Source organism: Rhineura floridana, chromosome 8 (assembly GCF_030035675.1).
Source record: "Rhineura floridana isolate rRhiFlo1 chromosome 8, rRhiFlo1.hap2, whole genome shotgun sequence".
NCBI lineage: Eukaryota > Metazoa > Chordata > Lepidosauria > Squamata > Rhineuridae > Rhineura > Rhineura floridana.
Window position 1 is genome coordinate 57,032,790 of NC_084487.1, and position 135,846 is coordinate 57,168,635.

Below are 135,846 nucleotides of genomic sequence, written 5' to 3' on the forward strand. Positions count from 1 at the left end.
TCACACCTGCTGACAAACCTGCTCCTTAAAAGTCAAACCTTGGCTTCAGCTTGTTGCTGACTACAATGTCAGGCGTGACCACTGTGTGTCTTCCTATTCCCTGAACCTTGACTTGGACTGATCTCTCGGCAAACTAGACCCGGACCTTCACTGATGTCTCTTCTGGATTCCTGGCTTGGCACGTAAGCTTCGAACAGCCTCTGCTCTTATCTTGCTTCCTCCTTGCTAGCCTGGCAGATTTATAGCCAAGCTGCCGGCTGAGGACTTACGGCCTGGCAATTACCAAGGAATCTCCAGCCATGCCTGCACCCCCACCGACACTGCTGTCTCAGTGAAGAGCTGACAATGACCTCTGTAGGGAGAGAGACAAGGGGAGTGTGACTCTGTTGATTCTCCTTGATCTCTCAGCGGTTTTCGATACCATCAACCATGGTATCCTTCTGGGAAGACTGGCTGAGTTGGGAGTGGGAGGGACTGCATGGCGGTGGTTCCGTTCCTACTTGGCTGGTTAGCTCCAGAAGGTGGTGCTTGGGGAACATTGCTCAGCACCCTGGGTTCCACAGGGGTCAGTTCTGTCTCCCATGCTATTCAACATCTACATAAAACCATTGGGTGCGGTCATCAGGAGCTTTGGAGTGCATTGCCATCAGTATGCTGATGACACGCAGCTCTATTTCTCCTTTTCATCTTCAGGTGAGGCTGTCAATGTGCTGAACCGGTGCCCGGCTGCGACAATGGACTGGATGAGGGCTAATAAACTGAGGCTCAATCCAGACAAGACTGAGATGCTGCTAGTGGGTGGTTCTTCTGACTGGATGGTGGATGTCTAACCTGTCCTGGATGGGGTTGCACTCCCCCTGAAAGAGCAGGTTCGTAGCTTGGGGGTTCTCCTAGAACCATCTCTGTCACTTGAGGCTCAGGTAACCTCAGTGGCACGGAGTGCCTTCTACCAACTTCGGTTGGTGGCCCAGCTACGTCCCTATCTGGACAGGGATAACCTGGCTTCAGTGCTCCATGAACTGGTAACCTCCAAGTTAGATTACTGCAGTGCACTCAACGTAGGGCTGCCTTTGAAGATGGTTTGGAAACTGCAGCTTGTGCAAAATGAAGCGGCCAGATTGGTAACAGGGACCAGACAGTTTGAACATATAAAACCGATTCTGGCCCACTTGCATTGGCTGCCTGTATGTTTCCAAGCTCGATTCAAGGTGCTGGTTTTAACCTATAAAGCCTTACACGGCTCGGGACCACAATACCTGATGGAATGCCTCTCTCGACACGAACCCACCCGTACACTACGCTCAACATCAAAGGTCCTCCTCTGGGTGCCTACTCGGAGGGAAGCTGGGAGTCTGGCAACAAGGGCAAGGGCCTTCTCAGTGGTGGCCCCCAAATTATGGAATGAAATTTTCAATGAGGTGCGCCTGGCGCCAACACTGTTATCTTTTTGGCGCCCGGTCAAGACTTTTCTCTTTTCCCAGATATTTTAGCATTTGTCTTTAAATTACTTTTTAAAAAATGCATTTTTAAATGTGTATATTTGTTGTTAATGTTTTTAATTGTTGTAAACCTCCCAGAGAGCTTCAGCTATGGGGCGGTATACAAATTCAATTAAATAAATAAATAAAAATTCCAAGTTGCTTGGTGGGATGTAAAGTCTAGTTATATTTTGAGATACAAAGAGAAGTACTTTAGGTTTTAGACAAGCTTTCCCCAGCCTTGGGTCCTCAGATGTTTCTGGAACACAACTCTCATCATTCCAAGCCACCATGGCCAATAATCAGGAATAATGGGAACTCAAGTTCAACAATATGCAGAGACCCATAGTTCAGGAAGGCTGCTTTAGAACACAGCAGGAAAACAGTAGTCTAGCAGCTCATAGCATGGTGCCAGAATGTGGAATGACTAATAGGAGATTGTTTGGGCTGATTGCTGGGTGGGAAATTGTTTGCTTGCTGGCTGAGTGCATACAGCTGAGGTGTAAGTGTGGCCTAGAGCCTGCCTTGCTATAAGAACAGGTTCTACCGCAGGTGGCAGGGTTGTCCCCAAAGGGGACAACACCAAAGGGACTTTACCCTTTGGGTTGTCACTTCAGGAAGGTACCAGGGCAAAGACTTCTCCCCCATCCATTTGGATAAAGAATTGCAGGCCAGAAACAGTGATTGACAGAACCTGTGACTCTTACCTAGGATGAGAGCCTGGGGGAAGATTGGTTTGGTTGTGTTCCCTGAGTGAGAGATGGGGGTGGGGAGTGTTGGATTGGCGTTATTATCTTCTATCTAACAGTGTGGGATGCACCTATTACTCGGCCTCATTCTGTTATCTGTCACCCTAATCTCCCAGCTGTATAGCGTATATTGATGGTGACTGGATGTGTCTGGGTGGGCAGGTAGCAGGGAATTGTGAAGCTGCTGCCGAAATCTCAGTGGTGGGCAAGATAAGGTATAGTTGGAGTGGAGGGGCTACCACCATCTGGGGAAGAGACCTAGATGTTTGGTTCCCTGCCTGCCACCTCAACCCTGTCACTCCTCTGGAGGTTACTGGTAGTTTATCTATGGAGTCCTCTGGTCTGGTGGTGCTGTTACTGAATGCCATGTCAGTCCATAATAAGACCATGCCTATCCATGACTGGATTGTGGGTGAAGGGGTTGACTTTGCATGTATCAGCAAGACTTGGTTGGGTGCGCCTGACCTAACTCAGCTGTGCCTATCTGGGTACTCAGAACAGCACCAGGTTAGACTAGGGGTCAAGTGTGTGCGTTGCTATTGTCCATCTCCTGTCAGCACCACCTCCTTCACCAGGAAGTCTGATGTCCAGAGAGTATCATTGGGTGATTGTTTTTAGGCTCCCTGGCAGTTGTGCAGGGGGGTGCTGCAAGATACCATCTTATCCCAACACTATTTAATATCTATATGAAGCCACTGGGAGCAGTCATGTGGAGCTTGGGGGCAAGGTATCACCAGCATGCTGATGACACCCAGCTGTACTTCTCCATAACATCTGAATTAAGAGAGGTTGTGCAAGCCTTGGACCACTGCTTGGGCACAGCGGTGGAATAGATGAAGGAAAATAAGCTGAGCTTGAATTCTGGCAAGACAGAGGCACTGTGGGTAAGTGGTTCCTGTGTCCAAGAAATTGGTCAATTGACTGCCCTGGACTGAGTTGCACTCCCCCTGAAGGAGCAGGTATGCAGTCGGGGGGTGGTTTTGGATCCAACTCTGTCAATGGAGGCCTAAGTAGTCTCAGTGGCTAGAAGTGCCTTTCATCAGCTGCATCTGGTGAGACAACTACGATCATTCCTGGACCGGGAGAGCTTGGCCGCAGTAGTTCAGGCATTGGTGACCTCAAGACTGGATTACTGCAACACATTCTTGTGCTTGACCCGGAAACTGCTATTAGTTCAGAATGCTGCAGCCAGATTGCTGACGGGAGTGAGACCATGTCAGCATACATCTCTGCTAAGAAAACTATACTGGTTGCCAATTAGTTTCTGCACCAAATTCAAGGCGTTGCTACTGGTATATAAAGCCCTCAAGAGTTTGGAACCAGTTTACTTGCGAGACTGCCTTACTTATACATGCCCCCTCAAGCATTTTCCTCTGCAGAACAGGAGGTGCTACAAGTGCCACACAATACTTGTTCTGCACTTGTAAGAAATATTTTTTTTAGCGTGGCAGCACCTATTCTTTGGAACTCCATGCCTATTGATATCAGGCAGGCACCTCCACTTTTGGCACTTGCTTAAAACTTTTCTGTTTAAGCAAGCCTTTCCAGACACATAGATGTTAATCTGTTTTAATCTTCTTAGTAGCTATTTTAATTGGTTTAAATGTTTTTAATTACTTGTTAACTGTTTTATTGATCATTTAAAAACTTTTTTGTAAACCACTTAGAGGTCTTTATGTTCAAGAGGTGTATGAATTTTGTTAAAGAAAATAAAATTAATATATTTAGGTCCAGTTTACATGTAATGGTAAGCCATAGTCAAACACAAACCACGACTTCTACAAACCAGCAGTGTGCACACTGCTCAGTCGTGTCCACTCCTCTCCTCCCTGTGCTGTGAGGTAACAAACTAGAGTGCTGGCTTAGAAATATGTTCAAACCAGTGCTCATTTCTGCTTGTGGTTTTTTGAGGAGAAAGAAACCATGGGTGTTGGTTTCCACAGTACTAAGCCAGAACTTGTTTCCTTCAAAAACAAAATCATATATACTCACAACCAATAATTTTAAAGTTATCAGAGACACTATTTTCAACCATCAAATGCCTGTTTCAGAATTCTGCCTAACCATTAATAATGGAGGGGATAAACACACCTCACCATGGAGGACATTCCATAAGTGTGGGCCTGCTACCGAGAAGATACTATTACATGCAAACTGGCTCATTGTGAAGCATACATCTTAAGAAGGTGACAATATTTTTATTTTGGAAAGCTCCGTCCCACGCACATTCAACAACACACTGCTTTAGTGATGGATAGCAGGAAAAAGTGTGATACAGAATTCTGAAGATATCTTGTTGAGCTTAATCGAACAAGCTGGTTCACATTGAACTTGAGAGTCTATGCCATTCATTTTAGAATGAAAGCCCGTTGGCAAGGCCTATTTTATTTTAATTTTTGTCACACCAGGTGAACTTATAGTTGCTTTAATATTAAATAGGTCACAAATACGATCATTCTTTTTAAAAAAGAATCTTACTGAGTTGTAACTCCATAATGGAAAGTATTATATTATATAATAAAATAAATGAAGTCCATGGACCCAGTGTCTTTCAAGGGTATGTGGCATTATTTTAAATGAGCCACTTTTACTATTCTTTATAATAAATTTTATCTTGAGTACTGTCCAAAGGTGTAAGCCTTTATTTTTTCTTTTACCCTTGTACACCTACCAATATGTCTTTTGTTGGCTGTTTGAATTGGTGCTGCTCTCTGGGCTAGGAGTAACAGTGCAATCTTACATGTCTACACAGAAGTGGGCCCCACTGAGCTCAATGGGACTTACTCCCAGGTCAGTGTGTATAGGATTGCATGGCCTGACTTACATTTTAAAATTAGAATATCTTGGAATGTCCTAGTGAGTATCATTTTAAGTGAAAATGTCTCCTAAAGTTCAGAACAATTTATCTAAGAGAGGGATGTTTCATGCTTCAAGAACTCTGGTTATAATGGGTCTGTGGATATGAAACCTTACTTAGCTTCTTATGTAATTAATGGGCAAAGCATACAATGGAGAGTTTTAGCAACGGTTGCTAGAGTTGCACAGGTTGCTGGATAGGAAACTTACTGTTTCCCCATTAGCACAATCATTTTAACTGTGAGGAGAAAGCAGTAGCAGAATGGTGTTTTAAACCCCAAGAACAATTGTTTAAGGGTCATTTTAAACTGGACAACCACCAAAATTCAGTATTAGATATTCATGGCAAATGATTATGGTTGTGAATGTGTAAAGTATCTCAACCATTGTTATTGTTTACTGAGCTCTGCCATTTCCCCACATCCCTGGGTGAATGGGTGTGTCAATATTTGTTGGGATAGAAAACCTGCCTGAACTGAACCGATTACCTGCATGCTCATCTTACTAACAGCTCACGCTATTTGCTTGGTGTATTCTTGTAACAGCTTCTATACCTCCTTTCATGCCAGAATAAAACTATACAACTGTGTGAACCTCAGTGCAGTAGTTAATGTAATAGTTGTGAATACTACCTCGACTGTCAGTCCTGCAAGACTCTCTCCCTGCTTGCAGGCCTCTTTCCACCTGGCCTGGAATGCTGGGGCACTGACTGACACACACTATAAAAGGTATTGCTGGCCTGAAGATACCAGAGACCATCTTCACTGTGGGGTGCTCTGTTTGGGCCAAAATTTAATTCTGCTGGTTAATTATTTTTGCTGTTTTTGGGATTATGTTTTTGTATTTTATTGTTGGACCTTGTTGGGAATTATCATGGTGTTTCAATTTATTGTATGTTTCGTAAGATGGCTTTCTTTAAAAAGTTTGACTCTTTGAATAGTTTGACTCTGAATTTTGTCTTGTAACAGAAAATTATGTAATTTTCATGTTGTGAGCTGCCTTGAGCATAGATTACTATGGAAAGGCGGCATACAAATAAACCATGGTAAAATGTTGTCATTACTACTACTGAAAATCCTTATATAAAAAACAAGTGGACAAAGTGCTACACTTACTTTATTTCTATAATATTTAGAACTGGATGGTTGGCCTGTACCCTCCCAATGTTGTTGGACTCCAGCTCACATCAGTTCAAGCCACCATGGCTAATGGCAAAGGATAATGGGAGCTGTACACCAAAAACATCTGGTTCGCCAACCCTGATTTAGAACAACCTTAGAAGGCAGGGTGGGAAACATTTCCCCCCATAATTGGTCAACTGTGGGCCACAGTCAATGGTGGATGGGGCCAGATCAGAGGCTTGGCAAGGATTTTCTCTGTGCTACCCCAGCCCCTTCTCTTTTTCTTACATGTACACACATACATGAAATTGGAATGCTTCCCAAAGAGGTAGTCTAAAGAGAAAGAGTGGTCCCGCAGCAACCAGGGCTAGGATAATGCTGAGTGTTGCATGCAGTGTTTTGACAACAGGTCCCCCAAACCAGGTGTAAGGTAAGTTAGCATTGTCTTCATACTACAGATAATGGGAGCCCAGGCTGAGAGTGTCTTGACAAAGCCATTTTGGAGATCAGCTGAGATTCAAACTGAGCTGGTAAGTCACATTTCTTAACCACTTCACTACATTGTTTCATTGGGACCTTCAAAATAGCACCCACAAGATTATACTTATTTTATTTATTTATTATTTGACTTATATCCTGCCCTTCCTCCCAGCAGGAGCCCAGGGAGGCAAACAAAAGCACTAAAAACACTTTAAAACATCATAAAAACAGACATTAAAATACATTAAAACAAAACAACTTTAAAAACATTTTTAAAAAGGCTTTGAAGATATGTTTTTTTTAAAGAAGGTTAAAAAACATTTTAAAAAAGGTTTAAAAGCATATTAAAAAGTAATTCCGGGATGGGACTTGGGGGCACCGTTTTACGATGGCTCCGTTCCTTCCTGGAGGGTCGAACCCAGAAGGTGGTGCTGGGGGATTCCTGTTTGACTCCTTGGCCGTTGGCCTGTGGGGTCCCTCAGGGTTCAGTTCTGTCCCCCATGCTATTTAATATCTACATGAAACCGCTGGGAGAGGTTGTCCGGAGATTTGGGGTTCGGTGCCACCAGTATGCAGATGACACCCAACTCTACTTCTCCTTTCCACCTAATTCCAAGGAAACTGTCTCAGTTCTAAACCAGTGCCTGACAGCAGTGGTGGACTGGATGAGGGTGAACAAGCTGAAGCTTAATCCAGACAAGACAGAGGTGCTCCTAGTCAGTCGAAAGGCGGATCAGGGAATACGGGTTCAGCCTGTGCTAGATGGGGTTACACTCCCCCTGAAGACGCAGGTTCGCAGTTTGGGTGTGCTCCTGGACTCAGCCTTAAACCTGGAGGCCCAGGTCTCTGCGGTGGCCAGGAATACTTTTGCACAGTTAAGATTAGTGCACCAACTGCGCCCGTTCCTGGAGTCGTCTGATCTGGCTATGGTGACACATGCCTTAGTTACATCCCGCTTAGACTACTGTAACGCGCTCTACGTGGGGCTGCCTTTGAAGACTGTTCGGAAACCTCAACTGGTGCAACGAGCTGCAGCCAGAATGTTAACTGGGGCTGGTTACAGGGACCATACAACTCCCCTGCTGCAACAGCTCCACTGGCTGCCAGTCTGTTTCCGGACACAATTCAAAGTGCTGGTTATGACCTATAAAGCCCTATACGGCTTAGGTCCAGGCTATCTGTCAGACCGTATCTTCCTATATGAACCTGCCCGGGCCCTGAGATCTTCAGGAGAGACCCGTCTCACGATCCCAACACCTTCACAAGTGCGACTGGTGGGGACACGAGATAGGGCCTTTTCGGTGGCTGCCCCTAGGCTCTGGAACTCCCTCCCTAGGGAGGCAAGAATGGCCTCCTCTGTGCAGTCTTTCCACTGACAGCTAAAGACTTTTTTCTTCCGGCAGGCCTTTGGAACTGAAGGTTTTAAGGGTAGTGACTGAAGAGGATGCTGTATGTTATTGTTTTGCCTGTATGCTCCTAAACTGGGTTGCAGTATTTTAAGAGTAATTGGTTTTAACATCTTAATAGTTTAATCCTGTTTTAATACTGATTTTATATGTTTATATCTTTTATATTTTTATAGGTTCTTAATGATGTGTACTTGTTTTTATCTGGAAGCCGCCTTGAATTCCAGTTTGGAAAAAGGGCGGGGTATAAATAAAGATAATAATAATAATAATTCCAACACAGACACAGACTGGGATAAGGTCTCAACTTAAAAGGCTTGTTGAAAGAGGTCTTCAATAGGTGCTGAAAAGATAACAGAGAAGGCACTTGTTTAATATTTAAGGGGAGGGAATTCCACAGGGTAGGTGCTGCCACACTAAAGGTCCATTTCCTATGTTGTGCAGAATGGACCTCCTGATAAGATGGCATCTGCAGGAGGCCCTCACCTGCAGAGCGCAGTGATCGACTGGGTATATAAGGGTAAGACGATCTTTCAGGTATCCTGGTCCCAAGCTGTATAAGGCTTTGCACTCCAAAACCAGAACCTTGAACCTGGCCCGGTAGTTAATGGGGAGCCAGTACAATTCTTTCAGCAGCTGGGTAATATGTTGGTGATACCCTACTCCAGTGAGCAAACTCACCACCACATTTTGCGCCAGCTGCAGCTTCCGAACCAACCTCAAGGGCAGTCCCACATAGAGCGTATTACAGTAATCCAGCCTTGAGGTTACCAGTGTGTGGACAACTTGATTTCTTGACAGTTCTAGTGTATATCCTCATGGCATTCAAACAAAATCGACAGACTTGAAATAAGACTCAAGGCCAAACAGGTTTACTGTTTACATTTGGGATACAGATTCCAGGTCATGCCCTCAGCAAACTTACAGGGTAGATACCTTGGAATCCCGTACCCCGCACATCTATGCGTTGCAGGATGTAGGGTACCGGAGGATTTAAAGCATTATATGCTAAGCTGCCCTTTATTTAGTGCCCCAAGAGAAAATTTTTTATCCCCGTTGATATATAGAACCATAGTCATGACGGAGTCCCAGATAGTGGTTTTCCTTTTATCCTCGGATCAACCTCACATAATGATGGCCACCGCAAATTTTGCTCTGGCGGCAAAAAAGCTTAGAGCTAGTCATGTTAAAACTCATAATTAACATATGCTTTTTAAAATGTCTGATCTGTTTTCTTTTATTAAGTTTTATGTGCTATATTACACATTGTTTTATGTATTACTCTTGTGATTCTCTTGTAACAGCCAATGGCTATATACAATTTTCAATAAACAAACAAACAAACATTTGGGATACATATACACTTACGTAACTATCATTAGCATAAAATTTACATTTGACTGAAGTGTAAAGGGAGCAAAATTACTGCAAGCAGTGCAGTGCTGCTTTAAAAGGGATCAAAAATAAAATACTCTATAGTGTGTTCCTTGGATCTTAAAGTTATACAGTCAGGTAATCAGACTAACAGGCATTACCCAGACAGTGACGACAAACAATGGCTTAACATGTTTGCAGCATTTACCATTTTTTAAGATCTACAGAAAATGAAGATCATTGTGGAAACATAACATTGCCAATCTAAAATGTATTTTTATGGCTGGATTTATCACATGTATAAAACCAGTGATGTAGGACAGAAAAATGTTCAGTGTTTCCCCCACAGAATTTTTTTCCATTTCTTAGGTTCATACCAACTGCAAATACAATATTAGGCAAGCTTGGCAGCTTCAAAATTTGCAGCATTGTTTACTAAATACAAACAAAACAAACGTGCTAAATTAGATCACTCCCTAGGACATCAGAAAACTGCTTAATTCAACAATAAAAAAAATCACTGTAATTGAATCATACAGTAACATTTAATTTCCAATAATGCATGTACTGTGCACACATCTGGTCACATCGTGGGACTTGGGAATTTGAGGAACTGACTTCTCCCCTACAGATTTACCCAGTACTTGAGATCTGCCAGAGACCCTTCTCCAGGTCTTGAGAGGTAATGTGGCTGGCAATTTGGAAGGGGCCTTTTCAGTGGTGGCACCCAATTTATAGGATACCTTCTCTTCAGACATGTGAAAGAGGCACCTACATTAGCACTATTCAGGCACCAAATTAAAACCATTATTTTCAACCAAGCCTTTTAATGGATACTTTTGAGTCTCTGAAAGTTTAAGATGTTTCTAAAAACATTGACTGCTTATAATTGCTGTACTCATAAAGAGAATAAGTGTATTAATGGGCTTTTATGGTTTAGTTTTAGGAATTTATTGTTTTGAATGGCTTTGTAGACATTAAAGCAGAAAAGTGGCCCATCAAATAAAATATTCCATCTGGAATAAAGTAACTCTCCATTTCATTTACTAGGTCCTTAGGCAATATTTACATGAGAAGGAACAGCCATCATTTCCCCTGCCTATTGTGTGGATCTTTCATGTTACTGGAGTGTTGTTGGAAGACACAGGTATATATATATTCTACTGTAGCAACAATACGAATCAACAGTAAGCTGTCTTCCTAATTCTGGATTGAATGGAACTAAATTCTATTTCTGAAGAAGCTGTAAGTGTGATTACTTTCAAAAGAGAACACACTTCACCCTCGTTAATCTTCACAGGGCTTGAAGTGACCTTCAGGGAGTGTGAATACATATTCACCCCTCTACCCTAAGATAGGACCACCTACTCTGAGAGCACCACTAATACCTGCCAACATTTCAGCAGGTTTCCCCATTGATGATGTAGCTCTTAGGACATTTCTCCTAACATCACCTAGGTTCTTTCTGATCATTGTTCTTTGTGCTTAAAATATTTCCTTTTTCATTTCCTGGTGCAGGGATCTTACTAGGCATTTGAAAGAGCAGACATTCATTTGGCTCTGGCTGACTGGGCTCTATCAGCACTTGCAATACACCCAGGAAACATTTAAGTAAAAGTTAGAAAAGAAAGGAAGGAGCAGGAGATGTGGGACCCACTGCAAAAAACACACACAACCCAAACCCACCAAAAAACCCTGGAAACTGGGCTTCTTGGCTGACCTGCTAACACCACCTCTGGTTTATTGCAGTAATACCCCTGAACTAAAATAACCTAAAACTCCCAACAACAAAAGTATACACTTATCTCTCAGTCTCTTTGTTTGCCTTTGTAAATTAAAATTGCCCTCCGCAGGTCAACTAATAAAAGCTTTGGCTAATTTATTCACCAATTAAACTGATTAAAACTAGCAGCCCTTATCATTAAGTATATGGACATGTTCCTTATTATTTAGGAAGAACTTTTATGAAGAATTTGAAATTTCAAGAACTGTGCTGAAGGGGAGGAGGGAGGCTAAGGAATTAAATGGGCATGAAAACACACACACAGACACAGGCTGTTTCAAAACAAAATCATGCTGACTGAGATGTTTTACTAAGATTAAAAAATTGCAGACAAAAAGGCATTAAAAGTTGCACAGACTGAGTTATGCTTTGCAACAAAGGAACTTAATGTTATGTAATTGTGCATACAATTGTAGTCTCTGGCACTTAACTGGATGCTTATATCTATTTTAAAGGGAATGAAGCACACTAGACATTTTCTGTATTGCAGTTCTATGCATACACTGGATTACATTTCATACAGAGGAGGCTTTCGAGCATCCAGTCACACTAGGGGCTCACTGAAACATCTGTTGGGTCACAGAAGAATCCACTTCTACTGACTTCAAACAAGCACACAGACTCTCCATGGTAGCTTTGTTCCCCAAACGCTGCCTCCATAAGATGAATGCACTCGCAATCTGTGAAGGGACATTGTATGGGTGATTGACTTTACAATGATAAATGTCATTTAGTGTCAAGCCCAGGGACAATACAATGCACTCCCATTCAGGTCCAAGTCTCATAGCAAGCCTGTTAATCTGCTGATCTGTTGGTGGATTCTTCAAAGTGTGTTGAGAAATTCCAAGTAACTCATTATCTAAAAGAAAAGAAAAGTACAGGTACATCACTATGAAAAATGGCAACCACTTTTAATGACACCTTGGAGCTGTGACTATTGGAAGAAAAACAGAACTTTAAAGGAGGACTCTAAACCAACAACAATGAACAGTATGCTAGCAAGCAACAATCCTTAGATGGTCATCATATATAAATCTCACTAAGTAATAAACAGCCAAAAGATCTGTTTATATCTGCACTTTAGGAGCCAGGTCTGACTATGGGCCCAAAATGGAGCCCAAGATGTGCCCCCAAACTTTCTAAAACAGGCAACTGTACCAGGCCACATTAAGGTCCCAAGAAACACATGGCAGTTTAACATTTTTCAACAGTTTTTGATTTGAGCTAGCAGAGAAATGCATTCAAGAGATATTTTAGCTGCCAAATGTTTCATCTATCCAGCTCCCCTGGACATGTTAGCAGTGGTGGCAAAGAAAGGGAAAAGCTCCAAAGTTAAAAAAGAAAAAGAATCTCCAAGTGTGCTTCAAGGGGGTGAATTAAGAACCCACTGAAATGCAATTGCTACCACTACACCTGAATGTAGAAGTAGCAATCCTTCTTGAAGTTCAGAATTTAAAATGTTAGTGTTGGCTTTCCTTCCGATTACAGGACCAGTGCAGTTTGGATTTGGTTCTTTTCTTCTGTTGCCTAGGAAATTATATTATATGAAAATAGGTGATAAATAATTATAACCATAGGATATGAATGTGGCTGGGAGGAAAACAGGCAGCTCCTTTCAAGACGGTCTCATTGTGAAACCTATTTCAGAACTTCAATATCATGCTCACAAGCCCATATCAAAGCAGCAGAATAGCAATAATAAAAACACAACTCCTGCATGAGCATCAAAATGTTTTGTTAGAAAGAGCTCTCTTTTCTTTTTTAAAGAGACAGAGAAGCAAGGCTTAGCAGATGAGTCAGCTCATTCATAACAGATTCTATAGGAGATTATAAACAGGTTTTTAGAAAAGGGCAGCTCTGTTTAAAACTGTTTTTTCAAAAGAAATTATTCATTTTTTCAAATAAGAACAAATCTAATACAAGCAATGAGAATAAAGCAGCAAAACAAATCTTCTGACAAGAACATCTTTCCCTAGCAAGCTGTGTGACTCAGTCTTCTGTTGGTGTCCAAACTTTAACAAGCCCTGGAGGGAATGTGAATAGGCAAGACTAATGTAAACTATCCAGCAGCCCCATCAGTGGAGGGTCCTCCAGCTAGGCCTCCTCGTCTCCCAAGGCCACAGGAAACTTTAACTCTAAACCAGGCAGCTGCAAAGTGGTTTCTGAGTTTCCTCTACCCCTCCTTCACTATTACTTTTTTAATAACTGAAACAGCGTATGACATTCTGCATGGTAAATGTCAGGAAAAAAAGCTGCCCTTTGCTTTTACCTCATCACCCCATGTCATGGACTAACCCCTCTTCAAAACTGTAACTTCTTATTTTTTCTTAGTGGGTCCAATCACACAGTTCATCGTATGGGCCTCATTCCTTCCTGTCATCTTCATTTCCCCCTTCCTTTCCCTTTCCCAGTTCTGCAATGCCAGCAGTTCCTGCACTTCCTTCCTCATGTGTGGTGATTACTGTCACTACCATCAACCACCACAATCAGTTTGAATAGGTACTTGCACTAGTATCTTATTCCTGTCCTTTCACTCCCTTGCATTTTATCATTCCTCATGCTCCAGCTGAGTGCAAGTGTCTTCTTTAAATGTCTGAGTGGGAAAATTAGTCTAGCCCCTGGTGAGGCCTCTGATATAATGCCTCATGGGCCCTCTCGATATCTCTCTGGCTACCTCTACCTCTGGACAAACCTGCTGCAGCCAGGTGATGAGATACGTAATCAGATCTTGCACCCCAGTCTGCTCAGGAAGTCCTCTTATTCATAAATTGGGGCAGCAATTCCAATCCTCACTGTCTGCCATTGTAATTTTCAGATCAATTGCTGCATGGGCTAGAGACTTACTTAATATCTCAAGCCCATCTTTAAGGCCTAGTTTTCATAGCTATCTTGAAGATTTTCCATGGCAAGGTCTGCCATCTCCTATCAGTGGCCGTATTGCTTCCGGCCACTCTCCTGTTAATTCTTACAGAATAGTTTGAACTGGCTAGCTGCATCTGCCATCAAGTCTACCCTGCCATCCTCTGTTGGCTGCTTCACTGGTACTGGAGGTGTCATCACTCTCCATCTGGTCAATTGCACTGGCTGGATCTAGTGCCTTAACATATGCTGCAAGGCTGAGCCCCTCCAAGCTTTGTGTCAGATCCTGCTTTGTGTAATGCAGATTGTCTCGTCGTTAATTTAAAGCTGTTCTACTTTTTCCCCATTTTTTGCAGAGTTAGAAGTGTTATTCTAAATTATGCCACCATTTCTAACAATGTTGTCACTGGAATCCATTTTAAACCTCTATTATAATTTTTGCTGGCTGCTTCTTTTTGGACTAGATGACAACATGCAAAAAACTCAGCTCGTCTTTGTAGTGGATATAATGGATAATACCCTTGCCAGGCTACTGTAAGGACAGAATATGGAGAAACCGATTGGTTCCCCATTGGAAAGGGTGTGAGACAGGGGTGTATTATATCACCCCATTCATTTAATCTATATGCAGAACATATCATACAGAAAGCAGGATTGGACCAAGATGAAGGAGGTGTGAAAATTGGAGGGAGAAATATCAATAATTTAAGATATGCAGACGATACCATACTACTACAGTAGGGCCCCGCTTATACGGCGGGTTAGGGACCAGGCCCCCGCTGTAAAGTGGAAATCGCCATAAAGTGGAACCCCATTGATTATAATGGGGCGCATCACGCAAAAATGCCGCAAAATGCCGCAAACCCGGCTTTAAAATGGGGAATTTCCTGCCGCTGCATTAGCGGAATGCTGGAATGCGAAGCGCCAGTAAGCGGGGCCCTACTGTAGTAGAAACCAGTAATGATTAGAAATGAATGCTGTTGAAAGTTGATGTTGCTGTTGAAAGAATGCTGTTGAGGAAAGCACAAAAGCAGGACTACAGATGAACATCAAGAAGACTAAAGTAATGACAACAGAAGATTTATGTCACTTTAAAGTTGACAATGAGGACATTGAACTTGTCAAGGATTAGTACCTTGGCACAGTCCCTAACCAAAATGGAGACAACAGTCAAGAAATCAGAAGAAGGCTGGGACTGGGGAGGGCAGCTATGAGAGAACTAGAAATAGTCCTCAAATGCAAAGATGTATCACTTAACACTAATGTAGGGATCATTCAGACCATGGTATTCCTGATCTCTACGTATGGATGTGAAAGTTGGACAGTGAAAAAAGCGGATTATGAGAAAAATCAACTCATTTGAAATGTGGTGTTGGAGGAGACCTTTGTGGATATTGTGGACTGTGAAAAAGACAAATAATTGGGTGTTACAACAAATTAAACCAGAACTATCACTAGAAGTAAAATGATGAAACTGAGGTTATCATGCTTTGGACACATAATGAGAAGACATGATTCACTAGGAAAGACAATAATGCTGGGAAAAACAGAAGGAAGTAGAAAAAGAGGAAGGCCAAACAAGAAATGTATTGATTCCATCAAGGAAGCCACAGACCTGAACTTACAAGATCTGAACAAGGTGGTTTATAACAGATGCTATTGGAGGTTGCTGATTCATAGGGTTGCCATAAGTTGTAATTGACTTGAATGCACATAACAACAACAACCCTTGCCACAAGCAGTATTTTGCTATCACATGCAGGGATGTGTGTGTATTTGTAAGTGAAGGGGGGGGGGAGAAATCGCCATTACAAATATCTTAAAGCAGTATATTCTTGCTCCCTTCAAGATAACATCAGAACAGTGTAATTTAGCAAGCATTCTTCAAGCAGTCAATCATTTCTGTAACCGAGAAAGGCAAATTATTTGGGCTTTCTATGCTGAAACTGAACCCCGACAAGACCGAGGTACTGCTTGTGGGAGACAAGAGAAGATTAGGAGATATTGACCTGGTGCTGAATGGGGTTAGTTTGCCCCTGAAGGACCAGGTTCGCAGCCTCGGGGTCATTCTTGACTCCCAGCTGTCCATGGAGGCTCAGGTATCAGCAGTGAGCCGGGCAGCTTGGTATCAATTGCATCTGATACAGAGGTTGCGACCCTATCTTCCGGCTCATCTGCTCCCGCAGGTAGTGCATGCACTGGTCTCCTCTCGCTTAGACTACTGCAATGTGCTCTACGTGGGGCTACCCTTGAAGAAGGTCCGGAAATTACAGCTGGTACAGAACACGGCGGCACGGTTGATTACGAATAGCCGCCGGCGGGATCACATCACCCCGGTACTTGAAGATCTACACTGGTTACCAGTTGTTTACCGAACCCAATTCAAGGTGTTGGTACTAACCTTTAAAGCCCTACACGGTTTCGGTCCAGTGTATCTAAAGGAGCGCCTCCAGCATCACCAAGTATGTCGCCTGACGAGATCAGCCTCCCAAGACCTTCTCTCGGTCCCACCAGTTAAAACAGCTAGACTGGTGCGGACCAGAGAGAGGGCATTCTCGGTTGTGGCCCCCACCCTCTGGAACTCTCTGCCATACGATCTACGCCATGTCCCTTCCTTGGTAGGTTTCCGTAAAGGACTAAAAACATGGCTATTTCAGCGGGCATATAGAACCCCTAGTTAATTTTAGTTTTATAGTGTACGGATGGGGGTAAACTGAATATGTTATAATTGTATTTATATGTGTATTTTATAACTGTATTTTAAAATTAATTATGTACGCCGCCTAGAGTGGCTGTTCACTCAGCCAGATAGGCGGCCTAAAAATAAATTTTTATTTATTTATTTATTTATAGTTACGCTCTTTTCTTTTTTACTTGACTGGAAATATAATGAAGCTGTCAGGCAGATAAAAGGGAATCTATACAGGAAAAGAACACAATATTTTAGAAGACTTGAGAGGTATGAGATTAGAAACTACATGTTCTTGTATTGGTTGCAATTCTCTCACCATAGTTTTATCATATCATCATAATCACTTTTTATGAAGCAGACATTGCTACACAGCCATGGAGGGAAGTGGCTCCAAATACCCTTCTAATGCAGCATTTTCAACCTGGTGCCCTTCAGAGTTTTGCATTATATATCCCATCAGATCCAGACAGTGCAAATATGAGTACTTGAGTTCTGGATTCAGATGGTGGCTTTTTCCACAGTGGCTCTAAGTCTAAGTTCTTCCTCTAAGGCAAAGATCCTAATGCATCTGGGATACCAAAATTCCTGTAGAAATGGCCAACAATAACCTGGTATTATGTTAAAGAGACCATTCTACATAAGGTGGTTATTATTGTCAGATAAATGAGAAATCGTTGTAGGAAAAGTTGTTCTTTTGGGTTCTGATCTCACTGACACTCCACCCCAAACCAAGCAATCCCCCCGCCAAAGTATTTCAGTCCACATGATAGTAATGGTGAGAACATCTTTTAGTGGTGAAAGAAACAAACAGAAGAACTGAAGACTTGGTTGACCAGGCCTTATAGGTGTGGTGCTTAAAATGAAAAGGCACATTAGGTGCAAGTATTACTAGCACCACCCAGCTATACCCATGCCTACCATTCAGATGAGCAATCGCTTGTCACTGAAGCAGCAATGTACATTCATTGCCCTGTTTAAGAACTGGCATATTTAAAGGCGGAAGTGATTTTTGAGAGAGCTGTGCGATGGGAAAGATAAGCTATATTCTTAAGGAGCTCCAAAAGGTTTACTCTGTATTAAACAATATTGATGGGAACAGAGCACAGAGAGAGGAAACCATACAATAAATTTTGTTAAGCTATTTCTGCTTGGGAAAAAATGCTTCTGCCTATCTCTGGGCATTTTCTTTTAGTTTCCTGCTTGTGATCAAGACAGCACTTCCCTAAGCAAAGGACATGAGTGAATAAACAGGCGGCTGCAGAGATTATGCTTGTACTGTAGCAACTATTTGCTAATGGAGCACAGCGGGAAGGTCTCCAGCAATTCCTAAAAGGCCATGTGTTCCTCGAAGCACTGCAGCCATAGCAACCGCTCACCACTTGCTTTGTTTCCAGGAAAACGCTCTTCAGTGCTGTTTTTGCTCATGCCTTTCTATTAGATTATAAACTCTTCCAGATAGGAATTCCACACTTTCCTGTGACATCACCATCACTGCTGTTCTACAGCTTCATATGGTGAATAGTACTTCAAAATCATGGGAATCAAGCACACTGATTCAACTTATTTTATTTTCATTTGAAGTGTTTTGTCATTTCTGCATGACAGTAATGCATGAGTAATGAGGATAATGGTACAATGAGGGCAATTAATTTAGAAAAATGTGCTGCTTTATAAAGACACTAGAGATGGGCAAGTGCAGATGGGCAAGTGTAGTAAATTGGAAAGGGCCATAAGCTCAGTGGTAGAGAACCTGCTTTGCATGCAGAATGTCCCAGGTTCAATCCCCAGCATCTCCAGGTAGGGATGAGAGAAACCCTGGAGAGCTGCTGCCAGTCAGTATAGACAATACTGAGCTAGATGGACTAATGGTCTGATTCTGTATAAGAGTGTTTCTATGTTCCTAAGCAATATGTATCTAATTATACTGTACATAACTAAAGGATTTTCTATGTTTAAGACACACACGGCAGTAAAGGGAGATTATATCGTATAGGATAAATTATCTTGCATTGTAATGCCCTGATTGTTCCACTGTCTTTTCCCCAATCCCAACCAAAATTTTGAATGCCAATAAAACAATCCTTTAAACGCTTGTTAAAAGACTTCCCTTTTCTATAATGAGACAACACAGTAGTATGGTTACTAATGCAGTTTTTTTCTGTGAATAAGGTGATTTTTTTAAAAGAGACTTCAACAGCTTGCGAGTCTGACATGCAATGGGATTCATGTAGCCATGAAAGGTTAAGTATAGTCATCTTCCTCTGAGAGATCTCAACAAAATCACCCACTGTATTAAGTGAAAAATCTGTCCTGAATACTAAAATGACTGTGTTGGGGTTAAATTGAAATCCCCAGTGCTTGTAAAACTATAATTCACTTGTCCTATCTAAACCAGCTTGGGCTTTATGGGAAATAGAACCAAAGTGGCCTTTATTTGACTTTTGATATAAAATGTCGGTTTATTTCCTGGTGACCTGACCCTTACCTACATTCCAGTGGCTCGCATAATAAAAGCCGGTTTAAGCTGGACACGTCCCTACTATGGATCTCTTGTATCACATCCATGCCTATGACCTTGTTTATTGCTATAAAGGTGCCTTGCATAGAAATGTTATAAGCTGTTCCGCTGCCCCTCAGATCTTGACTTGTGAAACCCTTTGATATGCAAGCGTAGTAATTTTCATGTCTGTCTCCTACCCATGGGGCGCCCGGTTGCAGCCGGCCACCCCTTTACTCTTCCCTTCTTCTGTAGTTGCATAGTGCTTATCTCTAGGACATGCGAAGTATGCAGACATGGAATCTAAGAGATAATCTTAGTGTTTCCACTTTCGTCCTTCCCCCTACACCCCTTTACCTCCTTTTGTCTGCCCCAAAGCTATAGTGTCTAGCAACTGCTTCTTTTGTATTTTGTGACGTATGCCCGATACTGTAAACTTCGGGGTGAGCCTATATAAACCCTATGACACCAATAAACGAGGTTCCCATGCTGGCCTGCTTCGGCTTGTAAGTATTGGGTCCCCTTTGCAAAGGTTTTTGTCTCGTGTTACTTGATCTCTGATAGTGGGCTCATTTGCACTCAACTCCGCACTCTTCCCGGGTGTAATAAGCGAGTTGGGGTTGACAGGCGACTTGCGTGTTGGGTTTGGACCTAACAATTGGGGGCCTCGTCCGGGATCCCTTGTGCGGACCGCCTTTTTGCCATTGCACCCCTTAATTTGATAACAGGCGCCACGAGAGAATTTTCTGGGTTATCAATAAAAGCGGGCGGCTTTGACACTTTGGGGATAAAGCACAGTTGAGGAAAACCCGCTATCAGACGTCATGGGAAATAAAGGGAGTGTGCCGGTAAAGGACAGCCCTTTGGGAATAATGTGTATGCTGTGGCAAAAGGAGGACTTGCCTGTGCGTAAGAGAGGCCTGAAAAAGAGAAAGATGATTGAGCTCTGTGCGGTAGCGAGACCGCGGGTAACTGCAGTATTGAACGGTAGCCAAAGAGTGGCTCCTTTAAACCCGTTCCTTTAAGAGGAGTAGGGGAGCGGATTGAGGTAAAACATTCAGATTAATTGCATTTCTGGCTCCTATGGCAGATGGGAGCGCAGAGATTGCAGGGTTTTTACAATGCTGAAAGACAGATCTTTGACCGGTGAGGCCCCCCCTCCAAGTTATTTTTCTGAGGATGACTCGGATAGAAGAATGATTTTAAGTCGTTCTATTATGCTTTCCGCGCCAGCGCCGCCTTCCAGCCCCGAAGGCGGGGCTCCTCGGCCGGCGCAGAAACAAGTCTCTTCCGATTCAAGTGCTGAGACGGAAGAGAAGGATCCAGGAGAGGGGCCCTCAGGGGGGGAACGGTCACGCGCTTGCGAAAAAGGAGAAAAAGAGAAACGGTTATTGACTAAGGAAACGCCATTGATTGTGCGAGACCAGCCGTATCTGGACGCCCAGGGACGGGTCAGACTCCTAGGTGTGTAAGGCTTGTGTTTTCCCGGGAAGTAAGAACGTAAGAATGGTAGTAGGAAGGATTTGCATAAAAGAAATGTGTATGAGTTGGGTACCCAAGTGAGAGGTTGTATGCGTATAGCTTTTTTTGAGTGTATGTATGAAAGTTTTTCTGTGGGTTTGCTTTCAAGGGAACTTTCCTTCCATTACTGTCGTTCATAAATCATGCTGATTTTACCTTTTCCTCTTTTAACTGCTTGGATCAGCTGCGCTGCCCACCTGTTCTCTTAGTAGTTCTTAGCATTTTTTTTATAGAAAGTATAGGATTTGAACTAAGCGATTCCTTTTAGAATGTCGGGGTTTCTTTTTCTTTTGTTCCTGTACTGGGTTAACTCCTTCTTCCCTTCCTCCTTATTTGATATGAATTTAGATTATTAAGGTTTTTTGTGTGTTTGTCTGTCTTGCTTGCTACAAATTACTTGTGTGCATCTTCCTTCCTGATGTAATGTTTTATATCTTCCTTATCTCAGTCCTTGCCATTGAGGAACGTTTTATTTCTTTGGAGCTCCCTTCCTTTTCAAGCTTCTTAAAATTGTTTTCTCCAGTCTGTTTAAACAGTGGGATGATTGTTTTCTCTGCAGCAGTTTTATGCTTTAAGTCTAACGTGATCCCTATGGTTTACTATGTTTTATATAAAGACGGATTGGCTGTGTTTTCCTAATTATTGTGCTGTCTGTTATGTGATTGTAACTTATTAAATATAATTTCTTATTTCAGCCCTTGCCGTTTGACATTAATCCCAATAGCAGATGTTCACAGAGGGGGGGATATTTGTCTAGAATAAGTTTTGCTTTTCATTATTTGTCAGTTATTTCTTATCTTGTAAATGTTACGTTTCTTTTGACGTGGTTCTGTTTTTTGTTTTTGTTTGTTTTGTTACTGCATGTTGAGCCAGAATTACAGAAAAGGGAGATTGGTTTCCCCCCCCCCCATGTTCTCTAGATCTAGCACAAACGTATTAAGCATACATCTTGAAATCAGGAGAAGATACTAGAGTTCCTTTTGTTTAGATTAGACCTGAACCTTTGGCTGTTGCTTGTAGATAAAAGCCTGGCACAGTTAGTTTTTCTGTCAGTGGCCAAAGGGGCAAAAATAACAAAATTACTTTTGAAACTACTCTACCCATTTACCTGTATATAAAGGGAGGCAATTGTAAGTGCCAACTAAATTTGTATGTAGTGCCTTGTGGGTAGAAATGTTTTCCTCCCCCCATACACTTTGACAGGGAAAAGATACCCATGAATTAGAAAGGTTGTAAGTAAAATGAAGGATTCTAGGAAAGAAGTTATTTTGATGGTAGAGGAAGGATAGTTTGAGAAATATTTATTGATGGTAATAAGAAAAGGGAAAAATGACAGGAAAAGGGAAAATGACAGGAAATAACAAAATGTTGTATGTGGGGTTTTTTTTCTCTCTCTTCTTCATCATTGTTGCTAGATTGTGGATTAGAACCTGTACCTGTTTTTCTTTCTTCCATAAGGAAAATAACACCTCTTCTTGAGGTACTCGATCCCAGGTAATTGTTTTAAATTTGTCTGTGAAATGTATGATTTGCCCATTTCCTAGACAGGCAAAACTGAGGCCACCTTGCTGTTTAAACCTAATGTGATGCCCTCTTGTGACTAGGTAAATTCATTATCAAAAGGGGACCAAAATCACAGTAATTGTCTACCTCATATTAGAATTCACATTGGGAATCAATATTACTTTGCTTCCAAAACAGAAACTCATCCCCAGTTGCTCTTCGACTAAAGATGGACCAGGACTTTCAACAGGAAAATGCTTTCCTCATTGTCATACCTTGTGCATATAAATCACACTATTACTAATGAACTTTTTTCTTTTAAAATGATGTTCACAATTATAACGCATGTTAGTGCATTTATTCCTTGACAGGCACTTACAGCAACTGCTCTACATACAGGATGAGCACCATTGGAACACCCTGCTGATTTGGAACAGAACTTAATCTATTTGTGCCACTAACATCTCTTTGTTTTGCATTCATAGCAAGAGGTATAAATCCTTTTTTCTCTGCTTTCCGTGGCTACTTTTCATGAGCAAGGCTCTACATAGCCAGAGGATGGGGAAACTCAGGAGTTTAGAATATGTTGTACTGTTGTGTGTTTTGTCTGTCTGTTGCAAAAACAATATTTTGGTTTTGTCCACTTTGATCAGAAGTCTCATCTGTGGCCATGGATGTTTTATTTTTATATTTTCTTTCCTGTACTGAAGTGTTTTCTCCCCAAGGAACATTTTCCTTTTGCGTGTGTATCACAGAAGATTTTTATTTTGAGACATTTTGGACTCGATCTTTGAAGTGCTCCAGGACCAGAACACGATATGCAACTGGCATGCTATTTTCCTGTATTGCTGCAATAACAGCATAGAGGCCTGCTTCATTCTACCTAACCACAGAACTATTTTCGGGCCTATATTGGCCAGCAACCTGAAACGGGCACCTTGTGCAAGTTTGCAATCTTTTCATACAGTCACTCGGGGGGAGGGGGGGGAAATGAAGATTCTTTCATTATTCCAGTTTCTCTGCCTAGCATCAGCAAAAGACACACATGTTCAGTGGAAGCTGTAACTGAACATGAACAGGATGAACTTTGTGCAAGCCATCCCACAGTGTGTTTATTTGTTTTATTTACTTGTTTTCTTTGTAATATTTCCATTGTAATATTGAATGTAACTGTTTATGCATTGTCCTTTAAGAATGTGTTGTTGTTATTGTTTTCCCTTCATAATTTATATGTTATGGCTGTTTTGTTCTTTAGATGTTTTTACTTTTCAAATCCTTCTGAGTGATTCTGTAATAGGGGCTTACTGAATTTGGCCACTTCAGATGTGAGGTTCATCAATGTGAAGTTTTGACCCATTTGTTTATTTTCTCACTCTGTCATTACAATGGCTAGGAATAGGTAACAATTAATGTGAATGGATGTCAACACCATAAGAATCTAGGAAGATGATAGTTTGGAATTCCATCAAGATTGCTTTTCTCTCAAAATGATTAATGTATCTTATGGTTTTTTCATGCTAAGAAATGAATTAAGTTCAACTATTGTATATTCTGGACATGGGTGCATGTGCCTTAGAACATTTTGTGATTATGATGTTATTGATAAGTACTATACACAACCTATGCTAACATTTCAATAGATGCCTTTGTGGTATTAAGGAAATGGTAGGATGTGATTTTCCATTTAAAGTCCCTGTATGGATCATCCAGAGAATATTAGTTAATCCAGATTTGTTTCAACACCTCAAACCCATCACATTAGGTTATGACCTAGCTGATCTTCAGACACTACTTTCTCATCCTATGTACAGAAACAATTAGAAGCAGTTAAACAAATGGGGGAGCAAGTACACTCTAGATAGCACACGATTGCCATACAGTCATTTACATTATAGGTAAGCACTCACAGATATAGTAACATGGATGTATTTGGAATTCCCTGTTTGGCTGGGATAAGGATGCCAAAGAAGGTTTAACCCTTATAATGCACCCCATTGTGGTGATTTGAATTCTGATCTTTGTCTAATTAGCCCTTGTAATGTGTATCCATCTCATATGGCACAGTCACACCCTGGAAGTCAGTATTGGAGCCAGGGGGCAGAACGGTGCTTGCTAATATGTGAAAGGTCACCTGTGTACATCTGCCTTTCACATAAAAGGAGGGAGTGGTATGGCTTGGCTAACCCCGTTTTGGTTCAAGTGGAATCTAGGAGGTGCAAAAGCCAAGAGCTATAACTTCCACCCCAACTCACACATACCCCCACGGCTGGTAATGCGTTCCAGAGGTTTTGTGCATAGAAAAACAAGGGCAGAGTTAAACGCTGTCGCATAAATGTTATCTTAATCCTTGGCGGATACACCCCCATCCACAGGGAATCCCATTGCTCGTTAGAAATAGCATTAGTTTTCCTTTTTTCTTGACTAGAAGCACACATATCGGAAAATATATACAGACATAGGGGGTCTTCTTATATTGAGACCCCCCCACTGGGCTGGACTTTACAACCAAAACAAGGAACACACACTTCACCACATGGATAAGTGGGAGTCCCCTTTGTTACTTAAGGAGTACAGTCTCCTTTGCTTCCTGCTACAGCTTAAAGGAGGTAGAGGAGGGCTGGGTGATAAGCGGTTTAGTAAGAGGTGAGGTCTGTTTGACCAATACATGTGATATACCCACTTGAAAATGGCAATTGGACTTTGAAGAATGGGACATAAAACAGTGGGTAAGGTAATATTACTGTTGAGATGGTAGCATTTGTTGCATTTGATTTTCCTTTGGTCACTGACTTGTTCTTTTCCTATGGGGCTTAACGGGTCGCCAAATGCCTGCTGGCCCTTGGTGGCTCTGTGAATTTTGGTCTAGCTGGCAGAAGATATTGTTTTATGTGATTATAGTAATAGTGTTTTTTTTATTATTATTATTACTGGATGTTGTTACTTGCAATGTATTTCTAATGTTATTCAGTTAATGTCTATAGGTCTCTGACCTTAGTTTCAGGGACCAAAACCAAGCAAACGGGCCATTCTAGTAGTATCAAAAGGTCCAGTCATACTTGACAGTTCCTTGGTCGATGTACTGAAAAGGAAGTTGAGCAGACTGACGCAAGATTGTGTTTTATGTTGTAATAGTTATAGTATTATTAATAGCTGTTTGTTGCTGTATACAATGCATCCCAAATTTAATCCAGCTTGCTTCCGCCTGCCTCCATAGGCTGATTTCTTCATTTTCCCGAAAGCCTCAATCTGCTATTCCAAATTTGATGCAATTGGCCTCAGTCTGTATAAACAAGCTCACACTGTCATTTTTCCGAAAACCGCAACCAACTTACATGGAAATGGCTTTGAGACCGATTTGGCAACCCAAGCAAGGTAATACAGCTACCTGAGAGACTAGTTAGTCTCTCAGGGCTGAAAGGGGGGGCTGTTGGGGTTAAATTGAAATCCCCAGTGCTTGTAAAACTATAGTTCACTTGTCCTATCTAAACCAGCTTGGGCTTTATGGGAAATAGAACCAAAGTGGCCTTTATTTGACTTTTGATATAAAATGTCGGTTTATTTCCTGGTGACCTGACCCTTACCTACATTCCAGTGGCTCGCATAATAAAAGCTGGTTTAAGCTGGAAACTTCCCTACTATGTATCTCTTGTATCACATCCATGCCTATGACCTTGTTTATTGCTATAAAGGTGCCTTGCATAGAAATGTTATAAGCTGTTCCGCTGCCCCTCAGATCTTGACTTGTGAAACCCTTTGATATGCAAGCGTAGTAATTTTCATGTCTGTCTCCTACCCATGGGGCGCCCGGTTGCAGCCGGCCACTCCTTTACTCTTCCCTTCTTCTGTAGTTGCATAGTGCTTATCTCTAGGACATGCGAAGTATGCAGACATGGAATCTAAGAGATAATCTTAGTGTTTCCACTTTCGTCCTTCCCCCTACACCCCTTTACCTCCTTTTGTCTGCCCCAAAGCTATAGTGTCTAGCAACTGCTTCTTTTGTATTTTGTGACGTATGCCCGATACTGTAAACTTCGGGGTGAGCCTATATAAACCCTATGACACCAATAAACGAGGTTCCCATGCTGGCCTGCTTCGGCTTGTAAGTATTGGGTCCCCTTTGCAAAGGTTTTTGTCTCGTGTTACTTGATCTCTGATAGTGGGCTCATTTGCACTCAACTCCGCACTCTTCCCGGGTGTAATAAGCGAGTTGGGGTTGACAGGGCGACTTGCGTGTTGGGTTTGGACCTAACAACTGCTTCTGGGAGTGTGATGTTTTAGTGAACATCTTTGTAACAAACACATTAAGGAAGAATTTCCCTTTACACTAAGAGTGTTTTAGGAGTTGATCAGATATTATGAGTTCAGTTGTGGCTGATGCGTGCACTGGGACTGGTAGGGCAGAATGCACAGAGCCCAAACAGTAGGTGGAGCCAAAGCCAACAACAGGGAGAGCCAACTCACTCTAGTTTTGTCTCTATCCTCCTTCTTCCTGCTGAATTCTACAAGGGCAACACTGCAACCAAGGAAGAGGAAGAAGCTGACAGCCAGGGACAACATGGGCAAGTGGAGGCTGGCTGAGGGCAGACTGAGGCTGGTGGGGCAGTGCCCCCATTTGCTCTAATAGATCAGCCTCCACTGTATGAGTTGCAAGAGGAAGAATATACAGATTGGCAAGTATGGCAAATATGACAAGAAGCATCACATTTGAAGTCATCCACATGAGAGCTTAAATTTATTTATTTATTAAATTTATATCCCACCCTTCCTCCTAGAAGGACCAAGTACAATTTGTGCCACCAAGTCAATTCCACAGGAAACTGAAGCCAGTAACAACAGCTGAAAGATTAGGGCATTTAGATGATTTAATGCTAGGTGTCCCTGACAGCACAAACAAATGCACAAGGCCGAAATTTGTTTAACACACTGATAAAGATGAGCAGATGCATACTGAAATAGCCTTCAAAAAAAACAACTATCATCCAATTTGTTCTCTAAGATTTGCTCTGAAGTAGATACTGGTTGGTTTCCATCAAGCCAATGTACAGTAATACTTCAGTTAACAAAGTAGATGCATTCCTGGACATTACTTCTTTAACAGAAACTTTGGTACCAGAGGTAGAAATAACATGAAAAGAATAGGGATAGGTTCCTACACCTGCTCGTAGATGGTGGGGGCATCTTCAACAGAGGCTTGAAAGGGTGCCTACCTGGCACCCACTCCTCCTCCTTCTCTTCCTCTGAATCGTATTGGATCCCTCCCTCCCCAGCAAAGCAAACACACAGGCTTGTCAGTTTATTTATTTATTTGTATCCCACCCTTCCTCCCAGCAGGAGCTGATAGCAAAGCAAAGCAAAGCTGATAGCAAAGCAAAGACACCGGCTAGTCAGTTTCAACTTAAAGCAAAGGCACAGGGTTAAAAGTTTATCCATAGCAAAGCAAAGCTTGTCAGATTAACCTTTTTTAAAAAAGGCTTTGTTAAAATGAGCTTTGTTCCTGGAGGACTGGTTGACTGAGATATTACTGTATGTAAAAACAGTCACATTTTCAGTACAATTTGCATATTTCAACAGCCAGAAAACACATAACCAAAACCAATGATTCACTCTACTCCACTGAAACCGGGCAACTCCTCAAAGGGCCGGAACGGTAGATTTGATATGAACACTTTCCCATCAATTTAATTAGATCAGAGGTAGGGAACCTCTGGCCTGTGGCCCACACTTGACCCACCGGGCCATTCTGGGGAAGCCACGCACCTTTGCCCTACACTTGACATCATACATAATGCCAAGTTTGGGGCTGGTAAGTGTGGGGCTTCAAAGGAACAATTGGGAGCATAAGGTGGGCTCCCAATTGTTCCTTTGCTGGAGCAAGATACTCTCCCATCTGCCCATCATTTGTCCTGAATATATTTTTATCATTACATTCTTAGTCCATCTCATTATTAATCATTAGTTGGGGCACATATGTATATATATTTCTTCACAGTTATTTCATTCCTGTAATTCCAGACAATGAACACAACCCAAAACTCAAATGCCCCACAAGCAGAAATCAAAAGTTCCTGCAAGCAGATGGCTCCAGTGAACCACACTACAAAGTAAAATAAACATATATGTACTTTATTGTATTTGTACCACTTAGAGGGCATTGATTCTTTATCAACGCCAAGGACAACTAAAGCAGAGCAGCAAGTGATAAGCCTGTGGTCAGCCAGTGACTCCATGACATTAATGGTTTCTTTCTGTTTAACAATTAATAAAGAACATCTGAGCATATGCAGAATGCCAGCCTTCAGCTTTTCCCCTTTCTACACACTTAGAATTCAGAAGTAGTACCTACAGAGCGATGTGGTATCTTTTGGACTGATTAAAGACCTAGTACCTCTCTTTTATGAGTTAAGCACTGATCCCATCTTCTTTGCCATCAAACTACAATCAGAGAACAGAGACATTTTGTGCATTCCACAAACTGATCCATTTCCAGTTTAAACCTCACTTTCCTTCCAACAGCTTTATAAAAAAAAAAAGGTGGTATTTTTTCCCTCCAGTATCTAAGCATATTGAGAATGCCTTCACTCACCACTGAATAACTGCAGTGACCATTTTCTCACATACTTTGAATCTGGGAGCAGATTGTCTCTGAACATCTGCTCAACCTAGGGCTCTCTGCCTACATAAAGTCTATTGTTACTCCCCATTCCCCTTGATCCATTCACACACACAGAGAGAGCTATTTGTCAGCACAGTGGGGAAAGTCACTCACAGACTGGCCATGTTCAAAGAACAAGATATGAATGAACTTTTTGACACAGCTACTTAACTCCTAATGGTCAAGGATGATGGGAGTTGTAGTTCCTCAATATTTGGAGGGCCAAAGATTCCCCAGAGCTGGGTTAAAAGGTTCCGAACAGTTGAGGTTTGAAGTTGTCTTCATAGTCTGGACTGTTCTGAAGTGATCAACTATAGTTTCCTGGTTTGGACATGAAGGGAAATTATATTTAACTGGCTTGTTTCATGGTTTATGTAAAGGGAGAAGTAAAACGGCTGCATGTGGGATCACAAGGCTTGTTCAAACCTTGGCTTAATTAAGCTGATATAATTGTCTGAATGCAGCCTTTATGGTAAACTTTTGAGCTGTCATGATAATCTCACTCCTTTTCCCCTTGATTGGAAAGCCTGTCAAGTATCATCAACAGAATGCTTGCAAAACAACTACCACTCAACAGGACAGGACAAAATTCTCATTAGGGCAATTTCTAAAAAAGAGTATTAGTACAGGTAGCAGCATCACAACAACTGAGGTGATGGACTTGGAATTTCTGCTACAGCTGTTCACTCTTGCAATAAAAAAAGCCATTTACTAGAGGCGATTATATAATGCAGCTAAACTCACAGATTACAGCACAACCATTACCGTTATATTTAGTTCCAATTACAACAAATGCTGCAGAAAAACAGTCATAAGACCATCTAGTTCAGCTTTCCAATTCCTTGAGTGGCAAGGCAGATGTCCCTAGGAGGCTCATTAGCAAGGCACATATGCAGACAGCACTCTCCTACAACATGTTCCAAATATCTCACAAGCTGGTCTTATACTGCTTCACAAAGATTCGCTGTTCTTTTGTCTGGTCAAGTCTGTAATGGGACCAAGGTCAAGAGTCAGCAATGTCAGGCCCTTGCTGAGACCAACACCCCATTTGAGAGATGCTGCTGACCCATGAAGCCCCTAATCTAGCTGCTTGCTGTTGTTGCTTGTTCACCTGATCTCTCTGAACAAACAGGTACAGCAACTTCTTCTTGCTCTCTCCCTTCTTGGCGGTCATACAGGTTGGGCCCAGAGGAAGAGAACTAGTGAAGTGGCAGTGGCTATAGTGGAAAGGATAGAGGACCCATTTAGGGAGGGACAACACTAAGATTATTATCAGAAGTAGTGTGGTATAGTGGTTAGAGTGTTAGACTGTGACCTGGGAGACCAGAATTCAAATCCTCACTCAACCATGAAGCTCACTGGATGACCGTGAGCCAATCAGTGGTTGCTTTCACACATGGGGCTGATTGTGTTAGCTTAACAGGTAAAAAAGAGGTAGCACTTCTGTCCAGATTTCTAAAATCCCTTTCACACTGCAGCACTTGTTGCGTTACGGAACAGCAGTTTTTTCAGCCGATATACTGGCATTTCGCACAAATGTCTTTCGCAGAGCTTGTTTCTGTCCTTCACCCACTGTGTAGGGGATCTAAGATCTCCTCCCATCGTGATGCAAGCCCTCTCCTTTTAGGATTTGGCTTTTTAAATTATTTTAGTTGTATCAACACAGGGGTGTGTGTAGGAAATGCTGCCACTGTCTGTACCGATGCTGGAATACCAGTACAATTTTTGTCAGGCAACCCCCCCCCCCCAATATGACTAAAGGGCAGGGACGCACTGCATGTTGGGATGCCTGTCACATGAGTGGCTACAGCTAGTGAAAAACTCCTGCGATCTTCCAGGTTCCCAGCCTTGCTAACAGATTGTTTCTGGTATCATTTATCATGGAAATTTATGCTAAACTTGCACTATATTCCACTGAAATTCTGGAGCTAACTTGTATGTTGTGTGAAAGATCAAATATAATGCGCAAATTACCAGGTAAGAAATTGTCAGAATAACAGAATAAAGTGCAGGGTGAAAGCAGCCAGTGTGTCTCAGCCTACCTTTACCTTCACTGGGTTGTTGTGAGGATGAAAAGGGGAGAGGGAGAACCGCGTATACCTTAAGCTTTGGAGGAAAGGTGGAATATAACTGTAGTAATAAATAAAGTGTCATGCCCAAGGGATGCCCAAAGTATGGAGCTGGCACGGTAAGGGACCACTATCTTTATCTTTGTTCTGAAACCAATTAAGGGTAAAACCCTCTGACTATCAGGAACCACGAGTGCTAAATAAATGTTTCCCACTCACCAAGGGAGGGAAATTTCCAATCAATTCTGCTACTCAGGCAAGCACATGGCATTGACAGGGTTGGATGGCTGCTTGTACCTGCATTTTTAGTTTTTTTGAAACTCTTTCAGTTTCCCTGAAGCCAATGCTCAGCACAATTTGCATGAATAGGCCCCCTGAAGTTGACATTTGATTAAGAGATGACACGGCTGTCACAGCTAAGTAAATTTGTGTCTCCGTTTCTTTCCAGTCATCTGAAGTTCCATGTTCAAGACAATTTCAATTCTTTGCTATTTCCTGCTCTTTTAATCTATTTAGCTTTTACTTTGATTTCTATCCCACCTTTCAATCCAGAAGGGAAGAAGCACATGAGACTTACCTGGGAGCTACAGACTGCTTACAAATCATGGGTTTTCAACTTGAGTCTATATTGTAGTGATTTGCAGACAACAGATGTGGACCCATCAAAGGACCAGCAGAAAGGTACCTTGTAAAAGATTCTGCCAGGGTACAGAAGGGTTGGGTGCTGGCAATAATGTCACAAGGGCAAAGTACGATTCATTTCCAAGTCAGGGGTTAAAAATCAAAAGGTGAGTCCTGAAAAGAGACATAAATTAAACTCCAAAGGCCAGGGGACAGAAGAGTGCAAATAAGTATAATGACTCAAGTCTATTCATGCAGGATATTAGAGGAAGAACAAGAAATAAAAACTGTGCCACTCGAGCAATTCCTTGCCCATGCAGTATCCCCACTAAAAATGTTTAATGCATTGTTTTATTGGCAGCCTAATGATGCTAGCATGGTAGACTATAGGAGTTTAAATAAATCATGGTAATAATTTCAAATGCAGCGTTGAAAGTAATGTTATCTATTCATAGCTGGAACACACGGGTTTCAGTAAGAGTTTACAGAATAATAAAGAAATACATTAGAAGCTACAAGGTGGACTGGGAGTGCATGGCAGTATCTAACCGGATACTGGTTAGAGCAAGGCTGGCTAACCTGGCTAAGACAAATGGAAAATTCAGAAACAGTAGCCCTTAAACCCATCTATGAACACCACATTTCAGAGAGAAACTGGGCTATTTGCTACAACTTTTAAAATGTAGTGTTCATAAATGGGTTTAAGGGCTACTATGTCTGAATTTTCCATTTGTCTTTCTTTCTGATTGCCAGTGTCACTAAACTTCCCTATAATCATCCCTTATTTTTTATTACAGAGCTGTTGCTTGAAACAGAGGCTTCTTTTCTCCCATTTATACAATGTTTATCTTAAAAGGAATAAGCTTTTTTATTTTTGAAAGGCTGTGCATGGCTTTGAACGCTACACTGAGGTAGGAGAAACAGGGATTGCAATTGGTCCTTGCATCTGTACATTCTTACGCTATAAGTAGTAAAGCGACTGCATGTGCTAGAAGCAGATACAGTGGGAAGCCTTTTAGGTCAGTACTGACCTCGCACAGAATTACATCCTAGGAGCTGCTATTTGTTGTTATGTGCCGGGGGGGGAAAGAAAGCAAGAAAAATGAATGCAATGTGGGGCCAGGACTCTCCACTCATCCTCTGTAAAAATATTCAGAAGCAGATGCCAACATTTGTGCACTGTGGATTTTTGAGGGGATGTTTACTTTCACAGGTGCCGTAAGAGGTACTGATGGGTGCAATGGTGACCGAAGGCATCAGGTTGGCGATCCCTGGTATATACTATTAATATTGCAGATATGTTTTAGGTACCCAGAGCCAGTGACAAACACTGATAGTGGGAGCACAATTCAGCATCCTTCAAAATCTCAGACTTTCTTTCCCCCCCAAAAAAAACATCCCCCCCCCAAAAAAATATCTATCCCTTCAGGCTGCAAAGATAGGTTTCAAAGTGTGCAATCAAGATAGGTTTGGAAGTCCTCTTCTACTATAGGATCTCTGGCTTGTTAAATATTTGCATTTGTTTCTACACTGCTGGTATATCAAATTCTTATCCTTCCACCCACCCATCACAAAAAGAACAGGTTTCTGCTAGGAAAATACTCCCATCGCACTCTGGCTCTGAAGCAAAAGAAAACTAGTGAATGCAAATGGCAATCCAAAATAAACACACTGTAAACCTAGTATAGTATTGACCACTTATAAATAATTAACCAACACAAGGGTTCCCACAGGGATTCAAACACAAGCACGGAAAGAAACTACAACTCACAGAGTGAATAACAGATTTTAAGAAGCTCTTGACTCAACAGCTGAATTCACATAAGGGTGCGTTGTGACAACACAGTGGAGATAAATCACGGCCTGTAAAGGCAAGCTTTTCAAGACATAAACATTACTCCATTATTCAAACACAGAGACAGTATGTATAGTGAGATGCTTATCAGTTACCAGTGAAATGCCCATTGTGATGTGTGGTGGAGCAGTTCGCACTTTATGGGCAGCTCAAGGGGAGAGTAGCAGCCATAACAGACAAGAAACTGCAGGCAGGCAAGTGCGTGGAATTGTATGCAGGTGAGTGGGCTGGCAGAGGACAAGTTTTTAAAGTAATTGTTACAGTTATCAATACCCTGCTGTATGTGATGTAATGAATACCAAGAGTATACATTTATAAAAAATTAGACTTATTGCAATTGTTGCAACATGGCAAAAAGCCATAGCAACGCCACTCTAACAGTTGCAAAGTGTTAGAGCAGCCTTTCCCAACCAGTGTGCCTGAGGCTGATGGGAGTTGTGGTCCAACAACATCTGGAGGCACACGGGTTGGGAAAGGCTGTGTTAGAGTGTCAGACTAGGACCTGGGAGACCAAGGTTCAAATCCCCACTCAGACATTAACCTTAGTGGGTGACCTTTGCGCCAGTCACTGCCTCTCAGTCTAACCTACCTCTCAAGGTTGTTGTGGGGATAAAATGGAGAGGGGGGAAAACATGTATGTCATCTTGAATTCCTTGGAGGAAAGGTGGGATATAAATGTAATAATAAAATAAACATAACAACAAAGCAAACACTGGCAAAGCACACACTAGCAATAAAGTTTAATAGTCTCTAATTTACTGCTACGGCAAGCTAGGAAGGAAGAAAGACTAGCCTGCATGTAGAAAAAGAAACATAGGGTATCTCGTAAATTTAGGACACCACATAAGTCCATCAACTGCCTTGATGACCTTGTAGTTTTTAAACTCCAGTTCAGATTGCCTGTATTGAGTGCATGATCTTCTCCAACATATTATTTATTTATTTATTTATTACATTTATACCCCGCTTTTCTTTTCATGAAACCCAAGGCAGATTACATATGGTTCCCAAGCAGTCTCCCATCCAGGCACTGAGCAGACCTGACCCTGCTTAGCTTCAGCAGGGAGCTGGTCTTATGTGCCTTCAGACCATAGCCTGGGACTCTCGCAGCTTTATAATTATTTTAAGCCTGGAGTTTGCACAGCTATGTTGGCCATTAAAATGAGGGCTACAATCCTAGAGATAAGCCCTTAGAGTCCCATTGAATTTCAGAGTAAACATCTATAGGAATGGTCTGCAAACCCAAAGAAGCATGTTTGTATGTGCCTTAGGAGACTTAATATAACTTCTATAGTTTTAATTAAGTGGTTTCTTCTGAAAGTTGAAATAGGCCTAACAAATGTATGCATACCAAGCAGCTAATAATTTTCTCTTCACCTCAGTTTAACAGATTTTATGTAAGGTGATTGTTAGGTCCAAACCCAACACGCAAGTCGCCCTGTCAACCCCAACTCGCTTATTACACCCGGGAAGAGTGCGGAGTTGAGTGCAAATGAACCCACTATCAGAGATCAAGTAACACGAGACAAAAACCTTTGCAAAGGGGACCCAATACTTACAAGCCGAAGCAGGCCAGCATGGGAACCTCGTTTATTGGTGTCATAGGGTTTATATAGGCTCACCCCGAAGTTTACAGTATCGGGCATACGTCACAAAATACAAAAGAAGCAGTTGCTAGACACTATAGCTTTGGGGCAGACAAAAGGAGGTAAAGGGGTGTAGGGGGAAGGACGAAAGTGGAAACACTAAGATTATCTCTTAGATTCCATGTCTGCATACTTCGCATGTCCTAGAGATAAGCACTATGCAACTACAGAAGAAGGGAAGAGTAAAGGGGTGGCCGGCTGCAACCGGGCGCCCCATGGGTAGGAGACAGACATGAAAATTACTACGCTTGCATATCAAAGGGTTTCACAAGTCAAGATCTGAGGGGCAGCGGAACAGCTTATAACATTTCTATGCAAGGCACCTTTATAGCAATAAACAAGGTCATAGGCATGGATGTGATACAAGAGATACATAGTAGGGACGTGTCCAGCTTAAACCGGCTTTTATTATGCGAGCCACTGGAATGTAGGTAAGGGTCAGGTCACCAGGAAATAAACCGACATTTTATATCAAAAGTCAAATAAAGGCCACTTTGGTTCTATTTCCCATAAAGCCCAAGCTGGTTTAGATAGGACAAGTGAACTATAGTTTTACAAGCACTGGGGATTTCAATTTAACCCCAACATGGGCACTATAAAACTAAAAACAAATATTTGTACTGAGTGTACACATTTTAGGGACAAAACAGCCAAAGAAAAATCGAATAAAGGAAAAAGCCAATCAGGAAATTGCTCTAAAAACAGGGAAACATTTTGGTAGAGATTATAATTTACTCTATAAGGATTATTAAGCCTTTCTATTTGACACTTTTTACAGATGTTTTAACACAGAAATAATTGCTGCAGGGGTTAGAATACTGACTGCAGATTTCCAAAGCAAAACTAAATTTTGAGAAATATAATATACATACAGATGCTGTTGGACACACCTACTCTCATCAACCCTGACTATCGGTCATGTTAGCTGGGGCTGACAGATGTTGGAGTCCAACAACTGAAGGGCCACAGGATACCCATCTGTGTCTTAATGGAATGCAGAACAGAGATGTGGAGCTGCAGGAAGCTGCTCAGTGACTAGAGTCTAGACTCTGTGTGTGGTGCTGGAAAGTGGTCCACCCTGGCAAAGAACTCTGTTGTAGTGCAGTGGCTAATGCTGGGAGCAAGGGAAATGTGCCTAGCATCTCAGTTCCTATGTCTGAAAGGGAAAAAACAGCAAATGCTAGAAGTTTGCAGAGAAATCAACAGGAAGAAAAGATGAGAAAGCAGAAGAAAGCAGCAACTGAATGCACATTTCACATTTTTGCTTATTATAACTAGACGTTGCCAAAATTCACAAAAGTCAACGCTTGGCTTGAAAATAGTGAAAGATGGAAATATGCATTCATCCAGTTGAATTTCATGTAGGGCAACAGTTTTGCTATGGAAATCTGTTATTTGGGATACAGAAATCAAAACTTCAGAAGGTTATTGCTGCCCCACCTATTTATATTCTATATAATGAATATGAAATACCATGTTACCTGTAGCGTTGTAGCAAATTCAGAAAAGTAGGGTCCCTTCTTGATAGTTACAGTCACATCCCCTCCCCCTTTTCGCTGCTGCGTTGAGAATGTGATCCTAGTTAATGCCTTCTCCCACAACAACAGATATCCCTAGGAGCCAATATACATGAAAGAGCGAAGGGTTAGCTACTGAAATGAATCTTCTCAGTGGCTGATTCACCTCCTTTCACTCTGATTGGCTTCAATCAGCAAGAAAGGACAAGGAAGCATGTGAAAAGACTCTTTCCAGTGGCTAACACGCACCCCTTTCATGCTGATTGGCTTGTAGGATGCTGGAGACATAGGGACCCTGTTGGGACCTGTCTCCCAAAAAGGTAAGGGGTCTAAGTCATACCAAGACCCTGGATGACTAAACCCTTGCAACGTTACTGACATTTGTTAGAAAGGTTTAGTAACTGAATATATGGTGCTCTTTTTTTTAAAAAAAAAGTTTATATATTCAGAGTATGTCTGGTTGTTACAAAGAAAGCTACAATCCACAACAATTTGCTCCAAAGTAGTTGTATTCAAATCTATAAGCATGCTTGTAGATGGCAGCCTGTATTTATCACAGCTCAGTATAGTACTGGGGTTCTAGATGTACATAGTACTGTTACATTAAACTTCTGCAGATGGCAAGTTGCACAACACATTACACATTTTCTATTTTCACTAAGCTTCCGATGCTATTTAACCCACCCTCTCCCTGCCCCCCAATTACTAAGACTTCAAGCTAAGCAAGAGCTATTTTAACCTTGCTCCTACACAAATATAAAATTCTCTACAATTCTGAACTGGAACAGTTTTGATTTCTGGAAGCCAGAGGGATTGAGATGAAACCAAGAACCACAAGAGCAAAACAAACAGCAATGGTAGTGTAACGGTAACTAGAGAGTCTTGTGTGTTTGATGCAAGTCCTGCAGCCTCAGAGACACAGTTCCTTTGAGAGTAACTATGTTTAGAATCATAGAATCTATTTGCCTTTATATATAGAACTGAGAAGATTGGAAAGTCTGGATATAAAAACAAAATGAAGAGTCCAGGGTAACCTTTGCAGAAAGGAACATTGGAGACCCAGGGTATCTCTGGCATTGCAGTGGTCTTACCTGTACATTAAAAACAAAAACATATTTCAAGTACATACAGGAGCAAAACTGAATAGTATCATTCAGAGTTGAATTCAATGCTAACCCTACTCAGAATAGACCCACTGAAATTAATTTAGTTATGTCCATTAACTTCAATGGGTCTACTCTGCCTAGGACTAGTGCTGAATGTCACCCCCAGTCATTAACATTCCATCACTAAATTTCTTCTGGTGTCAGGGGCAGAATTGTACCCCATCTGCCAGTTTTCTGCGAACATTAGCTGATTTGTTAGACACTAGGAGACGTGAGCCATCTGGAACTTATTGTCAGCTTTGTGGACAAAGAAACATTCCAGCAAGGTTGCCTAGAGAAGAACCCTAAAACTTAAATCTCGCACAACTCAATCTTATGCATGTTTGCTCAGGGGTAATCTTCACTAAATTCATAAGTGTGCAGGTTTATAGCACAATCTTATAAATAACTCCTCAGTAATAAGTCCCATTGAATTTAATGGGACTTACACCCCAGTAACTGGGTACAGGACTGCAACTTTAGTCTCCTTTGAACTTGTGCCAGTTAGTACATTTTGAAGTCCTGATAGAAGAAGTTCTTACGTCAATCTGTTATTCAGAATTGTAGAAATCCTGAAGAATAGAAATGTAGCTTGAGGGTCAAGTTAAAACAATGAAACACACACTCATTTAAGGATTTATTTGTGCATAATTAATCATTTTTACAAACTTGTGCCTTGCATTACATGTTACACTTTCACCTTTAAAAAAAATCTTTTACTAAGCCTTGACCTCACATTTAGCCACTGACATTCAGAGAAGTCTGTTCTACTTATTTGTTGCACTTTTAGATGACTCTTCATCAAATAGATCACAAAACAGATGACCCTTCATCAAATAGATCACAAAACAGATGACCCTTCATCAAATAGATCACAAAACATAGCCAACGACAATCTCCTAGCAATAAAACACTTTTAAAAACCTCAAAAGAACAAAAAAAATCTAATCTGAAAATATATAGCAGCAGCATGTCATAGCAAGCCATTAAAATAAGTCATTCAACTTCCACTAAAGGTACCGGTAAACAAATACATCTTGATCAGCTCCTGGAAGCCCAAGAGCCTTAGGACCATCCACACCTTGAAGGGGAGGGAATTCCACAATCAGGGTGCCACTGCAGAGAAAGTCCTATCCTCTGTCACTACAAAGTGAGCTACACTTGCTGGTGGCATGAAGAACACAGAAAGCTGTATTATACTAGGACAAACCATTGGGTCCACATTGACTACCAGCAGCTCTGGGGGTGATGAAGGGGGAAGAAAGAGTTGCGAGATCTGGAAAATAAGATAATGGATTGGCAGTAGAAAAGCAGAAAGCTGGAGGATATATAGGCTGCTAATGCTATACTTCACTTTATAGTCTGGGTTTAGATTTAAGGTGTCACTGAAAGCTTCATGAATTAAAATCTAGTTTCGACTTTTCAGGCAACCCACATAATGCCAGGATCTCAATCATTTTCTAACCAGAAGCTCCAATATTTTATTTTGCCCTTTATCCAACGCTACCTTTATAGAGTCGCTTTACAAAGCAAATGAAAAAAGAAAAGGAAAAGAGCTATACACATAAGAGAAATGTTTGGTAGGTTTGGTTTTTTGAGCAGTGGATTATTTCAAGCAAGAGACTTTGAGTTATCTGTTGTAAATCTAAGTGCTTCACAGTTCTGCAGCACTCTGGATTTCCTAGAGATGGGATTCTGAGAAAGGGGGCGGAGAGAGAAAGAGAGTTCTAGTCACTAGTGTTAAGAAAACAAGGGTTTTGTAAACCAAACAGGAGAGCTTTGGAAGCCTTGCCCTTTTACTGTTTCCTGCCTTCTTGGAAAACTCTCACTGTTAAACAGACTGGACTACATGACTGGATGGTAGCTGAAGAAGAATTTTGTTTTTCATTAAACAAACATGAAGGGTTTTTAAAAATGCCACTTTTACCATGATTCCAAAGATCTGCATTTGAACACACTCCAATATTTGGCAGCAAAAACAGGGATACTAAAGGCTGCACTCTTTGGTACACTTAGTCAGATTGAAGAGAGAGAGATTTCTAAGTCAATATGTATGAGGTTTGATAGTGATCATGGCAAAGAATATTTATGTAGCAGCACAGATGAATGTGGCGCTTTGAAGAACGAGACAGTATAAAATACAAGTCTCTGCCACAAAAGGGCTTGCAGCTTTAAATTTCAGCTGTGGAGGAGACAAAGGGAGATGAAAGAAGCATGGGTGATGAGTGAAGTATGAGCTAGTTAATTACACGTTCTTGGGCTTTGAACTGATGACAAAGATTTTTTGAAATATTAGCTTTAAAAGATTCATATTTCTACAATTAAAACCCGTATTTTTCCACATTTAGTAAAAAATCTGCATGTTTTTGCTGTCTCACTCCTCGACCTCCTAAACACTAAAAATTTCAGATGAAGGGTTTCAGCTGAACTCCAAGAAAGACAAGAGTATTTTGTAGTCAGATAGGCAAAACTAATAGGTAAGGTACAATAGGGTACTTACATTCAATATATAGCACCAGACAGTACCTCACCTATGGCACAGGTACTGGCCAAGAGTACTGCTTATGTGCCAAAATCACTGTTTTGAACTATGTTACCTGCATTGATCCTTGTAGTCTCTTGTATTACCTGGGTTTTGAGGTGTGCCTGACATTGCAAAAAATCTCAACCTAGAAGCAAAGAGATAAATAGGGATGGCTGGAAAGTGTAAACTTAGTTAAAGATTATGAATTTAAAGCAGCCAATTTAAGGATGAGAGCAAGAAACACACAAAAATCACCAAGAGTTTTGCTGCTGACTTCCATGAGTCCTGGATTGCATCCAAATTTTTCACTTGTTCTTACATGTAACTATTCCAGACAGGGAGATAGAAACTTCACTATTCCTAATGACATCAAGATTTCTTAGAAAATGAAAAACAGAAAATTCTTAGTAGGGAAACATGTAGCACCTTTCCTGGAATTTAATCTTTACTGAAAACCTTTGAAGCTGTTCTTCATTAAGATAGCTTTTGCCCCTTGAACTTGAAAGCTTTATACTTAACTAACTGTTCAATACAAGGAAAAGTTTTGTGACAACAGCAACTCTTTATGCTAATACAGATTGTACATTAAACAAGACTCTCTTAGAAGCTATGCTACCATGTGAGTTAATCACAAGAGCAAAAATTCAAAAGTATTTGTAGATACAAACTTATAGTTACAGTCGGAACAGAGAACAGTCCAATATTATGCATGTTTTCTTGGAAGTAAGTCCATTTTGTTCAACTCTTACTTTCTACTAAGCATATTGTGCAACAGTCCTTTTTTGCTGGTGGATAATATCTTGTTTAAGGTTTATTTATTTATTTATTATGTAATTTATATCCCACTCTTCCTCCTAGCAGGAACCCAGGGCGGCAAACAAAAGCACTAAAAACACTTTAAAACATCATAAAAACAGACATTAAAATATATTAAAACAAAACATCTTTAAAAACTTTTTTTCAAAAGCTTTAAAAATATTTTTTAAAGGTTTAAAAACATGTATTTTTTAAAAAAGGTTTAAAAACATATTAAAAAGCAATTCCAACACAGAAGTAGACTGGGATAAGGTCTCAACTTAAAAGGCGTGCTGAAAGAGGAAAGTCTTCAATAGGCGCCAAAAAGATAGCAGAGATGGTGCCTGTCTAATATTTAAGGGGAGGGAATTCCACAGGGTAGGTGCTGCCACACTAAAGGTCCGTTTCCTATGTTGTACAGAACAGATCTCCTGATAAGATGGTATCTGCAGGAGGCCCTCACCTGCAAAGTGCAGTGATCGACTGGGTATATAAGGGATAAAACGGTCTTTTAGGTATCCTGGTCTCGAGCTGTATAGGCTTTGTACACCAAAACTAGAACCTTGAACTAGGCCCATTAGCTAATGGGCAGCCCGTGCAATTCTTTCAGCAGTGGGGTGACATGTTGGCAATACCCTGCCCCAGTCAGCAGTCTCGCCACCGCATTTTGCACCAGCTGCAGCTTCCGGACAGCCCCACATAAAGCATATTACAGTAATGCAGCCTGGAGGTAACCATTGTATGGACAAGAGTGGTCAGGCTATCCCGGCCCAGAAACGGCCACAGCTGTCTTACCAGCAGAAGCTGGTAAAAGGCACTCCTACCCAGTGAAGTCACCTGGACCTCTAGCGACAGAGCTGGAACCAGGAGCACCTCCAGACTGCGAACCTGCTCTTTCAGAGGAAGTATGACCTCATCTAAAGCAGGCAAATGACCAATTGTCTGAACATGGGAACCACCAACCCACAGTGTCTCCATCTTGCTGGGATTCAGACTCAGCTTATTGGCCCTCATAATTCCCACCACCGAGTCCAGGCAGCAGTCAAGGGCTTGCACGGCCTCTCCTGATTCAGATGCTACAGAGAAATAGAGCTGGGTATCATCAGCATACTGCTGACACCTCACCCCAAAAGCTCATGATGACTGCTCCCAAGGGCTTCATATTGATGTTAAACAGCATGGGGGACAAGATGGTACCCTGCGGCACCCCACAGCACAGCTGCCAGGGGGCCGAAAGACAGTGACCCAGTGCTATTCTCTGAGAGCGACCCTGGAGATAGGATCGGAACCACTGTAAAACAGTGCCTCCAATACCCACCTCACCAAGTCGGCCCAGAAGGATACCAGGGTCAATGGTATCAAAAGCCACTGAGAGATCAAATAGGAGTAACAGGGTCGCACTCCCCTTGTCCTTCTCCTGATAAAGGTCATCCATCAGGGCGACCAAGGCCAATTCAGTCCCATAACCAGGTCTGAACCCAGACTGGAATGGATCGAGATAATCTGTTTCATCCAAGAGTACTCGCGATTGCTGCACCACAACTCTCTCAATCATCTTCCCTAAGAAGGGGATATTTGAATTGTCGCAAACCAATGAGTCCAGGGTGGGATTTTTCAGGAGTGGTCAGATCACCGCCTCTTTCAGGGCAGCTGGAATCACTCCCTCCAGCAATGATGTGTTGACCACACCCTGGATTCACTCAGTCAAACCTCCTCGGCAAGCTTTAATAAGCCAAGAAGGACAAGGGTTGAGAGGACATGTTGCTGGCCGCATCATCGCAAGTACCTTGTCTATGTCATCAGGCGGCATCAACTGAAACCGTTCCCAAGAAGTTGCAGCAGGCGTTGCACTGGACACCTCATTGGGGACTACAGTAGATGTGGATGGGGCATCATGATTGCTACACAGGCAAGACCATGCTTGTACTCCCCTCAATAAATTTTAGTGGCAGTTATTCACTTGACCTTTATTTGTCTAATGCAAGGATGGCTAACCTTTATCCTCGGTCAGCTCTCATGCCAGCAGGGGATGTGGCCATCCTACATAATGTCTCCCTCCTCCTGTGCAGCTCAGATGAGGACGGAGTTTATTTCTTTTTGCTCCCACCAAAACCAGAAGGAGCTTGGGACCCAGAAAAATTGGCTTTCTGGTCCCCAGGTCAGGGTAGCTACCCCTAGCTGAATGCCATCAAAACATCTGAGCAAAGCAACATGTGTCATATATGCATGCAAATAGTTACCCACTGCATAACAATGAATATTTTTTCCAAAAAAGAAAGGACTGTATTAAGCTTCGGATTTGTGAAAGGTATTTATAAAAGACTTCCTGTTTTCCTCTATTTTTCTGAAACAAAGCTCAGTGACTCCATATTGGTGAATCAATACCAAAATAAATAACTTCTGTTTGAAGGAAGAGGGCTCTCCTGTCAAGTCACACAGTGTAATTGAGTGGGGCTATATGAAATCCTTAATACAAGTGTACTAAAGTCTCTTTTTGAACAAGATTAACTCTAGCAACCTGAGATGTAATATACATTATCTCAGACACAGTTAGAGAATAATTTAATTGGAAATTCGTATCAAAAGGCATCCCTCACTTAGTAACAGAAATACATTCCAGAAACATTAGATGTAAATCATGCCTTGTCTCTGTTTATGTCCTGGAAGCAATTCAAAGAAACATTCAGAACAAAAACATTCTTAAAATTTCAGCAGAGAAAAACAAAGAGAAACCTAGTATCACCTTTAAAATATTATTTTAAGCAATGCTTAAATCTAAGAACAAAAACAAAACTCCATCAGTTGTTACAACACAATTGAACTGGTGGAGGTGTTAGATTTGGTTTCCAGAAGTTTCTAGCATTAATGGCTCTCTTTTTCAGGTGTATGCCACTCAAGAAGTCAAAGAAATATTTAAAAGATGAAATATTTGAAATAACTATTCTTCCAGTTGCACGGCAATTGTGCACTGGTAAAGTATTCAAGCTCTTCATGCACCCCTTTTAAAGCAGTTTAAAGACAGAGCTTTGTGAGAGAGAATAATTTGTGCCCAAGAAGCTAATGGGAGGGTAGGAAGTGGAATAGAAAGAAAATCTTTCCAGAAGCAGCGGCTCCTGAACACTGGCACTTGGATGAAAGTGATGATATATTCATTTGCAGTATCAAAAAAAGTGAGAAAGAAAAATGTGACACGAAAGATTTAGCATATGTTTTCCTGAACATGCATATAAATGAATGCATTTTCTCACATGAGAAACCTAATAAAAACCTGTCTCAAATTTAACTGAACTGATACGATTTGATGAGGGGCTGGTGCTAGTGGATGGTCTTCAATATCTCACTATGAGAACACACCCTGGGGAATTATGAAGTTTCTGAGCACACCAAATGTTCCTCTATATAACTTTGCCACTGGATGCCTCAGGCCAGAGAGATGTTCCCCTTGATTTAGAGTATGGAGATTAAAAAAATTATGCTTAATAGTGGAATACCCTAAATTTAAAATAATTTCTCGCCATTTTTACATTTTTCTTACATAAGATTTTTAAAAAGGTTTTAAAGACAGCAGAAGATAATAATAAAAGCACAACTTTAACAGTGGAAATGAAGTGCTGTGAAGAAACTGAAACAAAATTTTGTCAGACACTGTTCAATACAAGGAAACTGTTCAATACAAGGAAAAGTTTTGTGACAACAGCAACTCTTTATGCTAATACAGATTGTACATTAAACAAGACTCTCTTAGAAGCTATGCTACCATGTGAGTTAATCACAAGAGCAAAAATTCAAAAGTATTTGTAGATACAAACTTATAGTTACAGTCGGAACAGAGAACAGTCCAATATTATGCATGTTTTCTTGGAAGTAAGTCCATTTTGTTCAACTCTTACTTTCTACTAAGCATATTGTGCAACAGTCCTTTTTTGCTGGTGGATAATATTTTGTTATTTATATCACTTTTTACTGAAAGATTCCAGAATCCACAGGTGTGAAAAGCATCAAAATATGCAAATAGGTAATTCCCAGTATAAAAATATTACTTATATAGACATGCAACTAAAATTTATACAATATTTGATATGATAGATATTACTTGGTGCTTCCATATTCTTTCTTTCATGAATAGGTATATATAGCTTCTTCACAAGCTGCACACAAGTGAGCACTAGATTTTTATCAGCTGTGCCTTCCCAAAAGTTTTGAAAACTATTTGTCCTTAATTTTAAACCTTCTCTTTTCGGTAGATAAATGTCAACTCTTCACTTTAGGCCATCAGTTCTTATATTTAAAGCATCTACTGAACATGAAAACTAATTGGAATATTTTGTGTTAAAAATTAGTTTTTGCTTGAGCCAGTTAAAACAGAATGATTTGTTGGCTTAATGGAAATGCTGGGTCCTCTTCATGGTTCTTAGACTGTTTTCATATTTATTATTATTATTATTTATTTATTAAATTTATATACCGCCCGACTAGCATAGCTCTCTGGGCGGTGAACAACAGATTAATACAAAATACAATAAAATCCATTAAGATGGATCAACGGCCTGACAAGCATCATCACAAGAGATGAGATGTGCTTCTATTATCACCTGGGAAAGGGGCTATACCTTCCCTGATTCTGTTCCAGCAGACATTATTATTATACATCTCTTGCAATAAGCCTGGCCCCTTCAGCTTCCAGCTAGTGGAAGTCAATCTAGAAAACTTCAGTGGATTCAGAGGCAAGGAAGATGCTACATACAGCTTCTTGGATTCTCAGTTCATCCAATGAAGCACCCACACCCTGATCATTTTACCAGTTGCTCTGGATCCCAACAAGGCAGGTGTAATGAAGAACTAGAAAAAGGAGGTTATTGGACAAGCTTTCCAGTTTAACACACACACTTGAAAAAAAAGTAGCGTGAGCCCACTAGACAGTCCTGCAAACGCCCCCAGCTTCTATTTCCAACTAAAATAAAATTGGGGTGGAAGGGAGAAAGAGAAAATAGGCACAAAAATGGTCAAACACAGGCTTTTATTCCTTATCATGCCCTCACCTGTGACCATTACTCCAACTCTAACACCCACAGGTGATGGAATATCTGCTCCTTTAAACAAGCCCACCTGTTCTCTCTTGCTGACCCTATGCACTAAACTCCCTCCCAAATATGCATGTGGTGCCAACCCTTCCTTCAAACCCACAGGGGGGCATAGGGAGCTGCCTTGTACTGAGTAAGATCATCAAGACCATCAAACTTAGTGTTGTCTACCTCCAGCTCTCCAGGGTTTCAGGTAGGGGCATTCCCCTCAACCTGGGACCTTCTGCATACCAGGGAGATGCTCTACCACTGAGCTAAGGCCATTTCCCCACTTTATTCTCCTGGTCTTTGGCTTGTTTGCTAATGGTTATTCCCAACTATAACCAAGCTTTAAGCAGATGTAATGGCATCTGCACACATTCTTTCTTCCTGGCTATTGTCGGTCCCTTTCTCTCACTCTTGTTTGCTTCAGATTGTTTCCTATGCAACTCTGCAGGGCACCATGTACACTGATAGCAGGATATGAATGAAATTACAGCAAGTACCAAAGCTATAGATCTGTACTTAACATTCTATAGATCTTGGAATTTTTGCCTTCATCAGTGATGACAGAGAAAAGATGCATTTGTTCACTGCATTATTTTCAATTCTTATTTATTTTTACATTTATATCCCATCTTTGCTGTAAAGAGCTCCAGGTGGCATATACATTTCTCCCTCTCTGTGTTATCACAACAACCCTGTGAGGTAGATTAGGCTGAGAGATAGTGACTGGCACAAGTTCACCCAGTCGGCTTCATGGCTGAGCTGGGATTTGAACCCTGGTCTCCCAGGTCCTAGACTGACACTCTAACCACTACACCACACTTGTTTTCAGAGGTAATGGCTGAATGCCTAGCAGTTGCAGAAGTATGTTTGCAAAAGCATTTTTTTAAAAAACAAACCAAAAATGGCCCACCAAAGCAGTGATTCCTGTCTCTGGTTGGAGGTAGAGGAAGGATCATGCTATTACCAGATTATAGCTATTCTATGATTCTGACTATCTCCAAAATGAGAGAGTAGTCAAGCTGCAGTTTTTCCCATAATTATATTGCCATACTAGAAAAGGTGTGACCTGCTGAATTTCTGCCTGCTAGACAGCAATTAAAGACACAAGAACCCAGTTTTTCCCACAATGCCAACCTAAACCAAAGACTAGGGTGCCAATCTGTACCCAGTTACTGGAACTAAGCTCCACTAAACACAAAGAAATGTACTTCTGAGTAGACATGCATAGACAGTTAACTATGCAGTGAATTCTTAGTGAGTCCCTGACTTTAGCTCCTCTTTAGCTCTTGCAATTTGGAGGGGGGGGTCTCTTTCACATTCACACACACTTACTGTGTAGTAGTATTTGTAGAAAATAATTTCTAGGGAATATCTGATCTCAGGTGAACCCAGCACAGGAAAGAAGGATTCTGATTGCTAGGGAAAAAGGGCAAACTATGGAGATTCTAAAGACCAGAAAAAATGAGCTCAAATTGAAATTGTGATCTTCTAACAAAAATATGTAACTTGTCCCTCAGATCTGCCTCCATAGCTGAGAACAGGAAAGTGGCTAATATAATGCCAATCTTTAAAAAGGGATCCAGAGGGGATCCTGGAAATTACAGGCCAGTTAGCTTAATGTCTGTCCTGGGAAAATTGGTAGAAAGTATTGTTAAAGAAAAAATACCCAAGAATATAGAAGAGTGAGCCTTGCTGAAGCAGGAGCAGCATGACTTCTGCAAGGGTAAGTCTTGTCTCACCAACCTACTGGAGCTCTCTGAGAGCATTAACTCTAGAGGTGATCCAGTTGACACAGTATACTTGGACTTTCAAAAAGCTTTTGACAAGGTACCTCACAAAAGACTCCTGAGTAAGCTTAGCAGTCATGGAATAAGAGGAGAGGTCCTCTTGTGGATCAGGAATCTTTTACGTAGCAGGAAGTAGAGAATAGGAATAAACAGACAGTTCTCCCAGTGGAGGGCTGTAGAAAGTGGAGGGCCCTAAGGATCAGTATTGGGGCCTGTGCTTTTTAACATGTTCATAAATGATCTAGAGTTAGGGGTGAGCAGTGAGGTAGCCAAATTTGCTGATGATACTAAATTGTTTAGGATTCTTAAAACAAAAAAGGATTGCGAAGAGCTCCAAAAGGACCTCTCCAAACTGAGTAAATGGGCAGTAAAATGGCAAGTGCAATTCAATGTAAACAAGTATAAAATGCATATTTCACATAAACGCTAATGGTGACTGATCAGGAACTACATCTTGGGGTCCTAGTGGATAGTTTGATGAAGATTTCGATCCAGTGTGCGGCAGCTGTGAAAAAGGCAAATGCTATGCTAGGGATCATTAGGAAACATACTGAAAATAAAACTGCTGATATAATGCAGTTGTATAAATCTATGGTGTAGTCGCATTTGGAATACTTTGTACAGTTCTGGTCACCTCACCTCAAAAAATATATTGTAGAGCTGGAAAAGGTTCAGAAAAGGGCAACCAAAATGATCAAGGGGATGAAGTGACTCCCCTATGAGGACAGGTTGCAGTGTTTGGGGCTTTTTAGTTTAGAGAAAAGTTATGCAATTGGAGACATGATAGAAGGGTATAAAATCAAGTATGGCATGGAAAAAGTGGATAGAGAAAACTTCTTCTCCCTCTCTCATAACCCTAGATTTTGTGGACATTCAATGAAGCGGAAAGTTGGAAGATGCAGGACAGACAAAAGAAAGTACTTCTTCAAAAAGCGCATACTTTAACTATGGAATTCACTCCATCAAGACTATGGAACTTGCTCCGCTAAGAGGCAGTGGTGGCCACCAACTTAGATGGCTTTAAAGGAAGATCAGACCAATTCATTGAGGATAAGGTTATTAGTGACTACTACCAGCCATGATGGCTGTGCTCTGTCACCATAATCAGATGCAATATGCTTCTGAAAACCAGTTGCCAGTAGCTGCAGGAGGGGAGAGTGCTCTTGCACTCAGGTTCTGCTTGTGGACTTTCCATAGGCATTTGGGTGGCCACTGTGAGAACAGGATGCTAGACCAAATGGACCACTTGCCTAATCCAGCAGGCTCTTCTTATATTCTTTTGACCGAAGCAGGAAAAGTCCACTAAAAGGGAGAACAAAACAGCAGCTCTTTAGGACCCCAGGGATTCCTGTGGCCTGGAATCCAAACAACCCACTTGTCAGTCACAGCTCTGACTTCACTCATTGGCTAGTAACACTGACAGACAGCAGCATCCAGGCTGGCTCATTTCACATAAATCACTTAGAAGTATTCCCACACATTTGAGGGCTAGAGACTTACTTTTTTTAAAATGAAAGCTCAAATTCTGGGCTACCTGCTGGAGGTACTACTGAAGGCCTTTGTGAGTACGCACACACATTGGGTTGGAGACCACTGGCTTATAAGTATGCTGAAGAGAGAATGTTTTTTCCCCAAAAAAAGTTCATACTCTGCCCTATATTTGGATTTTTCAGGTCAAATGAAAAGCAGGGGAGGGCACTCTTTTTTCTCTCAGATTCTTGAGAATCATTACCCCCATGTAACAACAATAAGCTGAAGTTCAGGGGTGGCAGTCTTTTAGCACTTTGTAGCGCAGCAGAGGAAGTCCTCAGGGTGCTGGGAAGGAAATTTCTTTTCTGCTTTAACTTCTGTCTCTCCTCCCACTCCCTGAACAGCACCACAAACTCTGGGTTGTCTGAGCCTGAACCAAGAACACTCCTCTGAGGGGGCAGGGGATGCACTGCAACTTTGTGCTGCAGGTCTCACTTGTTAATTCAGATTTGTGACACATTTCACATTTAATTTGGAAGGCAAATGTTTAGAATTGTTAGCATTATTCAAAAAGATCAAAAGACTGACAACACAAAGGGAAACATGAACCCTCTATTTGTCCAGAGGAAACTGAAGGCAGCTGCAAAGTAAACATTGCCTCACAGTTTCTTATGTACTTATTTTCAGGCACAGCTGTCTCAGAGTTAAACAAAAAACAATTCAATCTTCATCTTAATAAACTAGAACTCTCTATTCTCACTCCCCCTCAGTAGGCAGGTATATTGTGACATTATAAGGGCATTTGAAACATGGTGAGAGGGAGAGAGTGCACACACTATTGTGTTCCATGGAAGATAATGCTTCAGAATAAAGAATAAGCCTTGAAATATGAAACATGTTTTAATTTTAAAAAAATTGTCCTTAGCACCCTGTTTGCTCTAAAGTAGCAATGAGAAACCTGTGGCCCTTAAGGTGTCTAGCCACTCTGACAACATCTGGAAGGTCACAGGTTCCCTTCTCCTGCTCTAAATACATGCTATATCATTGTATTTGTAGTAATATTCAAACTCTGAAGGTCTGTAGATCTCCACAAAGGAGACTCCAGCAGGGCTGGTCTATCTGCATAAACAATCCAAGGAGTGGTAATGATTTCAGCAGCACTCATAAAGAGACACCCAATTATGAAAGTTTACCAAAAGATTCCTTCTATCGTTATAGAGGACAAAGATCATGTGCAATCATATGTAATCCATGAGATACACCCCAAAGTTGCCAAGAACTTGGATGCATCTCTCAGATTGTAAGATACAACCACCTGGCATGGTAAAAAGCCTTATGACTATATCTGGTCCACTGATTCACCATACCCCTTAACTTGAAATGCTGACCCAGAAAAATTCGCTTTATCAGGCTATTCTGTCAAGCCTGCCCTGGTGCTGCTATACTATGCTTATTTGGCAACTAAACAGATTGCTTTCATTTTTCCTGTACAGGTGTGCTGGAAACCTAAAACCATAACCAAATAAAGATAGTATCTGGGGGGAAACCTTGATTTTTTTGCATATATTATTTTTTTTAATAAACTGGTCTTGTGATATTATTTCCCACCAACTGAATGTATTGTTATTTATTTCTGACATTTATACACCACCTATTTAAGTAAAGTTCATCATCAGCTGATGGAGATAAGCCAACAGGCAATACAGAAATAGCTGGAAATAAATATTGGTCCCAGTGAAAGAAAGCATTCAGAGGTGTGAAAGAAATGCCAGACAGTTATAGTCTAGCACTGCTGGCATTAAGGAAAGACTAAATAATAGAAGCAGTGATGGGAAGGAAACCCACTTGAGTCACTTTGACTTGTTGAATAATTTAGCACCAAGACCTTGCCTGTCAGCTACATAATAATAAAATTTAAACCCGTGTCAGAACTTTCCAGTCTCATCTGCTGCTTTCATCAAACTGTTAGAACAGATGGCTACCATAAATGGCTTTTCTTTCTTGGAAAAAGAGGAATATTAGCTCTGTGTTGTATATTCAACTGTTTTCTGAATAAATCCAGTGAAAGGACAAGGAACTGGCAGCAAGTCGCTATAGCTCTTTTCCATTCCTCTCTGCCCATCCCGAAAGAACCAGAGATGACTGCATGAGTAAAAATCAAATTAGATTTTGGCATGAGCTCATTACCTCATGTCCAACTATATGGGTTAAAAAAACTAACAAGAAATTAGGGGCATGGAAAAGGCAGTGTTAAAAAAACAACAGTTTTTCTATGGAAAGATAGAAGGTTATGCAGTTTATTCTGAGATAAATATATCTAATGTGGGGGAGGTAGAAAAGGACACAAACATGTAGCAAACAATATTTTGAGCTTCGGTTCTCCTGCTGTTAATAACAACTCAACTTAGATATTAAGTTTGTCTTTTCAACTCACCAACAACAGCTGAACTCCAGATTAAAATGTTAGGAACTAGGCCAACACATCTACTGAATCCAACAACTGTAGAAGTATTTCTACGTCACCAGTGATCCAGAGAGACCACTCAGTTCAGAGTTCAGGGCTAGTGGAGGCACATTGCATATAAAGGTTTTTATTTGTTATCGGGAATTACACTCCTCCAATCATTACACATATTCTATTATAAACACCTCCACCCACTACTACTCCCCTTTATTGGTAGATACCATTAGTTCTTTCTTTTTATTTGGCTTAAAAATAGAGTATTCAACTCTTATGCTGCTGGCTGTCTAAACTAAAAAGTAAGTATCAATACAGCTGCTTGTTCCACAATTGTAAACATACGCTCTTCCGATAGCCTGTGACATCTAAGAATCACCTCCAAACTAGGAAGTGTTAGCATCCTTCTGGAGCAAGGATGAGGAAACTCTGGCACTCTAGATGCTGCTACATTACAACTCCCATCATCCCTGACCAACGGCTACGCTGGCTGAAGCTGATAGGAATTGAAATCCAACAATATCTGGAGGACCACAGGTTATATCCTAGTTAAGGAATCCTCCAGGAACACAGCTCCTTTTAAGGAAGGCTTTTTAAAAGATGAAACTGATCAGCTTTGCTTTGATATAGATGTGCATTTGCTTTGCATTAAAGAGATCTCTTTATTTCTCCCAGGGCTGGGGATGGAAGGATCCAGTACGATTCAGAGGGGGAGAGGGAGGGTGGGTGCTGGGTAGGCACCCTTTAAAGCACCTGTTGAAACTGAACCAAACATCTATTTTTTTTTTTTTTCAATAATTTTTATTCAGATTTTCATAAAACATACAAGACAAAATCATAAAACATTCAAAGACAAAAAACAAAATCAAAAATAGTTAAACAAAAAGAAAAAAAGAAAAAAAAAAACAAAAATAAAAAATAAAGAGTAAAATATTGACTTCCCATTTGTCAAAGATCAAATCAGTTATAAGTCTATAATATATAACAATCCTGTCTCTTAAGTCATATTATAAAATCACTTTCCTCCAGTAGTTATCTTACTTAATCATCAAATCTCATAAACATTACTTTATTCTTTCCACAAAAAGTCAAAGAGAGGTTTCAATTCTTTAAGAAATATATCTATCAATTTTTTTTTTCCAGATAAGCATATCGATTAATCCATCTCATTACTAATTATGATAATCTTATTGTCATAACCATAGTCAAAATAAACATTTCAATTAATCCATCACATCAGAATCTGTTAGGAAACTGAACCAAACATCTATGAGCGGGTGTAGGAACCTATCCCTATTTTTTCCATGTCATTCCTACCTCTAGTAGGAAAGTTTATGTTAAAGAAGTAATGTCCAGGAACATACCTACTTTGTTAACTGAGATATAACTCTATTTAGTCAGTCAGTCACCTAACACAGGGTAGTGTCTAGGCGTCATACACAATTGTTAAAAATGACCACCAAAATCAATACATAAAACCTAAAAACTAGCTTCTACAGAAAACAAAAGCAACAACATCATCTTATCAGCAAAACTACCATAAAGTCTTGACACAGCTGGATCATATTCCATCAAGCACGTGGAAAAAAAGGAAACTCTTAACCTGGTGGCTTAAAAAAAAAGTCAGTGTCAGAACCAAGCAGGCCTCGCTGGAAAGGGCATTCCACAGGCAGGGGGCCACAAATAAAAAGGCTCTCTCTCTTCACAACATTCTCCAAGTGTCTCTTGGGGAGGTGGGATCTGGAGTAGGGTCCGAGAGGATGATATTAGAGTCTGGATAGATTCATGCTGGAAGAGGTATCTCGCAAGATATTGGGGTCCTGAGCTGTATAATTCTTTATAAGTGAAAACCCACACTTTGAATTTGGCCCGGAAATGTGCAGATGTGCCAAGATTGGTGTTATATGGTCAGACTATTTCCTTCTCCATGGCATTCTGCACCAGTTGCAATTTCCAGACTGTCTTCAAAGGCAGCCCCACATATAGCACACTACAATAATCTAGTCTACAGTATAGGTTACCAGAACTAAAGTGAAGTTATCCCTGTCCAGATAGGGTTGTAACTGGATCATAAGCTGGCAGAAGGCACTCTGTGCCACTGAGGCCACCTGTGCCTTGAGTGACAGTAATGGATTCACAAGACCCCAAGAGTAGACCCATAAAAATCCATGAATTTGATTATGACAACTTATCAGATACTACCCTACATGTTTTGGATGCAAAAGGACCCAGGTTTGATCTCTAACATAAATAAAAAAGATTAAGGCAGTATGTGATGAGAAATACTTCTGCCTTAGACCCCAGAGAACCACTATCAGTCAGAGAAGATAAGACTGGGCTAGGCAAACTAACTGCCTGACTCAGTGTAAGGCAGTTTCATATGCTTATATGTACGTACTAAGTCTAAATGCTTACTTTTTTGGCTACTACTAGGTCATTTGCAGTATTTATTCAATAAAAAGAGATGAATCAGCTGACATAACACTGCACAAATGTAATTTCATAGTTGCTAAACTTCAAATTCTTATTTTGATATGTTTAATTTAATAGGAATTGCATTTACTTCCCCAAAAAAAGAATGCATAAATGGAACTTCTGAAAATTATTACTTTTGTTTGCATGAAAATATTTAAATAAGGTGAACTGATTGAAGGAATATTTGCATTTATAGTGCAATTATAGTGAATCTTACAAGACTTACCTAGTTCTCACATACCACAAAGGTGGCAGCAAATCTGTGTCTGGACATTACCACTGCAAACTTCAACAAGGGATTCACAGGACTGAATGCTCCTCTATTAATAAAAAAATACCCCTCCCCACAAAACGTTTGTTATATCAGGGAGAAGGATAGGTTAGTACCTTTCACACAAATGTCTAGTTGCCTATATACAGGGATTTTCTGAATGGAGGACCATTCACTGTGCAAGGAGCCTCCATCAGAAGTCTGAAGCTGTACAGCCCAGAGTTCTTCCTAGCATTAGTCCTTTGTTCACATAGGGTTTAGAGGTAGAACACAGAAAGGAGAAAAGGAAAAGATTAATTTAGAAAACCTTCCATAGAAAAACTAATTCTCTTCCACAGCACACATTTTCCACTTTATAGAAACACACATCATGTAACAGCTTGCTGTTCCTGCCAACAGCTATAGCTTTTATTAAGAATCATAAATATTATGCAGAGGCTTTAAACTGTTATATTTCTTTGTCAAGATTGCCTACACTGGAAATAAATATTCTCTTAGGAAGTAATCCTGCTGTGTGGTTGATCCGCACTTGGCATATATATTTCACAAGGTAAATGCACCCAAAAAGTCAGAAACAGGACTTTTGGGGTAATAAGCCGGATACAAGTATCTACTATATATTTTGGAAAGTTGTTTACCTGTTCACTATATATTTGGACACCTCTTAAGATACCATAACCACATTTTGCACAATGGTTCAGTATCAGGTTTTTTGTCTGTGTTTAGATACAACTGGATGCCATTTTGAATGAAGATGGCAGACAGAACCTTTCAAAATTACACTGAATTTAACCACTGATTTCAAAACTACACTGTTTTTTTTTATTTCTTAGAATTCCCAAGCAATACCAGGTATGAGGCTGCTAGTTCCAAATAAATAAATAAATCCTCCATAACAAGGTTAGCACTTTCCCATTATATGTGTATATAACATGTAACTAGGACTGGATCAGCAATAAGGCAAGTATAGTACTCGAAAAATAAAAACAGGGTGGGAAGAAAAGAGGGTTGCAACATCTGAAAAGTCATTAGAACGAAATCTGAGAATCTCTGGTGTAGATCATATAATCAGATTCTATGCAAGATATAGAATCAGAACTTCTCTTTCCTTTTCAAAGTTTTGGGATAGAATAATGTTCTGTATACAGCATTTTTCTCTTACTGTAAACACCACACAGCAGCCTGCTTCAACTTTTTCCAGGAATATAATTAAAATAGAACACACTGTGTACACCCATTCATCAGACTGTTCAGAACCTCAGCATGAAGCTGTTACACCCAATGGAGTCAGACCCTTAATTAAATGCAAGAATATATCAAGAAATGGAGACAGCCAAATCCTATATTCTTATAGATGGCTTTGAAGGGGACTATTATTTATTTATTTATTATTTGCTTTATATCCTGCCCTTCCTCCCAGCAGGAGCCCAGGAGGGCAAAGATGAGTAGATGGGGACTAGACGAGTAGTTGCTAATAATAACAACAAACATAATAGATAATCTCCAATTTCAGAGAGAGATCTCTGAATATGAGTTGCTGGGGAACAACTGAGGTTTTACAGGTAGGCTTCCCATAGGCATCTGGCTGAACAGTCTTGAAAGCAGGATGGTGGACCAGATCTTTGGTCTAACCCAGCAGGGCTTTCATAGAACTTCAGCATATGTACCTTGCAGCTGCTTTGGTTTGCTGCAACACTTTCATTTCACATCACTTCAACCTCTTTTTATTCATGGCATCTACCACAGCATTGTCTAGTAAAGGCAATGTTCTCTTTCTTCCCCAAATGGTTGACTTTTGTCTTTCCATTCTATGCCAATGAATGTGCAGTTCTACAGAAGAGCACACTGTATATCCCCCCCCTCCAAAAAAAATATGACTGGCCCAGCAAAGTGATTTGGGAGGCCACAGATTCTTTTAGTCAGCTGTGAATCCACAGCTCTATTTTATTCAGTTTTCACACATAATCCAACCAACACTAGGCTGCTGAGCCTTCAGCTTTGAATTCCTGGCCAAGGGGCAATGATGAGTGTACTTTCATAAGCTTATAGGAATTGATCTGGTTCAGAATTAAGATACTTTTTAGTTGGTTTTCTTAAAATAAAGGATGCTGGCAACTCTACCAGTACTTAAATTACAAGGTTATCATTCCACATAGTTGAAGGTCATCCAATCTTTTTTGTTACTGACTGAAGCTAACAAACAGATTGCACGCTGAAGTCCAGGTGGTACTATTACCTAAAGAGCATGGGGAGGTCATCCATGTCAAACAAATAATCAAAAAGGTACATTAACAGGAATGATGTATTCAGAACACAGATTCATTGGATTTGGACAAGAAGTTTCAGATATGTGAAAGCAATTTAAAAAGGTAATTTACAAAATTACAGTATGAATTTTATAAACAAATTTAAGCAAAAACTATTTTATATTTGGAATTAAGCCATCTACCTAACTTTCTAGGATTACTTCCAGCCTGACCCTTTGCCACTGTGTAGCTGAAAGAGATTCAGAGATAGAAAATGAAGAGTAGAGATGTGAAGGCCCCGGGGGGGGGATGGAAAAAAACAAGAAAAACAACTGTTTCCCCCCATTCCTCCCTCTTTTCCAGTTGTATTGGAAAAACAAAATAAAAAAAAGGCTTCAGGAAAAAACCAGGACCCCCCCCAAAATTTTTTTTCCAGGTCTTTACGTCTCCAGAAAAGAGAAGCTGAGGTCAGCCTGACTTCTCTTGTCCTTTACAAACAGCCAACTCCCACTTGTTATTCAGAAGTAGGGGGTGGAGTTTTGGATGTTAAGAAGGTGCAATGAATATACTATTTGTGTCTTATAGACAGAGAATTGAGATGGGTATATCTGATCAGCAAAATAACATGCTTTAATTTCAAGGGTATGTTTAACTTGCTTCAATGAATCTATAGTGTTAGTACTTAAGCTCTTATTAATTTGCCTTTTTTAAAAAAAACACACAACGCAATAGCAACAACACTGGATCTATGGTAGTAAGCCCTACTGTCTCCAACTAATTTCATTTCTACATAACCTCACAACTCATCTCTATAAACAACAAAAGTAGCCAATCAATAATAAACATGATCCAGACATCCCAAGATATAACATTAACCACCCAGTTAATTTTAAAACTTTATGCTGTGTAAATGAAAAGAAGAGAGCCAGTGTGGTATAGTGGTTAAGGTGTTGGACTATGACCTGGGAGACCAGGGTTCAAATCCCCACACAGCCATGAAGCTCACTGGGTGACCCTGGGCCAGTCACTGCCTCTCAGTCTCAGAGGAAGGCAATGGTAAACCCCCTCTGAATACCGCTTGCCATGAAAACTCTATCCATAGGGTCACCATAAGTTGGAATCAACCTGAAGGCAGTTCATTTCCTTTCCAATTATATTTGCCAAGAGTTTAGGAAAAATGGTGTGGCTAACTAAACCACATTATAGATTGCTTTATCAAAACAAACACACAAACAAACCACCAATGCTGAGAGTCTATTCATGGCGGACTGGGCCTGCAGTGCCTGCCCGTGAAGCCCACATACCTCGTCTTGTGTCATGTCACATGAACAATGCGAATGTGAAGTGCACATGCATGCCATCAACCAAGATGGTGGTGGAGGCATCAGTCCCTTAGTGAAGCCCCTGCCACCATCTTAGTTGATGGCAGGCACGTACACGCAGTGCGCACAGCAATCTCAGGGACGAGAGAGGTAAGTAGGGTGTGTGTGGGGGCTTACTAAAGTCCACGCTGTCTGTATGGAGGATGCATGGCAGCTCCCTCTGCACAGATCATGGAATGGGGGTGCTATTCTCCCATCCTAGGGAGGGGCCCTTCAGGGGCCACTTTGGGCTGCAGGAGCCCTCGGCCACGGCCCAACCTGGCCACCCTCTGTCACCAGCAAAAAAAAACATTTTTGATGGCTTTGTAACATATATAGTCCAGAACAGATTAAACCACAAGCAGCAAAATGGTTTTTTATTGTCCAATCAGATAAAATAGGCAACAAAAACTTGCTATGTTTAATAATATCATTTTTCCCAAATTGGAAAAACATTTTCTACACTAAAATTGCTTACCTAATATCATTTCCTCTTGCTTTTAAATGGAACTAAAATTGTTGTTTAAATTTACAGAACAAGACTACCTTTCACAATAAAAAAAAATATTTTACACCATATACAGTGCCAAGAGATCTTAAGTAACAATATTAGGGCAGGGATAGCATAGAGGTCCAGCGACAGGAAGGGGACAAGTTCCTGAGGGCACAGACAGGGCATAACATTTTATTTCATTTATTATACAGTCACATTCCGCAATGTTAAATTGAAAATACCTCCCATGCCATTCTGACGCTTCCCATAAGCTCATTTCAAAACAAAACCTTACAAAAAGTATAGTACTGAACTCAGAAACGCTTGCTTAACAACCCTCTCAATTTTCATGGCGATACACAAAACAGTCAGAGAGAATCAAGAGTTCAAAGTCTAAAAAGAGGAAAAAACCTCAGAGCCCTTTTGGATTTTTTTCTGAGAGTTCTCATAATCTGTTGAAATTCATTAAAAATCAGCCATGTTCACAGAGGACCTGTAATCCTAATACTGACCTTGCCCCATACTCTGACCTTCATCTTCTCCAGTTTAAAAGTTAAAAAAGCACCTGACTGATTTTTAATTAATTTAATAAATTTTACATTGAACTGAATGATAATGTCAGGCATGCTCCGTAAGAGCCAACTGTCAGTGTTCTAAAAGCCAGACTCACAGCTGCTGGGCTTGCCTAATCAGGGGGCCACACCCACACCAGACTTTGATTTCACTTGAGACAGTCATGGCTTCCCTCAGAGTATCCTGGGAAGTGTAGTTTGTGAAGGGTGCTGAGAGGAGACTGCTATTCTCCTGACAGAGAAGGTCCAGTGGCCAGAGTGGTTTAACAGTCAGCCACTCTGATTGAAGCTCTGTGAGGGGAACAGGGCATCTCCTAGCAACTCTCAGCACCTTTCACTAACTACACTTCCCAGGATTCTTTGGGAGAAGCCATGACTGTCTACTAAAATGAAATAAAGGCCTGGTGTGGATGTAGCCAGGGACAACTTTGGTTTAAATTTGGGTGGGAGGCTACATGTGCCTGCTGTAGAATAAAAAGGTGGGGGAAACGCTGAAAAGCAATGATACTGTTCACAGTATTTTCCTTTTGGAAAGGAAAGGGGCTTCCCCTCTGCCCAGTGCCCACCCATCCAATCTCCTCCCTGCCCCTCCCCAGAGCTTGGAAAAGTTACTTTTTTGAACTACAACTCCCATCAGCCCAATCCAGTGGCCATGCTGGCTGGGGCTGATGGGAGTTGTAGTTCAAAAAAAGTAACTTTTCCAAGCTCTGCCCCTCCCCCAGGTCAGTGTTGGACTACAACCTGGGAGACCAGGGTTCGAATCCCCATACAGCCATGAAGGTCACTGGGTGACCTTGGGCCACTCACTGTCTCTCAGCCTCAGAGGAAGGCAATGGTAAAACCACCTCTAAATACCATTTACCATGAAAACCCTATTCATAGGGTCCACATAAGTCAGGATTGACTTGAAGGCAGTCCATTTCCATTTTCAAACATGATTGCACAGAAATAAATCCCATTGAACTCAAAAAGTATGCAAACAATCAAACCCTTCTCCTCCCTCCTATTCCCTCCCTCTTGCCTCTTGCAAAGTAAATCAGACATATTTAAAGTGACCATCTGAAATATATCAACTGTCTTAATAATGTTGCTTCCTCCCTGCTAAAACAAGATCAGCACAGCATATGTCTTGTTTCTATTATTTGGGCTGATTGCAAGTGTTGCCACCACTCACCATATGCTCAGAGGCACATGTTACCAAATTCTTCCAAGCTACAGAGGAAGTGGATTGGACTGTGAAAGACCAACCCAAATTGTGTTTGCATTCTGACAAATTTGTAGGGCAGTCCAATATCTCAGAGAGGAGGTCAGGTCTCCTGCTCCCCTGGTGCATTCACTATAGCTGCCCAATTTTCCTGCTTTTTAAAGTTTGATAGAAATATCTGTGGGCTATAGGTACATTCTTAAACCGCAAGGTTTTTTGTCTATTAGTGAATTTATTATTTGATTTATATCCCACCCTTCCTCCCAGCAGGAGCCTGTGTAACAGTCAAAAAGAAATGAAACATTTTAAAGCTTGGAATCTTGTTCCCACAAACCTTTTGAAAAGGTTCATTTCCATATTAGTGGAGTTGGATAACCTTTTTAATACATCTTGATTAAAATTTGGTAGGGGTTACCAGAGGCCAGATTAAACTGTTTTGGCAGCAAGTTTCTACCGGAGGCTGCCAATCAGCTAACCCTGGGGTAGGACAGGGATTATACAAATCATTACTGCGGATGCAAAGTAGTTACTGAGTAACATATTTAACCACCTTTCCATCCACAAACATAGGGTACTCTAAGTAGTTAAAAAAGAAAAAGAATATAATACAAACTAGGTTTTTCCTGTTCTTCAAAAAACTGCATAGAGTCAGTGCAGATGTAACACGGGCATGGGCATTCATTGTGGCAATTGAGATCAGGAAGTTGCTGTGCGATTACACTCTTCTTTGCCCTAGCCATTTCACATCCATCCCCAACTCTTTGCCAGATCTAATGACTAATCAACATCAACACAAACCAGAGAGCACTCCAAATCCAACTTGAAGACTCTAAGTCATATATTACAACTACTTAAAGATGCATCAAGACAGACTGTTGAGAGGAAAGGAATAGCTCTAAGTGAAGCAATCAGTTTAAAAAATTAATCAAATAAATGTTCCCATAAACATGACTTGAAAGTAAGGGGAGGTGGAAACCACTGTAGCCTCAGGGACTGTGTAACTGAAACTTGTTAGGATTGTGTCATCCCTTTTCATAAATCCACTCCTAAAAAGTGGAGTATTAGCATCTTTGCTAGAAAACTGGCAACAGAGCAGGCCCAGGACATTCTGCTGTCTCAGGCAAAAGATATGATGACCTCTCCCATTCCCACAAAACAAGACAACTGGGCTGGCACTGGCTTCAACACTGGAGACAGGCAAGTTTAGGGGGAGTAGGGCAGGTTGTGCTGCACTACTTCACTCAGTTCCCCAATAGAGGGGAATGTCCAGGGAGCTGCCACTTCAGTGGGAGGGATGGGAAGCAGAGCTCATGCCATCACTTCTGCTGAAAGATGAGCTCCATCAGGCCTCCTCCCACCTGAATGTTACCTGGTAGCAGCAATCCTATCTCAGGCTGTCTCAGTAGGAGAGATGAGAAGCAGGGCTCATTCCATCAGTTCTGCTAAAAAACAAGACAATTTCTATCCATGAATTATTTCTATGCCAGCTGGACATTATAAGAATTACTATTTAAGAGTTCGCTTTTTTCCTCTTCCCTCCTTACTCCTCCCCCACCCCCACCTTTTTTAAGATTGTAAGCCTGCAGGCAGGGACTGTCTTGCTTTAATTGCTTGTATTAAACCACTCTGGGAGCCTTTTGGTCTGAAAAATAGGGTACAAATACTCTCAATAAATAAATAAATACCATCATCTGCCACCTGAGGAGGTTGCCTTACTCTGCCTAATGATAAGATTCAGCCATGAACCTCATGTTATGCAGTGGTATACAAATGCCATAAATAAAAGGGTCTATGATGGCATGACCAAAAGATGAACTAATTCAGCCAGCATAAATACTGTTGCAAGACAACCATGACAATATAAACCCCTCACCAATTCATTACCCCTGGCCACTGTGGAGGCAAGGGTAACTTAGCTGCCTCTCTTTGGAACTTTCTAATTACATATGACCAGTGTTTTTTTGGTAAAAAATGAGGTGCCAGTACTCCTATCTGGATAAAGGTGCAGTGGGTGTCAGCGCAAAATGGTTCCCATGGGCAGCAACGAAAGAGATGCTGGTACTCTGTACCAGAGCTTGGAAAAGTTACTTTTTTGAACTACAACTCCCATCAGCCCTAGGCAACATGGCCACTGGATTAGGCTGATGGGAGCTGTAGTTCAAAAAAGTAACTTTTTCCAAGCTCTGCTCTGTACTGGTGAGTACTGTTACCAAAAAAACCTGCATGTGATGTAATCAAAGCCCTTTTCTAAATTACACAAATACTTGGCAAGACACTAAATTAGCTCATTGCAGAACCAAAACCTTGATTTGAACAGTATGTAGTTGAAAACTTTTCAAATAAAGATTTTGTTCAATATTTTTAAGGTAAGGATGGGGCTGCTCTGGCCTTCCAGATGTTGTTGGGCTAGAACTCCCATCATCTCCACCATTCATCATGCTGGCTGGGGCTGTTTGAGTCCAACCTCTGGAGGGCCACAGGTCTCTCATCCTTGCTTTAGTTTAGAGAACTATCATCAGCTGGGACAGGGATTGCAAGAGCTTTACCATTTGTAACGTTAAAACTGCTACAGTGGCTAAAAGGTAGAATGCTACAAAAACTGAAGGCATTCCTGAACTCTTCTCAAACTTCATTATTCTCCTTAAACAACATAAAAAATATCCTCAAGTATAATATGCCCTCTCTTCCCCTTCATGATTGAGATCATAATAAAAATGAATATCCAATCTAGAGATGTGGCCTGGAAAAAACCCGGGAAAATTCAGAAAAAAACCGTTTTTTCCAAAGCCTTTTTTTTTTCTGAAAAATTGGAAAAAACTGAAAAAAAGAAGAAAAATGGATTATGGGATGTTTTATTTTAGCATGATGAGTAAAATGTTTCACTGAATCTTGGTCCCCCCTTTTTCTCAGTTCTTTTTATGGGTATGGGTACTTTATGTCTGCTTGACACAGTGGAGGACTAGCGGAGACATAATTTTCTTTGTTATTAATGTTGGTTTCTTCTGTTTTTTTAAAAAATGTTTTTTGCTTGCTCCTCATAAACTGGCAAAATGAAAGAGGTTCCTTACAGTTCAGGACCTTATAGCTCCATTTGTTACCAAAAAAACAAAAAAAAATAAAAAGTAAATTCAATTTGTAATAATTGTTTGGATAAAATGTACTTTTAATATACCAAATATGATAATTTTATGTCAAACCAACTTGTACATAATTATATGTTATGTTTCTGAAGTAACAAGGTGACTTTCAATATGTAAAAAGTGCTAATATTGCATTTTTTCCATTTTTCTGAAAAAACCCGGAAAAAAAGTTTTTTTCCATGGCTTCAGAATTTCCAGAAATTTTACATCTCTAACCCAAACTCTTCAATCCATAGCAGTGGTGCTAGGATGACAGTTTAGAGGTCCATCAGATCACTTCCCCCATGATAACATAAAAGGTAGTTAGGAGACCCCTGAGAATCTAGGCCTAGGGGCACTTCAAGGATATGCATGTGTGTGTAATGTGTGTGCACACATGTAATAACAGATGAGCAACTGTCTGAAAATTACCAGTTACATAAGCAAAACTTAAGAACCCTTTGTTCGTTTCTCATTCTTCCTGCACAAAAAGGTTTCCCACTCCTTTAGTAAAAGGTTTAGTAAATTAATACATCAGAAGCAGCTGGATTTACTCATACAACATATCTGAACCCACACATTCCAAGTTTAGCAACACACTACTATACAGACTCTTCTGTATAGTAGCAGAGATGATACAATATTACCCAACTGTCCCTTTCAATACTCTATTTACTGAATGAGTATTAGTCATCTCTCAAGAGAGAAAGTTTATCATGGTTATTCTTTATACAGATGCTTTTTAGTTTGCAGTACTTTTAATCTGTAAGCAAGAAGAGAGAATAATTCAACTGTAAACTCAGTTCCTCTGTAGTCTGGTACAGTAGTCACAATGTTAAAATAGAACCTGAAAGACCAGGGTTCAAATCCCCACTCAGTCATGAATCTCACTGGGTGACCTTGGCCTCTCAGCCTAACTTCTCACACAGGGCATAATAAATAATCTAGAATGACAAGTGAACATGAGTCTGTCTTCAATCCCCTTTTTAGCCACATTTATGTAGACCAGGGGTAGCCAAAGTAGTGGCCTACAGTTGTTGTTGGACGTCAGCTCCTATTAGCCCCAGCCAGCATAACCAGTGGTTAAGGCTGATGGGAGGTAGAGTCTAAAAACATCTAGAGGGCACCATGTCAGCTACCTCTGGTCCAGAGGGTATACATATCCTTCCCTAGTTGGGTATTTTTGAACAGGCTTTTGGCTGGCTACCTTCAAAGGCAACCACTGCACTTCTAATACCTCTGGGCTCACTTACATTACTGGATAACCGTGGCTGCCACTTCTTCAAACCTTTAGCCCACAGCTCTTGCAATATAAGGAAGTCGCAATGGCTAGACTGAAGAGAAAGTTATTTCCTATGTCCAGAGCTGCTTAACTGGGGTGGCAATTGCTTAAGGAGCACCCAAGTTATCAATTCACCACACACAATTTCCTGTAAAGGTAGGAATGAACCATTTAAACAGAGAATGGATAGTCAGCACACACACATACCAGCCTGGCCATCTACTTTGAAGCAAGCTGAATACCAAGAACCGTAGATTTTGGATCACATTTTGCAGTTCCTACCCCAGCATGGCACAAAATCACTTGGATGACTACAGCCTAGTTCTCACAGAGGTGATAAGCACAGGTGCAGGTTCACAGTGCTGCATATTTATTTTTATGAGTTATATCCCATCTTTTGACTATAAAATGCTCACAGTGGCTCATAAAAAATAAGACAGAAAAATGATCAATACTACAACACAATACAATATCCAGTTAAGATTTTAAAAATTAGAAGATGGCAGAGGTGGCAGAAAACAATACAGCAATGAAGAAAACAACCAGCTAACAAAGATTAAGCACATTCCTAAACAAAAAGCTCCAGAGGGGTGGCCATGGACTATGGTCCACAAACGTTTATACCATACCAAACCTGTTAGTCTTTGAGTGATGTCCAATGTGAAGTCATACTCGGAGCAGACCCACTGAAATAAATACATGTAAACAACGTCCATTTCGACAGGTCTAATATGAGTATTACTAAGGCCTTGTCTGTACTATACATTTAAAGCAGTATCATCACTACTTTAAACAGTCATAAGGGCAGCCTGCTGAATCAGACCAATGGCCCATCTAGTCCAGCATCCTTTTCTTATAATGGCCAACCAGATGCCTATGGCAACCCTGAAAGCAAGACCCAAGCGCAATAGCACTTTCCCCTCCTATGGTTTCCAGCAACTGGCATTCAGAAGCATAGCCTAATCCTCTTTTAAAAGCTGTCCAAGTTAGTGGCCATCACTGCCTCCTATGGGAGTGAATTTCATAGTTTAACTATGTGCTGCATGAAGAAGTACTTTATTTTGTCTGTCCTGAATCTTCCAGCATCTAGCTTCATTGGATGTCTATGAGTTCTAGTGCTATGAGGGAGCATTTTACCCATTTTCTCCAGATCATGCATCATTTTATACACTTCTATCATGCCGCCTCTTACTTGCCTTTTTTCTAAACTAAAAAGCCCCAAATGCTACAACTTTCTTCATAGGGGAGTTACTCCATCCCCTTGATCATTTTGGTTGTCTTTTTCTGAACCTTTTCCAACTCTACAATATTGTCTTTGAGTGAGGTGAGCAGAACCGTACAGTATTCCAAATGTGGTTGTACCACACATTTGTATAACAGCATTGTGATATTGCCAGTTTTATTTTCAATTCCTTTCCTAATAATCCCTAACACGGAATGTTTTTTTCACAGCTGCCACACACTCGGTTGGTGTCATGGCTTTCCCTAAAAATCCTGGGCCTGTAGCTTGTTAAGGGTGCTGAGAGTTGTGAGGAGACCCCCTTATTCACCTCACAGAGCTACAATTCCCATAGTTTCCTGGGAAAAGAGACTGATTGTTAAACCACTCTAGGAGCTGTCGCTCTGTGAGGGGAATGGGGTATCCTCACAACTCTCAGCAACACCCTTAAACTACAGTTCCCAGGATTCTTTGGAGGAAGCCGTGGCTGTTTAAAATGGTATGATACTGCTTTACATGGAAAACACAGATGGGACCTTAGCTGGATAGCATCCTTTGTTGCTTTTTCTAAACAAAAAAGGCAGAGAAATCCTTAACATGAGTGCTAGACAGACCTCCAAGTGCAGGAAGTTCAATATCCTGGGTGACTAATTTTTCTCAAAATGTTCCTCCTCAAAATAAATACCCCGCACATACAAAACTAGATGTCATGTTCACTAGGCTGCAGCGAATATTTGTTTAAGGAAGAACATTCAATCATACAAACTGCAAAGCACATTCTGAAGTGATACAGGCTAGACACAACTTTACCATTTCAGTGAGGACTAAGGTTACAGTCCTATACACACTTATCTGGGAGTAAGCCCTGTTGAACTCAGAAAGCAGAAAGAAGAGAGTAGGAATAAACGGACAGTTCTCCCAATGGAGGGCTGTAGAAAGTGGAGTCCCTCAAGGATCGGTATTGGGACCTGTACTTTTCAACTTGTTCATTAATGACCTAGAATTAGGAGTGAGCAGTGAAGTGGCCAAGTTTGCTGATGACACTAAATTGTTCAGGGTTGTTAAAACAAAAAGGGATTGCGAAGAGCTCCAAAAAGACCTCTCCAAATTGAGTGAATGGGCAGAAAAATGGCAAATGCAATTCAATATAAACAAGTGTAAAATTATGCATATTGGAGCAAAAAATCTGAATTTCACATATACGCTCATGGGGTCTGAACTGGCGGTGACCGACCAGGAGAGAGACCTCGGGGTTGTAGTGGACAGCACGATGAAAATGTCGACCCAGTGTGCGGCAGCTGTGAAAAAGGCAAATTCCATGCTAGCGATAATTAGGAAAGGTATTGAAAATAAAACAGCCGATATCATAATGCCGTTGTATAAATCTATGGTGCGGCCGCATTTGGAATACTGTGTACAGTTCTGGTCGCCTCATCTCAAAAAGGATATTATAGAGTTGGAAAAGGTTCAGAAGAGGGCAACCAGAATGATCAAGGGGATGGAGCGACTCCCTTACGAGGAAAGGTTGCAGCATTTGGGGCTTTTTAGTTTAGAGAAAAGGCGGGTCAGAGGAGACATGATAGAAGTGTATAAAATTATGCATGGCATTGAGAAAGTGGATGGAGAGAGGTTCTTCTCCCTCTCTCATAATACTAGAACTCGTGGACATTCAAAGAAGCTGAATGTTGGAAGATTCAGGACAGACAAAAGGAAGTACTTCTTTACTCAGCGCCTAGTTAAACTATGGAATTTGCTCCCACAAGATGCAGTAATGGCCACCAGCTTGGATGGCTTTAAAAGAAGATTAGACAAATTCATGGAGGACAGGGCTGTCAATGGCTACTAGCTGTGATGGCTGTGCTCTGCCACCCTAGTCAGAGGCAGCATGCTTCTGAAAACCAGTTGCCGGAAGCCTCAGGAGGGGGGAGTGTTCTTGCACTTGGGTCCTGCTTGCGGGCTTCCCCCGGGCACCTGGTTGGCCACTGTGAGAACAGGATGCTGGACTAGATGGGTCACTGGCCTGATCCAGAAGGCTCTTCTTATGTTCTTATGTTCTTAACTCAATAAGACTTACTTCTGACTGAACAAAATGAGGAGGGCCAGATGGAAAGATAGGGCAGAGCTCCAGCAGTCCTTGCATGATAAACTACAGCCATTGAAATGCCCTCTTCTACTCAACTATTAGAGGTGCAGGAGCCCTGTCCTCTCTTTCCAACTGTAGTCTGTGAACGCAGCTCTTGGATCAAAAGCAAGAATGAACCTAATAGATAAAATCTTACCGGGAGGTGCTACTAGCATAACTTCATTACGCTTTGCCTCCAGTTTGTCTCTCACCCATGGAAACTCCTGTAAGGATTCTAGAAAGGTCTCAAAAGCCTTGGGGCCTCTTGAAGGTAAGATATCAAGGAGCATCATTGTCTTCCTGTGGTTGGTGACTTGGGACCTTATTTCCTGCACGTGGCTTTCTGTTAAGATGCCTTCTTGGTAAAGATACTGAATGACAAGTCCCTCTACTAACAGTTCTGCACACAGCTCCAGGCGCAATGAGCGTAGAACTTGCTTGTCCCGAACATCCATCCTGAGGAAAAAGAAATAGAGAGAACCTAAAAACAACATATTGCAACTGGGCCAATGTCGCACCATGGCACCCACTAAGGCTCCATGTCCTTCCTATCTTTTTTTTAAAGAGCTTTGACTTTGGGAATGGGGGGGTTGGAGTTTATAGAAGGATTGCCTGCTTTTTCTGTCTGAGGTTTATTTGTTGGGAGCATGAAGGTGTTTTGATGTATGATTAAGGAAGATATTCTGAGCATTGCCAGTTTTTTGTCTGTTAAATTAATATATTGAATATATTGTGGGGCTCACCAGAGTTCCTTAGATTTCCAAATGTGCCCCAGGACCTATCTTATAATATCAAGCAAGGGCATTTTACTGTTAAAAGCATTATAAAACAAATTCAAAACAAAAAGCCACCTGCTTAATTTTAGCACTATAAACACATATTTGCTTTCTTCAAAGACAGAATTTATAATATAATTTGTTCTTTAGCTGGATTGGTTTCAGTTGATGAAGAGTACAAGGTCCCCGTGGGACTATGTCAGTATCAAGTTGAACTGATGGAAGCCAACTGGGAGAGGGTGGGGCTTTTGTTGACTTAAGTTATCAATGCATCTTATAGGAGGCGAGTAATCAGACATATTTGCATTTAGGACTGGGTCAGAACCTTCTAATCTCCCAACTCCAAATTGCCATCCTATCTTCATTTAAAAAAAAAGAAAATATTGTTTTGTGGGTAGCAACCAGTAGTGTAGTGGCCAATTCAGAAGTTCAGGATCCCTTCATGATAGTCATGCCATACCTCCTCACAGCCACACCCCCTTTTTCACTTTTCCTCATCTATCTTACTCTCCCTGTTGTCTCACGAGTCCACACTCCACTATAACAATGTCCCTAGGAACCAATCAGCATGAAAGGCTGTGTGTTAGTTACTGAGAAGAGTCTTCTCAGTGGTTGACTCATCCCCTTTCATTCTCATTGGCTCCAATCACAAGAGAATTAGGACTCTTCTCAGTGGCTAACACGCTCCATTTTCATGCTGATTGGCTCATACACAGGGACCTGGTTGGGACTCTGCTCCCAAAAAATTAACAGGTCTATGACCACCCCCATGACCCCAGACAACTATACCTCTGGTAGCAACTGAACAAATTCAGACACACTTAGATGCCATCACTTTTGCATCCTCTGTCAAACTGGCTTTTTAACACAGATATATCAAGACTGTTCCACGTGACCTTGGTTGGCAATCTATGTCTAGATACGTATTGGGGAATTGCATCATCCTTTTTTAACCTGGTGCCCTCCACATATTGTTGGACTACAACTTCCATGATCAACTAGGGCTGATGGGAATCCAACAGCATCAGGAGGGCCACAGATTAGACAAGGCTGCATTATATCATTTTGTTGCCTTTGATATTTTTGATTGAAATGAAGTGTCAGTGAAGCAACTATAAACCTGCCTGAGGCTTGCCACAACTCTCAAATAGCTCTTCCCCTTCACAGCAGAAAGGGATTAAAAGGGGTTTAATGATGGGTAACCATGTCTTGGACAGGGATTCCTGCCATTAATGGATTTCACTTGTCACTCAGCTTTGCAGCCCTGGAATGTGCTTAGAATTGTCCTGGTAACCAGGCACTGAACAGGCTATTGTTTCTATTGGATTTAGAATTATAACCATCACTGACAACTTTCACAAACCCAAAGTTAGACAAGCATAATATGTCTTAGATGCTGGGCTGCCTTAGAAATGTACATTTCAAAGTGCTAGGTTTGAAAGCTTCTCTGGAATACAAACAGAAGCTTAGGAGTGGAATACAAACGGAAGCTTGACTGGGGCCTGGAATGCTTTTGTACAGCTTAGACTGATGTGCCAGAATATAGTCATTATCCTATCACAGGGGCAGGGAAACTGGGGCCCTCCAGATGCTGCCAGACAACAACTCCCATTATCACTATCTATTGGCTATATTGCCCAGGGCTGATGGGAGCTGGAGCTCAATAACATTTAGAAGGCCACAAGTTCCCCACTTCTACCCTATCACATCAATATTGGATTATTACAACACAGGAATGCCTTTGAGAAGTGCTCAGAAACTTCAGAGGTGCAAATTGTGACAGCAAGTATTTTGGCTCAGGTGGATTTTTTTTTTTTTAGGGTCATACAACACTGCTGTACTAGCTTCACTAGCTCCAGGCTTGCTTCAGAGCACTATTCAAAACACTGATTATCACCTTTATAATGCTAATGGTTTGGGACTAGGATACTTGAAGGATTATGGGTGGTATTCAAAGCTAGTCCTACTCAGAGTAGACTCATTGAATTTAATGGACATTACCAACTCTGAATACGACTAGCATTGAAAACAATCCTGTCTCTCCCCACACAATTCTATTCACCCAAATAAAGTCTTTGGAAAAGCCCTACTCAGTATGCTATCACCAGCAGAGACTTGGTTGGTTGGGTACACAGGACAGGGGCTTTTCCACAGTGGCACCCAAACTTTGGGACACTCTGCTCTGGGAGGCCTGTCCAGTCTGTCAGTGATGGTGCTTTGACACATCATAGAAACTATCCTAATTTGACATGCTTTTGATCAAGAGAGCTGATTTTAATCCCTGCTGTCCCTGTCCCTTACTGTTATGCCGTTTTTGTATCAGTACATATTTTTGTGTGCTGTTTTCTGTTGTATAAACTGATGTTAGCAGCCTTGGAGGTCCAGTCTGAGACAGAAGAGATCAGGATAAAAGCTTTTGAATAAATAATTCCCAGGTCAGCTTTCAAAGAAAAATTAAAACCAATCAATATATAAAACAATACGAAAACACTACCAAAAGAGTGATTCAGGGAGGCACTGCAGCTGCATTGTTGTATCGTTTACCTCTGTTGTGTTCATTGTGTTAGTTACCTGTGATGGATAGCACTGCTTTACCTGTACAGAGCATATTGAAAATAAAAAACCTTGTTTTTTTAAAGAGCAAATAGTATAAAAGGCCTAGGAAAACCTAAAGGAGTTCCTTCCTCTGTTTATATCCTACATTTCTTCCATAACTGTTAAGGCAGCATATACGGGGTTCCCCAATAGTCACCCACTTAGGAACTGACAAAATTTAGATGTCCTTAACTTCAGCAAAGAACATTCACACCATGCCCTGAGGCCTAATCGAAAAAGAAAGATTGTTTTCTCTTAGATACCTGCCAGACTTTAGCAGAATAATTGTAGTAAAGCTCTTTGAGTCTGCAATCCTTAATATACATATTTACACCCCACTGAACTCAATGGGAGCAGGCCATTATAGACTGCTCTTTGAATCTATTATTTAAGCTCGTTCCGAGGTTTCAGAATTCACCATGTTACAAATAGGTAACACCGCAGCTATAGAACTGCAACAAAAATGTAGATTTAAAAATAAAGACCTATGCACAGTGGGAAGCCATACTTGTATTTCTAAAATTGGGTTTAAATGAATATCCCCCCCCCAGCTGCGAAGAAATACCAAGAAGAGCGTACAAGAATAAAAACTGCAGAAGAACGAAACGGGACAGAAGCACGCAAAAGGAAGCTTTTCAGAACAGCATGGACTGCTCCGAGAGAAATTTCATAGTCAGACTATCTCAGAGGAACTAAGGAATGTTTTCTGTGAAAGTACTTACAAAACTAAGCGCAGGGGTCATTTATTAAACTGTTTCCCAGCTTGCTCTCTAAGAACTATCTCCAAACAGGAAATGCTGCCCGCCCATATTCCCACAATCGAAACGGAGGATACCTCTATCGTTTGAAGACGGAAGTTCCGGGTTACTTTTGACGCCATTTCCCTCCTCGCCTGAAAACAATGACTAAAGCTCCAATCCATGTCTACTCAGAAGGAAGCTCCATCGGATTCAATGGGACTTACTCCCAGGTAAGTGTGTATGGATTGCAGCCTAAATCCAGGACTTCAGCGTAACTGTGACTGGGCAGCAGCGTGTTTTTTCTCATCCCATCCCTCCAAAAGTTGGAAGACAGTTGACTCTCTTTCAAACTCGGTCTTTATTTCGTGTGAAAAATGTTATTTCATTAAAAAAAACAAACGCAAACCAAGAAAACGTTTGCTGCAAATATAAACACAGTTCATAGCAATTATTCTCATATTTCTGGTTGGGAGCAGGCTGAATGTGTGTAAGAAAGGCTTGCGTTCACTGGGCAATGTACTCATTGTACTGGGCAGTGTTAATATTGCAGGTTTGAGATGGAGGTGCAGCTGAGAGTAGCATAAACTGCAGTGTAGCCCAGTGTTGTTATCAGCACATTGTGTATGTGAGAGAGCGAGAGAAAGCAACCCACCTTGTGTCATAATTTCCCCATATAAGATGTAGGCTGAGATTGATAGTTATAACTGTTTATTTCCTAATATTTACTGGTGAATTACAACATTGGTAGTTTACAACAGTCATGAAATGTAGTCCAGCGGTGTTATCACTGCAGGCAGGGGCTTGAAGCCAAAAAAGAGTGGTTTACAGCAGCTGCATAATGTAGTCCAGTGTTCTTCAACCTTGGGCCCCTAGATGTTTATTATTACATTTATATCCCACTGTTCCTTCAAGGGGCTCAAGGTGAATACATGGTTGTCCATTCCCTCCATTTTATCCTTGCAACAACCCTGTGAAGTAGGTTACGTTGGAGGCTGTGACACGCCCAAGGTCAGCCAGCAAGCTTCATGACTGAGAGGGGTTTGAACCCTGGTCTCCCAAGTGCAGCACTGTAGTCACTATACCAGCCTTTCCCAACCTTTGGGTCCCCAGATGTTGCTGGACTACAACTCCCATCAGCCACAGCCAGCATGGCCAGTGATCAGGAATCATGGGAAATGAAGTCCAGCAATAACTGGGGACCCAAAGGTTAGGAAAGGCTGCACTACACCATGCTGTTGTTGGACTGCAACTCCCATCATCCCCAGCCAATGGTCAGGGATGATGGCTGTTGCAGTTCAGCAACATCTGGGGACCAAAGTTGAAGAACACTGATGTTTGTTGTTATATGCTTTCAAGTTGATTGTGACTTATGGCGACCCTATGAATAAGTGAGCTCCAATAGCATCTGTCATAAACCACCCTGTTCAGATCTCGTAAGTTCATGTCTGTGACTTCTTTTATGGAATCAATCCATCTCTTGTTTGGTCTTCCTCTTTTTCTACTCCCTTCTGTTTTTCCCAGTATTGTCTTTTCTAGTGAATCGTGTCTTCTCATTATATGTCCAAAGTATCATAACCTCAGTTTCATCATTTTAGCTTCTAATGATAGTTCTGGTTTAATTTGTTCTAACACCCAATTATTTGTCTTTTTCACAGTCCATGGTATGCGCAAAGCTCTCCTCCAACACCACATTTCAAATGAGTTGATTTTTCCCTTATCCCCTTTTTTCACTGTCCAACTTTCACAGCTATACATAGAGATTGGGAATACCATTGTCTGAACGATCCTGAATTTAGTGTTCAGTGATACATCTTTGCATTTGAGGACCTTTTCTAGTTCTCTCATAGCTGCCCTACCCAGTCCTAGCCTTCTTCTAATTTCTTGACTATTGTCTCCATTTTGGTTAATGACTGTGCCAAGGTATTGATAATCCTTGACAAATTCAATGTCCTCATTGTCAACTTTAAAGTTACATAACTCTTCTGTTGTCATTACTTTAGTCTTCTTGATGTTCAACCGTAGTCCTACTTTTGCGCTTTCCTCTTTAACTTTCAACAGCATTCGTAACCTGCATTAAGTAACCTGAAAGTTTTTTTCCCCCCAGTTAATAGTTTAGACAGCTAAGTAGGCAGACCTCCTACTGTGTGCTCAAAAACTCCTGGTGTGTGAAGAAAGCCAAACACGCAGACTAGCTCTTATGTACCTAATATGAAAGAAATGTAATTAAGTTCCATTTTAATTAAGTTCACCATAATGCAGAGCTTGTAGAAAACAGGTTTTTGGGAGGGATTTGACTATTGTCTCCATTTTGGTGAGGGACTGTGCCAAGGTATTGATAATCCTTGACAAGTTCAATGTCCTCATTGTCAACTTTAAAGTTACATAAATCTTCTGTTGTCATTACTTTAGTCTTTTTGACATTCAGCTGTAGTCCTGCTTTTGTGCTTTCCTCTTTAAGTTTCATCAACATTCATTTCAAATCATTACTGGTTTCTGCTAGTAGTATGGTATCGTCTGCATATCTTAAATTATTGATATTTCTCCCAACAATTTTCACACCTCCTTCATCTTGGTCCAATCCTCTTTCCGTATGATATGTTCTGCATATAGATTAAATAAATACACCCATCTGACACCCTTTCCGATGGGGAACCAATTGGTTTCTCCATATTCTGTCCTTACAAGTATAGGTTGCGCATCAGGACAATCAGATGCTGTGGCACCCCCATTTCTTTTAAAGCATTCCATAGTTTTTCATGATCTACACAATCAAAGGCTTTGTTATAATCTATAAAGCACAGGGTGATTTTCTTCTGAAATTCCTTGCTCTGTTTCATTATCCAACGTATGTTTGCAATAGGATCTCTGGTGCCTCTTCCCTTTCTAAATCCAGCGTGGTATCTGGCATTTCTCGCTCCATATATGGTAAGAGCCTTTGTTGTAGAATCTTGAGCATTACTTTACTTGCATGGGATATTAAGGCAATAGTTCGATAATTACTGCATTCCCTGGGATCCCCTTTCTTTGAAATTGGGATATATATTGAACACTTCCAGTCTGTGGGCAATTGTTTAGTTTTCCATATTTCTTGACAAATTTTTGTCAAAATTTGGATAGATTCAGCCTCAGTAGCTTGAAGCAACTCTATTGGTATGCCATCTGTTCCTGGTGATTTGTTTCTTCTAAATATTTTAAGAGCAGCTTTCACCTCACATTCTAAAATTTCTGGTTCTTCATCATATGGTTCCTCCGTGAATGAATCTGTCATCCTTGCATCTCTTTTATAGAGTTCTTCAGTGTATTGCTTCCATCTTCCTTTTATTTTATCTCGGTCAGTCAGTGTGTTCCCCTGTCCCTACTCTTGGTTTAAATTTCCCCTTAATTTCTTTAATCTTTTGGAATAGGGCTCTTGTTCTACCCTTCTTCTTCTATTTCTATACAATAACTATTGTAATAGTTTTCTTTGTCCCTACATACTAGTCGCTGTATTGTTGCATTTAGGGTTCTGACCACGTTTCTATCTCTTTTTGCTTTTCCTTTTCTTCTCTCTTTAACCATTTTAAGAGTTTCTTCAGTCATCCATTGAGGTCTTTCTCTCTTTTTAACTAGAGGTATTGTCTGTTTGCATTCTTCCTTGGTAATGTCTTTGACTTCAATCCATAGTTCTTCTGTTTCTCTGTTAACTAAGTTTAAAGCCTCAAATCTCTTCCTTATTTGATCTTTATATTTTTCTGGGATGTTATTTAAATTGTATTTTGGCATTATGATTGCCTTGTTGTTCTTCTTTAGCTTTACTCTGATTTTCAGTACGTCCAGTTCATGATCTGTACCACAGTCTGCTCCTGGTCTTGTTTTTGCAGAAAGTATGGAACTTCTCCATCTTCTGCTACCAATTATATAATCAATTTGATTCCTGTATTGATCATTTGGTGATGTCCACGTGTATAGTCGTCTTTTCGGTTGCTCAAAAAATACGTTTGCAATAAACAATTATTGGCTTCACAGACCTCATTTCTATCTCCTAAGCCCCATTTCCCCACAATTCCTAGTTCTTCTTTGTTCCCTGCTTTTGCATTCCAGTCCCCTGTGATTATCAGCACTTCTTGTTTTGGTGTGTGATCAATTTCTTCTTGTACTTCGGTGTAAAACCTCTCCAATTCCTCCTGTTCTGCGTTTGCCGTTGGAGCGTAGACTTGGATGATGGTTATGTTAATAGGTTTCCCGTTTAATCTCATTGATATTACTCACTCAGACCTTGCGTTGTAGCTCTTGATTGCTTTTGCTACATCACTTCTCACTATTAAAGCAACCCCATTTCTTTTTAATTTCTCATTTCCTTCATAAAATATTTTGTAGTTGCCTGATTGAAAATGTCCCATTCCCATCCATTTTAATTCAGTACGCCAAGTATTGTAATGTTGATGCGTTCCATTTCTTGCTTGACAATTTCTAACTTTCCCTGGTTCATGCTTCTCATGTTCCATGTCCCTATTGTGTGCGTTGTACAACTCGGGACTCTCCTTTCGCATCTGTGCACATCAGCCTCTGGGCTTCCTTTCAGCTTTCACTGCGTCGTTAGTCACAGTGCTACTTGTACTTGTCCTTCGTTCTTCCCCAATAGCTCAGTAAGTGCCTTCTGACCTGGGTGGGTCACATCTTCCAGTACTATTTCGTGTTGCATTTTGGATACTCTGTTCATAGGGTTTTCGTGGTAAGAGGTATTCAGAGGTGGTTTACCATTGCGTCCTTTGAGTTTGGATGCATCTTAGTCTGGTGTTTCAGCTTTGACCATTCCGCCTTGCGTGCCTCTGCTAGGAGTCTAGACTCTTGGTTTATACTCCTGACAGCATTGCTCTCAGCTTCTTCCGCACTCTCAAACCCCCTCACCATGTTAAGGTGTGCATCCAAGAGGGGGACACTGATGTAGTCCATTCTTATTTTGTAGGTTGGAGATGAAATTGAGGCTGAAAATAGCATAGACTGCAATATAATCTAGTGTTGTTATTATCACATTGCGTGGGGAGGGAAGATCAACATCACAGTATGGATATTTTAAGTGAACATCCTGTTCAAAAGAATAGAAAAAACAGTATATGCTGCTTTGCAAACAAGTGTTGAATTTGTCAAATGCTACTGAAATATTATGCATTTCTAAAGTATATGTGACACCGAATTTTGGATGTATTTTTAAACTGTTGGCATGTAATTTGGATGTATAGCACCTAATTTGGAGGTAATTTTAAATTGTAAATCTCTTCATTGAGATTGTGTGTGACTGGAAATTCACTGTCAAGGCCATGTGCATTAAGTCTCTTGAGGAGAGCACCAAGTACAATGTGAAAATCATTTGTTGGTATTCGTAAACACATTGCATCTTGACAATTTGTTATTTCTTAGAAAATAATAATGAACATTACTCCTTCAGAGTTATTTTATTCATATACAAATTTAATGAATTGAATTGATTAATTATAACTCATCATTAAGACTAAGACAGCCCTAATTGTAATGTCTTCCAATTACAGGAGAAAGTTTATTTAACTTCTACAGATAGTCAGCCTGATCTAGCAAAACAGATCCATGTTGTTCAGCAGCCACATTGTGATACTTACCCAAGCAATTGAATTGGCTAGGTGCCTCTTTTGATGTGAACGAGCATGCATAATATCTGCATCCGGGGCCACCAGTTGTTTCACATGATTATTGCCCTCAACTACAGCTAGATCAGAATTAGTTTTTGAAATTAATAGCACAAAATTATGACTTACTGATATATGAATTTAAAGCCATATCTGTAAGATTGAAGTCTTCCAAAGCTTTGCATTGGTGCAAAACAATGGACTAGATCAAAACTAAATTAGATGCACTTAGGTCTCATTAAAATCAGTGTGAAAAGTTAATCATGATTTAAATACTACTGATTAAAGTGACTAAAGGGAATTAAAGTGCAACTTTACCTGAACCTCTGGATCCAATCTGATAGACATGGCCAAAGTTATGTATTAAAGTTTAAACTGCTATGTAAAGTCTGCCAGGTTTAACAATAATAATTTGAATAACTGTTGTCTGATAAATATTTTCTATATAATACTTTTACTCTCATTTGTACTTCATTCCATTCTAGGGCAAGTATGGGAAACTTGTGTCCCTCCATGTTACACTGTGACTCCAGCATCCCTTATTGTTGGCCTGAGTGGATGCGGCTGACGGGAGTTGAAGTTGAACAACATTTGGAGATATGCTGTCCGTGTCTTAAAGTATAATCTGATTGTTGGGTCTTGCGAAGCCCTGTGCATGGCACTTTGCAGGCACAACCCACCGTTTGGCTTCAGCCAAGTGTCATGTGTAGGTAGGTGGGTGTGGCTTGGCCAACATGACATTGGGGGCCAAAGGGGGAGGGCTGGCTGGCCTAAATAGGCCTGCGACTTGGCGGTTCCCCACCCCTTGTATAAAGTTTTCCACAAATACAATTTGGTAGGCCTCTTAATCTTCTTTCTCATTTTGCTCTCAAGATTTTGAAAAATTTGTAGCAGGAAGTTCTTCATAATATATCTTCTGGCCTGGACTTCTTTGAATGAAGGGCAGAATTAAAATGTAATAAATACTAGCCTTCTGTCATCTCCAGTAACTTTGTAGAGGCTTCAGAAGCGGAGTTGCCTTTTTGAAGATGGTGCTATTTTTATATGCATTTAAAGTCCCAAGTGGCTTCTGCGGCTAGGACTGCTTATGCCCAGCTGAGGCTGATTTGCTAGCTATGGCCATTCCTGGACCAGGATAGCCTGGCCTCGGTTGTCCGTGCTCTGGTGATTTCCCATCTGGACTACTGTAATGCACTGTATGGGGTGTGTGCCTTTGAATATGATCTGGCGGTTTTAGCTTGTGCAGAATGTGGCTGCTAGGCTTGTAAGTGGAGCAGCACGATGTGTCACCGTTCATGAAAGCACTGCACTGGCTGCCAGTGAATTGCAGGCTCAATTCAAGGTGTTAGTATTAGCATATGAAGCCCTAAATGGCTTGGAATCCAGAGGAGCGCCAGTATCAACCATCTTGGACCCTACAATTGGTAAGCAGGCCTTACCAATGGTGGTGCTGCCACCGAGCACTGCCTGGTTGGTGTGGACCTGTGACAAGGCCTTTTCAGTGGTGGCTTCCCATTTGTGGAATGGCCTCTCCTGTGAGGTGTGTCTGTCTCCATCACTGTTAACTTTCAGGAGGCATTTGAAAACATTCTTGTTTATCCAGGCATTTGATGACTGAAGAGAACTGTTCTTGGCAATCTGAAGTTCACTGATGAAAGAATGTTTTTAAGCTGTCTTTTAGAATGTTTTTGTGTTTTACAATATTTTCTATTGTTACCGTGTTTTGGAATGTTTTAAACTGTTTTTAGTGTGTTTTTCTTATTGTTAAATTGTTTTGTTTATGTTTGCTCACCTGGGCTCCTTTGGAAAAATGGCCAGGTTATAAAATACATACTTAATTTTTAAAAAAAGTTTAAAGAAAGTATTGCCTGATTAAATTTTAATCACTCAAAAGAGTTTAACAGACTAATCTAACTGCTTAGTTAACAAAACATAGTAGCCCTAATTACAATTAATATTAAATGCATGCTGAAGGTAATGGAAGTACCTGGAGTTGCAATTGAAAACAATGGGGATGTAAAGAGAATCTGTTCTATTTACATACTATCTGCACAATACCCCAGTGATCTCTCCATGCCAGTTCATGGATACACAAATGTTTCTGGTGCTCAAAAGCACATTACAATCATGATTACATCTCTCCCTATTTACTTCATCTTTCTATTTGAAATGGTAGTATTTAACAAATGACCCATCTATGACTCACAATATGATTGAATGCAGTTTCCTTTCATAACTCATGGCAGTGTTTGCTTCCATGCTAATGGATGAAATGTCAAATTGTCAAATGTTGCATGCATGAGTCATATCAGATACTACTTACCATAGTTCAACATGCTTTCCTGCTCAATTCAAATTAGCATGTCTAGGTACTGTGGCAACATTTGGAAAAAAAACCTTCCACATTTCCATTATATTTAGATAAATGAATATGTCACCTTCTGGAATACATTTTGCTTTCTCTCTTTTAAAGAGCCGCACAAAACCAAGCAAACGTGTATGCTACAGGAAATTCATCCATCCAGATTTGCTAAATATAATTAAAAATATATTTTTTTAAAAACCCACCCAGCCAGGAAACAATCATGTAAACCAATGGAAGGCATGGAGCAGGGCTGGCGCCAGGCATGCCAGGCCCCTTGGGCCCCAGCACATGTATGCACACACGCACATCCCACCTACCAACCTCACCTTGCGCTCCCCTTCTGCGGATCGCAGGAAGGAAGTTTCCAAGCTGCCCGCTCATTCCCTCACTCCACCTAGCTCTCTCCTCTGCCTTTTGTGGCTGCACACTCTGTGCATGCAGGGCTGCTATTAACCAAGATGGTGGCCGAAGTTTCCCTAAGGGGCTGAAGCCTCAGCCGCCATCTTGGTTGATGGCACACATGCATGCTACACATGCGCATCCCTGCCATCAACCAAGATGGTGGCAGGGTCATTAGCCCCTTAGGGAAACCTCTGCCGCCATCTTGGTTAATGGCAGCCCTGTGCGCACAGCGCGCACAGCCGCAAAAGGCAGGAGGTAGATGGAGCAAGGGAATGGGCGGTCGGCTTGGAAGCTCCTTTGCTGTGATCCATGGCAGCGATCCTGCTGCAGATTGCGGAAGGGGAGCGCTACTCTCTTGTCGAGGGGCCCCTAAAGGCCCTCAGCCAGGGCCCGACCTGGCCGCCCTTTGGCGCTGGTCCTGGCTTGGAGCTTACTATCATTTAAGTCTGCAGTCTTTCCCTACTTACCTGGGAGTAACTCAGTGAGAATTCCTTTAGCTGGCAAAATTCTCAGACAGAATTTGGATTCCAATAGCCTAGTATTACTTCAGAATTAATGGCAGCTTTACTTAAAGCACAGATTGCTAATGCAGCTCCTGTGAGCCCACATGCACCCCCGTGGTCCTGTACACCATTCCCCACCCCACTGAAATTGGACTTAAAAGCTGGAAGATAATAATAGAAGGCTTTTTTCGAGTCTAATTGTGGTGGGGAAAGTCTCCATTAGGGTAGGGAGAGTTAACTCCATCCCCAGGCCAAATTGTTATAGGGCGGGGGGGATCTTCCTGGAGATGGGAAAGGAAGTTAAAACATTTCCCTCCTCATTGGCATTCTCCAGGGAGATCATTCTGCTCCCATTAAACACTTTTTTCAAGCCTAATTATTGATGGCAGGGGATGTGTGTGTGGTGTTTCTCCAGTTTGCTAATGTGCCCATAGACCCCAAAACACTGGCTACCTCTGTGCTTCACACTAATCTTGGATATTTCAGAAACATTCAAAAACTTTTTTATGTTAAAGAAATCCTCATTCTGTATTCTCAGAATGTTTTTGTTAATACTTGTGCCAAAGCACCTAATTAAATACTGAGCATTATCTTTCACTTCAAGCTAAGGTTTGAATGTTTGTTGGCCACCTATCATTCTTGAAAATTCTATGTTGTATGATGATGCATAGTAATATGGTCTAGAATTTATTTGAGAGTTAAGGATTATAAAGAATAGTGTTCATAAATTATATATGAAGTGTGTACATACTGAAATAATTATCAATTTTTAAAAAGTTACATAAGCATCCTAAACAACCCCAAGTACCACATACATGTACATACATTCAAAAGCTGGTCAGGGTTGTCTTTATCCTGTAGGTAACAAAAGAGGATATCCATTAGATAAGTCTTATGATCTAGGTAAAGATGACTGATTCTCAACGTACTGTGTTGGAATAAATGTTATTGTAAGTTGCATATCTGGGATTGGAACAAAGAGCTTGCCAGTCAAAACTGGAGCCAAAGTAAATAACTTATTCTCAAAATGGCCTTATCTTTTGAGCATGGGTTAATAATATCAGTGAATGAACACAGATGTCTTGAAATTCCACTAAAAATCACAAATGGTTCAACACCTCAAATTAATAAACTGCATGGTTCATTTAAGACAGGAATAGGGAATCTTCCAGCCTGAGGTCCTCATTCCCTTCTGGGCAATCTTCCAGGGACCACTGCAGTGGTGGGTGAGGACAAAGCAAAAGAGGGTAGAGCAACAGATGTGAATTTTGCCTCTGTACAGTAGGCTAGTTTCTACACATGCTCACACACCCCTCTCTATCCTCCAATTATGAATTTAATGACACATTCCTGCCAGGCAAAAACAAGGAGGGTGCAAAGTAGGCCTGGAGAGAGTCACAAAGTCCAGACAGAGAGGGCTATAGGGCCACATTTGGCTCCCAGGTCTGAGATTCCCCATCCCTGGTTTAAGAAATGGTAATGCTTTTAATTTTATAAAATAATTATGCTAGATTAATAATATGAACCAAAATATGTTGCTGCTTAGAAAAAATCTGGTAGGACTAGATTGGTTTTAATTTTGCTATGGAGCAGCAGTCCACTTTGGAGACAAATGAGTCTCTGGATTTGTTTATTAGAAACACATCTAACTTGCTCAGTCTCTTATAACCATCTCTGTGTCCCTATGGCTAAGGTGACAGCTAGCTGCTTGACACCGCTGAGCCAAACCAGCAACAAAACAACATTATAGATACGCTTTGGAGTTAACAGTAATATGGGGAGAATGCTAAACATTCCATCCCAGTATGGCAGAAGAGTGAGGGAAGTGTATGAGACATGATCTGTTGCTTCCCCCAGGCACCTGTTTAGCCACTGTGAGAACAGGATGCTGGACTAGATGGGCCACTGGCCTGATCCAGCAGGCTCTTCTTATGTTCTTATGTTCTATAGTAGCACAGTTCTTTCCCCCTCCCCTGACCTCGCACATTCAGGATCAGGATCATGCCTGTAACCTGGGGGGCACCCCCCTTAAACTTTTCTGCCACACTATTTTTTTTTTACAAAAAAAACCACAATTGAATTTATTAGAGATATTTTTTTTAGTCACACTCATACTTTTTTGATGCCCCCCTTCAAACTGTTAGGCTGGCTATGGGTCTGATTGGGATTAATGCGATATCTGCTGCTGCAAGGTTGGCTTTAAATCAGGGATGGGGAACCTGTAACCCTCCAGATATTGTTGGGACTCCAATCACCCCACTTTTGGATAAATGAAGTCATTGAGCACATGCATGCTACTATACTGTTTGTTCGAGAGTGTGTGTGTAAAAAATAGAAGAAACTACTTATTGTAGCCAATGTTCCCCATTAATAGTGCTTGCATTTCTTGATACTTGTATATGCCAGAACATAGCTCTTTCCCAAAAATCTATGATGTGAGCATCAGTACAACCCTATTTATAATAAAGGAACAAACTTTACAACTCCCTATATTCCTGACTATTTGCTATGCAGGCCAGGGCACATGTGAGTTGGAGTCCAATAAAAACTATAGGGCCACAATTTCCTGGGCCCCTCATCTAGACCATTAATTTGTTATTTACTCATTTTCACACATCCAGGAACCAGGTTACATAATAAACGTCTCACCCTAACAAATGATCCTGACATTCTCTATGTACGTATTTGTGTTACCACCATCAATCATCAGGCTTTAACAGTTGTCAGCTCCATTAAGGGGCCTACCAAGAGCCAGTACTGCCATCTCTACACTTTCCTTGCATAGGGTTCAAGCCAGGGTTGACACAATACTTTCTGCTTACCTGTACAGTCAGCAAAAGTGAGAGTTTTCCCTAGAGTCCTTCTGAATAGTGCAGTGGACTCAGGGATATCCTCAGTTCAGGTGGCCCAGTTAGGATAGAGGCAGCGCATCTGTCCCATGGTGTAGTAGAGCTTTGTGCTAATGCAGTGTGTTCCTGAGGATTCAGGATCATCTCAGTTTGTGAGTCCCACACAGAGACAGTTAAAAGATTCTGCTTGAAAAAGTTGCCCAGGTACCCACACAAAACTAACCAATGTAATGTATAAATCAAGTGAGCACAGATATGGCCAGCAATATAACTCCATGACTGTAGGGTCTAGAACAAAACACAGAAATTGATGCCAGCCACATTCATGAACGCTGTGGATCACCTACAACATTTATCTCCGCAAACACAAGCCTATGGAAGATTAAGGCTCTTTGTGTACTCAATATATGTGTGATCTTGCACCAATTCCTGCAGACAAGGTGAAGCTTTGGAGGGGTAGGGTGAAAAAGGGGATAAAATTTGTCTTAGTACCTGGTGCGCTGATGAGCAATTTGTGTAATCCTGAAGATATCAGAAGTTTTATTTCTCTCACCATAATGTATTTAAACTTCAACCAGAAAGGGAAAAAATCAGAATACAAATACAAGGAGGCTTAGCTTCAATCCTACATCCACATTAGGTGCCATGGACCTCTGAGTAAACACACACAGGATTTCACAGTAAAATGTAATATGCAGCCAAGATGCACATTGTGAAGAAGGTGGACAGAAGTATTTTTCTTTCACTCATAATGCCAAAATTCAAACTACAGATTGGCAAGTAGATTGGGACAGACAAAAGTGATTCCTTTTTCACACGATGAATAATTCATTTATTAAATTCAGCCATAAGCTGTGGTGCCAGCCACTAGCCTAGACAGTTTAAACAGGCAAATTTACAAAGCATGGGCCTACCAATAGCTATTAATCATGATAGCTATGTGGAACCTTTAGGTTCAGTGATAGTATGCCACCGAATACTGTTTGCTAGGGAACCATTGTAGGGGAAGAGTATCCCCTTGTGGACTTCTCAGAGGCCGCTGATTGTCCACTGTGGGAAATAAGATACTAGAGTAGATGGGCCTTTGGTCTGATCCAGCAAGATTTTTCTTACATTCTTGAGATTGACCACCCTTCCATTTAACATCATTGGTCCCAATTTATGATTTCTACTACAACATACATATTAATAGTTTATGTAGCAATATTTCACTTGTGGGAATTCAAAAATGTATTTGGTACTTTTAAGGTTTAATGTTGTGGAAACAAGACTAGAATTGTAGAGCACAAAAAGTACTACAGACCTAACACAACCAACCATAATGTTAGATACCGATATATTTGAATAAATGTGTACAATGTGTGACACAGTAAGATTTTTCTTTGTCAGGGATTTTTCAACAGAGATGAAGAAAGAAAGCAATGAAGTAAACAGAAATGTTGCTTTTAACATGGTACAAGATCCTTCTGAATACCCCAAATGCATTAAGGACATACAGCCTCTGCAATTATGTCTACTTTATTCAGTACAATCTGAAATTTGACAGCTACAGCCTTGAAAAAAAACACCCAATATTTAGAACACGCAAATAAGAATAAAAAAAAATCTACATTGTAGAAAAATGGAAATGGACTGTCTTCTAGTCAATCCCGACTTATGGCGACCCTATGAATAGGGCTTTCATGGTAAGCGGTATTCAGAGGTGGTTTACCATTGCCTTCCTCTGAAGCGGAGAGGCTCAAGGTCACCCAGTGAGCTTCATGGCTGTGTGGGATTTGAACCCTGGTCTCCCAGGTCATAGTCCAACACTCTAACCACTACACCACAAGGAAGTTATAATTGCTGCTATCCATGATCAGGCATGGAAACTGCAAGTCTGCAGTCTTGGCATGTATAAAGTCTCAATAGGCCTTTAAGGAAGGCCTATTATAGGCAGTAAGTGAATCTAAAACAAGAACGAAGTCTTCTATCACACTAAAATATTGGCATACTGTCCTACTGTATAAGTGATCCACTGGGCCCTTGTAAAAGAGAGTGAAGTGCTTGTTTATTCCATTCAGCTTTGTTCAAAATAAAGTTCCTTTTAACTAGATTGCTCCATGTAGTCCAGTATCTATTTGGAGATACTAAGCAGAGTTCATTAATTCTGGTTCAAAGTGATTAGTTGTGTTACAACCTGCTCCTAATCACATCTCCCTAGAAGTCTTCTCCGTGGACTGTCCAAATGGGACTTGGCTGCAACTCTAACTTACTTCTGAATGAAAATCAATAGGACTGACTTGGAAGTTTCATAAGATATTCACAATAATAGAGAACTGCTAGATCAACTTTGGGGGAAAAAAGAAATAAAACTGGTGCTATAATGTTGGGAAACATCTACTATGTTCTACCAAGTTGCAATGTTCAACCATAAAGAAAAATGAGCAAGTTATTAACCTGATGAGTAAATTGCAATTAATGCTGGAAGAGAGCAACATCTTAGGGAGCTTCAAATTCATCTTACAATCATACAGGTAACCCACTCTTTCTAGAAGTGCCATCCCACCAACCTCTTCTATGCGAGTATTTTATATTATCTGGAAATTTATCTTCCAAGATCTAAGTTCCCCTAAGGGAATTCTGATAAGTTTACAGTGCCATAAATACAGTTGTTAATCATTTGCTGCATGGGATCTAGATGTCTGCTCTCACCCTAGTGCTTTTCATACAATCAAAGAACAGTAGAGTTGGAAGGGTCTTATAAGGCCATCAAGTCCAACCCCCTGTTCAATGCAGGAATCCAAATTAAAGCATACCCGACAGGCTGTCCAGCTGCCTCTTGAATGCATCCAGTGTTGAAGAGCCCACCACTTCCCTAATAATTGGCTCCATTGTTGTACAGCTCTTAACAGTTAGGAATTTTTCCTGATGTTCAGCTGAAATCTAGCTTCCTTTAACCTGAGCCCATTACTCCATTTCCTGAACTCTGGGATGATCAAGAAGAGATCCTGGTTCTCCTCTGTGTGACAACCTTTTAAGCACCTGAACAGTGCTATCATATTTTCCCCAAGGTTTTTCAAGGGAAGACACGAACAAGCAATGGCCCTCACTCACTTGTTGTGAGGATACTATACTTTCCCAGCACCCAAACCACAATATTTTGTTGCTGGTAAAATGTGAATCTTCCACAAGGCACGTCATCGATTGTTATATAAGATTGCTGTTTGCAATGTGGTTGCACAAGTCTTATAGACATGTTTTAGAGAACGCCTATGATGTCATTAGTGATGAATTACATGTCCCTCCCCTCATACAGAAATGATTTTCAAAGACAGCCATATCACTAACAGAATGTTTGAATTAGGTTTTGTTAGCACTGGAAGATTTTTTCATTGGTTCTCAATAGAGAAACAATTTAGATGTGGCAGAGCCAAACTAGATAAAGGTTGGTAGGCCTGTCTTTTAGATGTGGGCCTGCCCCGTCACATATAAAACACTGAGTATGATTTTAAGAACAAATAGGGTGCATGGATATGGAGAGGTGATGAACCTTTCCTCTGCCTGCACCTTAACCTCACTGCAACATGCCAGGCACTTTTCTCATTGAGTTTTAGATACTAACCATTCAGAAGAAAGAAACAGGAGATTACTCTGAACCAGAGTTTTGATTGTGAAACATTGAATTCAAGCTCCTGCCACTTCCACACAAAAGGATTACCTTAACCTACTATTTTCACAGTAACTTACATGATATATTTTTGTGTCTGACTGCTCAGGACTTTGTTTCATAAAATTGTATTCAGTATTTATTTAAAAAACAAGGCAGAGTAGATGATATATTTATACCTGATATTGATATTCTTTCAAGAATTCTTTCAGTCTCGTTGGCAAAGGAAGTTCCTGGATCTCATTTGTGTATCTGTTTATAGCTACTCTACAGTAGTGTTGCAGAGATGGAGTTGAATGATAGAGAGGTTTTTTCAAATAAAGATGGACTGTTCCATTGGAAGGTATTTCAGAGGCAGTTCTATCCTTGCACATAAGAACATAATATTCAATAAGGTGGACCACACTGTCAAACTGCCGGAGCCTTGATCGAACACAGATAATAGAATCCAGTCGGAATTTACCATCTTGAAATTCTATGCGTAGGTTGGTAGGTCCTGCTGATGTTTTTACTGAAATAGTAAGCAGGTACTCCGAGTGTGAGCTGTCTCTGACCAAGAAAGTGCCTTCAGATTTATCTTGTAATCTCTCTTTGGCTTCTGCAACAGTCAAGTTACCCCAGTACCATCCTGACAGAGGAGAGGAAACAAAGTTACTCAAATACCTTAACATTTTTTAAAAAATGTAGATTCTAGTAGAAGTAAGGAGTTTTACACTATCAAGAAGTGATTCCATTGGAGAATTTTGGTGCGAGTCATGAATAGAAAGTTGGCCCTCCCAATTCAAATCACTGCTGAACCAAATACTTACGGGGTAGCCTTGAACAACTCACCGTCTCTTTCCCACTGTAAAAAAGGAGTAAGAGTGGCCCATTTCAAGGACAAAAACAATTGTCATCTGAAAACTGAGTTTGCAATCCTACACATGCTTACTTAAGAATAAGTCCCATTAAACACTGTGGGAATTGGGCTGCTCAAGTGCTATGCAGGTAGCAAAAATACTTAAGCTAGCCACATTCTGCAGCTTGTCTTATTTTGTTAATACCTCCCACTAAACTAACTTTAATCCCAAAGTATCCCAACAAAGTTCCAACATCTGAAATTATATGTAGAAAGCACAGAAGCAAAGCTCAATTATACAATCTTTACAGATGCAGAAGTACTTAAAGACAAAGATTTCTGTTTATCTTGGGCAAAACAAATCAAAGTAAACTCGAATGAGGAAAACAACTTTCATGCATTTTAAAGGCAGTGGTTTAGAGACTTCGTTTTCCTTGAAGCAACCCTAAGATTACGGACAGACCATATAATCCAGAAATATCTGTGTCTTCCAGTCGGAAACATGGAAGTCAGGATATGACAAAGTTGTGGAGTGCTACTATAATAAGTTTTTTAAGACTTAAAAAGACAGAGTATGAGTTTTTCGTTTTTTTCACAAAGCCTCAAACTATGATTACTAAACATCCTTCTACCTTCTATAGCTTGTTATTTTAGGTCAAGCAGGATCGCAAGGAAAACCTGAAGCAGCTATGGAGGGAAGCACCGCACCTCCTCAGTGGCAAGTGTGTGTGTGGGAGAGAATGACAGAAAACTGCAGCAAACTACACGGGAGAGGTGGGGGCAGGGCTCAATTTTGCGGGATATTTTTGACTCGCACCTCCACGCAAATCCATCGCTTTTCCTCCCCCTCGAAGCGTGGCCCTTGAAGTTGTATTTACAACTCTTTCCTCCTGATTCGGATCCTATAGGGCGCCCAAATGATGTTCGTCCTCTCTGGAACCCAATTTTGAACGCGTTTCTTCCATACGCTCCCCCCACCTGCCTCGGCCCCAGAGATAGCAAATTAATCACACGACCCTGGGGAGGAGGGAAACCCTCCGGTTCCAACGGCCGCAGGAGCCAAGTCCCCTCTCTTTCCTTCCATCGTTTAGGAAACAAAGGAGGGGGGAAAGAGACCCCATCCAGCTTATTTCGCCGCCATGAGACAATCCAGCCCGCAAGTGTCCCCTCCCCACCCGGTCCCCCCACCTCCCGGTAGTTCCCAACTCTGGCTTACCTGCAAGTCTCAATTCCCGCATGGCAAAATCCAGGCGCTCCTCCTCGGAAGGCTCTCCCGCCGCTCCTCCAGCCTCCCACTGGGGCCCAGCCCTGTCGGTGCTGCCATCCGAGGATTCGGGCGAGCGCAGGGTCATTTGGGGGCAGAGACAAGGGAGCCACGGCGTTAGGGGAAGGGGCCTTGCCCTTAACGGAGGCCCTGGCGGCTATCCCAACCCATCCAGATCCCCCCAGTCAGCAACCTGCAACCCTGCGGGAGAAAACAGCCGGCGGCCGGTTATAAGCTCCGTTGAATCCCTCTATAGTACTGAGATTACTTACACCGTATCTCCTCTATCGAGCTCGGGGGAGTGTTTTAGGATTTCCCCCTACTAACCCGATTTCCCCCGCACCACGCGGCGGGGTATGGGAATCGCTCGCCCTATGAATGCCACTAGGTAAGTGAAAGGAGCCCCCTCCCCGATTATCACCTGGGCTAGCTCATAAGCTGGCTTCAAGGTACAGCGCTTTTTCCTCGCTTTTCAGGCAAACTGCTGTCGAGGAAACACGCGGTGGGCGGCCCCGGGGGCGAACAGGGAGCCGCGCGCACTCAGGCAAACTCTTACCTTCGCCTCTGCCGACAAGCGCTGTATAGATCCGATTTTTCTTTTCCCCCCCCCGGCGCTTCCTCTTTTCTTTCTTGCCTTTTTTAAAAAAAGGGTTTATGAGCGGGTAGGCCAAAGCGAGCACAGAGGCAGTTGCTTGCCCGCTACCATACTCAGCCTCGCTTTTGTGGCAAAGCAAAGAGAGAGAAACTACAAAGGGAAGAAGCGCGGCTGCAGCAGCTGCTGCTGCAAAGAGGGAGACCGATCGACCATGACCAGGCTTAGGTTATTATTCTCTGTAAAGGGTTGTTACTACCAGGGGCAGGAAATATTCATGTGACGCCGTGACGCCAAGCAAATAACAGCAAACAATCCTGGCTGGCTGGAGGGATTTTCTCCCTGGCGCGCGCGCCACCAACCACACGGGGAGAGGGGCTGGCATAATAAAGAGGGCGGAATACACGTGGGGGGCGCTTCCCCCCCTTCCCTTTTATTTGTTTGCTCTGGTGCTGCTGCAGGAACTGAAGCCGGCAGTGGCTCTTCGCTTCTAGCAAAGAAAGGGTGAAGGTTTCTCGTGGTTCGCAGACAGACCACAATAAGCCAACACCTCACCAACTTCAAAACAAGGAGGCGCGTCAGGAGCTAAGTCGGTGCTGCTTTGGCTTGCAGCAGCCGAGAACCCTCCACTGTCTTCCCGCTCCCTTGCTTCCTTGCTTCCCTCGCTTGCAGCTCCCTCGAATAGTAAAAATGCGAAGGCCGCTTTCCAAGAACTTTCCAGGAACCGCGTCACGTGACGGCCCGGCTCTCGCGCCTCCGCTTTAAATGGGGCGCGCCTTGCAGCTGGTCCTCTCCCGCTTCCCATTTCTTTCTTCACAATACCACTGGGAGGGAAGTGATGCGGTTGCAAAAATAAAGGACTGTCGCCCGGAATAACAGCCCCGCCTGCCCGCTCGCTTCTGAAAATGGTGAATGCAACAGTTGGGAAACAGCGGAGGCTAGCCAGTTCCTCTGACTCCGGGTTGCCAACTGAAAAGAAGCGACGTTGTGTGTGCGTGTTTCTGGTGTCCGTTGCGTTGCGGGGAGTGTTATGAAAGGCAGGTGAAAGTGGAATGTGGTGTTGTATGAAACGGCGGACCGTTCAGAGTTCAGGGCTGGGGATACGCGACGTTGTTCTTACTATAACCAGAACGCGAATCTATTTTTCCCAAATAAATAAACCCTTTTGTTTGTTTGGTAGTTTAGAATCTGTAAGAGATGAGGAGACTGTTGTGCCAGTAAGTACTGTATGTAATGGTGTATTGTTAATAAGATTGCTCCTTTATGAGCTGAACATGGGTCAGAGTTGGCTACTGAATAATAAAAAGCTAAAGTAAGATAATGTCATAGGCATTGAAAATAAAATACTGACATGGTTTAAGCTTTTTATTTAACCTTTGTAACAGCAGGAAAACATAAAAAGTAAATGTGATGGAGTTAGATGTGTGACATGTTATCCCAGGCCAAGCTTATCTGTGTTTATTTGGAACTGAGTCCCAGTGAGGTGAGGGATACTCTCTTCCAAGTTAAGTGTAGGTAGAATTGCAGTCTTACGCTGAAGCTCTGGATACTTGTTAAGAAATAAATGGTTCAGACTTAGGGCCACTTCATACATTAAACCATTTCCATGTAGGAAACGGCAGTTGAGCTCATATTATGTGTAAAATGAGTGTCCAGCATGTCTATGCAGGTTTCACTATTTGCATGTAGAAAATCCAGAATCTTTGTCATACTTTACATCCTTTCCCCCCTAGGATGGCAGGAGGGTGAAGTCTGTTTTAATGTTGGCTTTAAATTACATGTGTCTATCTCTCTCTCTCTATGTCTCTATCTCTATCTATCTATTAGAAACACATACACCACCTTTTCAGTGCATTTGCATCACTCAGGCAAACTAATTTAAAACAACTAACAACAGAAAGTCCCATGGAAAGACTAAAATAGCATGATAATGGACAGAGCCTACAGATAGACTAACTCTAGAATGCTTTATATCTCCCAGTATAAGAAAATCTGCAATTTTTTCCATGGAAATACAAAGATAACTATTAGTATTTATGTGAGGAAATTTTAAAAAGTAGCAGTAGTGTCATAATTTTTAAAAAACTGCAGCAGCCAGGCTAATTTTTGTATTTAGGGGGCACAAGGACCATATAATGTTAATCCTAATCCTATGTGATTGCTGCCAGTCAGCACATTGTTTCCAAGCTTAAATGAAGGTGCTGGTTCTTATCTTTACAACGCAATGCTTACTCAGAAGTAAACCCCATTGTCTTCAGGGAGGTTTACTTTCTAATAGGTGTATTTAGGATTGCAGCCTTAAAACCCTTTGTGTTCTGGGACTTGAGGGAGTGTGTTTTCTTCCATGTGAGTACCTTCCTACTTTTTATGCTGAAGCAAAGAATTGTCTAAGGCTGTAATCCAATACATGTCTATTCAGAAATAAGCTCCATTGGGTTCAATGGGACTTACTCCTAGATAAGTGTGTATTGGTTTGCCTCAAATTGTGTTGGCAGCTGGCATGGAGAAGGCTTTCTCAGGAATGGCTTCCAGATAGTTGGAGCCAGTTCCCTCAAGAGGGTCTTTTTATCAGATTTGGCACTGTGGCCCTTTTAAATGGGATTCAAAGACTTGTTTAGTTTGATAGGCTTTTTATGGTTAGCATGCCTGTTTGGTTTTATTGGTTGCTGTATATCGGCCTCCTGCTTATTATTTCCTTCAAATTGGTTTCTTGCTGTTTTAAATTGTTTATCTGCTTATTTTTACTCACAAATTTGCATTGTTATGTTGACAAGGCAAGCAATACATTTTCTAAATAAATAAGTAAAAGATTACTTTAAAAAATATTAGAACTTTCAAAAAATGCACTGACTGTATCCTCCAAATTAACATGGCTCTGTCTGTCCAAAGAAATTGTTTTGAATCTGTAAGACTGATGCCACTACGTTTACTTCAAATAATTGGGGCTTGCTTCGTGCTAAGGCTACATTTCTTGGCATATTTACCAGGAAGCAATTTTCACTGACCTCCTTGGGACTTGTGTCTAAGTAAACATGTTCACATCTGGTTTTAATGTTTTCAGAATGTATGTGTTAACAGTATTCCTTTCCACCTTATAGAAATAAATTTAATTTTTCCCCCCTGAAGTCATCACATAGAGAGTAATATTTATCTAGCTGTTTGTATTGTTCAAGAGGGATATGGTTAAAAGTATTTCAACATTTGATAAATTGTATCCTATTTACTACATTGTCTTCAAATTAGGGCTATGCGTAATTCCTTGGGAGTAAGTACCACTGAACTATATGTGACTTACTTCTGAGTAAATTGCATAGAATAGAGCTGAATATTGCAGATTTACATTCCCCAAAAGAGCATTATTGTGAAAATAGACCACATATTTCTTGTGCAAGTACATAAAGTTGTTGAGGCTCATTTCACATCAACACAAAATCAAGCCTTAGGTGTCATTGGCCCAGTTCGCTGGAATGCTGTGCCAACAGAGTTTCAGCAGGCATCTTCTGTTTTAACTTTTAAGTGCCTGCTGAAAACCTTTCTGTTCCGTCAGGCTTATGCAGACAATTAAGAACATGCTTTTTTGCAGCAGTTGAACTTTGTTTTTATTGTATTTTTAATGTTTTTTCCTATGGTTGTTGTGTTAAACGTGTTGTAAACCACTTTGATGTTTTTAATGGAATAGTGGTATACAGATATTTTTCTAAATAAATAAATAATAAAGAAGTTGTGTACTAAACACTGCCTGAGATGTACACACATGTTAAATGTGTTGCTTAAGGATACCATAATGAGAAGGATATACCTTGTTAATTTTTGTCAGCTATAATGTGTTGACATCGGATTATTCAGTAACTCTGATTTGGGCAACAACTCTATAAATATTCTTGAGGCACTGTCTACATTTTTGTTTGTGTTGTGCTAGAAAGAATGTTGGCAGAAGAGGTCTGGATGTTCTTAAAATTTTTGAGTGTGTGAATTTTTCTTTTAATAACATAATCAAAAATTGTTTACTCTGTCAGAATTACATTTACCTGAAACATTATTGCAGTTTAAAAAAAGAAAAAGAAACACAGCTTTTTCTGTACAACTAAGTAGAGTTATAACCCTAGGGCTAAATCTGTTGCTGAAGACAACTTCATTTAATATGGTCTAGTTTTAGACTTTAACATTTTTTTAGCTCATCTGATCCATTCTGAAAAAAAATCTGCAATGTATTTTGAGACAAAGCTATCTTTATTATTTTTGGTACGTGCCTTCATTTTTGTTGGTTAATAAATATTTTAGATATAAACTATGTCTTTAGACTTTCTCTGCTGCTGCCCTGGGCTGTTTCAGGAGGAAGGGTGAAATATAACCTTTACCTAGTTGCTGAAAAAAGTATTATGGGGTCACAAAAGAAGGATTTCCAAAGGATTATGACTTGGGGGGGGGGGCAAGCCCAGATAAAAATACAGAGGAAGGTGCTGTCCCTCAAGTTTAATTACAGAAAAAACCCTATACCTCATATTGTATTTTTAAAAACAGACTCAATAAATTAATCTCATATTTTATTATGCCCTTCTTCCAAGGAGCTCAGGTTGTCTTGTGATGTTCTCACCCATTTTCACCTCCTAACAACCTGTCAAGTATGTTAGGCTTAAAGTGTGTGTGACTGGCCCAAGGTCAGCTAGCGAGCTTCAAAAGCTAGTGGAGATTTGACCTTGGATCTCCAAATGTTTTAGTCTAATACCCTAACTACTAGGCAAATTATGGGATCTTGCAGTTTTTAATTCAGCTATAAATGGCTACTAGCTGTGATGGCTGTGTTCTCGCTTTACAGCTGGAGGCAGTATCCCTCTAAACACAAGTCAATGGGAATCAAAAGTGGGGAGAACACAGTGGCACTCGGGTCTTGGTTTGAGCTTCCCCTAGATCATTGGTTCCCAAATGTTTTCCAATGGACCACTCGAAAGGTGCTGAGGTTCTTGGTGGACCACTTAATGTTTTTTCTGCCTGTTGTAGCAATGGTAATGCTCTGTGCTAGATGCTGTGTGATTTTTAATTGTTTTTTATTGTTTCTTTTATTTCTTATATTGTAGTACAATTTGAATTCCATAGAATGCAATTTGTAATATAATAAAGGAAGCAATAAAAATCAATATGAATATTAAATGTGGACATGTCACAGACCAATTGAAGGATGCTCGCTGACCCATGGTTGTCCATGGGCCACAGTTTGGGAAGCCCTGACCTAGATAAGACATGACTGCAATGCTGTGCATACTTACTTAGGAGTAAATTTTGTTGAACTTGGTGGTGGTGTCTTCTGAATGCGTTGGTTCAACTAGTTATTAGTAAAACATATTAAGCTTCATTGAAGACTTTTCATCAACCAGCTGAAATATAACCTCTAGCTTTTAATTTGAAATGCTAGCAACCTCACAGAGAAGTAGTTCCATTTAAATGGACTTCATCTTTTATTTTTGTTTCTTTATTGGCATTATTATTAGAATTTATTACCTGCCCTTCCCCCAGAGGTCTCAATTTAAAAACACACAATTAAACAGTAAAAACAACCTAAACAACATCACACAAAATAGGATGGGTCCTAAAAATATACATCTCAGGTGCTGAAGGCCAGGGTAAAGAGGTGTATCTTCAGCATTTGCTGAAAGTTGTACCATGAAGTTGCCAGGCACACCTCGATGGGGAGGGAGTTCTGCAGTTTAGAGGCTGCCACAGAGAATGCCCTCTCCTTGGCCACCACCACCCCAGGCTTGTGAGGGTGGCGGAACCACCAAAACAGCCCCCTCGATTTCAGCACCAAGAGGGTCTGTAGGGAAGAAGGTGGTCTTTCAGATATTTGGGACTTAAGTTGTTTAGGGCTTTAAACACTAATGTGAGCACCTTAAACTAAGCCCAGAAATGAACTGGCAACCAATACAGATGTTTTAAAACAGGTTATATGAATTCTAAAAGGAACACCTGGCAATAATCTGTCTTTTGGACCAGGTAAAGTTTCTGAATCATTTTGAAGGGCAGCCCCATGTAGAGTGCATTGCAATAATCCACTCTGGAAGTTACCAGAGCATGCAGTACTGTGGCCAAGTGTTCTCTGTCTGAAAGGGCCAAAGTTGGTGAAGTAGCTGGAGCTGGAAAAAGGCACTGCTAGCTACTGAGGCCACCTGAACCTGCAGTGACAGTGTTAGATCGAGGAGTACCCCCAGGCTGCAGACCTGCTCCTTCAAGGAAAGAGCAACCCTATCTAGAACAGGCTGTCTTCTCACCTCCTGGACATGAGAACTCCAGACACATAACACTTATCTTTTGGGGATTCAGCCCCAATTTATTTATTTGTTTATTATTTGATTTATATCCCGCCCTTCCTCCCAGGAGGAGCCCAGGGCAGCAAACAAAAGCACTAAAAACACTTTAAAACATCATAAAAACAGACTTTAAAATATATTAAAACAAAACATCTTTAAAAACATTTTTTAAAAAGCTTTCAAGATATCTTAAAATGTTAAAAACACGTGTTTTTTTAAAAGGCTTAAAAACATATTAAAAAGTAATTCCAACACAGACGCAGACTGGTATAAGGTCTCAACTTAAAAGACTTGTTGAAAGAGGAAGGTCTTCAATAGGCGCCAAAAAGATAACAGAGATGGCGCCTAATATTTAAGGGGAGGGAATTCCACAGGTTAGGTGCCACCATTAAAGGTCTGTTTCCTATGTTATGTGGAACGGACCTCCTGATAAGATGGTATCTGCAGGAGGCCCTCACCTGCAGAGTGCAGTGATTAACTGGGTATATTAGGGATAATACAGTATTTCAGGTGTCCTGGTCCCAAGCTGTATAGGGCTTTGTACACCAAGACTAGAACCTTGAACTTGGCCCAGTAGCAAATGGGCAGCCAGTGACATTCTTTAATTTATTGGCCCACATCCAGTCCATCATTGCCTCCAAGCACCATTTCGACACCTCAGCCACCTCTCCTAAGTCAGATGGAATAGAGAGGCAGACCTGGATGTCATCTACGTGGGGCTGTCACTTCACTCTAAATTTCCAGATGACAGCTCCCAGTGGCTTCATATAGATGTTAAATAGCATGGGGGACAAGATGGAACCCTGAGGAACACCACAGGATAATTCTCATGGTGCTGAGCAGTAGCCTCCCATAACTGCTTTTTGGAAGCGGTTCTGGAGGTTTCGGCAGAACCCCTGAAGCACAGTGCGTCCAACCTCCACCACCTTGAGAAGTTCCAGAAGGATACCGTGGTCAACAATATCAAAAGCCACTGAGAGATCAAAGAAAATGAGCAGGGTTGCATTCCCTCTGTCTCTCTCCCAACAGATATCAACTAGGGTGACCAAGGCAGGTTCAGACCAAGGTTTGCACCACCTGCACTCCAGCCACCAACCTTTCTGTTTCATTGCACACAGATCACTGGAATACCAAGGTGATCTACATGCTCCACAGAGATGGCGCAGGCACTCGGGAACGACCGTGTTAATGGCTCTGTCACCATTCCTCCACCATTCCACCAAGAGCCTCCACAGGAGCACCAGATATGCCATCTGGAAAATCCACCAAAGCACTCAGGAATCCATCAGATTCCATAAGTCTCTGAGGGTGGACCATCTCAATGGGTCCCCCACCCTTGCAGAGTAGAGTAGCTACATTCAACCCAAACCTTACCAGGGAATGTGTCAGCTTCGGGGCTGGGAGCTGGGCTGTAACTGAGCAGCCAGCAGCTAGCTAGGTCACAAATCTGCCAAGGCCAGCAGATAACAGGAGCCAGCTGGAGAAAGGAATGCCTCTAGCAACTGTACCAGTAGCAGTGTCCGTAAGTGTTGTCGAGGTGGGGAAGCTAGGTTCAGAAAGCCAGGGGTTCAGTCCAAAGGGTCTTGAGTCTGCAAACTACGTTTCACATGGAGGTCACGCCCAACGTTGTAGTCAGCAACACGCTGAACCCAGGGTCTGTCTTTTAAAGAACACCTCTGCAGACAGGTGGGAACAATCACCCCTCTGGTTTCTGCAAGCATGCCTGCCTTATATGGACAGGCCGGCCCCTCTACTGCCTGACTTTCTGTTGCCTCCGCTCTGCAGGTGGGAGGGGAGCCTCCTGGTCACTGCCTGATTCAGGCTGAAGAGCTTCAGCTGTATTTTGGATGCTCTCCAGCTGAGGGGGAGTAGAAGCTGCATTTTCAGGAGTTTCCTCTGTTTCCCCTTCTGGGTCTGTGGCTGTTACTTCTGAGTCGTCCTCGTCTGACGAGTCCTCTGAAGGGGCCATGACAGAATGGTCTGTCCATCAGTGAGTCTCCCAATAAACAGAGTAGTACCAGTCCGTTCTGTGGCAAAGCCCAGGTCAAGGGTATGTCTGGTCAAATGTGTTGGGCCATTGATGTATTGGGAGAGCCCCATGGTTGTCATGGAGGCCATGAAGTCCTGAGTTAGCCCATTTGAGGCAGCCTCAGTACGGATATTGAAGCCCACAACACCACCATGAAAGAGTTCTTCAACACCACATCGGAGATTACTTCCACCAGCTTGGTTAGGGAGGTTGTAGGACAGGGTGGGCGGTACACTAACAACATCCCTGTTCTGTCTCTCTGGCACAACACCACAAACTGTCTCTCAAACCCAAACCCAGTGCAGATTGGTCTGCTGGTGAGGGAGATGGAATTTTTATGGATAATTGCAACTCTTTCTCCCCATCCCTCTGACCTGGAACGGTGCTGCATCAAGTACCAGGTGGGCACAGCTGGATCAGCACTGGGCTACTGAGCTCACCCGCCCAGGTCTCAGTTATACATGCCAAATCTGCCCACCCCCCATCCACAATCAAATCATGGATGATAGATATTTTGTTCTGGGCAGACCTGGCATTTATCAACACCACCACAGAGCCAGGGGTTGGCTGACCGGAATTCCCAAATTCTGAAACACAGTAGGTGAAGCAGAGGAGGCAAGGCTTTGATGTAACTAGCCCTCCTCTCCCCCCATACCTTCACCCACCACCATATCTCCCTCTGGCTATCATCACAGGGATGGCAATCCCTCCCAGTTTGGAGAATCACTTTCAGTGCTAACATTTCTCAGTGACTGCAAGGATTGCAGACAGAAAAAGAGAATCAAGCTCCACTTCCTGTTTCTCCAGTCTTGTTTTTAATCTGGTTTCTTTGCTCCAATTCATTAGCATAGATAAGGTAACAGAACAAGCATTATGTGGCCTACACAAAGACTGGTTTGACTTCCTCTATGTCCACACCTTCTGATTTTCAGCTAATCTGTTACAAACAATTGGTGAAACGTGAAGACCTAGGCCAGAGCAGGTGAATGGTTTTGTGGATGCCTGGTTGCAATCTTAAGCTCACTTGCTAGGGTAGGGGGTCTCCAAAGTACTACAAAATACCTATCTTGCAAAAGAAAAAAATGGATGTTTGGAATCCACCCACCCTAAAAAAACCCCAAACAAAACACCTATACACACCCTCAAACAAATTTAAAAAAAGCAGCCCTCCTCCCAGCAATTAAAAACACTCAAATTAAAAAATTGGGTGGGTCAGGGGGCTTTGGTGTGCACCAAGGGTGGGGGCTGAGGGCATCATGGTACTCATGGGTGCCATTGTTGAGGAACTCAGTGTTAGGAAGTAAGCTCCAGTGAGACTTTCTCCTGGATAAACATGTTTAGGATTGCACTGTCAGACTGGTAATACCTTCTAGCAATGAGTTACTGACTGAAGGAGAAAAAAGTTTAAAACGCATTTCCTGTTGTGCTCAAAATTGAAGTTTGCCCCTCTTCATTATTCAAGGCTCAGAACAGTGTTACATTCGATAAGATGTTTCAGGTGTGATACCTTTTTCAACAAATGAAAGACAATGTTATATAATGAACAGAGTGTTGGATTTGGACCAAGGTGGGCCAGGGTGAGATTCTTGCTTAGCCATGACTCTTACTACACAGCCCTGTGTTATCCTTTGCCGCAGTCTCCACCACCACCACACAGGAAATAAAAGTATATTTCTGCTCCTTGGAGGAGAGGCAGAATGCAAATGAATGCATAAATGCACACACAATTTCAGACTCTTGAAAAGTGATATCGAATATGCATGCTAGTGTTTCAGACCTTTTCTGCTGACTAGAAGGCAGTAGAGGATTGCTGAGGCTGTTCACACATTTCCTTACTTAAGTAAGAATGTTTTTCAGAACCAAAGAGGGATACAACAAATAACAGCAATTTTGCTGAGATTGTTTTTCTTTTGTTCCTGAAAAGTATGCTGAATAAATTGGCAGCATGAACACATTAATTTGCCTTATTCTGAGGGCCAAACTGGATGCAATATTTAAAATGCATCTTTGCATTTAACATGCACATTTTAAAACATGCAAATAACAGCTCCTGGGAGGGTAATAATTATTGGGATCATGGCAGGTATGTGTGTATGGGAGGCTAACTCTTTTTCCCCCTGCTGTGTTTCTGAGAAAAATTGATGATATAACATTACTATTTCCATTGAAATTCCCTGTTGGTTTCTATTACCGCTGATTGCATTTTTAAACATGCATGTTAAATATAACAATACATTTTTAACATTGCATCATCTAGTTTGCTCCTAAGTCAAACCATTGGCCTATCTAGCCCAGTATTGTCATCTCTGATTGGCAGAGTACTTCCCAGTCCTGCTACTGGAGATTCTTATAGTGCTGGTCTTTGACCGTAATAATAAATAAATGAAAATACCTGAGATTCTTAAAGAGGAAATATGGGGAACCAAACCCACAGCGTTCTGCATGCAAATAATGTGCTCTACCATAATGTAGTGTTCTTCAATTGTACTTAACTGGAGAATACATGGGCATAGGAATGGGTTTGTGCAATGTTTGTTAAACGGGGGTATTGAACATAGCAAGAGAGCCATATGCAATATTGGTATTGGGACTATAAAGCGTTATGACTAAGGGTCCTCCTGAGAGGGTTGTGACCTCCTAAGATTGCTGAAATGAAAGAGGGGCTCGCAGGCCCAGTTATTTCAGGTTGAAAACACAGAAGAAGGACTTGGGAGTCACTGGTGGAAAGGGTAGGAACTGGTGAGATGATGAAGAAGCAGATGAGCTTGGACAGTGTGGTGGGAAGTGAGCAGGTAGGAAGCAGTGGTGTTGGAAGCTAGGTGGGCCTACCCTGATGATGATAAGGGCACAGGAGAGAGCTAGTAAGGTTACAAGGGAAAAATCGGAATGTTTGAGAAATGGTTTTGTTGCATATGCACATAACTTGGATAAACCTAGGTTTATTTCCCTGCTGTATTTAAACTTTCATGATACCCTCCGGTAAGTAATTATCCCTCAGGCCCCATCTGCACTATCAATTTAAAGCAGGATCATTCCACTTTAACCAGTCATGGCTTCCCCCAAAGAAGTTCCCTGGGAAGGTGGATTGATTGTTAAACCACTGGGAACTGTGGCTCTGTGAGGGGAATAACTCTTGGTATTTACAGTTCCTGAGATTCTTTGGGGTGAAACAAGCCATAGCTGGTATAAGTGGTATAGTACTACTTTAAACTGATCATGCAGATGGAGCCTCAATTTCAGTTCCCCAACTTAAAACAGGGTTCTTTATTCATAGGTTAATAGCTGCAAATTTGAACACATAGGTTTGTTGTGAAGATGAAAGTGATGATCTCCATGCCTACCGCTTTCATGAAGGATATGATTCCCAAACTACTGCTGTGTTTGTTTATATCTGGAATTATTTCCAGAGTTTAAACAGTCTTGAAGCAGTTATTTAAATCTTGTGATTACCTAAAAATTTGATGTTTGGGGGTGAGAGAATTGTGATTTTATGCTTATTTTTATATCTGCTTTAGCACATATTGGCTTAAGGTTATTATGTATATTTGACGGCTTGATGGAAACATTTTTGTTTTTAAAGAAATCAGCAATTCTGGCAGAAAATGAGTAATTCTGAGAATTCAGGATGTGTGTTGCCTGCCACTCCTTCCTCCATTTGAGCCAACACAGCCCTTGAGACTCTGATCGTGACAGGTTTTACATAATGGCACCCATGCAGGTCTAGCTCATTTGCCAGTGTAAACTATTATTTTGAGGGGTGGAGGAAGCATCCCTGTCTGCCTTCCACATGCTGCTTTCATTGGTCTTGGAAGAAAAACTAACACAGGATCTAGACATAGTAAACTAAGCATAGGGAGACCAGTTTTCTAGCTCCCCCAGAGGATTGGCTGTTTTCCAGTTAGAAAGGAACAACAGGAATGTTTGTCAAGAAGAAACTTCAGGAGTCCTTGACAAGTCAAAAACTGTTCCAATTTTCAGTCACCTTTATTTTGTATTGGTTTTTTGTAGCTCAGACGTTTTTCTACATATCTGTTGGTGCTGGGTCTGCACATGCACACACCAAGGTGTAATTACTTTACAGATCAGCTCGTTGTTTAGTTTACGCTGAAGAAAGTTACAGCAATGTCAGAATAATTTCACTGCAATTCCCTGATTTAACCATGCAGCATTTCTGCAAATACACTAGATTTGGTTGATAATCTGAGTTGAACGTGGAGCCCAGCAGATTTCTTCTTAACACTGTTCATCTATAAGTAAAATGGAATGTATGTTGAAAAAATTGACACGTCCTCTGTGGATCTTTTCTTTAAGGATATTAGAGTTTCCTGCACAATCTAAAACAAGGAGGTACAATAATTCCAACAAAGTCCTTCTGGTATAAAATGGAACTGGCTTTCACCATAGAGGCACCAAGGACTAGAGCAGCAGCACTTTGAGAACCATGGCTAATGACAACTTTCCATATATAACAGAAACGTAGGTTATGTGTGACAGTATCTTCTTCCATCTCCAAAGGTGATTGCCTGGTTTAGGAGTTACTTCCCTTCCTTACAATTATTTTAGGTGATGCCATCCTCTTGCTGGGCAGGAACTGGAAGCCACACCTTTTTATTTTGTACCTGGGAAAGCTATGGTTAAACAATATGAAGTGAAAACCACAAGGAATTATTGGGGAGAGGGAGAGGAAACAGGAGAAGGGGACAAATAACTAGTTTGGTCATTTATTAATGGATTTATACCCTATTTTTCAAAAAGTTTTAAAAAAGCAAAAAAAATATGAAAGCATAAAACAAAAGATTGTTTCAATTTATTGAGTTTATTGGTCCTCGTCTAGTCCATTACCCAGGCACAAGGAGTATGTGTTATAAATTTTATTACCCTAATAGTGTGTTTCCTTAGCACCACAATGCATACCTGAAGATCAGGTGGAATTTATAAGAAAAAGAACAATAGTGGACCCTATTAGAAGAATCCTCCTTGCCATATATTGGGGGCGGGGGATGATGTCCCTAAGCAGTATTACTGTTGGATGGAATTAAAGCATTTGATAAACTGACCTGGCCTTTTCTCATTGGAGTATTTAAGAAAATGAACATGGGTGATATATTTCTTAATCAAATAGAAAAATTATACACAGGGAGTAAAGCAACAATCTAGATAGTGGGCTTGGATTCTTCTTTTACGTGACACAGAGGCATGAAGTAAGGATGCCCCTTATTGTCACTTCTTTTTGCTCTGGCCATGTAACCTTTGGCCAGGGTAGTAAGAACTGAAACTGATATTAAAGGTGTGACAGTAAGCAGTAATATGCTGTAATTTGTTTTGCTGATGACTTGTCCATAATGACAGTTAACCCACAAATAACAATACCTAAACTGTTGGAATGTATTAATGCATTTAGAAAAAGAAACTGAGGGGAGGTAAGCTGAATTGGGTGTGTGTGTGATTGCATTCCTTTTTTAAAATCTTCTCTCCCCCCCCCCTGCCCCTTTATAGTTTGTACAGGATTGGGACAGTTGGGTGTTTAAATGCTCAGAACTGTTGCCATTGTATCTCATTTGGCCCTTACAGATTGCTGCCGGAGAAAATGAGTTATTCCTCTAGTCTGAAAGGCCCCCATTACTTATTTAAAATTTTGGATCTATTTAAAGTGTAAAGTAAAGATACTACTACAGTAAGCTAAGGGAATAGAAATGCAAAGCATCACAGTAAGCATCATTTCCCTGACTAAGTATGTGTGCAAACAGTGGGAGAAGACAGGCCAGCTTCTGTCTCCCCCCACCCCCCTCGAGCTGCAGCCAGAGAGCCCGAGCTTGTGCAGATTCTAACAAGTGTTTGTCATGCATGCAGAGAACAATAGTCCAATTTTCCTGAAGTGACCATAACACTGGCTTTATCTCCCTCTACTGTAGCTAATGCACGGATGGAGATATTGGGTACTGTTAATTGAGGCACTCGAAATATGCACTTTGCATATCCATTGAGTGCAAACCTTAGAGCTCTGCTCTATTAGTATCCTATATAAGAACAGCCATAAAGTCTGTCTCTCTATAATTTAGGCAGGAATGCTTTCTGCTGTCAATAAAAAAGCTTCTTGGTAGATCGAAATGCTCAGGGATGGCTTTGTACCAGTTAGCAATGGTTTCACTGTCTCTGGATGTTCACATTTTTGTATGAGCAACCACTCTGAACCCAGCAAATTACATTATTTCTAGATGCAAAAGCACCGACCACAAGCTCATCCCAAAGTAGATGAATCTAAATGTACATTGCTAGTGCTGCCTAACTAATAATAATCGCAAGACCAGTTTTGATTTATTTCCTTCTGCGTGGATGCCAGGGACTACTTTGTGATGGTTTATTGGAATACTAGTGTCTTTCAGCTTCTTATAGTTTCCTTTACTGAAACGCTTTTAACTTTCTAGCTACCCATGGCTGCTTGGAATATGAGTTTTATACACAAATGGCAAATGCCCTTTTTACAGGGTGCCCTGCTGATTCAGAATCTGGTGTCAGTTCAATGCACTCTGGAAACCCATTGGCAGTACAGTCCTATGTGTCTACTAAGAAGTAAATCCATTCTAGTTTAGTTGGGGTAATTGCTAGGTAAACATGCATTTACATATTCTCTTGGCCCCTGCAAAGTTCTTATAAAGCATAGGATATAAATGTCTTTGGATTCATTTTATTTATCAGCAGCACTTGCTTCTACTGTCCCAGAGATCTATGTATTATGGAATACTTGTTGCCTTCTGCTGCAGTTTAGTTGCCACTGCTTTCCTGTACATAGGAAATGGCAGCAGGAACCCTGGGACTTGTAGAGAGCATGTCAGAGGGAGGAACAACTCTCTCTGAAATTACAGGTCTTGAGAGTTTCCTGTGCAAGCACTATTGTTCAGTTGTAAAGGAAAGCTGGGGCAGCACCTCACAGTTCAGACAGTTGCTTGTTCAGTTCTAACGTTGATTCTGATTGGCTATAGCCTCTCTTGCAAGTACTGAACACTCCATCTAGTTTCATGGAAATAAATTTGCATGGGCTGCAATTGAACCTATACTTCTTATTTAAAGTAATGGGCTTGTAGTCAAGGCCAGACCCTCATGAACCCTCAGTAAAGTGTACTTACTCTTCCCCTCTTTACCCTCATGCTTGGCACTTGATCCTATACCTCGCTCCCCAAGGATGCTTAGTGCCAACCTTGTTTACTGTTAGGTGCACGGCTAAGACACTGGTATTTTTCTGTGCTTCTGTGTTTGGGGTAGGGAACCTCTGGCCTTCCAGATGGTGCTTGATTGAAAGGCCCATCATCCCTGACTATTGACCGCGCTAGCCCAGGGCTAATGGGAGTTGGCCTCACACCACATCTAGAGGGCCACAGAGTCTCCATTCTTGCCCTGTGTGTGTTTTTCTTTTGCTGTTATATCTGAGTTTTAGTGCGGTTCATAATATGCTGTATTTTGTCATTTTATCTTTTGTAATTTTTATTTTGTTATATATTTTAGAAGCCCCCATCTGAATTCTGTTAAACTGAAAAGATGCGAATGAACTTCTATAAATAAATTAGTTTGTGCCTGTTTTTCAGTCAATTACCACCTGCCACTCCCAACTTGTGTACCAAGAGGGGGAAGCGTTTATTCAGTTCTAACAGTGATACTTCCGCTCCCCTCCTTTCAGAGTACCAAAGTAGCCATTTAGCAGTAGTAGTTATGTACTCCTGACCCAAATTATACGGAAAAACTTGAGACTATTACCATGTTTCAACATTGGTAGCCTCTTCTCGAATTGTCATTGTGTCTGCACTTCCTCATGTTACCTTTGCCCAATTGATCCTAGTAATTAAATTGGTAAGTAAAGCTGAGGTCTTTTACAGTAGTGCCCTCTGGTGGTTCAGATAGTAATGTCTCATTGTAACATTTTCTAAAGTTGCCCAAAACTTGATAAACAGAATAGTGATGCCAGACACTGCCACCTGTGTATCTGCTTTTACTTTTACTGTTTTCAGTGGGGCGTGTCAAAGTTCCCCAACCCTTGTGGGGAGCTACCACAGAGGCGAGCCATTCCCCTTGTGTTTGGTTGGCATGTGAGGGGTGCTGTATACACTAATGTATGTATATAGAGCTCTGCAAGGGAAAGACCCTGGCCCAGTTGGGGTCCTTACTCCCTGATGTGCATAGGGCTCCTGAATATGTCAGAAAAAATGCAGATAGTGGGGGAGAAACTAGCTCAGGGAGCCTTCTCTCTCCCAGTGTCTTTCAAAGCATGAGGAAGAGTGTCATCTGAAGTCCCTTACAATTTTATGGAAATTGCAACTTCATGTGTACCATTTTCAAACACTCTCTGATCTCAAAACTTATCTACTCACACTGCAGAGATAACATTTTATTATTTAAAATAGTTGTCATGCAGTTCAAGATGGCAAACATTATAAAATGCAATAAAGGATCATGGGCAACTTACTGCCCCAGCACTCATCACAAGACAATACATCTTAGCACTCACACATGACAGTGCTTGAATGGAAGACATCTGGGAATTCCACCTATGCTGCACAGAGCTTCTTTAGGGAAGACAACATGCACTCGGGTGTAGCAACAGGGGGGTAAATGAGGGCATGCCCGCCCAAATGATAATTCTGCACCCCCAAGTGAAATTTTCCTTCAGTCCCCAAATTTCTAGCGCTGCAGTAACTTAAAACTTCTGTTGAGCTCTTAGAAGTGCAGTTTAGGCATCCAAAGAGAGGGTCAGGGCAAAGTTACCAAGGGAATGCGAACACAACAAATATGAGTTAAAAGTGTGAATGAACACAAATCTTGACTGATTGGGGACGGATTTGACAAATCTAAGGGTTTGCAGTTGGAGGAATCTCCCCCTCTCCTGTAGCGCTCAGCCAGCCTCTGAAAATGGTAGGTGTTATTAGTGCATCCGGTGGGTATGCTTAGGTTTGTGGGCTTAGACTGTGCTGCAGCTTAGCCTAGTCCAGGGCAGGACCTGAGAAGCAGCAAAAAGGTGAGTGAGCTGGCTCTTCAAGGCCCAGGAAGCTTAATGAGACCATACTTAGCCCAGGCAATGGGGAACTGGAATATTGTGTGTATGTGCATGCCGGGGGGGGCGGACTAGTTTGTTGAAAAATATATTGTTTCAAGATGGATCCATTTCAAAATGGTTTTGAAGAGTATAATGTGGCTAGAGTCTTAATCGCAAAAGTTTTAAGACCTCCACCCAACTGTGCAAATGATCATTATAAATAATTCACCTTATTTAACTTTCCTCATGCAAACTTATGTACTACCAAAACAGGGTTTGTGAGATTTGCTGGTAGAAACATCCAAAGCAGTGTCAGCTGACTGGCCCAGGGCCTTTCTGTAGAACAGTGACTGTGCTTGTACCGTTAATTCTAGCACTTGTAGTTTGGAGAGATGTATAGTTCCTATGTGACATTTTATCAAGCATTTCCTTATGAAAAGTGATGTTTATAGGTATTAATTTAATTTTAAAAGTGAAACTTCTCTTAAATGATTTCCTGGCATGGCAAAGTAGACCAGGGTAGTTAGTTCTGGGAAGCAGCTGCCTCAGGAGAACCGAGCTCCCACATCATGAGCTTGCTAATACATTGTATCTGTACAAGGAAGCCTTGTACAAGACAGCACCTTGGTACACACCTTGGTTGCGAGGTCTGAGACAGGAGGTGAGACGACTAGAGCGCCGGTGGCGGAAGTCTTGCACTGAAGATGATCGGACACTGGTTAGAGTAGCAATAGCGGCCTACCATGTGGCTACAAAGGCAGCAAAGAGGGATTTCTTTGCTGCCTCTATTGCGTCGGCAGAATGTTGTCCCAGGAGGTTGTTCCAAGTGGTCCGAAGCCTGGTAGGTCCAGTTGCTCAGGAACCCATGGAACATTCTAAAGCCTCCTGTGACATATTTGCTAAGCACTTTGCTGATAAAATCGAGCGTCTGAAGTGCACGATTCCGCACGCCATGGGTACGAGCAGTGGGCCAGAATCGGCCAGTTGCATTCCAGTCCGATGGGAACGGTTTCAGCCTCTTCTCGCTGAGGAAGTGGACAAGGTGTTCTCTACTGTGAAGCCAACCACTTGTTTGCTCGATCCTTGCCCCTTGTGGCTCACTGGGCGAAGGGATCAAGGCGGTGGTAAATGCATCCTTGGAAGAGGGTGCAATGCCATCAGCCCTCAAGGAGGCAGTGATAAGACCCATCTTGAAAAAGCCCTCCTTGGATCCCCAAGAGTTGAAGAGCTTTCACCCAGTTTCTAATTTACCATTCTTAGGCAAGGTGATAGAGCGAGTGGTGGCTAAACAACTACAGACGCACTTGGATGAAGCAGATTATTTAGATCCATTCCAATCGGGCTTCAGGACTGGACATGGAACTGAAACAGCCTTGGTCGCCCTGGTAGATGATATGAGGAGGGCGTTGGATAGGGGAGAATATACCTTCCTCGTCCTCCTGGATCTCTCAGCGGCTTTTGATACCGTCGACCACGGTATCTTGTTAAACCGCCTAGAGGGATTAGGGATGGGGGGCACTGTTCTACGGTGGTTCCATTCCTATCTCTCAGGCAGGTACCAACGGGTAGCATTGGGGGATGAGGTTTCAGACCCTTGGCCTCTCACTTGTGGAGTGCCACAGGGTTCTATCCTCTCCCCCATGCTATTTAACATCTATGTGAAGCCACTGGGAGCCATCATCAGGAGTTTTGGGCTGCAGTGTCACCAATATGCGGATGACACTCAGCTCTGTCTCTCATTTAAGTCCTCACCAGAGTTGGCTGTGGAGACCATGTCCAAGTGCCTGGAGTCCATTAGTGGATGGATGGGCGAGAACACGCTGAAGCTAAATCCTGTTAAGACCGAGGTGTTACTCGTGGGTGATAAGGTTGGGAGACATTGACTTGTTGTTTAATGGGGTGAGATTACCCCTGAAGGACCAGGTCCGCAGTCTCGGGGTCATTCTTGACTCCCAGCTGTCCATGGAAGCTCAAGTTTCGGCAGTGAGCCGGGCAGCTTGGTATCAATTACATCTGATACAGAGGCTGCGACCCTACCTTCCTGTACAGCTACTCCGAGTGATACACGCCCTGTTCTCCTCTCGCTTAGACTATTGTAATGCGCTCTACATGGGGTTACCCTTGAAGACGGTCCGGAAACTTCCGCTGGTGCAGAATGCGGCGGCACGCTTGATTACGCATAGCCGTCGCCGGGAACATATCACCCCGGTGTTGATAGATCTTCACTGGCTACCAGTGGTTTACCGGGCCCAATTCAAGGTGTTGGTATTGACCTTTAAAACCCTATACGGTTTCGGCCTGGTTTATCTAAAGGACCGCCTCCAGTATCACCAATTAAGCCGCCTCACAAGATCAGCCACGCAGGATCTCCTCTCGGTCCCACCGGCCAAAACAGCTCGGCTGGTGCGGACCACAGAGAGGGCGTTCTCGGTAGTGGCTCCCACTCTCTGGAATTCTCTCCCCTACGATCTTCGACATGCCTCCTCCCTGATGAGTTTTCGCCGAGCTTTAAAGACCTGGCTATTCAGGCAGGCCTACAGGAACTTCGAGCTAGATTAGTTTGTAATGTATTAACTGATGTTTTGATGTTAGTTTTAACTGATGAATGTGGTTGTATTTTATTGTATTGTGTATTGTATTTTATTGTATTGTGTATTGTACTTTGTTGCTGCTGTAAGTCGCCTAGAGTGTCCGTTAATTCGGACAGATAGGCGACTAACAAATAAAATTTTATTATTATTATTTCCACGCATGTACACTTTGTATGCTGTAGGACTCACCTTTGGTGCATCTACAGCTATGCGTGAAAATTCATTCTCAACTTGACACATGTGCTGACACCATACAGGCGTTTAATGCTTCATCAGAGAAGCAAACTTAGTGTGTTCCAATGAACCCTATGAGCAATGCCATCGGGAGTCATGTACTCCCAGCAGGGTCACCCATGGCGGTGAGGTCAAGGGAGAGGAACCAGACGAAGAAAGATCCAAGAAAGTCCTCAACGGCAGAACAGGTGGAGGATAACAATGTGTATATTACAAAGGCTGCAGCAGATAAAGGACTACCAATCGTCATGGTACCCATGCCATTGGATCAAAGCCTTTTTCTGTCAAGATTGTGTGTTGATCATTGTGCGCTGATCTCCCCACATAAAACAAATTTAAGCACAGGCGCCTTCCATAACAAAAGTCCCATGGCAATCGGCGAATGGCGACGGGAGCAGGACTGTGAAATCCAGAAGCCCCTAGTCATGAACTGGTACATTGGCGGTGGATACAAATTCAGATGGATCCTTTGTTAAAGACTTTATTTTGGAAGACAATCTTACTCGGTCACGAGTGATCGCCAAGAAGAATTTGAAGGAATTTCAAGTGAACAATTCCTCTGTAAGTTTGCAAAGAAATCAGGGCACAATAGACTTTATTAACAGTTCAGATCATTATGGTAGGATGATTTGCACAATATACATTTATTTCCTAGTCAGTTATTTAGTTTACATAACTATTTTGCACGTGGAAAATATGTATTTTAATTTGATATTTTTTTTTTGTAAACTTCACAAGTCATAGGTCCTAATGCATAAACTGGGGTTTATTTTTGTCATTACCTATCAAAATTTTCCCCCAGAAACCTCTTTCATAGTGACTGATGCTCCAACCCTTCTGCCCCCCATTTTTGTCTGTACCCACCCAATGAAAATTGTCTTGCTACACTCCTGCATGCACTGTCACTAATCAATAATTATTTTGCTACCAATGTTGTTTTCTCTAATTTGGCTTTTACAGTGCAATTCTAACCAGATCCATACAGAGTTCAGTGAGGCTTACTCCCAGGTAAGTGTGGTTAGGACTGCAGCCTTAATGTGTTATTTCTATTTTGTTTTTGAACTGTTCCTCTCTGTTCACATAGAACAAATACATAATTAAAATAGTAAACATTATAAATGGTTTCATAGTGGAGAAAAACACTTTTAAAATTATTGAGATCTCCCCAACCTCAACAAGCAAAACTTAAAGAAGTCTTTGTTTGAGATACACAAACACCTATAACTTAAGAGTGGCTACAGAATATTCCTTGGAAAAAGCTAAAAGAAATTTCATTAATTTTCCCAGGATGCCAGTCCATCATGTGGGTAGTAGTCTGCCATCTGGAGTTCAAGGACAGGAAATGCACTGAAGCTTACAGCTTGAGGAAGTAGTTAGGCATCACTGGCTTGCAGGCCCCAGTTTATTTCCTGTCCTGGCCCAAGGCAGATGTCTTAGTCCTACTCCCTACATGAGTTGGTTACTAACCACCTTTTTCTTTCTTTCTTTCTTACCTTTATCTTTCCCTCCTGTTCACCTTTTCCCCTTTTTGTTTGTTGATTCCTGGTGGCCCGGTTAGTAAATTGGTCTACTTCCATTTTAATGTTCTTTTCCAACTCATTATAAACCCTCTTCTGCAATAACATATTAAGTCTTTTATAACTTTACTGATCTAGAGAATCTGATGTTTGCCCCAAAGATCCACTCAGACATGGGCAGGGGCATGCCACATCCCTGGCTGCTGATCCACTAGAGTGGCTGGCTTCTGAAGGGCTTGCAGCCAGTGTGTGGATATATAATTGCTTGCTTACAGAGGCTGCTCTGAGGGAGCAGTTATCTCATGCAGGATTTGCAAGGTTGTCTTATTTTCAGCATGCAAAGTAGAAGCCATGACCATAAGCACAGTTAACTTGGAAGCAGACCCAACTGAATTGCATGATTGACACCCTGCATAGATAAGATGAAAATCAGAGTAAAAATTAGTTTTCAGATTTAAATCACAATCTCCTCACCCCACTTTATTAAACTCGCTGATTTATATGCATTTATATACTGGCCCAGTTGTTTCCAAGTTAAATGTTTTATAAGGACATAAGGTTCCGCTCACACAATGGGACTTAACAAAATGTATATACTGCTTGAATGTAAAGATTGCTAAGCAGTTTACAGAGACATTAAAATTATCAATAAAACAGTTAACAAATAATTAAAAACATTTAAAACAATTAAAATAGGTACCAACTAAATAACATTAAATGAAGCAACATCTATGTGTCTGGATAGGCTTGCCTAAACAAAAAGGTTTTAAGCAGGTGCCAAAAGGAATACAGTGACGATGCCTGCTTTTGGTCAATAGGCAGGCAGTTCCAAAGAATAGGTGCTGCCACGCTAAAAGAATGATTTCTTACAAGTGCGGAATGAGTATTATGTGGCACATGTAACTGCATGTTCTTCACATTGAAGTGGTCAAGCAGGAACATAAGCTGTAAGGCAGTCTTGCAAGTAAACTAGTCCCGAGTTAAGGGCTAACCAGTACATATCTCTTGAGCAGAGGTGTTATATGCTGGCATGATCTCACTCCTGTCAGCAATCTGGCTGCAGCATTCTGCACTAACTGCAATTTCCAGGTCAAGTGCAAAGGAAGCCCCACATAGAGTGCATTGCAGTAATCCAGTCTTGAAGATATTTATTTTAATATGTTTTTAACTATGTTTTGTTTTAATATGTTCTGAAGTATTTTAAGATGTTTTAAAGTGCTTTTAGTGTTTTTGTTTGCTGCCCTGGGCTCCTTCTAGGAGGAAGGGTGGGATATAAATATAATGTCACCAATGCTGGAACTACTGTGGCCAAGCTCTTCCAGTCCACTAGTGATTGTAGTTGTCTCACTAGGTGCAGCTAATAAAAGGTACTTCTAGCCACTCAGACTATGTGGGCTTCCAGTGCCCTAGCTGGATCCAGAAGCATCCCCAGTCTGGGTACCTGCTCCTTCAGGGGGAATGCAATCCCGTCCAAGGCAGGCAATTGACCAATTTCTCAGACACTGGAACTACTCACCCACACCACCTCCGTCTTGCCAGAATTCAAGCTCAGCTTATTTTCCTTCATCCATCCCACCACTGTGTCCAGGCACCAATCCAGTTTCCTCTCCTCCCACCTGTACCCCCAAAATCAGAGCTGATTGAGGGCACACTGGGAGCTGGAGGGGAGAGGAAATTTGCTTACTTGAACAGAACTGTAGCACATGATACAGCCCAAATTTTACAATCCATAGTTTCCAGCTGTGAGAAACTGCTAATCAATAAAATTGAGTAAATTATTCCTGGAAACACAGCTTTACTAGAATTCATTAGTTCCAATAGTAGGCATAGCATGAATCCTCCATGTGCATGCATTACTTGCAATAATGACTGGCAGTAGCAGCTTAATGTTTCTTCACATCACTCTTCACAGTCATTATGTTTCACTTATTTAGTGTCAGTCTCCTAGAAGTCTGAGGCATCCAGTTCTGTTTGCTATGCATTTCCTTCTTGACCTCTGGCTCCTGTTCACAAGTCTCATGACAAAGATGCCTTGAATTTCAACTCCTGTTTTAATGCAACTCTTCATTCAGCTGCAGTGTTAACCTTGTTGTTTCAGGTATATATCCTAGTAAATCAGCAAGCTGTTAGTGCAATCCTTTACTATAAAATTATGCACATCAAATCAACACAAAGAAATGGATTAAGCCACAAAGCAAGTTTTAGTTAGAAAAGAATTTAATACCATTATTTATAAAAGTACATTTAAAGAAATCTCATCTGCCGAGGGATAGTTTGCCATGATCACAAAGATGACAACGTGACGAACATGTTTATCTGTCTTTAGAGGTATTAGTTTTCTTGCGTCTAGTGTGATACCTTGAAGGAAAAAAATGGGAGAAATACATTCAGCTTGACTAAAAACATTTGCATCCTGTCATAAATTGTCATTTAAATACTCAGTTTTAAGAGACCACCAACCGTCATGTGGATACTGTATTTTTATGTTACAGTTGTTCTTTACAATCCTATGCAAAATATCTTGCATGTTTTTCTACTCAATCCAAAAAATTCACTATCCAAAAATTTCACTGATACAAGAACACCCTGTATCAGTATGTGGGCAAATCCAACTTCCAGCCGCACAGAGGAACAAGATTTTCCTAGAAATCCTATGTCCAGCCCCAGGCTCAGCACAGGATTAGACTGTGTCTCTCTTGCTAGTTGTACTAGAAAATACCTTGACTAAGACTTTTATTTCCAGATTAAACTACTGTCACCATGAAGAAGCTGTAGAACCGTACTGTAAAAACTCATGTCAAATTCTGGGGGCTGTGTGTAGCATAGGAAGCTTTCTTTTACTAAAGCAGACCACTGGTCCATGTAACTCAGTAATGTCTACACTGACTGGCAGCAGCTCTCCAGGGTTTCAGATTAGATCCTCTCCCAGCCCTACCTAGAAATACTGGTGATTGAACTGGGACCTTCTGCATGCAAAGCAGATGCTCCACCACTGAACTATAGCCCTTCCCCTTTTATCACAATGAACAGAGTAAGACCTGAGTAAAGTTAATACAGTGCCTTTTCCAGTCTGGTTCTAAGAGTGAAGAAATCAGGAGTGGCATCACGTCATGTATGAAGATCTATAAATATATGAAACTGCCTCATACTGCATCTGCTCATTGGTTCATCTAGTCCAGTGCAGCTCTCCATGGTTTCAAGCAGAGATCATTTTGATCACTCTGATACCCAATCCTTTGACTGCTGATATTGGGGACTGAACAGACACTGCATAAAAAGGAAATTCCCTACCACTGAGCCATTATGGCCCCTTTCATCCTTCGAAGGTACAGCACCTCAAATGGGCATATCAATGGCACCTAACCCCTGTGAGGTTGCACTGCATGTGTAATACAGCCTCCCCTTTATGCTAGAGAGGATGCCATACCACAGGCACATTTGTCCATAATGCCAGAAAGTTCAACCCTTTGGGCAGAAGGACTTCAACACACTTTCTGACATTTTGCGCTATAGGGTTGATGCAGACCCAGGTTTGGTGCTTTTGTCTATTTTTCATGGCCACAATAAGGCAATATTATTCAAATCCATCTGCTTGTGGTAGCACACCTGGAAATTGCTCAAACAGGTGGTTCGATAAGATTTAGAGTAAGGTTATTGCTGATAAATTGACACAAGAAGATAGGGTGGCCAGGGGTGTAACTGAGATGGACTCCTTTATAAAAGACTGGATACCTTTTCTATTGTTTGTCAATTCTAATTCAGGTGAATTAAACCTTTGCTGGCACATTAGTCTTTCTGGTGAGACACTTTGTCTTAAGGAGAGCTATGCTCTGACAGAGGTTCTGTTGTTGTTGTTCTGTGCCTTCAAGTCGATTACGACTTATGGCGACCCTATGAATCAGCGACCTCCAAGAGCAGCTGTCATGAACCACCCTGCTCAGATCTTGTAAGTTCAGGTCTGTGGCTTCCTTTATGGAATCAATCCATCTCTTCTTTGGCCTTCCTCTTTTTCTACTCCCTTCTGTTTTTCCCAGCATTATTGTCTTGTCTAGTGAATCATGTCTTCTCATTATGTGTCCAAAGTATGATAACCTTAGTTTCAACATTTTAGCTTCAAGTGATAGTTCTGGTTTAATTTTATCTAACACCCAATTATTTGTCTTTTTCGCAGTCCATGGTATGCAAAGCTCTCCTCCAGCACCACATTTCAAATGAGTTGATGTTTCTCTTATCTGCCTTTTTCACTGTCCAACTTTCACATCCATACATAGAGATTGGGAATACCATGGTCTGAATGATCCTGACTTTGGTGTTCAGTGATACATCTTTGCATTTGAGACAGAGGTTCTACTGTATGTCAAATGTCACTCCTTTGTTTTGCTTTTGGGTATACCTTAATTTACATGTTTATTGTATCTGCATCACAGTTTTAGACACGTCCACTCATATTGTTTTCTGAATAAAAAGCTACAGCCCCCTATCCTTTCTGGCAATGATCTTCCCGCAACCCTCAGCAGCTGCATGAGGTCCACAGTGACCTCTAATTGGCTGCCTTCATCTGGGAAGCAATTTTGCTTGCAGTTAGCCATTGATCCAGGTATGTATGGGGAGGCTGACCATCAGGCAACCAACTGAGTCTCCAATTCTCACTCCTGCTCTTCAAGAATTACTGAGAGACACATTCTACAGTTACAGTTTCTAGGACCCACCTCTGTTCATCACAAAGCTTGTTATACAGTCTGAAATCCAGACTGTCCAACCTCCTACCTGGAAAGGGAGAATAAATAGTCTCATGCACAGCCTCCCTAAGGCAGCCATGTGATAAGGACTAAATGGCTTGAAGGGGAAAAATAGCCCTAGGCATATGTGCAGAACACAGCACTTTTTATTATCAGGCAATGTTACAGAGGATTGGAAAGAACTACCACTCCTAAATGCACACAGTGGCAATGCACTGCATTGTTAATGGCAGCTGCCTATCCAGGCTCCCTTTCAGCCATTTATGGTGAGCAAGGGGCTGGGATGAGCAAAAGAAGAAAGGCATTTCCCCTTTAATTAAGACTAGCACCTGGGACATACTACAGAAGCTGCAATAAGAACTGAGAAGCCATCCAGTAAGACCTTTATTAAAATCACACACATAACTGTATAGTTAATATAATTCAATGTAAAGAGTGACACACAAGGAATGAACTTGGTATATTAGATTTTGTGTGTACGGAGGTGACTTTTAGGGGAACGGCCATAGTGCAGTGATAGAGCATCTGCTTGCATGCAGAAGATCTCAGGTTCGATTCCTGGCATCTTTAGGTAAGACTCGGAATGCCCCGTCTGAAACCCTGAAGAGTTGCTGTCAATCAGTTAAATGGACCAATGGTCTGACTCAGTATAAAGGCAGCTTCCCATGTTCCATTCTTCTCGTTGCATGAATGCCACCTCCCATACTGTTCTGGAGGGTTGAGGGACCCTCTCAGACAGAATGGAAGATGGCACTGGGGGAGGAAGGAATCGACAAGGTTGCCTCCTTCCCCTGTGCCAGTAGGAAATACCTTTGGTAGCTGGAAGGAGCCTTTCCATCTGTGGAACCCAATATGTATTCTGGTTTCCACAGTAGTTCTCTCATCCCCTTGCAAGGAATACCCTCAAAAATACTTACTGTCCCACAGGATACCAGCGATGTTTTGTCGTGTAAAACATTTTACTAAGTTCCTCAATTGTAGAGCCTTTCTTGTTCTTGAGGTCCTGCACTTCCAATCTAGATTTCAGGACTTGGTCATGTGTTTCTTCTCTATAATCCACTGGATCTAGTTGTGGAATGGGCTGTTTAAAGAAAAAAATTAATAAATGCAAACTAAAAATGTATTTTTCCCCAAAGAGAATTCATAAACCCATGTGCTTATTGACAGTACAGTTATCAAGTGTGAAGGTGTTACTTCAGACTGAACCTAATTTGCCAGATTGTTGCCCACATAGTTTGAAACAAGCAAAAAATCCTACTGGTCACAGCATTTTGAATCTTTTCACTCCAAACAAACTCATTGGTCTGCGTCTGTGTTAGAATTGCTTAATATGTTTTTTAATAATGTTTTTAACCCTTTTAAAAACTTTTTTAAAATGTTTTTAACGCTGTTTTGTTTTAATGTATTTTAAGATCTGTTTTTATGTTTTAAAGTCTTTTAGCGCTTTGTTTGCTGCCCTAGGCTCCTGCTGGGAGGAAGGGCGGGATACAAATAAATAAATAAAAATAAATAATTGGTCCCATCTGTTTCTTGCACTGTCACCTGTCTCTGTTCTGTACCCTCTCAGGAATAATCTCCTACAGTTTGCTGCATATATTGCCATGGATCTGCACTTTTCTTCTCAGTGATCAAACAAAACATTTAAGCTATGCTAGTGTGCCAGACTTAGTTTTGAGCACACAGCTATTCTGTTCTTCTTGCATCATATTCATAGTAAAGGATAACTACCAAGAACAAATTGGAAGTCTACCCAAAGACTAGCTATGTTCTCCAGATAAAAATCAGGAAGATGCATTTATGCAGATTCACTTACTCTTGTGTGTTCATATGGAATGTCCACTGAAGGATGATAGCAAACAATAGTCTTTCCATTTGATGTCATACCAAGTTCCACTTTGCTAAAAAATAAAATTAGTAATAATGCTCAATATTTTTTGCTGTTTTGAAGGGATGATGCTGGAGAAGGCATTTTGTTTTAATTAAGATGTTTGCATAATTAATATAAATATTAATGAAAAACACCCAGAATAGAGGCTAGACTTCAAGTCAAGTTTTATATAATATTTAATAAAATTTATTTAATTTCTTTGTTTTAAATTTGTTCTAATAGATAAAAAGTGGTCTCTAGTTGTCCAATAACATAAATGCTTGTTTTATTTTTCCATAGTCTTTTGTAATGTGAAATCTTTGTCATGCACTTTACAGCCAGTCTTCCACAGTGAGTAAGCAGAGATTTGGATTTTGTTCCAGTTCTTTGCACTAGAATATACACTACAAATTAATGAGTTATTTACAAGATGTAAGTGTTGACATCTTGTTCAAACAATCCTAATAGAGTATCTGGCTTCAGTAGCGGTTCTTCTCTCATAATTCGTCTCATCATCATAACAATAGATTTCCAGATATTTATTGTTTGCTCACTGAAGGGCATTTTTATGGACCTACTGAACATATTTATAAACATCTCAATTAGTAAGCTTATTAGACAAAGAGCACAGAGTCCTTCATTTACATTGACTAAATCTAATTGTTCTGGATTTCTTTGAAGGATTGAGGGCAAGGTATGACAATACTACTTAATACCACAACCAGGGCTGTTGAACCCAAGTTCCTTGACAGCAAGTACAACCAACATAATGCCCTAATTAGATGTTCAGCTTTTCTCTTGCATCTGTGTGGTTGCTATCAGTAGTACATAGGAAAATTAAGCTGCCTTATACCAGTTCAGATTATCTGCCCATCTGAGTTTTCTAGAATCTGGCTAGTAGCATTTCCCCAGGGTCTAAAACAGAGTTCTTTCACATCATTTATTCCTAATTCATGTTCCCGCCTCCCCCATTTTCTTCAAGGTCTTCACATCTCTGCAACAATCCAGCTTCACTAAAATAATTGGACATTTTCTTTGATATTGATGGGAAATAAATACAACTATTCTACAATTCATTAAGTATTTCAGCAGTATGAGTGGACTGACAAGTTTTGCTACTTCTTGTATAGCAACCGGCATTCTTGTGTCCAGGTTGCCATATGACAGACTTTTGAAATGAACATTGGGTTAAATCAGAACAGCTTACTACAGGGGTTCCCATACTCTGACCCTAGACCACCAGTGGTGATCCATGAACTTCATTCTGGTGCTCCATGACATTTCTGTGCATGGGTCCTTGAAGATGAGATGGCACATCCATCACATTGAGTATTCATACTGATTTTTAATCATATTTTATTGCTTCTTTTATTTCCTATTTTGTATTTTATTGTATTACAATTGTTACTACAGGCAAAAAAATCATTAAGTGATCTGCCAAGAGCTTCAGCAATTTTCAAGTGGTCCATGGGACACAAGCTGGGGAACCACTGGCTAAATACATACCAATTATAGTCATCAGGAAGAGGTGAATATGTAGATTTGGGGCAAGCACAATATATGCGTGCATCTGAAAATACAAAAGTAAAGCAACAGAGGTAGACAACAGCAAACTCTGGCTACCTTTGAACACAGTGAGCACAATTTGACCATCATAATAACCTATATTTCTAATCTGGGGACTGGTGCACACAAATATAAAGTTATCTCACTTTTCAAAGCCCTGTGGGATTGCAAAAGTTTCCATAGTGCCATACAGTTTGGAAATAAAATCAACCATAACCCATTATAGAGTATACACACAGACAGGAAGACAGTATAATAGAGGAGGTTACCCAGCCCTATACTACCCCTCCCAATTGATAGCCAAGAATTCTTCCCTCCTCCCCCCCGCCCTCTGCTCAATGCAAGGGAGACCCTTCCTCAGCTTTAGGCACTGTACTGCACAGCTGCCACTCAACACTGTATGTTGCTGATAGAAAAAGAAAGCCCAGTGCTGTTTGCCACCTCATCTGCCTCTCCTGCTTCAGCTGGTATCACTTAAGAAGAAGGAAGAAAAGCAGGCTGGAGCGGGGGGGGGGAGGGATCCATACCATCGTGGGAGGATTAGGTATGGCTGGGCAAATGACAGCCTTTGGGAAGCTGGGTGAACACCATTCAGTAGCACTCACACTCTATGCCAGTCTCCCCCAACATGGCTGTGCACCCATCAGCCCTAGCATCATACAGCCATGTTAACTGGGGGTTATGGGAGTGGGAGTCCAACACCACATGGAGGGCACCAGCTTGGGGAAGGCTGCTCTATGTGGAGTACTCTGGGAGGGAGAAGTGAGAAAGAATAAAGAGGAGGGCTTCACTTTTCCAGCATGCACAGATGCTATGTCTGCCAGCCTACCCAGGGTTCCCCTGCTGCTGTTGCTGCTCCTCCTCCTCTCCAACAGGGCACTTGGGCATTTATTCTTGCTTCTTGAAGTCTGCCTGAGAGCCAGCGCAATAACTCCAGCAGCTAGGCTTGGATGGGAAAAGAAAGAAGCTTCTCTTCTTGTACAAGCTGAGTGCCAGTGAACTACCTTTGTTGCAGCAGAGCTGATTCAGTCATACTCACCTTGGGTGGACATAAAAACTTTTCTCTCCACCTAGATGCACAAGCTGCTTAGCTCTATAGAGGTAGCAGCATTATTAGTTTGCGTGCAAAGCACCTCACTACATTAGAGAGTTATAAGAGTCAATACATCACCAGCTGCCAGGGACCTTTGAAGAGCATCCCTGTGTGTTACAAGCCTCTTTTCTTCAGATAAAAAAAGGCATTTTACTAGCATCCAGTGAAATTATACATACATAGTCTACAATGCTTACCAGGTAACAGAACTTGCTTGGTGAAAGCTGCCAAACGCATCCACACAGCCCTGGATAACACAGCCACGGCCATGCTAGCAGGCAAAACAGCTGTCACTTCAAGGTGATGCTTGGAGAAAATCTGTATGGTTCAGTCCAAGTTTCGTCACTGTTTGGTTGCCAATAGTTTGTCAGTGCATTAGTCACAACATATGTTCACAGTTTGCAAGTCACTATTATACAGCCACGAGAGAGGCTGTATACTATAGCCAACGTGAATTTTCACACTCCGCAATGTTAAATTGAAATATCCCCCATGCCATTCTGATACTTCCCATAAGCTCATTTCAAAACAAAACCTTACAAAACTTATAGTCCTGGACTCAGAAACGCTTGCTTAACAAACCTCTCAATTTTCATGGCAATACACAAAACAGTCAGAGAGAATAAAGAGTTCAAAGTCTAAAGAGAAAGAAAAAAAACCCAGACACCTTTTGGACTTTTTTCTGTCAGAGTTCTCATAATCTGTTGAAATTCATTAAAAATCAGTCATGTTCACAGAGGACCTGTAATCCTGTTACTGACCTTGCCCCATACTCTGACCTTCATCTTCTCCAGTTTAAAAGTTAAAAAAGCACCTGACTGATTTTTAATTAATTTAATAAATTTTACATTGAACTGAATGATAATGTCAGGCATGCTCAGTAAGAGCCAACTGTCAGTGTTCTAAAAGCCAGACTCACAGCTGCTGGGCTTGCCTAATCAGGGGGCCACACCCACACCAGACTTTGATTTCACTTGAGACAGTCATGGCTTCCCTCAGAGTATCCTGGGAAGTGTAGTTTGTGAAGGGTGCTGAGAGGAGACTGCTATTCTCCTGACAGAGAAGGTCCAGTGGCCAGAGTGGTTTAACAGTCAGCCACTCTGATTGAAGCTCTGTGAGGGGAACAGGGCATCTCCTAGCAACTCTCAGCACCTTTCACTAACTACACTTCCCAGGATTCTTTGGGAGAAGCCATGACTGTCTAAAATGAAATAAAGGCCTGGTGTGGATGTAGCCAGGGACAACTTTGGTTTAAATTTGGGTGGGAGGCTACATGTGCCTGCTGTAGAATAAAAAGGTGGGGGAAACGCTGAAAAGCAATGATACTGTTCACAGTATTTTCCTTTTGGAAAGGAAAGGGGCTTCCCCTCTGCCCAGTGCCCACCCATCCAATCTCCTCCCTGCCCCTCCCCCAGGTCAGTGTTGGACTACAACCTGGGAGACCAGGGTTCAAATCCCCATACAGCCATGAAGGTCACTGGGTGGCCTTGGGCCAGTCACTGCCTCTCAGCCTCAGAGGAAGGCAATGGTAAAACCATTGTGTTGGGCCAGAGGGACAGGCTGGGAATCCTTTTGGTGTACCGCCCACCTTGCTGCCCAATGGCTTCCCTAACTGAGCTGGCGGAAGTGGTCTCGGATATATTGTTGAGGTCCCCCAGACTAATAGTACTGGGGGATTTCAACATTCATGCCGAGACCACTTTGTCTGGGGCGGCTCAGGACTTCATGGCTTCCATGACAGCCATGGGGCTGTCTCAATATGTTAGTGGTCCAACACATGTATCGGGGCACACTCTAGACCTTGTTTTTGCTACTGAGCATGGGGAAAGTGATCTGGATGTGGGGAGTTTTACAACACTCCCTTTGTCATGGACAGACCACTGCTTGCTGAAGTTTAGACATTCAGTAACCTCTTCCCTCTGCAAGGGTGGGGGACTTATTAAAATGGTCCACCCCCGGAGACTAATGGATCCTGAAGGTTTTCAAAGGGCTCTGGGGGATTTTCCGGCTGATAGGACTGGCGCTCCTGCTGAAGCCCTGGTCGCTCTGTGGAATACGGAGATGACCCGGGCTGTAAACACGATCGCTCCTGCACGCCCTCTCCTGTGTAGAGCTCATACAGCTCCATGGTATACTCCGGAGCTGAGAGCGATGAAGCAAGATAGGAGGAGGCTTGAGCGGAAATGGAGACGAACTCCCGACGGATACAATTATGCGCTGGTTAGTGCTTCGACTAAGCTCTATGTAGGAGCAGTGAAGGCAGCTAAAAAACATCATTTTGCTGCCACTATTAAATCATCTCTTTGCCGCCCAGCGGAGCTCTTTCGAGTTGTCCGGGGGCTTCTCCATTCAAACCCTCCGGACACGGTGGAATCATCGGAGGCCCGCTGTAATCAGTTTGCCGATCACTTCCAGAATAAGATCTCATGTATCCGCCGGGACCTAGACTCTCAAGTTATAGCAGTAGATCCTAGTGAGGTGTCCGGAGCACAGTCTTGTCCTGTTTTGTTGGATGAGCTTCAGTTGGTTCAACTCGAGGATGTGGACAAGGTGCTTGGACAGGTACGTGCAACCACTTCGGTACTGGATCCTTGCCCCTCCTGGCTGATAAAAACTAGCAGGAATGGAACAGGTAGCTGGGCCAAGGAAGTGATAAATGCCTCTTTACGAGAGGGAGTGGTCCCGGGCTGTCTGAAAGAGGCAGTGGTGAGACCACTCCTGAAAAAGCCTTCCTTGGACCCAGACAATTTTAACAGCTACAGGCCAGTGGCGAATGTTCCATTCCTGGGCAAGGTCTTGGAACGGGTGGTTGCTGGCCAGCTCCAGGCGCTATTGGATGAAACTGATTATCTAGATCCATTTCAATCGGGTTTTAGGCCCGGTTTTGGCACTGAGACAGCCTTGGTCGCCCTGTACGATGACCTATGTCGGGAAAGAGACAGAGGGAGTGTAACTCTGTTGATTCTCCTTGATCTCTCAGCGGCTTTTGATACCATCGACCATGGTATCCTTCTGGAGAGGCTCGCGGAGTTGGGAGTTGGAGGTACTGCTTGGCAGTGGTTCCGCTCCTACTTGGCGGGTCGTCTCCAGAAGGTAGTGCTTGGGGAACATTGCTCGACATCGCGGGCTCTCCAATATGGGGTCCCGCAGGGGTCAGTTTTGTCCCCCCTGCTTTTTAATATCTACATGAAGCCGTTGGGAGAGGTCATCAGGAGTTTTGGAGTGCGTTGTCATCAGTATGCTGATGACACGCAGCTCTACTTCTCCTTTTCATCTTCTTCAGGTGAGGCTGTCGATTTGCTGAACCGTTGCCTGGCCTCGACAATGGACTGGATGAGAGTTAACAAACTGAAGCTCAATCCAGACAAGACTGAGATGCTGTTGGTGGACGGGTTCTCTGATCGGATGGTGGATATATACCCTGTCCTGGACGGGGTTACACTCCCCCTAAAGGACCGGGTTCGTAGTCTGGGAGTCTTTTTAGACTCTTCCCTCTCACTTGAGGCTCAAGTAGCCTCGGTGGTTAGGAATGCGTTTTACCAACTTCGGTTGGTAGCCCAGCTACGTCCCTATTTGAGTAAAGAGGACCTTACATCAGTGGTACATGCTCTGGTAACCTCACGTTTGGATTACTGTAATGCACTTTACGTAGGGCTACCTTTGAAGACAGTTCGGAAGCTACAACTAGTGCAAAATGCGGCGGCCAGATTGCTGACAAGGACCAAGCGGTCCGAGCATATAACACCTGTTCTGGCCAGCTTGCACTGGTTGCCAATATGTTTCCGGGCTAGATTCAAAGTGTTGGTATTAACCTATAAAGCCTTATACGGTGCAGGACCACGATACCTTGCGGAACGCCTCTTCCGATATGAACCGGCCCGTGCACTACGTTCTGCTACGAAGGCCCTCCTCCGGGTTCCAACTCACAGGGAGGCCCGGAGGGTGATGACAAGATCTAGGGCCTTCTCAGTGGTGGCCCCCGAACTATGGAACAGTCTCCCTGAGGAAGTACGCCTGGCCCCGACTCTGCTCTCCTTCTGGCGCCAGGTCAAAACCTTCCTATTCTCTGAAGCATTTTAAGTTACATTGATCTAATTTTAAAAATGTTTATTGTATTGTTGATTGTATTTTAATATTATTTTGTTATTCATTGTATTTTTATACTATTTTATGTTCACCGCCCAGAGAGCTATCGCTAGTCGGGCGGTATATAAATTTAATAAATAAATAAATAAAAATAAATAAATAAATAAAACCCCCTCTGAATCCCGTTTACCATGAAAACCCTATTCATAGGGTCACCATAAGTTGGGATCGACTTCAACGCAGTCCATTTCCATTTTCAAACATGATTGCACAGAAATAAATCCCATTGAACTCAAAAAGTGTGCAAATGATCAAAACCACGCTCCCTTCTCCTCCCTGCTATCCCTTCCCTCTTGCCCCTTGTGATGTTCCTGTATTAATGTATATATGGTAAGTGCTGTTTGTATAGAAGATATGTGGTAAGTGGAATGAAAGAGGAGGGGGGAGTAAATGAGCAGTAGAATGCTGGATGATTGGCTGAGTGTTTGGATGGCTGAGAGTATAAATGACAGTTGAATCTGGGTGGACGTGAGTGGGTTGTTTTGGTGGAGTTTGGAGGTGGGTGTGAGTTGGTGTATGTCAGGAGAGTGTGGAGAAAGAGGGAGGTGGAGTTCGGATTAGTAATAAGTCAAATATCACAGTAATTGATAATGATCTACAAGCTTATGGTTTCATCTAAGTTATCTTGTTATTAATGTTATTTAATAAATACTATTTTGGTTTACCAAAGGCCTGATCCTTGGCTGGGGTTTCACAGACCAGAAGGGAGGGTAAGGTAATAACCAAGGCTGAAGGGAAACAGTAACAAATGGTGGCAGCGGTGAAGAGAAGATAACATTATAAGTATCCAGAGCAACCCCGAGTTATGAGTTATCTGCATTGATACAAGGGGGTTGGGAACAGCATAGGCACGCAGTCACGAATGTAACCGGATAGAGAGACTCAGGCAAGGTCTCTGGGAACATTGGTTGTAGAACGTGACTGGTGGTGCTGCCTAGCAGGGGGATCTATTGAGATCTGTGCTAGAGCGGAGAGAGAAACCATAAAAAAGGACAGTCCGGACTGGTGGAGTCCCTGGTGGTGCCTAGTGAAAGGCAGTAGCCACGAGCAGGTAGGAACCTGACAGGGAGAGCCAGGGAAGGGCGTCACACCCCTTCCCTCCCCTTCCCCCTCCAATCCCCTCCCCCTGGTCAGTTTTACCTATCTTAAGCATGATTATTCCTCCTCCCCTCCCCTCTTCCCTGCCCACTCCAGCCGTCCCTCCCTCCCCCTCAGTCAGTTTTACCTATCCTAAGCATGATTGCACGGGAGTAAATCTCACTGAACTCAATAAACATGCAAATGATCAAACCTGTCCTTCTCCTCCCCTCCCCTCCTCCCTCCTCCCCTCCCTCCTCCCCTCGTCATTCCCTGTAGTCGGTTTCACCTATCATAAGCATGATTGCAGGGGAGTAAATCCCACTGAACTCAATAAGCATGCAAATGATCAATCCATTCTGGGCAAGCTTGCACAGGATACCATTTCTTGTTGGCTTATTGGCCGTACTACCAATGTGTTTTTTCATCAAGTCTGAAATGTTTCAAGATGTATGGGAAAGGAGCTGTGTTATCAGCTATGCCTGGCCTGAGAGAGCAGACATCCAAGGCCAGACAGGTTGTCATGGTAACGGAAGATAACAGCTGGGAAAGTTGTAACAGCCTGCTGTTGGTTCTTCCTTCTGTCTGTGTCTTGTCTCTGAACTGAGAGCTTCTCCTTGAAGGGGGGGGGGAACTCTACATGTATCTACTTTAAAAGCCTTTGGCCTTAATGTCTAAGTAAAGACTCTGAAACTTTCTCAAGCCTCTGTGATGATTCTTTACCATCTTACATCCAACGTAACGTGTTGTTTCACGCAAGAACTGCCAACCATCAACATTTCTTACCTCCTGGATTAAAAAGTAGAGAAATTCACTAATAGGCAAAAACCCTTGTGCTTTAAGAATGTACCTATAGCCAACATATATTTCTATCAAACTTTAAAAAGCAGGGAAATTGGGCAGCTATAATGAATGCACCAGGGGAGCAGGAGACCTGACCTCCTCTCTGAGATATTGGACTGCCCTACAAATTTGTCAAAATGCAAACACAATTTGGTTTGGTCTTTCACAGTCCAATCCACTTGCTGTGTAGCTTGGAAGAAATTCGTAACATGTGCCTCTGAGCATATGGTGAATGGTGGCAACACCTGCAATCAAGCCCAAATAATAGAAACAAGACATGTGCTGTGCTGATCTTGTTTTAGCAGGGAGGTAGCAACATTGTTAAGACAGTTGACATAGTTCAGATAGTCATTTTAAATATGTCTGATTCCGTTTGCAATTTTAGTGAAGTTTCCTATAGGAAATCATTTTCTTTTGCTTCTATTTCTGCAATTGGAGTACAGCAACACTTTGCAAAATTTACACTGAAAAACTCCAAAAATAATTGTGGAATAATGGCACTGATTATTCTGCAAAATAATCTCCAATGGACATGAGGAGTGCCTCAGTTTGCACAAGATAAAACAGTGGGGGTGGAATATATTCTAGCAAAATTCTAGGTGTGCTCTGTTTTTAATTGACTGTGTCCACCTTGCCTTAAATGAAGTGATTCAAACATAGCAGGCTGAAAACATGCATCCTCTTTTTTCCAACAGCTAGAGTCATTGCTGAAGTAGCAACACATTGTAATCAGTCTGATTTTACATCAAACTGCAGTTTCAGATTCAACTGTGAATGCACCCAAAATAGAAATAGAACATAATCTTCAATTTGAAACACAAAAGGCTGTCTTCACCATCATATGACACTGACCAATAAAAAGGCTTTGAAATTAATAAAAATAAATTTGACACAGGTTTCTAGAATGAATATTGAGAGAATTTTTTTTCTAGATTACATTCTCTGTAGAAACAATAGTGACACAGGAATGAAGCAAATTAAGAAGAACACCCAACAAACATACAAAAATGTAATCTTTGGAGATGGCAGGTGTTGCCATCACTCACCATATGCTCAGAGGCACATGTTACCAAATTCTTCCAAGGTACACAGGAAGTGGATTGGACTGTGAAAGACCAACCCAAATGGTGTCTGCATTTTGACCAATTTGCAGGGCAGTCCAATATCTCAGAGAGGAGGTCAGGTCTTCTGCTCCCCTGGCGCATTCACTATAGCTGCCCAATTTCCCTGCTTTTTAAAGTTTTGATAGAAATATCTGTGGGCTATAAGTACATTCTTAAACCGTAAGGTTTTTTGCCTACTAGTTAATATAGTTTTTATATAGCTCTTCTAGGCTTTTATTGCTTAGCATTTTGCTACACAAAGTCCCTACAATCTTTGCCTTATCTTCCTATGACAAACGTGGGGAACCTTGGGCCAGGAGCCAAATGTGGCTCTTCAGGTCTCTTTTCTTGGCACACAGGACTCTCTTCAAGATACGTCCCTCATTAGCTCTGTTTCGCGCCATCCTCAAATGCTTTGGGCTGGTTGAAATACATCCTTGATCTAAGATAATGCCTCTTGCCACTGCCCGTCAGTGTAATCAGTACTGAGCTAGACAGACCAATGAGTCTGGTGCAGTTATTAGGTAGCTTCCTCTGTGTATGTATGTGCATGTAAGAATCTCTGACTTGTGGCTGGAATGTAGTCTAATGGTACAAGAGAGTCACATTGATTGCTCCACTCACTTTTGACTCTATCCCATTTTGTGCCTCATGCTCCACCTGCCACTGTCATGAGACTCTGGAAGGTTGCCCATTGAGGACTGTAGCCATTGCCCTGCAGCAGCTTTTAAGTTGTGGAATTCCTTCCCCACAGATGTGCACCTGGCATAAGCTGAAGACACACCTCTTTATCCTGGCCTTCGACACCTGAGAGTCACGTTTTCAGGACCCACCCTATTCTGTGGCTGTAATTTATCTCAACTGTTTTTAATATTGCATTTTAAATTGTTGTTAACTACCCTGGGACCTGCTGGTGAAGGGCGGGTTATAATTAGTATTCACTGTACCAGTTCTGCAGATGGGAAGTTTATCCAGCCCTAGTCTCAAAAGGCAATATGATAGTTTCATAACTGAGTCATGACATTTCCAAAGACGGTAATCAAAAAGCGTATGAGCCATGTAAGAACAATTCCTTCCCCTGCCCCCCCATTTATTTTAAATACTTCTGTCCTGTGTTTCTACACCAAGTATCCAAGGTAGCCAAGACAAATTGGCAATGCAAGTCTGTATATGTCTATGTAGAAGTAAATTCCCACTGAGTTCAATGAAACTTACTCCCAGGAAAGCAGGGACAGGATTGCACCTAATAAAAATTCAGCAATCCAAAATAAGAATATCACATAAAAAACAACAGCACAATAATTAAAGGGCTTCAGACACCTCCATCCACTAACAAAACTGATCTAACTTGGCACCTAAAGGAGATCAGAATAGATAACAAGATCTTACAATCATGCAGGAATGTCTACGGCTGGACTGCCACCACACTCTTGAACATCTTATCCCTAAACAAGAAATTAGCAACTGTTTAAACAGTTTGCCAAGTCATCCTGGTCCAACAAGATATTTTTCAGGAGTTATTTCACTCCTCCCTCCCAGACCCTTCCCAGGAATAAGAAGGTAACGGCCATGATGGAGAGGCCTGCCCAGGCTCAAGTTGCCAATTGTGCTCCCATCTGCTGCTTACTGGGGTGCCTGATGTTGCTGCTACTGCACTGTCCTTGGCACAACCGTGGTCTCCTGCTACCACTGGTGCCCCCCCCCAGCTATAGAGAGTCACCACGGCTTTTGCTGTTACAGCAAGTAGTGTCTAACTTCAAACAGTATTTGCAACAGGGTTCTCTTTAGTGCGGGCCTAAACCTCACTCTGAAGAAAGGCCCCTCTTTTCAATGAGAGGCATGTAGCCTGAGATGGCCTTGAGGTGCAACTGTGCTGCTGCATTGCCACAATGGCAGCAAACACTGTTTAGTGTTTATTAACCTTTGACAGAGTTGGTTAAACTTTAAATAAATGATTATTAAACTTTTGTCATTACTAGTAATCTTCATCTGTAAGGCTGTCAGAACCATATTTAGGCAATTTGGGCAAAATTCTTTACAATGAATTCCACTTATTGCACTCCTAAGATTTTCAACATGGGAAGCAAAAATAAGTATCCTATGTGTGTCTTAATCAACTGGCTTTATACTCAAGCCCATTTAATCTGTACATGTGTATGCACTTTTACAAGTACTGTAGCTCCAAGTTCTCCCAGCCTAGGGCAACAAGGGTCAACACAGTACTATATTTACTGCACTGCAGATATTCACACAGGCGAGTTGTAGAAACTCTAAAGCCCAATGGCAAAACTTTCCTACTACGGCAGAGTGCGACAGCTTAACACTAACTCGGCTCAGTTTTTACGTTGCGCCTCTAGAGTTTTACTCTCACTGTGAAGAGGATTAGGAGAACTAGGAGTGAAAATGAGCCCTAATGACACGATCAGGGCATTCTCTAATGGGGAGGGGAGAGCCCTTTTGCCTCACCCCGTTTTCCCACTCCGCATACTGTGTTACGCCCAGATAGCAAACCTTTGAAACGACTGGGGAAAGGGCTTGAATGAGCTGCCCCGATAGATTTCAACGCAAGGGTGCTACTTTCTCCCACAGGTGAAACGAGACAAGGATTCTCGAGCACCAAACCACCAGCACCCCTTCAAAGTTAAGGCTTTAACTCTTCGTGCTTGTGACCTACCTGGTCACCTCTCAAACATTCCAGAGCTTAATTCAGGAAAGATGACGATAAAAGGCAGCTTACCTGAGCGAACTAGTGCAGCAATGGAGCCACCTTGTCTTGGAGGAACCGTCAGCATTTTCCTTTACGACAAAAAGGAACTCGCAGCCCAACTTCCGGTGGCTGTTCTAATTAGCCTAAAGCACATTGGGAAATGTAGTTTAGGTAAGAGCCCTTAGAAAGCTGTTCAGCTGATTCTTTCTTTTTTATTTCTTGTTTTTAATTTTAAGTGGCTGGTTAATAGTCGGTTGCAGAAAAAGAAAAAAAAGCAAAAGAGAAGCATTTTGTGGTATCTTAAAGACTGACACATTTATTATGGCATGAGCCTTCCTGGACCATAGTAAAATATGTTGGTCTTGAAGGTACCATATGAGTTTCGTTGTTTTTACTGTGCTTTTAGTGGTAGTTCAGTACGGAAACCTTCTCCCCACACCCTGCGTACAACTGGAAAGGGGTGATGCAGGAACATTTCCTTTACAGCCAGATATCTCTTCCTGACTTTAGCTGGGGAAGCTTTTTCTGCTATGGGAAAGGCCCACAGTTAAATGGCAGAGTACATGCTTTGCATGGGAGATGCCTGGTATCTCCCAGAAGGGTTAGGAAAGATTACTGCCTGAAAGCTTAGAAAGCTGCTGCTAGGCAATGTTGGCAATACTGAACTGGGTCTAACTCTGTATAAGGCAACTTCCTAAGTTTCCTCTTTAGGAGGGCAGGAACGTTAGTGGTAGTAGAGCACATATTTTGCATGCAAAATGTGCCAAATTGAACTCCTGGGATTTCCAGGTAAGGCTGCGAAGAACATCTGTGTGAAACCCTCAAGAGCTGCTGCCAGTCAGTGCCTGCAGTACTGAGTTATATAGCCTATAGTCTGACTCAGTTTAAGCCAGCTTCCTATATTCCTAGTGCGAGTTGAAAGGTGATAAATGCTTCATCTACCCAACTTCTGTATGCCAGGCAGCTTTTTAGGACTGAAGAGCCCTGCAAGATGAGAAATGTACAACTTTGTCCACAATTTGTGGAGAGTGAATTCCACTCAGCTGCTTATGGAGACTGTAATGTTTCATAGGCAAGGTAGCAGGTGTGTGTGGGTGTGTATTATTAGATACAATAAAAGGCACAGCTCTTTACCTTTAATCAGTATGAACCAGAAGGAATTCAGCAAATCCAGCCTTTTTGTTGCTGTGGTTTATGGCACATACAAAGTGCCTTTTTCTGTGCTAATATTTAAGACACAGCATCCCTGGTTACCCTAGATGGTGTTAAATACTTGGGCCCAAATATTAAGCTGTTATAGGTAAACATGTTTTTTCTCAACCACACTGTAAGTAGTTGGGTAAAGCTGCCAGTTAGCCAGAAAAATAATTAAACAGCAGCCTAATGCACAGCAATTTTGCATGATAAATATTTCCTATGTGGTAGAATATGCAACATTTCTCATTGTTAGGCTGTGTAAGAACAGGGCCAGAAAATGAAAATATGACAACCCTAAAAAAAGCCTAAAATCTAATTAGCATCTGAAAAAGCTTCATTTTTGGCATAGCTCTATGAATAGAGTTTCAAAATCTATGCACTTGAGCTGGAATGCAGCTGTTGACTTTAAAAAGTCTTTGTAGGAAGCAAAGTTGCAGCAAGGAGAATTTGGTGTACTTGGAAAGGGGTTGGCTGATAATTTCACAATGTGACAAGAGCAAAGAGTTGAGTTACAGTTGCATCTCAAAGGAATATGCTTCTAGGAAGGGATTTTTCTTTCTCAGTGTCAGCTTCTCACAAGTTTTGTAGTTAAATCATGATTATATAAACTTGAAAAATATTTAAAACAATGGGAAAGCAATTAGGAACTTTTAATTTAGAGCTGGCAAAGCCAGGAATAAGCCACAGGATTTAGGATGAAACAGGGAAGCAAAAGGCAATGCGAGGTAATATGTTTGTGAGGAGGCCAAACAGTAGAGCATGTGAAGGAAATTTTTATTTTGACATATGTGAAAGGAATTAAATGAAATCTGCTCCCAGACACAGAGACTAGAGTTGCCACCTTTTCGTCTTCTTTTTTTGACAGAAACTATGTGCCTTTAATTGACTGGCAGATATTCTATGGATGGAGTGGCAATAATGGAAAAAGCTACTCCTGATGTATATCTGCCTTCTTTCAGCTTTTAAAAGTCACAGAAAGTCAGAAAAAAGTGATCTACCCACATCTCTATCTCAGGTGTGAGTAGCCTGGTCTTCCAGATGTTTTTGAGCTACAACTCCCATCCCATCAGCCCCAGCAAACAAGGCCGGTGGCCAGAGATTATGGGAGTTGGTGTTCAGCAACATCTGAAGAGCCAAAGGCTCTCTACACACCTGCTTTATCTGAATGCTTGCATAGCCTGAGATGTATACTGATGGCTTCATAAGGAACCCTAGATATAGTGGATTGATATAAAGGAGGACAGGATTCCAGTACCTTTAAGGATTTTGAAGAGATCAGAAGATTTACTATTAGTTTCAATTAACTACTGTTTACTGTGTCATCTGAACCCTAAACTGTTGTTAATCTTAACAATGATTTATCTAAACAAGTTGGCTTCATAACTCATAGTTTGAAGTTGGATTGTTTCAAACAAACCATAGTTAAGATTGCCATGTTTTCAGATGACACAACAAGCGCAGGTTCAGATAACACAATAAGGAAAAATGGAAGTGAATGGTTCTGAACTCCTCTTTGTTGCGCAGGAAGAGAAGGGGAATTGTGCAAGTCCAAGGCTCACTACAGCTCATTTTAGCAAAAGTATGGTGTAGCCTGATAATTGAACAGAGCCATTGAATTGTCACAGAGTGTGATTTTTGCTTTCATTGCTATTTGGCTATCCCCTTTTCTCCTTTCTCTATACTGATGTGTGTATATGTATAAGTGTGTGTTTGTACATACACCCACACACCTATCAACGAAACACAGTGCTTCATGTGTCCAGTGGTGGACTTTAATCCAAGATAAAACCACAATAAATGTGTTACACTTTAAGGTGCCCCAACACTTTGCTGAGACATCTCTCTCTCCATGAGTACATTTAAAGAGATTATGGAACAAGTTAATTGCACTGGCATTTTACTAGAAAGCAGTTTTATGGAACTAACATCTTTTGATTCACATCAGAACAGCAGAAAAAGGTGGAAGCTATAGATTTTGGTACATAAAATCCTTATGTTTGTCCCTCATATCTTTATAAACAATAGTTGAGTCAAACAATTGAACAAAATTACAACTGACAGAATGTTAAGAGGTAAGAAGAGAAAGAGACATTTACTACTAGATCTCAGTCACCAGCGCAGGGAGTGTCTACTCAGATTTTGCACTTGTATTTTCTTGTTATAAACCTGAATTATGGTGGCAGATGGAAAAGAGAACAGGACTCTTACACCTTTAATAGTTGCACAGAAGAAGGATTTTCAGGAGTTGTAGCTTGTCATGCAAGCTAATGCCACTACAGTTCCCTTTTCTACACAACTATTAAACTAAAAAAACATATTAACAAGCAATTCCAACACAGATGCAGACTGGGATAGGTCTCAACTTAAAAGGCTTGTTGTAAGAGGAAAGTCTTCAAAAGGCACCAAAAAGATAGCAGAGATGGCACCTGCCTAATATTCAAGGGGAGGGAATTCCGCAGGGTAGGTGCCGCCACACTAAAGGTCCGTTTCCTATATTGTGCAGAACGAACCTCCTGATAAGATGGTATCTGCAGGAGGCCCTCACCTGCAGAGCAAGTGATCGACTGGGTATATAAGGGGTAAGACAGTCAGGTATCCTATTCAGGTATTTTTGTATGTTAACTGATGCATACGTTTTATTTGAGGTCTGTTGGCTGGATCAATAAATTGATTGATGACTGATATAACTCTGCATAGTGCAGTACTGTGGGTAGTTGATGTTGAGAGGACACATAAGAAATGCTATAACCCTCTTACTTATTTTAAAAATGTTTGCCTAGAGCATTCTTGAAAGCCATGATGATAGAAAATCCAAAACAAAAAGCCCAATCAATAAAAGACAGACAGACTGATCCTATTCATGTTTACTCAAGACAAGTAAGTCACCATGAGTTCAATATTTGTTCTTAAGTAAGCATGTGTAGGATTGTAGCTTGTGGTGGAAGCTGGAAGCATCGAAGTACATATAGCAGTCAGTAGGGATAAGGGAGGATTTCCATTTACTCCACGGTTTAGAGTGAACCTTCAGCCTGCATCCGACTGATCTATGCCCAGATTAGATCACACACATGCAGATTAGATCACAAGTTCATGGACCTTTCCAAGCATGGTACGTTCCTACTGATGTTTTTTTGGGGTGGGTGTGTATTTTTTACAAGGTGGTCTGAGTTCTGGCTATTTTTTTCTTTCTTTTTAAAAATGATTCCTCGCTGCTTGGAACAGCTAGAAAGTGTGGTGTTTACTGGTTGAAATGTTTTAGTTAAAAAGTCCTGGTAGTTGCAGTATAACATGCCACCACTTCCTGGGTCATTGT

At 41.5% G+C, this 135,846-nt stretch overlaps 3 protein-coding genes across 7 annotated transcripts; all 3 read right to left on the bottom strand.

Moving 5' to 3' along the window:
• Nucleotides 1-6,834: 6,834 nt before the first annotated feature.
• CRADD (CASP2 and RIPK1 domain containing adaptor with death domain) lies at nt 6,835-72,504 on the bottom strand. 2 transcript variants are annotated; one of them, XM_061639569.1, is made up of 3 exons: nt 72,385-72,504; nt 68,449-68,747; nt 6,835-12,106 (listed from the first exon to the last, which is right to left on the bottom strand). In XM_061639569.1, exons 2-3 carry the CDS (start codon nt 68,744-68,746, stop codon nt 11,805-11,807), a joined length of 600 nt encoding a protein of 199 aa, XP_061495553.1. In that variant the 5' UTR covers nt 68,747; nt 72,385-72,504; the 3' UTR covers nt 6,835-11,804. The 2 variants fall into 2 exon arrangements, with proteins under 2 accessions (XP_061495553.1, XP_061495552.1); XM_061639568.1 differs by lacking the exon at nt 6,835-12,106 and adding an exon at nt 37,381-37,770.
• Nucleotides 72,505-87,932: 15,428 nt separating this feature from the next.
• On the bottom strand, nt 87,933-91,413 carry SOCS2 (suppressor of cytokine signaling 2). Of its 3 annotated transcripts, none has more exons than XM_061639570.1 (3): nt 90,465-91,413; nt 89,861-90,109; nt 87,933-88,434 (listed from the first exon to the last, which is right to left on the bottom strand). In XM_061639570.1, exons 2-3 carry the CDS (start codon nt 89,994-89,996, stop codon nt 87,980-87,982), a joined length of 591 nt encoding a protein of 196 aa, XP_061495554.1. In that variant the 5' UTR covers nt 89,997-90,109; nt 90,465-91,413; the 3' UTR covers nt 87,933-87,979. The 3 variants fall into 3 exon arrangements, with proteins under 3 accessions (XP_061495554.1, XP_061495556.1, XP_061495555.1); XM_061639572.1 differs by lacking the exon at nt 90,465-91,413 and adding an exon at nt 90,330-90,452; XM_061639571.1 differs by lacking the exon at nt 90,465-91,413 and having other exon boundaries at nt 89,861-90,323.
• A 22,981-nt stretch (nt 91,414-114,394) lies between these two features.
• MRPL42 (mitochondrial ribosomal protein L42) lies at nt 114,395-131,475 on the bottom strand. Of its 2 annotated transcripts, none has more exons than XM_061639574.1 (6): nt 131,367-131,475; nt 121,658-121,805; nt 120,308-120,371; nt 118,748-118,832; nt 117,852-118,015; nt 114,395-114,553 (listed from the first exon to the last, which is right to left on the bottom strand). In XM_061639574.1, exons 2-6 carry the CDS (start codon nt 121,728-121,730, stop codon nt 114,508-114,510), a joined length of 432 nt encoding a protein of 143 aa, XP_061495558.1. In that variant the 5' UTR covers nt 121,731-121,805; nt 131,367-131,475; the 3' UTR covers nt 114,395-114,507. The 2 variants fall into 2 exon arrangements, with proteins under 2 accessions (XP_061495558.1, XP_061495559.1); XM_061639575.1 differs by having other exon boundaries at nt 121,658-121,778; nt 131,367-131,466.
• Between the last annotated feature and the right edge of the window lie 4,371 nt (nt 131,476-135,846).

Bases quoted from the DNA above. Each gene is read 5' to 3' on its own strand.
- MRPL42 (XM_061639574.1), bottom strand. From the start codon at position 121,730: ATGGCCGTGGCTGTGTTATCCAGGGCTGTGTGGATGCGTTTGGCAGCT. The intron at 120,372-121,657 runs GTAAGCATTGTA...TTGTATTTTCAG, and splicing joins CAAGCAAGTTCTGTTACCTG to ATGCACGCATATATTGTGCT. The intron at 118,833-120,307 runs GTATGTATTTAG...TTTATTTTTTAG, and splicing joins CTTCCTGATGACTATAATTG to CAAAGTGGAACTTGGTATGA.
- SOCS2 (XM_061639570.1), bottom strand. From the start codon at position 89,996: ATGACCCTGCGCTCGCCCGAATCCTCGGATGGCAGCACCGACAGGGCT. The intron at 88,435-89,860 runs GTAAGCCAGAGT...CTCCTCTGTCAG, and splicing joins GCGGGAATTGAGACTTGCAG to GATGGTACTGGGGTAACTTG.
- CRADD (XM_061639568.1), bottom strand. From the start codon at position 68,746: ATGGATGTTCGGGACAAGCAAGTTCTACGCTCATTGCGCCTGGAGCTG. The intron at 37,771-68,448 runs GTAAGATTTTAT...TTTAATGTACAG, and splicing joins TATGCTAGTAGCACCTCCCG to GTAAGACCACTGCAATGCCA.